The sequence below is a fragment of the Crocodylus siamensis genome, chromosome 9 (genome assembly GCF_052110815.1).
Source record: "Crocodylus siamensis isolate JL-2025a chromosome 9, ASM5211081v1, whole genome shotgun sequence".
NCBI lineage: Eukaryota > Metazoa > Chordata > Crocodylia > Crocodylidae > Crocodylus > Crocodylus siamensis.
This window is the reverse complement of record NC_143403.1, coordinates 69,173,262-69,314,264: the sequence shown is the minus strand read 5'-3', so window position 1 is coordinate 69,314,264 and position 141,003 is coordinate 69,173,262. Positions and strand designations below refer to the sequence as shown.

The 141,003-nt window shown below is 53.8% G+C and overlaps 1 protein-coding gene across 3 annotated transcripts; it reads left to right on the top strand.

The window, feature by feature from the left end:
• The first annotated feature begins 32,960 nt into the window (after window positions 1-32,960).
• Window positions 32,961-122,327, top strand: FAM222A (family with sequence similarity 222 member A). Of its 3 annotated transcripts, XM_090063493.1 has the most exons (4): window positions 32,964-33,095; window positions 35,696-36,939; window positions 78,414-78,611; window positions 119,096-122,327. In XM_090063493.1, exons 3-4 carry the CDS (start codon window positions 78,464-78,466, stop codon window positions 120,337-120,339), a joined length of 1,392 nt encoding a protein of 463 aa, XP_089919619.1. In that variant the 5' UTR covers window positions 32,964-33,095; window positions 35,696-36,939; window positions 78,414-78,463; the 3' UTR covers window positions 120,340-122,327. The 3 variants fall into 3 exon arrangements, with proteins under 3 accessions (XP_089919620.1, XP_089919618.1, XP_089919619.1); XM_090063494.1 differs by lacking the exon at window positions 35,696-36,939 and having other exon boundaries at window positions 32,961-33,095; window positions 78,414-78,545; XM_090063492.1 differs by lacking the exon at window positions 35,696-36,939 and having other exon boundaries at window positions 32,961-33,095.
• Window positions 122,328-141,003: the final 18,676 nt, after the last annotated feature.

The following is a 141,003-nucleotide window of genomic DNA, read 5'->3' as shown; positions in this document are numbered from 1 at the left end:
CATGCTCTCTTGACATTACCCTGGTTTTTTGCAAGCCGCATCCTGTGTTTTCCCATCACATCTCACCCTGGCTCTTTGAGCCTGAAGTGCGGGGAAATTGTTTGCTTGATTTCAGATGCCACGACAATTTGCCCAATTGAGCTTGCAGTCAGGCAGCGATCACCCTCGCCCAGCAACCGTTTACATGATGTCGGGAGAGACCTATGCACACCGAGCCAAAGCCACCGATTGCAGTGGAGGCTATGCGGTGCACAGTGGGCCTCTCACCTCCGACTGCTCCACTGATTGTCCCCCAGCCCTCCCCTGCGCCCCTCAATTACAGCGGGGGAAGCAGGGATCTTTTATTCAGGCATGTGGAGTTTCACACCAAGGTTTATTCATCTTCTGTGAAAACTGGGGCACATGCAGTGTCCACGCTTGCCTTGCCTAGCTCATCTCTGCTCCCCTTCTGCTCTGTTCCTCGCACTGCTTGCTTTTCCCAGAGGGTTTAGAGTTGGGGAAAAGAGCGGAAGGGTTAAGGGCATAATTCAGCATTCAGCAGATTCTCCTCCCAGCCCCAGTGAGGGCCATCCAGGGGACCAACCCAATGAGAGGGAGCTGACTGTGGCCTCAAACGTTCCCAGGCTGTTGGTGATCGTCCATGGCCTGGAGCTGTCAGCCCTTGGGGCATCATTTACCTAAGGCGCCACGGAGGCAACATGGGATCAACACGTGACCGAGGGGAGGAACAGCAAGGCTAGCCCGGGGGATGGAGGTAGCGGCCTCCGGGTGGGAAATCCCTTGAACACAAGCCAAGGGCCACTTGAGCGGGCCATTGGCAGAGCACTCTGTGTCCTAGGCCCAGGTGGACTTCAGCAAGGCAAGGACCTGGGGCCAGACCTATATGGGGGCTTGCGGCCTCTGAGGCACCGCTTGGGCATTTCAAAAGCATCTCTGTCTTCCTGAGCATCTGCAATGCATTTAGAAACCGCGGCCACTGCGGAGAGCCTTCTGCAGGGGGGATTTCAGTCAGAGCGGCTGAAGCAGCCCATACCGCAGGGCAAGGGCAATCCAGGACTGGAGTGGTACGAGCACCGACAACCCCAGAGGCCACGCTGAGTCACAAGGCCCGGCGCACCCGGCCCTTCCCGTGTCGCACGAGGCTGTGCTCTCAGGTCCCATCGAGGACTTGTTGAAGCTGATCTTTTCATGCATAATCTTGGCTGGAACCCTGGTGCCTCTCCTCTCTTCAATTCTTTATGGCACTGCATCTTTTAATAGCTTTACAGAGCCCATTTAATATGCTCAGAGACATAAAGTGCTGCCTAATCAACACATTTAGGAGAATTGCCCACATCCTGGTCTCCCTGCCATAAAACAGTGCCCACAGAAGCATCTGTAATTAATGCTTTTTTTTTTTCCTCCTAGTGAATCAATTTATAAAACACGAACTTCCTCTGTGCTGGAGCTTTTAGGCTGTTTTACTCCAGCATCCGAGGTGACTAGGCAGCACTCGTCAATTAAGCAGCTGTGTATAATGGATGCTTCAGAGTGAAAAAAAAAACACAGGCTGATTCCCAGAAATGATCAATGCATATTTTTTCTTGCAAAAACACACACACACACATACTCAGGGCTTTTTTTCCCCTCCTCCTCAGAGATTTAAAAGAGGCCACTAAAAAGAAAAGAAAAAGAACAGGAAAAAAAGCTTATTACTTCTGTAGCTTTTGAAAGGTAAAAGATAAAAGTAGGTGAAAATTAGGGACGGAGCTAATTACTACAATCGGTCTAATCACCAGCTGGAAGGAGGGAGGGCGAAGAACCTGCTTTCCTTTTCACCTGTAGCAAACAGCAAAGCCTTTTCACTAAATATTTTGCCCTTCTCCTCGCACTCCCTTTCCCAGAAGCGTCACTCCGGCGGGGAAGTAGGACAAGTGCCAAAGAAACAGACCCTGAGGAAGAAGTGGGGGGTTCCTGCAGTAGAAGGGGAGGTGTAGGAGGCTTTCTCCTGAGTCTCTGCATCTGTTTAATCCAAATGCTAAACTGATGGTGGCACTCGCTCTTGGGCTCTCTCCAAGCGTGTTTTCATTTTGGTACCTGCTTTTTTCTAGCGCTTGTGTTTCAGGGCTTTGTTTCTGTTGTAGATCCAGCCACGTATCGGAAATAAAGGATCCAGGAGCCATTGCTCCTTTGGATAATCCTTCTGCCCCACCCTGCTTCCCGTTTGCTTTGTCCGACGCTGTTCCTGGCTGTGCACCAGGCTGTCCCTGCCGTGAATCCCTGTGGGATATGTGTGGGGTTCGTGCCAGGTGATGGGGAGTGCTCATGGTGAACCTTTGGCCTGCAAGTCACTGGGCTGAGGGTATTAAACCAAGTGAGGCTTGTTTCCAGCACACTCCATCATGCACCCTGCCCTAGAAAGGACCCTATACTCCCAGTTCTCATGCAGACATCTGCACTCTATGCTCACCTCCCTCCCCACACCCAACCCTACAGGTGCAGAACGTGTCTGCACCGCCAACGCACAGGGCACCTGCCTCATGCTACATCCCAAAGCTGATATACCATGGTCAGCCTTGGCAGGGCAGTTGCAAAAGCCAATGCACACACCCAGAAGGCAGAGCCGCTCATTGGCACATGCCCAGCACCACACTAACAGCATCCAGGTTGGGGTGTAGCTGGTATTCCTGCAGGGGTGTATGCTGGAGGGCAGGCATTCTTTGGTGGTCAGAAATGTCCATCAGTCCTTTGGACGCATAGTGAGTTTGTTTTCTATACTGCTCACCACGCAGCAGTCATCATTCTTGTCCTGGCAGCTGCTTGTGACTCCTGCAATGAGGTGCGCGCACACATTGGGCACTCTCCTCAATCCGTACATCTCCCTAAAGAGAAATATAAGCCCTGTGGAAAAAGTCTGTGCCTCTTCCTTTTGTCTTGCAAAACTGAACTCCTTCCCTTGGGCCTGTACCACTCCACTCATTCCTCACATCCAAGCACCTTCCCTGTGCATTGGCAGATAAAGCTCTACCTGCCTCCCCGCACACACTGATTTCTCCACCCCACCAGAGGGAGGGAGACCTCGGAGGAGTGTGGCCAACCCCGCATCACAAGAAGCAATCCTGAGAGCCTCAGAGAACCAGCCAGATGTTTCCATCCCTCTGGATGCTTCCCCCACGCTTGCCTCCGTCAGTGAATTCCTCATCAGCGATTCCAGCCCCATCCAGTCCCCCTTGCACCTCCTTGTATGAAGCTCAATCCATCAGCCATGCAGCTGTATTAGTGTTTAAATATAAATGGCACTCTGCTGCCTATCAATATTAACTACACTTCTACCTCTCCTCTCCAGAACAACGATACGTGCTGCACAGTCGTTGGCTTAAGAGTCGAACTGGACTTTCGGGAAACAGGCTTTGCAGAAGCGCTGCGCTGCTTTGGACAACTAGAAACAGATATTTGGCTTGGGGGAAAATAAGCTTCCCTCCCTTGTGTCTCTTTCTTCTTCCCTTTCCTTGCGAAGAACATGCCTGGGAAGACAGGCTCTTTGTTTCCTCCAACTTCTTCTGCTCCCTGCTGCTCAATCTCCACCTGGAGCCGTTCTCCTCCATTTGTAATGTCACCGTCGCTTGCTGTGAAAATGATGCTGATGTCATAAGCAGAGGCAACGTTACACGCCGCAGATGGCTTTGGGGCTGTGTTTCAGGGAGAGGGGGTGAACAGCTTGACAACAACATCTACCAAGGTGGTGGAACGGTCTCTCCCGGGAGCAGCGGTGGCTTCCCCCTTAGCTGGAACTTTTAAAACGAGCCTCGACAGATGCATTCGGGAACGTCCCGAACAGGATCATCCTGCTTGGGCAGGGAGCTGATCTTTTTCCCACTGCTCCCTATGATCCCGAGGGGTCGGTAACACTACATCCGAATCCTGTATGAGACCCGTAACATCCTTCCGGCACTGTGCTCACAAATACCATCTATCAGTGAGTCTAGATACATATGACATTTGCACACGCACAAGGACTAGGGCCGGGATATCAGTGATATTGTGTCAGAGCTCAGCTTCGGGTACCACCGATCAAGGTGGGACGCCTGCTTTGATTCCCAGCCCTGCTGGTTTGCTTCTCCCCATGGAGGGAAGGGAGAAGTGTAAGAGGGGAGGGAGCATTACTTTTCCCCAAGCGGGGTCGCAATACAGCAGGGAGTTGGCTACCAATGCTTGCAACAGCCGTGCAACAGCCGCAGGATGCAGGAGCAGCATGTCTTTATTCCTGTTTGTCTGGCTGTCACCATAGTCTGTGTCCAGCAAGGCCATGAAAGTTCCCTGAAACGTAGTGGTCTAACGGGACCCTTTGCTCGGCTCGATGGCCCCTCTCTGTGGGGTTGCCTCTGTGGAAGAGGAGGAAGGCCTGGCTTTGCTCAGTTGGCTGCTGGATACCCGCAGCTGGCCTAGGATGGCCAAACACCCCACTGCTTGGAGTGATTTAAATGCTGAGGGAAGGCTGCAGAGTGGAGACCTCCAGACATGCCTAGAGTTGGTCTAACGAAGGCAACATCCCTCTTCCCCCCCTGTGCTGCCACGTGCCCCAGCCTGCTCCCCGGGGCCTGCCTCCTCCAAGACGTCTCCTCACCGAGGAACTGGGTCAGGGAGAGGAGGGTCATTTGCAAGACAGGCAGCCACCCGGGTTCAAGCTGTGCTGCCGGGGGCAATCCTGTGGGCCATCTGGATAAATATTTAGATACACACACACACAAAATTGCAGGGGACGGTTTCCCCTTGCGGAGAATATTCAGAGACGTGCCACGAGCCGCCGTGCCTGGAAACCTGCCGACTCATCAGTCTGCGCCCCCTGAGAATAGTCTAATGTCATTGAACTTGGAGGACATTAACCAGTCTTGACTGACTGATTCCTTAAAGTTCAGAGTTTGAATATTTAAAAATTAGAGGGGAAATTCTCTCATGGGTTCGTGGGCTGTAAGGAAGGGCTCAGGATGCTGCCTGAACCCCTGCTAGGGCTCTGTCCTGTGTTCCTGCCATGTCCCCTTCACAGCATGAATACTACAGCCACTTCAGATAGGCTGGGCCTAGCATTTTCATCACCTGCAAAGGTCAGACAGAAGCAGGACGAACGGCTCTGAATCCCTCAGTTTGAACCAACCACCCTCAGTGCTGGTTGTAGGTCAGATCCGAACCCAGAGTCCCGTATTCCATTTCCATTTGGGGGAATCCTGCTGGATATGGATGGGCAGATTTTGATGCAGCCAAAAGACATGGTGATTTTGCACCAGCTGCCTAAAATTGGGCCCAGATGCTCTTGAAAGGTTCACAAGGTTGTTGACAGACTAGAGCAGAGCCCCTAGGCAGCGTCCAGGTGTCTGAGGGATGCGCTTTGTGGGGCTGGTGCACTTTGACTGGACAGACAGGTTGGCCCGGGGATAAAACTGGATTCACCAAACCCACAAAACAAATCATCTCTACCATTGTGATTCCCCCCTTCCTTGTCCGCTCCCTCCCTGCACGCCCCTTGCTGCCCCCATGTTTCTACTGCGTTCTCTCCGTTCTGCCCACACGAGATCCACAAGGGTAATTTTGAGTCAAGAAGCAAAGCGTTTCCAACCCTTAGCGCTGACATTTTCCATCAGACGAGCGAGTTCTGTTTAAAATCCCCTGGGGACTTGTTGTAAAGCGGAGTATTTAAAACCTAAGTAAAAATACCCTTTTCTGTGTCCTTTTTCCTTAATTATTTCTTCTGTTTCCTGTTCCTCCGCCTCCGATGCTGCATCTCTGTCGGAACAAAGCAAGACAGATGTTCTGAACATGTGGCTACCGGTGTGAGTGGTTTCCCAAGCAACAGACAACCGGTAGCCAAAAGTTTCTCCCAACTTCGTGCATGGCTTTGAAGTTGGCTAGTGGAGGTGGCAGGAGGGCACAGTGTAACACCCAGCAGAAGAGGTGTGGACCAGCTTCATCTGCCAGGTTTTTAGGAGCTTGGTTGTTCCTCAATCCTGCACTTTAGCAGATTTCTGCTGAAAAGCTCATGAGTATCTTCTCAGGAAGATCCATTAAGGTGGACCCCACTGGGAGGCTCCATTCGGCAGTTCAACCCCACTGGAAGGGAAGGTTGACAGGACCATCTATAGGAAATCCAAGCCTCTTAGATCCCAAATCTACCCGACTTAATGTCATTGCCAGCCCTCTTGAACGGTTGCTGCTGGAGCGCTGATACCAGAGTGGAGTGACTTACCATGATAGACCAATGTACAGATTCGTGAACTTGCTCTGACTGCATCCCTTCCTGGCCCGTCACCCTTGAGCCATTGATGTTTACCTGGAAAATGATTTCTGAAAGCAAAGGTGACAGTCCTGTGGCCTGAGTTTCACAAGAGCCGAGTTGTACGTCTGCCCGGGCAGGTATTTGGTGAAGAGCTTGCCTGCCCACCTCTCTCAAGCAGCCCTGGCAGCCAAGCGGCATGGCTCGAGTTCAGGCTATCTACAGTCAGCTCACAGAGCAAAGCCTCTGACGAGCGCTTCACGGGATGAATTCTAATAACTGACACATTTGGAGCCATCGTCATCCGCTCATAGCTATTCCATGGGGAGGAAGAGGGGGGGCTGATTTGTCAGATACATTATTCATTGTAAATTATTCGTCTAGTTCTTCACACTTCCAGAGAGGCAGAGAACATGGGAGTCCATGGGAAAAGTCGCTGGGTGCCGCCTCTCTCCTGAGAACCTGTACCCTGAGAGTGCTGCTGCTTAGCACTCGTCTCTACGGGCCCCAGCACGCTGCAAGTCGGCACGGTTATGCCTACTGTACAGATGTGGGGGTGGATATGCGGGGCGTCCCTGTCTTGTTCCAGGTCATGGAGCAGATCAGTAGAAGAGGCTGGGATACAGCTCTGGGGTCCTAACTCCCAGCACCAGGCATGCTCCTTTGGGATTTTAGTTTGGTGGGTGCAGGATGGCATAGACGAATGCAAGAAAGAGAAGGGGGGCCCTTCCCTGCCTTTGTAAAGAGGAGGGCACAACTGCCCTGGGGGGAGATCAGAGCGCCTCTTCTACATGGGGCTGAGCCATCTGGGGTCTGTGAGTCCTCGGCAGAGCACGCCTACCACTTAGCCTCCCTTGTGCCCAGGCCCATCCTCTGCTCACGGACCCCCTGGCATTCCCCTGCCTTGCCCACCCTGCGGGGCACTGAGGACCTGAAGGCTCAAGCATCCAGCTGCCCAGGCTGGCACTGAACAGGACAGAGGAAAACTGTTCCCATGTTTCTAGCCAGGGAGTGAGCAGCAAGGCCTACCTGCAGTAACCACCCGCCAGTCCAATGCCATGCGGGGGGCTAGGGAGACCCAGTCCCTGCTTGGAGGATCAAAGGCAGGAGAGGAAATAGCAGGGACAAAGGGCAGAGGAGGTGGCAATCTGTGAGCTGGCTGTGGATTCGACACCCAGCCATTTGATAGAGGGGAGCCTCCTTTGGTCTCACAAGCCCACACCCTCCACCACTTTGTCAGATTCCCCCACCTCAGCCCCATAAAGCAATCCAGCCCCGGCTTCCTGAGTTAGCCACAAGGCCCCACCTGGCTGGGGAAAAGCTTGCGGATGTCGGTACCCCAGGGTGAGCCCCGGTCCTGAGGGGAGAAAGCAAATAAAAAAGTGAGAAAAAGCAAATGTCCTTGGAGCTTGAATGGGAAAGAAACAAACACACCCTCCCCTTGTGCCTCCTCCTGGAGTGGGAGAGACTTCAAAGTCCATCCTCCCCACCGGACATGTAAAGGCATCATGGTGTTTGCTGGTTTATGAGAGGGATCAAAGCCTCATCATCAGAAGAACACCCATAAAATCTCAGGGCCTTGTAAAGTTAAACAGTAAGTCACACAAAGCGGTATTTCCCCCACTCCCTGCTGAGATAAGGGAATCTCTCTGGACATCTGAGAGCAGCCAGATGTAAACCATTCCCTCCCCTACAGGGTCTTGCTATAAAGTGCCATTAATCATGCAGTTCATGTAATAGCTAGATCCATGTAAATATTAGCTATATGGATCTAGATACATATGCACGCACACACCCCTTGAATGCCACATGTGTGGTAGCAAGAGTTGTTCGCAGGGAGGCCGGGCTGGGAGTAAGGTGGTCCCAGATAGATGCCCTATAAATGCTTCTCTATGGAGGTGGCTGCAGCCCATGAATGTCCATAGGTCAATGCCGGCAGCAGGCTGCCAGTGAGTTAGTCCGTGGCCTCTGGGACCCTGCACACCACTGTGACTTTCGCCCCCCTTGCCACAGGACTTGAAGCAATAGTTCTTTAGCCCAGCTCTGACTTTGTCCCTTTACTATAACCCACCCTGGGTGCAGCCTAGAAAGCCATCCCCACCTTGCCCATTGTGCTAGGCCCCCAGGCCCCAGGGAGCTAGCTTCTGCATTGCAGCCTATGGCAGAGCATTCTCCCTGGGTTAATACAATGCAAGATGGAGCCAAGAAGGCATGCTGCACAGGACCCAGCTTGCTGGCTAGGCAATGGGGCAGAACGGCTTCTAAAAGAGACCCACACTTCTGATCTGGCTCAAGATGTGAAAACAGCTGGGCAGCGTTGAATGCCGGGACATGCTCGTGACGTCTCCCTTGATGGCATTCTGTGTCTTACCACGTCTTGCCCACACCAAGGGAACGTGCAGTTTAGTTCCCACCCAACTGCGTCCAGTGCATTTCGGTAACCCCTAGGTATGATTCCACCAGCATTCAAGAATCACCGTATTGACTCTGCACCCAGACAGACCCATGCAGATGCCCCTTTGTAAAATGGATGCTGCACAGCCCCACCAGCGTGAGAATCACTGCCTGCCTCCGATGGATCCAGGGCAGAAAGCAGTTGTTAGGCCGGCAACTCTCAACCAAGTGCCATGGCATACTGGGGTGCCTTGAGATCCTTTCCAGGGTGCTATGGGGTGCCACATAGGATATGCACATTGCTTGGTGCATGACCATGATTCATGAGACCAATACAGAGATTTCAAACAGGACTCCCTAGTGTAAAAGGCACTGTGCCCTGCTGTGGTCTCTCTCAGTTCTTTGCAACAGAAGAGTCACTCTAATTTTTTTCCATAGTCAAAAAAGGAGTCAAAACAAAGAGCTGGCGTTTTTTCGTGAGGGGCTTGAGTCTAATGCCTCAGCTCTGAAAAGGTTGAGAACCGCTGCATTAGGAGATAAATGCTGAGGATAATTTAATCCTAATGGTGTCTTGCAGGCAACGGCTAAGTGGGCCCATACCTCAGGGCACGGTGCTGGCTTCTACGTGTTAATGGATCGGCCTTGTAAAATTCAGGAAATCTTGTGTCCCAAGTGCATCCCCGCAGCCTCCGTGATGCATTCTTCACTCGGCTTTCCCAGAAACCCTGCATGTCAAAAAGCTGGGTGAAAGGAAGCTCCACTGTCCCTGCTGGACGTGGTGCTAATTCTGCCAATATCCGAACCTTGGCAGGCTCCTCTTCCTGGAAACCCTGCTATGCTCTTGTCTCTTGAAATCCTTCCATCAAGTGCAACATCACAGCTCTGGGGGCCGGGAAGTGAAACGAACTGTCAACAAGCAAGGACGCTGATTCGCTTCCTCTGAAGCTCCCCCAAAGCCAAGAAGCATACATCGTGCTAAATACACTGGGCAATAAAAGAGAAGGTGCTTTATCGAGGTTCCTGGCTATTCTGTACTAGCGCAAGAAATGTGTTTGTTCCAACCCCAAGAACAAACCCCCACCCTCCCCTTGCCCCGTTCAGTGCCTTGAGTGTCTTCTGCAGTGGAAATGACTCAGCTGTGCAGGGGACAAAGACAAGAAGACAGGCTGCCCTTGATATCTGGCAATCCCCTCGTGCAGAGCTGACCCCCTGGGCATAACTAAAGCCCACACAACTGGCAGCAACCCTGAGGCTGCTCTGATTTAGCAGCCCAGCACTTGGCAGGGCAGGAAAGGGAGCTGCCTACGTGGCCCAGTGCATCCCCTGTTTGAGGGGCACCAGTCTCCTGGAGCTGATTTCAGGCTGGTGGAGGCACTGCCCGTCTATCACCAGGCCACACACGGTTTAACATAGAGATCTTAAAACTAAAAGATATAGGGGATCCCGGGGCACTTTGCCCCCCAGGCCTTTTGATCTCCTTCTTCTCCACCTCTGTGGGCAGCAACCTGGGCTCCACAGAGCTGCATTTCATCAACTGGATGCTGTGCTCATTCCCTGCGGGTGAGCTCAGCCCTCGCCGCAGCCTTTCCCCTTTGGGACTTCCCACTGGTGCACTCACACTCCAGCGATTCCACGGGTCAGTCTCTCTATCTCTCCCTCCTTTATTGTTTGCTCTAAATGAATAAACAGCTGCCAAAGAGAAAATGGCTTAAAAAATAGAAAAATCCCAGTTTAAATCAATTATCTTCCTTGCAGACAAGAGGCCTGGAAAGGTGATATTGAGAATGATGGCTCGTTTCAGTGCTCGGTAATAGGCAGAGCAAATGAAATACAGATCCAGGCTCAACCTGGAAAGGCAGGGTGGGGAAGGAGTGGGGCATTTTTCAGGGGGATTGTCAGGTGAAACACTCCCTTGGATTTCTTCTTTTTTTTCCTGCCACTCTGCCAGCAGACGCTCGTGATGAGGCTTTTTATTTTCCTCCTGCAAGCCTATCGATTGCAATCAATATTCCAGGGTTCTCCGAGTTTCTCTGAGTCTTTCTGCTCAGTTCTGGATGTCAGTTATCAGTTGGCCCAAGGGGACTTTCAGTAACGCTGCCAAGAGAGGTGGATTGGGGGAAGGGGAGAGCTGGGAAAGTTTCTTGGAGAGCGAGAACAAGATTTCAGTGTCTCAGGAGCTCAGTGTGCAGTGTCTACCAGTAAGTCGTTGTCCCCCTGGTCCAGATGCCCTCTTTTAGAGCTCAGTGCGAATCTGGGACTAACCAGCAGCCTGGCACATGCACTTCATGCCAGCACTCGGGCTCACTCAAGGTTTAGGACAGCCATGACTGCCCAAGTGGGGTGGGAATGAGCTTCTGCTCCCCAAAGAAGACTCAGCTGCAGAGGCCTTTGGGAGACTTCTAGTGATGCCTCCTGTCTCCACCCCAGTGGAGGTTGGAAAGGCAGGATCAGGAGAGAGGACTTCGGGATATTGCCTCACAGGGCTGGGCCTTCTGTGAGGAGGAAGGTACTTGTCCATGGGCACCCATGCCCGAGAATGGAGACCATCTAGCAAAGGAGGACTCTGGGGTGGGGCAGTGGGCAGAGCACAGCAAAGGAAATGCTGTTGAGATACCCTCAAACGCAGGAGCAATCAACACACAGAGCAGGGAGCTTGGGACCTTGCTGGAGGATGCTGAAGAAAGGGCCACCCACCCTCATGTCCACCAGGACAGCCCTTAGTGACAACTAGGGAGAGGAGCAGAAGGCTGCTGAAGCCCAGGGTGATCCCAGGCCCATCTGGTACCACGCTATCGTCTTCCTGCTTCTGCCCCTAATTAAGGAATGCAGCAAGGCAGCACAGAGCCTCGCAGCCCAGCAAAGGCCCAGGGCTAGCTTCTGATCTCAGCTGCATCGGCAGGGAAGTTACTCTGGATCTGGTCCTCAGCCAGGCAGGGTTTGACCCACCTGCCTCAGCTACAGGGGAACGACCCACTCCCTGCAGGGACACGGCTTCAGCACAGGAACTGGACTGAGCAAAAGGGAGACGGAGCTGGTGGATGTGGGGCACCTGGAGCTGGATGTGTTCACGGAGCCAGACACCAACCCACAGCACCGCCAGGCATCCTAGTCCAAGCAGGGTGCAAGAGTCTGTGTGTGCTTGAAACAGCCACAGGCCTGGGGTGGGGACTCAATCAGCCTCCTTTAAGGGGGAAAACTGGCAGCTATGTTGGGTTTGGGGGAAACCACCTCCCCTTCCTTGGTACCTGCTGCTCCTGTTTCCTTGCAACAACTCAGCCTCTGACCCAAGACTTGAGCCTGCCTGGGGAGCAGAGCTGAGCGATGCCCCCCACCTGAGACTCACCAAGGTGATCCAGACCTGCCCCACAACCAGCAGCAAGCCTTTCTCCAGCACCTTTCTGCCTATGTCGGTTGGAAAGAGGGCAGGTAGCACAGGCAGAGAGGGCAGTAGGAAGAACAATGGAAAAGGGGATCAGATGCATTGAAATACCAGAGCTTCTTATTCTCATGATAGAGTTCATCTTCCGTGCTACCATGCATTTTCCATGCTCTCAGGCCAGTTATGCTTTCCACACACTGCTGGTCCCAGTGTGAAGCCCCACAGGTGAAGGCATTGGCTCAGGGGCGTGTGCCACTTCATTAGGGTCCTTTGCTTCTTCCCAACCCTGTATCCTAGTGTTTCAGGGAGGCAGCAGTCCACAGGCTTAGCTCGTTGGGAAGACAGCCTGTGTTCTGTGGGCATCAGGCGTAGGCTGAGACAGAGAGGATCTGAGACCCACCAGCACAGGGCCGGTGAATATTCACAAGAGCGGGGCTCCTGCTCCTCAACAGGCAGCCGGTAAGTCCCTGTGACCCCCAGGGTCAGTCCCCATCAATCAGTGGTAGGGCTCTGAAGGAATAAACATGGGGCAGGGCAGGTGGAAGGGTGTTGCTCTTCTGAGAACATCATTGTGGCTACATCCAGACCAGCAAGCAAGGCTGAACGAGGCTCCAAACCTGCCTCAGATCCTCAGACTCCTGTGGGAGCTGAAGTACTCAGGCTTGGAGCACGAGGATGAATGTCCTGTGGGAGACCCGCAGCTGAGAGCCGAGCAATGTGATGCTGGTGGGGTGGAAAGGGAAACCCCAGCACTGCCCCGAGTACCACAGGGGTCCCCAGCCAGCATCACTCAGCGCGAAATGCAGGAGCACAGCTGGGCCTGGCAGAAGCTCAGTCACCTCGAGGATTTCCCGAGCCTGCATTATTGCATTATTATTCTGTCCCCAGGTATTTATAACTTCAAATGGGTTTTACAGGGGGGTGGGCGGGGGGATACGCCGGTAATTGCAGGCCTTTCATCTCCACCGAGCTTTTAATGACCGAATTGAGACAGCGCATACTTAAAGCTGTCAAACACGGGCTGAACTCTCGCCTCGCTGCCAGCCACGGGGGCCTCCGCACACAGCGCGCCTCAGCCCTGCAAATGTCAACATCGCTCCCTGGGTGTATGGGAACAGACTGGCAGGTGAGATGATTTCCACGGCAGTATGTTAATGGAGTTCTATTGTCAGCGAGAGATCAAGACGGCGGGAGCCGCGCTCCAGAAAACACAGGGGTATTCATTCCTCTGTCTGCTCTGGGCCTCGTTCTGGTGGCTCTTCTCGCCCGCTCAAAGTGCCCCAGATTGGTCTGGGGCAGGGGAGAGCGTGCTTCTATCAGATGGGTGCAGCTGGGTGGGTTTGGATAGCGCCAGCTAAATAACACCCCAGGTTTATGGGGCAGCAATGGGGTTTATGGGGCAACAGGCTTATGGGGCAGCGATATCTTTCAACCCCAGGCATCTCATTGCTAGATCGTGAGGCAGAGCAGGGAGGCAAGGCACGAAGCCATTCGGCATGGCAGGGGGAGTCTGTCCAGGGCATCCATTATGTTGCACGTGGCTGCACAAGGCCACCGGCTTAGAGAAGCAGCCAGAGGCTAGACAGAGACTAGACAGTCACCTCTCTGGAGTCACCTAACCCCAGTTGTCTTCCTGCCTAGAGCAGGGGGGGAGGCTGGACCTGGTGATCAGCAAGGTCCCTTCCAGCCCCTAACAACTATGAATCTATGAATCGAATGCGCTCTAAGGAGAAAGAAGCCACAGGCACGTGGTCTGTGGGCCAAAAATGGGGGCCATGTACGTACCCGTCATGCATGTCTTCTCTCCTGTGAGACTAGGGGCAACATGCAACAGCCTGGCTCTTATACGTGGCCATGAACCAGCAGGTTAGAGAAGTTGCCATGGTCTTCAGCATCACCTGCTATGGGTGCCATCAGAGCAACCTTCTCCTCTCCCTCTCTTTGCTACATGTTGCTCTGTGGACTCCTGATGGGGCTGGAGCCCTGCCAGAGACAGCAGTTGCTGTGGGCCAGATTCTGCAGCCCTCACCCGGTCAGCGACCCCACTGAGATCAGGACGGCTGCGTGTGCTTAGCAGCAGCAAGGGGGTACAAAGCTGGGTGTGAGGGTTGGCAGTAGATGTAAGGGATGCAAGGAACCACCCTGGTGGGAAAGGGGAGAAGGGAAACACCCCTCTACCCGCTCACGGAAGCGGAGAACAGAGCACGAAGGAATTCACTGTCAGTGTGTGTGCCCCGTGTCAGCCAGGCAGGCTCCTCCTGCCAGACTGGCTGAAGCCACCTCAGCTGCTTCATGCACTGTCCAGGAGTCTGCTGCCAAGGGAGATCCCAGCATCCCATGGAGAACGGACTCCCTGCAAGGCTGGTCTCTGTTGCATGTCGTCAAGCTGTGCTCAGGCCGCTGCAGACCCGAATGTCTCAGCCAGGTCACGTATCGCTCCGCATCAAGGGATAACGGCAAGTAGCTCACAGCAGAGCCAGCAGGAGCCCCATGATGGGACCATGCACCAGTGTAGGGTCACTGAAAGAACATCTGAGATTCCCTCCAGCACCTCATCTATTACAGGCTCCATCTAAAATATTGCAAACGGCAGAGGTTTTTCATCCCTTTCACTTTGTTTCCCAATTTTCCGTAATAAATTCTCCTTGATCCTGACGCCTGTAATAAACATTATTCGAAAAATTCACAGAGACCGATCAGCCATGAATCAAATCAAATCCATCTTCATTGCTGCTGCCGCCTCCTTACCCCGCTGACCTTTACTGCATTAGGGAAGCCGGCGTCTCTGCCTCTGTCTGTCCTCTGCTATACATCTGAACTTCCATAAGTGGATTTATGGCCAAAGGCCGGTATATATCATGCAGGGACACAGCCGTTCATACACTGTATACATCTTCATTAATCTTCCCAGCGTGTTCCGGGTCAGCAGGAACAAATCCTTGGAAACGGACCCCAGCACTTCTGATAAGAGAACGGAGCTGTAGCTATTTGTTTCTGTTATAATGAGAACATTTGCTCCATGGATCTGGCTTCAGCCACAAAGGCTTTCCCATGTCAGTGTGAGTGTCTCCAGAAGTATTTACCTTTTTGCTGCCTGAGAAAAAGCCTGAATTCCCCCTGGATAGACATCCCCATCTTTCAGATGGTTTCTAGGGGAGAACGAAAGATTCAAAGCCAGGAAAACCAATTGACTGGGGCTAGTTTCTCATTTTCCATGAAAAAAATAGGGCTGTGAACATGTGCTGCCCTAGAACAGACTGAGCCATGCTTCTAGGAAAGGCAGTGCAGCGCTCTCAGCCAGGGCCTGCATCTCACGACTGCTGTACTCTGGCATCCCAGAGCACTGTGGTGAGACGCACCTCCCTTGGCCATCTAGTCGTAGGCTCCATTCAGCAACGTAGCACTTCAATTAAAAGCAGCCGTTGCAGCATGTGGCTGTGGAAGGAGAGTGGAGAATGGCTTGTGTGCATATGCAGGGCAAATTGACTGTGGCAGGGCTCCTGCGAGGCAGGGAGGGGGCCGTGTTGAAGGGCGCTGGTACAGCTGTCTGAGTACCTCCTGGTCAAACTGCAGTTGAGTAAGTTGTCGTGCCTGGAGTTGAAAGGCTTGGCATCCGTGCCAGGGAGGAGGAAATGATGACCTGCAGAGGCAGCCCATGCACCTCCAGGCTCCTCAACCTTTTCCCTGCTGCCCTAGCCTTGATGAAGTCTTCACTGTGCCCAGTTAATGAGCTCTGTCAGCTGCTTCCCGGCCCTGAAGTGGTGCTGGCAAGGAGCAAAGACAGGCTGGTGATGGAACCAACGCCGGCCTGGTCCCGGGAGCGGTCACTGAAGAGGACCACAAAAGAGGAGCACAAAAGGGTTTCTGGGTGTGCCTGCTGGTTTATTTCCAAATGCAACCTTGTGTTGGCTGCTGTCTGAGGTGGGACTCGAACGCCGCCTTCCCCGAGGTCATAGATCAACAGTAATGACTCTTGAAGTCTGGATGTGTTTGCCTCCGGCATTATGCCGAAAATTAATATGCACGGTGGTGGGATTCTCTTATCCGAGGCGGATGTCATTTCAGAAGCAGTTTGAGTGAGGGGAACATAAACCGAAGCTGAGCGTATCTGACACGGGAGAGGCACAGGAGACAATGCTCTTATCAGAGCAGAGACACCAACAACCGGGCCTTATACATTTTTAATACATCATTTTAAATTCTTGGCTGTCAGGAGAATTAAATGAGGTGCTTTCCCTGCTGAAAGATGAGCATCTGTGTACGAATCCCCTGGGATCCTGGCCTATGGAGAACGGAGCATTCCCCTATGGCTTCTTGGGGCCAGGACTCAAAGTGAGTTATAGACTGGTTTGGACTGGAGGGTCTGGTCCAGATGGGGCGAGAACCTTTGAGCTGGACCTGTAACACCAAGTGTGGGTGGCCAGGCCTGGCTGGAGACCTCACGGGACTTTTTAGAGCCGTTTTATCTTCTGTGGTGTGGACAGTTTGTGTCCTGATGGCTAGTTGGCCAACGGGCGGCTGTTTGGGAATTGTGCTGCTTGGCTGAAGCCACAGGGCCTGGTGTACTGTTCCTGCCCCAGCCTGGACAGCTGCCGTGATATAAAGAGGAGCCTCATATCTCCCTGCACCTTCAGACGCGCTGTTTATAGCAATGTCCTCACACAGCTGTTCCCAGCCAGTCCCACCAGTGCTACGACTCCCATATTCTCCAGTCAAGTTCTGATTCAGCAATACACATGTTCTGGTGAGAGGGGAAGCATTGTCTGTGGGTTATAATAAGACTCAGGAGACCTGGGTTTCCTGCCCTGCTCTGTCACGTGCTCCTTATATGACTCTGGGTAAGGCATGTCTCTGTGTGCCTTCTGTAGAAGTGTTGGCCTGTTGCACTGAAGTTTTGTGTGGATATACACATTAAGAGTCAAGAGGTGCTTGCATGCAATGGTAAGGGAGCCCAGGCACATACCCTAGATGGACAAAATAAGTCAGACTTAACCATTAGCTGAAGGGGCCTTGTAGACCGGGGGCCTAAGGAGGTGTCCCAAGCTCACTGAGAGGATTGGAAAGAATCCAGTTGACTTCAGTGGGTCTTAGATGGGGCACAAAGTGACTGAGAGGTGGCTGATTCCAGATGCATGGACCCTTTAGGGTCTATGACCCCAAATATTCACAGGTCACTCTATTTTGGCCTTTTGGGCTCGTCCAGAGCTTTTGCTGCATAATATGAAGAGCAGAGGCAGAGGAGGAGAGAGAGAGAAGAGAGAGAAGGGGGCTAACAGAACTCTTCAGGAAAACAATTACCATCCCAATTACTTTCTCTATATGCATGGCATGCTGGGCCTGGGCACCTCAGCACCTGGATCAGGGCTGGCTTTATGAGATTAAGATGATAGGAAAAATAAAAGCTCTTCAGTACTTTAGGCATTAGCAATGCACTTGCACCAAAAACATCATAAAGCCTGGAAATAGAAGTCGTATTTCCCTGGTTTATTTTCCAGAGGAGAATAGGTGGCATTTAGGATCCGTAACGACCTGTTGACTCGGGAAATAGATCATGTTGCTTTGATGCAGCTGCTTTGCTATTTTTTTTTTTTTTATAGAGAACAATTACCAATGTCAAATATGTTCTAGATGCTTTGAGGACAATCCCAGGGCATGGGCGCCACGTGCCATCTGCCTGAGACATAGTGAATGTCTCCTCTCCCATCGGTCCTTTTGAGCCTTTGTCCTTCTTTTGTTCCTTCCATTCAGGCTTTATAGATGGAAGTGAGTTCAGCTCCGCGGCACCTATACAGCTAGGTGTGTGTGCTTGGTCCTGCCTGGACTACAGAGGAGGGAAATGGAGTGCAAAGAGAAGCAGTGATTTGCCAAAGGTCAAGTAGAAGGGCTGTGGCATAGCAGTGAAGAGAGCCCACGTGCCCTGAACCAAAGCCTAACCATGACAGATGCATCTGTTCCCACTTCCTGGCTCCATATCTTTATTCATTTTATTGCTATAATTAGAAAGACCCAACAGGAAAGGAATAAACAGCCAACAGGAGAGGATGGCATCACAGGGGTCTGGCCTCACCTCTCCTCACAGCCCCAAACTTTCCACGATCACAGGTGGCATCACCCCAAGAGAAGAAGCAAGGCTAGGCCTATGGAAATATGGACAGCAAATGGAGAGGAAAAATGCGGAGTCAGGGAGACGGGGGGGAGAGAAGGAATGATGTACATAGCTAGGGCTCAAGGAAACACTCAATATTCTCTTCTGCCATAGGCTCCAGGTGACCTTGGGCCACTCACACAGTCTCTCCATGCTCTGCTTCCTGACTGTCACCTGGGGATAGTAACCCTGTCCACATGTATATCTTGCCTCTTTGGGCAGTAAGCTCTTTGAGGAAGGAGCTGTCTTTGACGATCTCTGTAGTATCAGGCCCAACAGGGCCCCAGTCGCAGCTGGGGTATCAGGAGCTGCTGTCCTCCAAAAAAGCAGTCACTGCTGCAGAGACAAATGGATGGGAACGGGCTACAGCCTAAATGCAGCACATTGACTGCAGTCTGCATGGGATTGATCATAGCATCATCCTCTCCCTTCACTGTCCTGAAGCCAGGGTGCAATTGTTCCCAGGGACAGTCTCCAGGGCCTTGCCTGGTTCAAATGTCAAGACCCTCCTGGCCACCAACCTTGACAGGCGAGTCTACAGACTGTGGCATAGCAAGGAAGCCTGTAGATATGCACCCACCATCCCTCAGTGCCCTATATGTTATTGCCCCTCAGAGCTAGCTAAAGCTTTCAGAATGAAGAGGGACAAAAAGAAACCTACTAAGAGTGTCTATGGTGCTCACCTGGCCAACTCCACGCTCCAACCTACACACCTCGGCTGCCCTTGAACCCCCCTGAGAGGCAGGGAAGTTCTATCACGCTAGTCGCCAGGCATGGTACTGAGGCACAGCAAGACTTGGTGAATTGGCCAAGGGCACACAGGAAGTCGGTGGCAGAGGAGGGAAAGAAATTGATGCCTGCTGACTGCCTGCCCTTTGGGCAGGGGGCTGGACCGAAGATCTTGCAAGGTCCCTTCCAGCCTTAATGTCTATGAAATCTATGAATTAGGGCCCTCGGAAGTGCTCTGAGGTAACAGTTTCATCCAGACATCTTCCAGTTCTTCTTTGGCAGCCCAGTGTTTCTGAGTTCAGCCACTAGTTTGAAATCCATCAGTAGCCCCACACCGGGCTGAAAGAATAAATGTTGGAGCTGCGCTGTCCTGTCTACGGTGTTATGTGGATTGTGCATCTCACACAGACCTTTTATTTTCAGCTCTCCAAAATCGGTGCCCTCTACCATCTCGGAAACGGCTACATCCTGGGAGCATGTAATTAATGCAAGGGGCCAGGCACAGCCTTTAAGGAGGCAGCACATCAGAAAAAGTGGACCTGGAACTTGCTGAAACAAGCAAATTACAACTATTCCCCTTTTCCAAATGTCAGCAGATTTGGAGGGGAAAAAAGCAAGTAAGTTAAAGGTAAAAATCCCCTGGGATTCGCTAACTCAGTCACATACCACTTCAGGGGCCTGGACTTCTGTATCAGCCCCTCCTGACGGAGCCTTCCCCATCAGGTACCTCTCTGCATGGAGAGGCCGCACTCTAATCTATGCTGACAGCATATAGTAGTGTTGCTCTATAAATACAATTAAGCAGTGTAATCAAGTCATTTTGAGGTGAAAGAAATTAATTTCAGATCAACTGGAGGGAAATAAAAAAATATCTGTGCAGTTGGGGTCAATGTAATATGGCATGAATGTGATGGGAGCGGGTTCAAAACCTGCCCGAGCCAAAGGTTAGATACTGATTGCCAGGAGACTGCAAATCCACAGTGTTAAGATGCAGAGAAAGGGCCATGTTGGAACTACCAGTTTTTGATTTTTTTTATCCCATTTCTTGCTCCCTTGTGGTCCTAGCTTTCCCAGAGAACCTGTGAGGTTGGGTTTAGCCAGCACAGATGCTAGCAGTCACGTGCCCCCATATCTGCAACATGTGAATGTTAATTTTGCCTCACATGAGAGTTTTCACCACTAACCCCAATTCTTATCAGAGTTGCCCTCATCCAGCCAGGGAACGGGGCTGATGCCAGGAAAGGGATATGGCCAGTTACAGCCACAGCCGTCAACCCAGAGTAAGGGAAACCTCAGAAATCCTTCACGGATCTCAGCCTGATGGCAGTGAATAAGGAGGACATGAGGGCAGCTTATCTACCCAGTTTGATCTTCATGCACCTGACTGTCGTGTCTTGGCAGCTCAAGTCTCCCTGCATGATTGTGAGCGACCAAAAGCAGTTGACACCTCTATTGATTTGGGGTTTCTGGAGCTTCTAGCAGAAGAGCCTTGATTTCAGTTGTGTGATTTGAAGTTAGTTTTGGCTTACTAGTGACCTGCAGAAATGCAACAGGAGAAACCACATCAAAAATCAAACAGTAAGCCACGGACTGTATGTTTGGTCTCCCCATCCAGGATCTATGGCCCTCCACTTAATTCCTTTAGGTCTTTTTGCTAGACTGAGCTCCTTCCAGAAAGGATGGGCTTTATAGGATGGAATGGGATCCCAGCACACTCTGCCCTTAAAGGGCACTCCTTCCCTTGCCTTTGGGGCATTTTATTGAGAACAGCATAATAATAAGTCACAAAGAGATGTGTGTGGCCACTCTTTTTAAACCAAAACAAGAAAGGAGCATCTAAAACCAGAAGGGCCAAGGGTGGGTAATGAGATGAGATCCCAATAGTCTTGCTGAAGAATCCCCCCACCCTGTATAGGGAAGAAGAAATGTCTGCATCTTGGTTGACATATCACTGTTCCCCAGCTGGCTGTTTGGTGACCAACATGAAATGAGCCTGACTTGTCTCAACCGATTTTTCCCCATCATAAGAATGCACCTCACAAAAAATGCCATCAGCATCAGACTCTGTTTTCAACCTCATTAACAGGCTTTCACAAATGCTGACCTGAGGCTGCAGCTCTGCTCTGCCCCGCAAACCCTTCTGAGCTTTGTACCTCGTATTCTGCTCCCTGCCGCTCACACGAGCAGCATGAGGTGTTGGAAAACACATCCTAGCACCCTCAATTCCTTCCATCCATTGTGTTTCCTTTCAGCAGGATATAATATTGCTTAGAGAAACCATCTAATGGGCCTGTACAGGATATGAAATGGAGCCAAGTGAGATAAGACCAAATCATCTGTCATTCATCTTTATATCTCTTGTGGCATCAGGGGCTCATGACGAACAGGGGCAGCAAATCTATGGCAGGCTTGTACGTTCGCTCTATACTCTCCTCTTCAGGATTCTTACTCCAGCTTTTGATCAAGGTTTAATTTTTTTTTTTACAAAAGAAAGGCTAAGAGATAAAAAGCAATGGAATTTAGCTGCAGAAGAGGCAGCGGGTGCTCAAAAAAGCAGAAAGGAAATGAGGACAAAACAATGCCACAATCAGAAGCGTAGAACAACAGGCTAGTCCTGTCCTTGGCAGAACTTCATTGCAGCTAATGGGAGGATTTGGGCTCCATAATACCTCTTCTTATGCAATTGGAACTGCCCCAGGGTGTGACTTAAACTGATGGGAGATGCTTGCGGCTGAAAGGAGCCTCACTCCATGCATGGAGCTCTGGAATTTGAGCATCAGGACCATCGTCCACACAATCTCCTCCAGAGCAGGGTGGATATGGCTGCTGTAACCACAGGTCCTACTTACAACCTAGAGAGGAGGGAACAAGGGTAAATGGTTCCCTGAGACACTTGGGTTCATGCTAGACAAAGCACTGTGGTCTGCTCAGTCAGAAGCTGTCCTAAAAGGACTGGCAAGAGGTTGAGGGAAAAGGAAACTAAATGACTGAGCGATGGTGCCTACTGTTATGTCTGGCAGGGGCATGTTATGCAGCTAATACTAAGCTTCAGCCTTCCCTGCACTGCAGCTGTAGCTGGACACGGCAGGGTAGACACATGCAGCAGGTGCAGGAGACTGGTATTTACAGTGCTGTCATCTGCACGCACACATCATTGATGGACGAGCAGCCTAAAGCTTGAACGAGCATCCAGATTCTTCCCAAGTCTCCAAAGATTCTTTTGTGGATCAAATGCCAGCTGCCGAGATCCCCCATGCTCGCTGGATTCCAGCAGGGAGGAGGCAGAGCAGGGCGACACTCTCTCTGGGCATTGCAGGAATTCCTCTGTGGCTCCAGGCACGAAGGAAATCAGGAACGTCCAGAAGGCCTCAACATTGATATATCAATAAAACTGTCATGAAAGCGCCTTTCCAAACCCCTACCGTGTTCCCACTCAGTGTGACTTCCGGGTTGAAGTCTGGGTGAGTTCTTTTGCCAGCCAGCTGGGTTCACCCATTATCTCACCTGAACATGACACGCGTTCACACATGTGCATACCCACATGTGCCTGCATGCCAACATGCCATCCTTCTCATCTGGTATGGGCACTTGCACTTGCAAGCATGCACGCGCGCGTGCACAAACACACACACACACACAAGACATTGACTCTCCGCAATATGCATGTGCATGCGGACATGCACACCATCTGTGAGCTGCTACAATGCGTAAATAATGGAATGGACTTGTGTGAAAAGCCTGACTCATGCACCTTATTTGGCTGGCATAATATTTACTAGAAAACATAACTGTGCAGCCTTTGCTGCTGATTAAATGGTTGAAATCTGGGCTCTTCAGCTGTGTTTAGCCTGAAACATCTTTGCATTGGCAGTTTGGAAAGACTGCCTTTGCAGCACTGGGCAAGCGAGGGGAGTAGAAGCGAGAAATTCAGAAAGTTCGGAAAGGGAGAATGCCCCACAAGAGGGGTTTTCCCCCTTCTGTTGCCTGAGGTTTTGCAGCCATCTCTACATATTGCATTGACTCCCCAGGGGAGCCCAGTGACCCAGCAAATCCTGGTAACCTGGCCTGGGATCATTTCAGCAGAGAGGCAACATGGACACCAGTTCCTAGCAAGAGCTGCTTTGTTCCTAGCAAGGCCGAGGAGGAGGTGCAATCTAGCAGCTAAGAGTGGAAACCTGGGATCTGTTTCCTGCTTTGCTGTTGACGGGCTGTGTGATGGTGGATAAGTCACCAAACCTCCCAGTCCCTCCAGTGTGCCCCTTCATTAATTCCCACCACCTCGCGATCACAGCCTGGCAAAATCAGGGCCAGTTGCGCCTTTACCAGTGACAAGTAACGTCCTGACCAGCTTGCTGCCAACGTGTGACTAACTGCACCATTTGCGTCACACCAGAACACGTTCCCCCCTTCCCCCCGCCAAACAAAAGCCTTGCTTATAAAGCCCTGCCCTGCTGTGAAGGCAAACATTGGGGTTATTTGTGCTAAGTCCCAGATGGACCCGTAGATAATGTGTCTGTCTAATGGATGCCTGCCTGGGAGATAATACGGACTGCCGGTCGCCCCAGGACCTGACTGAAACGGAGATTTGTTTCAGCTGAATAACTCTTCTGAATCTATAAATAAACAGGGAAAAAAATAACTACAGAGCACATGAGCTTCTGCCCTCCTAACTCGGGGATGACGGAAGGGAACTGACCCCACATTCTGTCCCTAAGCAGGCCGCGGGTCTAGATAGCTCCCCAAGCCCTCCTGCTCCTTGTCTCGGGACATCCCCACGGCCCAGGGAGATGGCTACGAACAGCGCATTTGGGAATATTGCTAACAAGAGCAGGGATGGCAGAGCCAGCGTGAATAAAATGGACCCTGAACCATCCTCTAGAACTTGAAGTGGACTGGAAACTTCACCTTGGGGAGTCAGCTGGAGGTTGGAAAAGCGTGAGATTTCCTGACCCACATTTTCCACCTTCTGGTTGTCATAAGACATGACATACAGGCTGTTTGGTGACGTGGTATGGTTGGTCATGGCAGAAGGGGTAGCCAGAAACCTGGGGAAAGACATAGGGGAAGATAGGGAAGGATGAGCTACATGGCTCAGTTGTCAGTGTGATATAGCCGGCCAAGGGTTTGAACATCCACAGATAGCTGCAGAGCTGTTAGTGCTAGCACACAAGAGTCACGTCTCAACCGAGGGCCACCACTGCTGCTGCTATGTAGGTTTGGGATGGCTCACTCCACTCCAAGCTTTCTTAAGGCCTTTACTGTGAACTTGGGGATACAGGTGTTCATGGACAGCACTGCTGGTGCCACACCTGCCTTCTCCAGGGGCCAGAGCCCCTTCACGCCTGTGGTAGGTCAGAGTGTCCCCATAGCTCCTCCCGAATGGGACATAGCATATTGCTGTCCTCCTTATGCACAGTCAATGTCTGGGAGCTTATGAGGGCTGTCTGGCCTGCACTGGTTGTATCCCAATCGATTTGCATAACAACAGGAAGGACTGCCCAGAAGTCTCAGTGGGACTTGTGCCAGCTTATGCTGGACATTGATTGACTCTTGAGGTGCCCTCTCCCTAGATAATTAGGTTGCATTGGTGCACTTGAGGTATGCTCTCTCTAGAGAATTAGGTCGCATTGAGACAGGGACCAGTGCGCCATCTGGCCAAGAGTGAGACCTCCTCGAATCCTGAGCTTCACCATGTTCACTTAAATATGACTGGTCCTTGTCTGTGCCCGACTGCAGAGGCACACTTCACACTGCGGTGCATAGACATATAAGTCATTAGGGTTCTGGTCTTAACCCGACGTAATCATCTAGTGAAGATACGTGAGATACTAGCAATCCCAGTAACTTGCACCCATGGAACTGAATGGGACTGTGGTGTTGTGGCTGGTTACTGCTGAGACCTCTAGATGAAGAGCAGCGTGGGATGAATACCTCTGTGGTTTTCTCAAGCCAGGGGCTTCCATGTTTCTAGAGAGTAATGGCTCAATCCCTGCTCCCTGCTACAGTGACACAGATTGGAGATGACTAGGTGGAGTTACACAGGGCCTGCTCTGGGGTGAGTGAGCACTGTATCTAGCCTATCCTCCGGTGAGAGCCTAGTCCCAGTAACTCGCCAGCAATTCACCCTTTCCATGGTGCCACATCAGAGGCCCCTTTCCTCCTCCTCCTCCTCCACACTGCACATGGGGTCATGGATGGCCTTCCCGCTCCCTCTCCTCACTCTCCATTTGCTCTCTCCACAAATGCTGGCATCTCTCCTCTAGCAAGCATTTTAATGCTGGAGTCCCTCACAGCCCCTCGACTAGAAAGCAAAAAGCTTGACATATACCATCAGCGTCAAAGTCACACGCCAAAAAAAAAAAAAACCCTGCACAACAAACCAACCCTTTGCCTTCTGTCAGCCGGCTGCTGCTGCTGGAGATTTGCTCCTTCATGTGTCTGGTAGCATCAACGTTCAGCGAGGAGACTGGTGCTTGTGGAGTCCTCTTGTCAGGCTGGTTGGCCTGATGTGAAGCCATTTGACTTTTGGGCGCCCAGCTGCCAGCTGCATGCAGTGTCCTTTGGAAAATGTCTTGTTTCACCTCGTGCCCTTTCCCCAGGCAGCTCTGAACACTGAGGAGAGCTGAGCTTTGGACACTCGCTTTCGTTCTGCAGCTAGCAGGTTACTCCAACCAATGCAGATGAAGGACTTTTAGTTGTACCTCACCTAAAGCTGCCAACATTATCAGGTGCCTGGAAGCCCTTCCTGGCACAAGCCTCTTTTGAAAATGGTTGGAACATCTTTCCATGGTGAGTGGATGGGTTTCAGACAGCGTTTCCATTCAAGGCACAACAGGCCAATGCAGAGCCAATCCGTCTTACTGGTGAGGACCAGTGAAGGACAAGAGCCCCGAGAAGGAGGGAGAGAATACAAAGCTTTCCATGTACTCGATCTCAGGGCTGGGCTTGGGTGCGAGTCACAGAGTCTCAGCTCCAGTTCCTAGGGCGTTGGAAGCCACCATGCTTGACCCTGATAAGTCCCATTGTGGGCAGAGAAGCAATAAACTAGTTGGGCCTAGAAAGTGGTCTGCCCCCATGCCATCTTATAGTTTCATAGTTTCATAGTAGCTAGAGTCGGAAGGGACCTAGGTAGATCATCTAGTCCGACCCCCTGCCTTAGCAGGAAAGAGCCCCGGGGTCAGATGACCCCGGCAAGGTGCTCATCTAACTTCCTTTTAAAAATCCCCAGGCTAGGAGCCTGCACCACTTCCCCTGGAAGCTGGTTCCAGGCCCTAGCCGCCCTGACTGTGAAGTAGCGCCTCCTAATATCTAATCTAAACTTACCCTCCGCCAGTTTGTGACCGTTATTCCTGGTCACTCCTGGCAGCGCACGGGGGAACAGGGACTCCCCCAATACCTGCTGATCCCCCCTGACCAGTTTGTAGCAGGCCACAAGGTCCCCCCTTAACCTTCTCTTGTGGAGGCTAAACAGGTTCAGGTCCCGTAGCCTCTCCTCATAAGGCCTGCCCTGCTGACCCCTGATCATACGAGTGGCCCTCCTCTGAACTCTTTCCATATCGTCCACGTCCCTCTTGAAGTGTGGCGCCCAGAACTGGACGCAGTACTCCAGCTGCGGCCTGACCAGTGCCGCATAGAGGGGGAGGATCACCTCCCTGGACCTGCTCGAGATGCATCTGTGGATGCATGACAGGGTACGATTGGCCTTCTTGACTGCCTCCCCACACTGCCGGCCCATGTTCATCGTGGAGTCAATGACGACTCCAAGATCCTTTTCCGTCTCCGTGCTGGCAAGAGGGGAGTTCCCCAACCTGTAAGTGTGGTGCCGGTTCTTCCTCCCCATGTGCAACACCTTGCACTTATCAGTGTTAAACCCCATCCTATTCTCATCCGCCCACCGTTGCAACCTGTCAAGGTCAGTTTGTAGCCTATTGCACCCTTCCAGTGCACCCACATCCCCCCACATCTTAGTGTCATCAGCAAACTTGAACAGGGTGCTTTCTACCCCCTCATCCAAGTCACTGATGAAGATGTTGAACAGTGCGGGCCCGAGGACCGAGCCCTGCGGGACCCCACTGCCCACGTCCTTCCAGGTCGAGAAGAACCCATCCACTACCACCCTCTGGGTGCGGCCCTCCAACCAGTTGGCGACCCATTTGACCGTGTGGGCATCGACACCACAGTCTCCCAGCTTTTTGATGAGGACAGGGTGAGAGACAGTGTCGAAAGCCTTCCGGAAGTCCAAAAAGACTACATCCACAGCAACCCCTGCGTCTAATGATTTGGTGACCTGATCGTAAAAGGCCACCAGGTTGGTCTGACAAGACCTGCCACTGATGAACCCATGTTGGTTGCCCCTGAGCATGCATTCCCCCGCAAGGCCCTCCTGGATGTGTGCCAGGATAATTTTTTCAAAGAGCTTACCCGGGATTGAGGTCAGACTAACTGGCCTGTAATTTCCCGGGTCCTCTTTTTTTCCCTTTTTGAAGATAGGGACCACATTGGCCCTCTTCCAGTCCTCCGGCACCTCGCCAGAGCACCACGAGTGCTCATAGAGCCGTGCCAGGGGTCCCGCAATGACCTCAGCCAGTTCCTGTAGAACCCTAGGGTGAAGATCGTCCGGACCAGCGGACTTGAACATGTCCAGCCTCTCCAGAAGTACCCTAACTAACTCCTCGCTAACCCTTGGCCCAGGCGTGTCTCTCTCGGGGCCCGAGATCTGAGTATCTCTGCTCAGATAGGTCACTGAAGGGGGGTCAGGGACTGCTGGAAGATCCTATTGGAAAGCTCACCCTGCTGCCCCCTCTGCCAGGTGCGACAAGAAGCCTTCAGTCACTGGGGTGGTTCTCTGGACTAGGACTGAAGCAAGAGGGTGACAGATTTGCATTGCTGAAGTAAAAATTCTAGCAAATGTGGAGTTCCCACAACTCACAGGGACCTCTCATCCTATGGCATAAAGTTTTTCCCATCTGGCCTGTTTTCCCTCGCTGTGGGAGATTACCGTGTGAACAGTCTTTCTCAGGGGAGTTCACTAAATCCAGTTCTGATGCTGCTCAAAGCAAAAAGTGAAGGCAGGCAGGAGTTTCAGTTTTAAAACACTTTTGCTGGGTGTTTCTGGCCCTCTGGGATGGGATGGGCTGGAGCTGCGGTTGGATCTCATGAACAAAACTTCTCTGCTTTCCAGGAAACCTCAAAAGAGATAAACTAGATTCCAGGACACGTCCCCTCGGGCAGCCTGTATCCACAGGAAACACTGCAGCAAAGCATGGATGGCTGGGCTCCTGGCTGATGTATTCTGCTATTCCAGTGCCCAGAGGCATCAAAGGAAATTAGGACCCCTTCTGTGCTGGCTCTGCGCAGGCGCAGAATTAGAGAGGATCCCTGCAAAGAGCTGTGTCCCATACAAGAACTTAGCACCTGCAGAGACATGGCACGTAAAGTGAAGGAAAAAGGACTGTTGCCTTCAGGGGAACCAAGACACCAAGTCTGAGGCCTAGAATGGTGGGCCAGCTCCAAGGCCAGCTGTTTCCCTGCTAAGTGGACCATCCTTCCAGCTGCAAAGCAGGGAAGCAGGCAGCTGCCAACAGCTTCCTGGAGCGAGCCATGGCTTTGACTGAGCTCCCTCAAAGCCTCCAAAGTGCACAGCTGTAGAAGCACAAAACCCTTAATAATAACTGGTCGTCCTAGAAAGTCTTCTGTTTTGTTCGTCCAAAGAAGCCCCCTTTTTCACTGGACCCAGGACAAACAGGACACCACAGCATGCCAAACCGGGCATTGCTCTTTCCCTCAAAGTGGCGAAGAGGATATTAATTAAAGGGAAGGAGTCAGCAGGCTGTGCTGTGAAGGCACGTTCTCTCCCAGCATGTCCTTCAGCCTTTGTTTTGTGTCTATATTGCCAATATGCGAGGATTTTGTACAGAGCAAAAAGCAGTGATCCTAAATATTGACGCTGGGACAAATCAATGCTATCTCCGTTTTCCATGCCTATGCATTCATTGATTTTTTTTTTGTTGTTGTTACCTCTCTGTTTATGTAATGTCTGAACTTTGCACAACTGAACCGTTTAATGTGCAGAAAAGAGCCCTGTTGCCATGAAAACGGACCTCCAAATGACAGCATGAATGCTGAGATATCCCTGTTTTATTGGACCATACTGAATGTATTTTAACCTTGATAAGTCAATAACTTTTCGTACAAAAGGAGCCAAAGCTGATAGGCTTTCAGAGGCTTGAATGCATTTAAACTGGAGAGTAATGGCCTGGTTTTAATCCCCTAGAAATATCTCTCATTCCAAGGGCCAGTCATTTCCAGAGCAGAGTGACATTTTGGTCAAAGAATTACGGCACATAGTTGTCACCATGAGAGATGAAAATGCTCAGTACTTTGGATTTCCTGCACCAGTCAAAAATAATTATGTTAAATTAAGGGAATGTTGTCATCTTAAAGATCATGGCCAGACACTACTTTCTGCTGAAATCCAGCGTAATTCTGATTTAGCTGTAAAATCAGGGTCAGAATCCAGCTGCATGTATTTAAAAATTGGGGGGCTGTATTCATAGCTTTTGCAATTGAGTTGCTTCTGCTTATACCAGGTGAGGGCTGAGGCACCTTGCTATGGCTGTAGAGAGAGGGGTCATTGGGTCCAACTCAGCCACCCTGGGGTCAATCATGCCACCTCGTCCACTGCAGGGTCCTGCTCTAGACTCACCTTGAATGCTGCCCGCAGTCAGCCCAGCTATAGTTGAATATCTTCCCTTCAGTCTGAGGAGTCAAAGATGACCAGAGATATCACCCCTTTGGCTATAAAACCTGGAGTGCCTTTAATCATGCTAGCCTGGTCACTTTGCATTGACCTCTTGACTACCCAAAATCCATACCTTATTTATTTGACTAAAGCTAAAATCTTTGGCTATCCCCACCAATGGCTTCCTGCCTTATTTTGGGTTTTTTTAAAATCTTTTTGCAATTCACTCTGTTTGGATGCTGAAGCTAAATTATTCAATTTCTCCTTGTGGTTCTCATTCATTTACAGCATAATGTTCTGTTGGGTTGTTTCCAGCACTGTTGGGCAATAATTCGGTCCAGAAAAAAGTGTTAATTGGTTCTTTAAATCATGAAACATTTCTCTTCTGTAAAAACATTTTTATTATAAACCTAAATTTCTATGTCAAAACTGCTGGAGGGTGTCTCGGTCAAGAATAATACAGAGTTTAAAATGTTCACCTTTTTGTAGCTAGGTAATTCAAGATAGATTTCTTCTCAGCAAAAATGCTATAGCCCTTTCCAGCTCCAATACATGACTCCAGGTAGTTAAAGCATTTTCTGAGAAGAATGAGGTTTTCTTTTTTGCACTAGATATAAAGAGCTTGTTCTTTCTTACTTTATTAATAACCTTGATTAAATTATCTTTGAACAATCTAAGTGCTGTTCGCAAATATATAATGGTTTTATTTTAATCTCTAGCCCAGATTGCAACATAAAAGGAAGATAAATAAGCAATAGAGGATTTATAAAGCTATAATGCTGTACAAAAGCCTACCCCCTGTGCTTAAAAAAAAAAAGAATAAAAGAAAAGGGGGGAAAATGAAACAAATGACTATCATGAATAGCCCAGCTCAAAGAGATAATTTATTCAATATAATGTATTTTCATGGGGAGGATAATAAAGATAATATGTGTAATAATTACAGACAGGAATCACTTTCCTGAAAGCATATCTTATCTATTGTTTTAACATAATTTTTCAAACTTCAGTGTTAACTGGATAGGAACAAGTGACGGGAGAATTGCCAGAGCCATGGAGATTTGACTCCTGACAAAAAGCACCCACAATCCCAGGTCTTCTTCCCACCTGTTGTTAATCCCTTGAAATATGCAGTACTGAAGTGGGCTTCTCTGGGGGGGAAAGAAAAGAGGTAGAATGACGGTGAGAACAAGCCTGGATAGTTGGAAGTCTCTGACAATGCAAGAAAACTATAGTCCCGGTGAAACTGAAAAATCACAGAAAATCAGAGAACACCACCTAATATATGTGGTCCACAACCCCCAGGTACTGGTTGAGTTTGGGTGGTGGCTTAGATTGGGGAACCTTGAATGGGTCTGACTATGTTTGCATGCATCCACGCAGATGAATAAGGAGCATGATGGCAGAAGGAATTCTCTGGTGACAAACACATGGCAATGCCCATTGGGAGCCATAATTTAAATTGTACGTCCATACTGCTAGGCTTGAAATGAACTTTAAATAACTGGTGAGGAAGAAGCCTTGAACCACTCAATATGCAAGGGTGGACAGCAAGGAAAGCATACGGCGAGTTATAAAAATAGGACAAACGCAGGAGGTATTATAATGCTGTAAACCAATGACACGCTGTCACTTGCAATATTGCATTCAGATCCAGCCACCCTGGCTCCAAAAGGATATATGAAAAGGGCCAGAGACCAGTGACAAAGCTTAATAGAGGCCCCAAGAGATTGCTGGGCGAGGAGAGAGTGAAAAGATGGGAGCGTTTAGTTCGGAGAGGAGAGAAGCAAAAGGTAACACGGCAGAGGGGGGTGTAATGATGAGGGATGGAGAGGAAGTCTGATTCTCCTTCTTGCCCTGGGATAGCACACGGGCAGGGGCAGATTTGGGGAAGACAGAGGGGTGCATTAGTGCACGTGCACCCCTTTTGATGCTCGTGCCGCTCGAAGTTTAAACCCAACTGTCTGGCAGTGGTGGCGGCATTTCTAGTCAGGCAGCGCTGAGGGAATCAGCATTGATTGTGGCTCGTTCTCATTTGCCTTCTGAACTCTTCATTGCACAGGTGTGAAAGACCCTCTCTTCTTCCTTTCAATGATCTCGATGTCGCGCTAATCAAGTGAGCCCTTGTTCTGCAATGCTGCTGCCCATTCGGTCTGGTTTCAGAGCCCCGCAGACCCCTTTTTAATGCCTGCAGGTGAAGCTCTAGTAGCTATTGGCTTTTCTGCCATTTTACTGAATAATCCAGCCCGTGGCATATTAGCAACGCTTCTCATTTCTTTTTCACCGGAGAGGGAGGTGTTGTTCGATCTGTGATGATGCACCTCACTCTCTGCACCCCTCTTTTTACAAATTTCTCGATCCACCCCTGCACACGGGGTCCGGATTAGGCGCACGGCAGGACGTTTTCAGGCGTTCTCGTGGGAGCCCTGTGGACGAGCAGCCCTGAGGCTAGGGCGGCCATTTTGACGCGCTGAGGCTAGGGCGCCCATCACAGAGGACGGTCTGGTTGTCCCCGACTTCTCTTGACACGAGACCCGATGCCTTTACGTCCTCTGTTTTTCTCTTGAAAAGAAGAGAACAATTTTCTCTTCTCTTGAAGAGAAACTTATAGAGGACAGAAAGGCGTCGGGTTTCGTATCAACAGCGGAGCAGAAAACCTGCCTGTCCTCTACGATGGCCGCCCTAACTGAGGGCCTAAATTATATCCAGTATGCTCAAACTAATGGATTTGCATGAAATTTTAAGATGAATTATTTCTGCACACATTTATGACCTCCAGATGAATAATACCTGTGGAGCTCTAAATATGTCTATTTTGGGAATGAAAACATCCAGTTTGGGGTTTTTTCCTTATTCAGAGGCCCCTCATGCTATAGCTCAAGCCTCCCTCGAGGGGGGCCTAAAGTCTCAACACACACTGCCCCTAAAAGAGTGCGGACTACAACTCCCAGCATGCCCCGCGGCGCGGGCGCCGGGCGGGCTAGGGGGGCGCCGGGAGCGATGCACGCCGGGAGTTGTAGGCGGGGCGGGGCGGGGGTTAACGGCCCGCCCTTTTGAATTTTGCCGCGAAAAGCGCGCGTGGCCGCCGGGCCCCGCCCCCCGCGGGACGCTCCGTGGCGTCACCGTGGTAACGCGCGGGGAGGGGGCGGGCCCGGGCCGCGTGCGGCGCCCGGCTGGGCCGGGCCGCTCAGTGTCGCGGCGGCCGCCGAGCGGAGCGGAGCGGGAGGAGGAGGGAGGCAGGGAGGCAGCAGCAGGCGCCGCCCGGTGCATGCAGCGCGGAGGTGCATGCAGCAGCCGCAGCCCGGGCCGGCCCCGCGCGCAGCACCGCCCCCGGGGCTGGGGCTGCGGCTGCGGCGTGAGGGAGGCACCGAGCCGCCGCCGCCATGGGCAGCTGAAGCCGGCGCCGCTGCCCATGGGCTGCGCTGGATGCATCGCCTGGAGCGGAGCCGGGCCCGGGCGCACGGTAAATGGGGCTGCGGGGGCAGGGTCGGGGGGGAGCCGTCGCCTCGTCCCTCCGCAGGGCCGTGGAGAAGGGTGGGGGGGCGCATCGTGAAGCCCCTTTGTGCGGGGGTCCCTTGTGTGCGGCTGCTCCGAAACGACAACGGTCCCTTCGGTGGGGTTTGCTCTTCTGGGCTCTGGCGAGCGGGCCGGGGCCAGGGGCTGACCTGTTGGCTTTGCCTGCGCCGGCTCGGAGGAAGGCTCCGCGCGACGCATCCGTCTGTCTCCTCTCGGTTGCATCCGGCGCGGCGACCACCGAAGAAGGGAGCCATGGACCGAGAAGAAGAGAGTTTGCTTGATGTCTCCCCTCTCTCTCGCTTTATTTTTCTCATTTAAGTTCATCCCTGCGTATGGGGATCGCATCGGGGGGCGGTTTTTCCCCTGTCCAAATCTAGGTGGAGAAATGGCAGCCGGAGCCCGGCTTTCGGTAGCGGAGAAGAGCGGGTGAAATACCCAACGCCAGCCCCTGCGTTCATGTGGATGTTGCCGGCAACAAAGGAGGAAGATTAAAAATATATCTGTATCCAGGGTGGTGGTTTCTCTTGAAAAGCCGCTCTCGCGCTGCTGGCATCCCCCGGGGCTCGGGCGCGCTTTCGAATGAGACCCCTGAATGCGATGAGGACGCCTTTACCGAAATGCAGCTGAACGGGGAGAAAATCTTTCTTGTAACTTCAGCACGGGGAAAGCTGCCAGCTGCTGGAGGCAGAGAGTAACAGAGTCGGCAAGAGTTAAATGCGTAAAACTGCTGGGCATTTCGCTAGTTCCCACTGTTTCGGCCGAGAGCGGACCGGGGATGAAAAGAATAGTTGGGCAGGGAAGGAAAAATGAGGCTTTCCTATTGCCGGTGACGGAGAACCTATAAAAGAGCCCCTTGATCTGCCTTTGAGGAGAGCTACCAAATCGCAACCATCGAGCTGCTAAAGAGGCAGGGTTTTGAAGCCAAGAATCCAGCCTGAAGGCTGCTCTTGGAGGATGTGGGCCGCTGGGCGTCCAGAGTAAAACGCAGTGGCTTGCCACTGCATGCTGAATTCCCCGTTAATGCCAGTGAGATTTAATCGTGTGCATGGTGCCGAATATGCGTGGTGTCAGTGGGGACTTGAGTGAATCTCTGGCAGCTCTCAGGCCTGATGGCCTTCGGTCTCTGCGGTGGATGCCTCCCCCCTCCCTTTGTACCTTCTGTCCTGTCTTTCCCCCACATGGAAGTGCCCTCTGTCTGATGCCGAGAGGGTAGAGCGCACATCCATGCCCACGGTGGCCGTCTAAAACGCGCTTCTGAGGGCTGGCTGTTGCCTCCCACAGCTGGATAGCAACTGCCCTGTGCAGTGTTGGCGTTGTGCTTGGGGGGTGGAAATGAAATGCATGTGGCTTTTCTGACATCTAGTGTGGGCTTTTTGAGTGAAAGGCTTGCTTGTCGCTGCGTGTGCAGGCTGTCTCGTTCTGACGGGAATTTGTGTTAGACCTCTCCTTCGCAAGACGAAGGGAGTGCTTTTCTCCGCACACACACGGCTAGGAGCAGCCTGGTGTGGAAGTGCAAACGTGACATGCAAGTGGCAAACCGTGGGGCAAGCAAGCAGCTCTGCAGGGCAGCAGCTCTGCCAGGGCAGAATGAATCATAATAGCGCTCTGACATTTTAGAAGGACGGATTAAAAGCGCCTTTTCTCTCAGGAAGCTGTAACCCACCAGGCGTTTCCATGTTAAAGGTGCAACTACCAGCCAGGCAAGATGGACCCAGCAGGTTCCTAGCAGATGTACCCGATGACTTACCGGAGAATTGAGAAATATGGCAAGGCTGTGTCTCCTGGAGGGCAGGAGGCTTTGTGTCATCCATACTCATTGAGAGGAAAGAATGGCTGGGGCATTTCCACCCCGATGGGTGGGTCTTGGGTGTTACTTTCTCATTCAGAAGCTGTAAACCTGTAAAATGGGATTTTAAAGTGCTGGGAGTGCTCAGACCTCTAGGAAATCCCGCACTGCCTTTCTCTTTCCGAGGAGGCTTCTTGTGTATGCTCCGTGTCTGTCTGAATCAAGCCAGGCTGCTTTGCTCCCATTAGTCGGAAAAGAGGAGAAGAGCTATTAAACACTTTCTTGTCTTTCCGTGACCCTGCTAGTGGAAGGGGGGAGGGGGAGGAAGAAAGCTAATCCTGGGCTTTGGGAACTTGGTATTTCTTCCTGTCTGGCAGTAGAGCTTTCTTGCTGGTTTAACAGGTCAATAAATACCAGCACAAGTTCCTTTCTCAGTTCAAGCTGTAAGAGATGTTCAATTGAAATAGGGACGATCATTAAAAATTTAAACGTTGGAGTCTCTGAATATTTATTCGAGGGCCAGAGTAAAGAAAGCCCTGGAAAGACATGATTGGTCAGTGACTCAAAATAGAAACTAATAGCCAGGTTTGAACAGCCAGGGTTTAACAGCTCACTTTCTGAGCGAGGCCCTGACCTCCTTTCTCTCTGATCTACCTGGCACAGAACAAAACCTCCCTATTAGGAAGCTGCGGCACCCAGTTTGTAGCCCCTCTGTGCACTCTGCTTTCTGTGATCTTAAATACGGCGTGCTTCCTTCGCAGTTTCAAGGAGACTCTCTCTCCTCGGCTCCCAGCTGTGTGTCAGCCGGCAAATCCCCCATCTGCCATCCTTGCCCCAGTGTTTGAGCCTGATCCTGAAGAACCTGCCTTTTGCCTTGGACTGTTCTGATGAGGTAGGAATTTCTAACGGCCAGAAAGGAAAGTCCAGTAAATATAACTCTTGTGCACGGCACTGAAGTAGGAGGCCTGGGATCCGGCGTTCCCTGCTGATCCACAGCGCCGGTAGACTACACTCCGCAACAGCAGCAGCTTCTTCCTGCCTAGCCAGCGAACTTCAACCTTGACCTGCAGGAGGTCCTTTTGAGGTCAGCAAGAGCGGAGCCTGCTCCCTGCAGATGTGTTCAGTTGTTCTGCTGCCGTGTAAAAGCCCCCTGGGCGCTGGCAGTGACCACCAGGGCTCCTGCCGCCACTCATCCATCAGCCCACAGGCAGAGAGGCAGCCTGAAGCGCACTTGTAACAGCCTGTAGTGTGATAGCAGGCACCAGAGATCCAGGACTCACTGACTTTTCTCAACAGCTCCCCAAGGATTTCCATTTCGGTGCTCTTTGCAGTGCTGATGTGGAGAAACTTTCTGTTACAACACGACTGACTTCAGTAGACTTCTCACCTGGATGCGACCACCTCCCCATTTGGAGCTGGGCAGGGTGCTTGCCTGCCACCCATCTGCATCCTGTTTCTGCCCCTTGCCCCCTGATGCTGGGCTGCCATGGTAGAGACCTGCCTCTCTGGATACACGGCTGCTAGGAGCTAGTACTGGATCCAGCTGTTCATTCTGTTTTTGCTCCCCTCCCTCCTAAAGACACCTGACCAAAATTTGGTGTGTGAAACACAGGTGAAACGGGGCAGGGGAGAGAGGGTGAAACACTGGAGAACCTCATCCCAGAGTTGTGGGTGTCTTACCTAGCTACCAGGGCTGGAAGGAGAACAAAGTTTCCTGCATAAAGTGGACTGGTCTCTTCTACGGTCCACTGAGAGACTCCACTGGAAGAACATCTAAGATAACGCACCCGCCCAGCCTCTTCCAGTGCCTGAGCTATGGCAAAGTTGACCTGCCAGCTGATGAGGGATTGTTTATTATGCCCATGCATAATAGGTCTCAGAATAGCATGGTTCATCGTTCTCTCATAGGGACAATGTAAGGCCTCTGTCTGGCAATGACTTGCTTTCAGGCAAGTGTTGCCCCTTGGATCTGAGTGAGAAACAGGTTGCCAGAAGCATCGCTTAGGTGAGTAGGGCTGTTGACTTGGTAGCAGTGCACCTGGAGCTTTAATCCTGGCAGGATACGCACACAGGGAAATGCCCATCTCTTGGGCTCACACCTGCAGAGTGTGTTTATAGCCATGCTGGGAGCCCCTTGGCTTGTGCAGAGCCGGGAGGCAGCATCCAAGCTCTCGTGTCTGCAAGCAGGCAGCCGTGACATAAACCCTGGGCTTTGCACCTGCAGTAGCACCTTTTCCTTGCAGGGTCCCCTGCTTCTGACCCAGAGCTTGGTGCACGGCAGGCATCTGTGGCCGCAGCCTGGAGTGCGCACGCACAAAAATAAGACGTTTCTCCTTTTCTCTTCTGCCTGCGCATTTCTCAAAAAGCTAATATTCATGAAAGGTAATTCAATCAAACAGCGATTCCTATCAGCTAATGCAGCAAGGCTGGCTCAGGGTGAGAATGGGAACTGGGAACACAAAAGCCCTGTTTTATTACCTCCTGCTTGCCTGAGAATTGCTTTTCTCCCTCGAGTGAGCCGGGTAAAGCTGGCTTTATTATGTTAACCTATTTGCGTGTCAAGAGCTATTGTGCTTCTCTTTATCTGTGCTTGTATTTGCTCGATGCAGGGAATAAAAGGACGAGGCGAAAATGGATGGCTGGTCAGTGCTTTGCACTCTGGGGGCACTGATTGGTTGCTAAGTGATTTGCATCCCTGGTAATCGCTTTTATCTCGGAAGGATGTCGTGTATAATTATAAGCCTACTGACATCTTTTGAAACCTGCCTAATGGGTGTTTTTAATTTAGGTGGGGAGTAGGGGCTGTTCAGGCTGGTGTGTGGGTCTGTGGTTCTCAAAAATTGTTTTTCACCTGGGACTGAAACGATTCCCCATGAACTTGAGGTTGGAAAAGCCCTGTCCCACAGAGAAGTGGGGCAAAGTGGAATCTCACTGCCCTGCAGGCAAGCGCCGACCTCGGCTGTGTTGAATCTGCACCAGCAATGAAGCTGCAGGGAGTTCTCTGCCCTGTGCAAGGTTGTACTGTATTCCCGTCCTCGAATGCCCTCTCTGGCAGGGCACTGCACTGGAGCTGCTGCCTCGGGGCTCTCTCCATAGAAGTAGGCCTCAGGGTGAGAGGGTCTCCTTGAATGTGTCAGGACCCTCTGCCACACATCTCATGGTGGGAGGCCAGCTGCAGAGCTATTCTGAGACCTTGCCGCTCCAGCCTCCTGCTCTCCTTGTGTCCCTGCTGTGCCTGTTTTCTCTACTTCTCTCCAGTGTTGCCACCAGTACAGCTACATGGAGGAGAGTGAGCACGGGCAAGGGGAGAGAGGGCCAGGTGAAGGATGCGAGGTGTGAGCTCTCCTGTTTTGTCATTCTTTTCTGGGCCAAGCAGGACCTAAATCAGTCGGTGCAGCAAACACATTGACCCCAGAAGAACTCGGAGACACGCAAACCAGTGGCTGCTCAGTTAGGCAGGGAGCACACTGTAACCCGAAGGAAACAGCCATCTCCCTGTGCGGTCCTCTGTGAGTTCAGTACATAATCCCGATTTATATCACAGGCTTGTGGTTCTGTGCAGAAAAGGGACCGCGTCCTGCCAGCCTGGGACCAGGAGGCAAATCAGAGCCACAGTGGCTTCAGATCCACATTGCATGGTCTCTGCTATTTGGGTCCAGCATGCCGTATTGACAACACTGCTTCTCAAATTGCCTCCTTCCCTGGGCTTGCAGGGTGGTATTGTTTTGGTCAAGCTCAGATGGTAGGAGGCGCTTTTGGGGAGTCAGATCTGAAGATGGGTATTCCACCCAGGGCTCCATCCATAAGGTAGTGGGTCAAGTGATGAGTTTGAGTCACCATATCTGGTTTTTCTCTGCCCTCGTGGGACTGTGCTGACAATGCCTAATTGCACTGCAGGGGAGTTTAAGAGGTAGATGGAGGTCTTGGATGCTGGTCAGGGGACGTCAAGCTTCTGGTGCCTTGGATGTTACTGGAGATGGCTTGAGATTGTGGCATATAAGCTCTCGCTAAATGTCTCTACAGGGATCGGTTGTGAAGTAATGAAATGCTGCTTAGCTTTTTGCCATTGAGTTTGAGTCAAAGCTCTTGGAGATGAATCGGGCAGTTCTCAGGCACTCCAAGCCGTGTCTAGAGCCAGGTGCGTGCACTTGCATCTGTTTACATGTGGCCTGCATTTAAAGGCATGCTTTACAACCGTAAGGGGTTGAGCTTAATTTTAAAGGTGCAGGTGAATCATCTCCAGGACTGTGCACAGAACGCAGGGCCCGACCATGGGTTGGCTGCGCATGTTCTGCAAGCCATGGCTATACCATGGCGTTAGGCAGTGCAGTCCTTGGCCCTTTGCTCCATGTGGATGGCTGCACGGCCCACAAAGCCTCGGTGGACCTACCCCCCGACCCATTTTGTAGAGGAAGCTGATTGATGTGAGGTCATCTCTAACAAGGCACGTGTGGTCCTTGGGCTCTAGGCTAAGTGCTAATGCTGGCTCTCTACAGGCAGAGTCTGGGCATGTCCTGTCTGCACCCAGCGAGGGCATGGAGTTGTCCACAGCCCATGTCCAAGCTGCAAGAAGGTGGCCTGCCCAGCTAAGCTTGCTCTGGGTCTCCTTTAGCCAGGCTGTCAGAGCACCAGGGCATCCTTGTCACTGTGACACGGAGGGGCTGGGGGAAAACAGGGCACCCTGTTCCTGGCAGAGCCTCTTTCTGTGCAGCAAGGCGCACACACTGCTCTTAGAAACCCCGCACATTCCCCTGAGCGGCAGCATATTTGCCCTTTGGACTGCAAGGGGGTGGGGGAATGGAGCCACAATTCCCGGAGCTGCACAAATGTGGCCTGCCGTGGGAAAGCTCCATGAACGTGGGAGTTCAGCCCCGGCCTGACAAAGCACTTCTGCAAACAATCCCCCCGCTGCCTGGAGCTTACCAGATGACCCCTCTGATCTGCAGGGACGCTGCAGCTTCATGATGAGCAGCAGACAAGGGCCGTGTTGTAATACCATGGGCTTTGCCAGCTCAGGGGGTGGTGAACTTTTACAAGGGCATTTGAGGAATGCAGTTGGCACTGAGACCCAGGAGCTGGCTGGAGGGAGGCTAGCTCCTATCTCAGTCTGCAGGGGGATGGACACACAGGCCGCGGTAGACAGCACGCATGCATTGGAGCAAGGTGAACGCAGGTAGAGTCTGGGGGAGAGACGCTGGTAAATCTCGGAGGCAAACAGAGCAGGGGGAGAGCAGTCGGGTACCTCTCTCTGCCTGTACTTTCTGGATTGCTCTAAATTGCTGTGCGAGACAAGTCTCCCAGAGCAGGAGGTATTAATGTGGCTCTCTTTGCATCCCAGTTCCCCCTCCCTTTCCAGGAAGGGGGGTGCATCTCTCCAGCTCTTTTCAGGGTCTTGGTCCTTTTTTTGCTAGAGAGTAGCACAAACGCATCTATTTATGGCTCACTGTAAACAAACTCCCAATGAAAGAAAGTTAATGACCTGAGACTGACAAGAGCCTGCTGGGAATTTTTATAGCCCCTGGGATCCCTGGCTCTAAAGAGAAAAATGTATCAGCATTTTTAACCCCAAATGACAAGCTGCTCCCCCCCATTCATTCCCCCCCAAATTCCTTCCCCCTCCAAAACCCCGGACTGCCAAGAAAACAGTTCCAGAGAAATAATTTGTGGGCACATTCAATGGTGCTGAGACAGACTGCTCAGCTAAGGAGCAGCAGGGGAAGCAACCAAAAAAAGGGCCTTTTAATTGATAATAGGTAGGTCTGAATCAAACCCTGAATCAAACTGTGGCCCAGGTTTTGTATTGCATGCGGGCATGTCTGTGGAAAGCGGGGAGAGGTTGCAGGGGGCGACGTCCTGGAATCAAAGAATCTTCCAAGCTTTTACCATCTGCCTGTCGTAGGTCATTTTTTTTATGTCATGCTTCAGGCTAGAATTAAGCCTGGTTTATCATCAGTGGTAACCAAACACTAATAAAGCCTTAATACCCTGCAGTGGAGAGATTTAGCTGTCAGAGATAAATATTCATATTGCTGTCTAATACAGCTTTAGTCCCGCAACAAGGGACCAGTGGGAAGGAAAAAATCATGTAGTGCAGGGTGGTTTTTAACATTAATAATGCCGCAAGCCAGCATATGTCACGGCTTCTACAGGACAAGTGTGCCTGGGCGCTTGGGCATCGTTGTTCTAGTGCTACATTGCCAATTGTGCGGCATAAATATCACCATTAGTGCTCTTGAGTGGCGAGATCATTAGTACGATGCAGAGTGGTCTGGGTGTGTCTGCTCTTCTGGATAGTGCCCTGGTCAGGGCCACTTGCTGAGCTAGGTTTTTGCTCTGATCCCTCTCCAGCCCTGGTTGGATTTGCTAGGGAGAGCTGGCAGTTACAGCTGACAAGTGGATGGAGGCTTTAAGCCAGGGGTGGGCAAAATGCAGCCCGCAGGCTGGATGCGGCCCACCAGGCCATTCTATCCAGCCTGCGGGGCCCCTAAAAAAAATTTAGAAAATTAATATTTGACTGCCCCCGGCTGTCTGTCATGCAGCCCTCGCTGGCTTCCCAAAACTCAGTAAGTGGCCCTCCACCCAAAATAATTGCCTGTCCCTGCTTTAAGCAGTGCGAGTTAGTTATTACATGGGGAATAAGCAGTGCTTAAAGAGATGCTGTTGGCTAGCATGGGGACCAGTGTTTGAGTGGTGTAGAATAGGCATGGTTTGTCTTAAAACCCAGCTAGATTTTTCAGACCTCAAGCGTTTCCCTGCGGGAGCCTTTCTGGTCTGTAGGGCTGCCAGGTGCTATGCTGCAAAACCCAAGTTAAAGAGAACTTCTAATCCCATCTCTTCCCCTTGGCAGTGCCTGTGTTTTCAGTCCCCTTCTCTTGTTTTTTTTTCCCCCTCCTCTACATGTTTCTATACCTACCTGACCCCACGGTGCCCAGTGTTGCTGTTTGAAAACCCACAGGAAATGGGGGAACTGGCTGTCTGGGGCCAGCGGAGCATTTGGGAAGTGGTGATGAAGGCATAAAGTGAACTTACACAGCTCTTGAGCCCTCTCCTGCCCTCTGCACTACTTGTAGCAATAGGAGGAGAAAGATGCAAGGATTTTTAATGGCCCTAAGTCAAGAACACGGAGGCAAGAAATCATTTAAAAGTCCGATTGATTCCTCTTTGATACTGCGTTTGAATCAGTTACGTGTATTCTCAACTGGCCTCACGCTCTATCTCTGCGATGATTTACTGCCGCTTGCGGTCCCGCAGCCTTTCTTGGCTGCAGGAGTGGAATGGAGCTTGTACTGAGTGTGTGTAATAGAAATACGCTGGTAATATCTACATGGTAGCTTTATGGTCTTGGAGAGCTCTCTCTCCTTGCATAATTCCTGTTAATGTCAGCGTGAGTTAAACGCACCGGAATAGACTCATAACGTCAGTATAATCAGAAATGGCTTTCCATTTCTGTGGGAACCGGTCTCCAGGGAGAACATGGGAAACAGGGCAAGTGTCGTGGGAAGAACACCCAAATTTCCTGTACCCTTCCTGTACCCTTATAATCTAGACAGAGCTGGCTTCAGCCATATAGAGGTTGAGCTATCTGTTAATGCACTCTAATGGGGGAGCGGGACTGTGCCTAATATAAAAATAACAAGAAATAAGCTGATAAAGATTGTTTTTAATGACGAACCTTATGCATTGTAATGGTGTCCTGCATTCAGTAGTGTTTTCTTCCCGGCCCTTTTCAGGGCATCTTTACATTCAGAGTAGCTTTTGGAAGGGGCAAGACCTCTGCGCTGAGTTACTGTGGGACTTTCCCTACTGATCCCAAACCCTGGGTGGCCCTTCATGTGGTGATGTGTGAATTCAGGGCTGGGGCCCACTCTGGGTGTTCAAGGGAGCTCAGAGCGGAGCACCTGAAGAAAGAAGGTTCTTCTAGGTCTGGTCCTAGAGAAAAAGTAGCTTTGCTGCAGAGCACAGAGTCGGGGAGAGCTGGTGCAGAGCTGTCAGGCTTTCCCAGGTGCAAACAGAGCAGGCTTAGTGCCGCTGACCCTACAAGGCCTGGAACCCCTGCCAAATGCAGTCCATCATGGCAGATATCAGTCCCCAGGCAAAGCAGATAAATTGGGGTTGGGGCATCCCCCACCCTGGCTTGAATAGCAATGGCAGCAGGTGGGACATAGTGCCTCTTGGTCAGCAGTGGCTTTGTTGGACCTGGTGTTCATGGAGCTGGGGGCCCTGGGAGCTGCCCTTAGGACAGCACAAAGACTGGGGGCTGTAGATGTGGGGAGGTGGCAAAGAGCAGGCTCTCAGCATTGGAATTGGGATGCAGCACTCACATCAGCTCACCTTCTTGGGGACGGGAGCTCTCACCCAATACGGGAGCCGTACTGGAACTTGGGGGTGGGGATGCGGTGCTGTTTCCCTTTCCCAGCCTGCCTGGCCAAGGGTCAGAGGGTTGGTAATACACCACGTGACCCCAACCCTAACATAATGGGCAGGTGCCTGGCACTGAGCTACTATGCCCTTCCTACCAAATAGCCCTCAAGTGCCAGTAGAGCATGCTTCCTTCTCACTTCACATGGGCTCAAGGCTCATGGCTCTTCAGCTGGGCCCCTCTGCCCCAGGATCACACCAGGATCAGGAGCACCCAACCTCCTGGCTCGAGTCCTTCCCAGCAGCACATCCCCATCCATCTCTGCATAAGCCAGGGAACACAGATGGAAGCAGTAGTTTTTCAGCAGCCCTAATGCTCGGAGCTATGAAAGATTAAGGTTAGTGACCATTTTTTAACTCAGTAAAGGGAAAGACAAGCTGGAGTCTGCAGTCCAGAGATATAATTAGTTCGCAGCAGTGGTGCTTTCTTGATTTAGCTTCAGAGAGCAGAACAAGACAAGGATGTTATACCCAATTAGCAATAACATACAGTCTGAGCCTCAATAGGTGAGATAACAAGCCATTTTTATGGCTTTTCTTTACAGACTTTTTTTTGGAAAGGGAGGGGGGCATCAAGTCTTTATTTCTTTTCATCAGGGAACAATTATTAGTGATCTAAGAATTTCTAAAGCCAAATGATACATTTGTTAACAAAAAAAACCAATAAAATAGCCTAATGGCTAAAATACAGTCCTCAGCCACTTGAAGCTAGCACCAGCAGTGGCTTCAGCTTAGACCTTCCTGGTCCCACAAGAGGTGTCGCTCAGGGCTGATCTCCGATCCACTTCTCCGCAGGATGCCTGAGCTGTATTAAAACAGCCTGACCTGCTGTTGAAGGGTTGTGCACAGCCAGCCATTGCTGGTGGCTCCCTGCATCAGAGGCCCGCGGGGAAAGCCCTCATTTCCTGTTGCACTTCTGAGATGAAGGGGTGTTGCTCGAGTGCCTCATGCTTGAGGATGTCAGTGGTCTGCTCATGAAAGGAGGGGGCATTGGGAAAGGAGGCCCTACAGTCAGACACGGCAGGCACTCTGAGCTAGCAAGGGGCATCCTGGTAGCTGGTGGGCATGGGAGGCAATGGGAAATGTGCCAAAGGATGCACCGTGGGAACCATCTCTCAGAGTCTTAATAGCTTCCACATTTTTTTGCCTAACTGGCTACCGGCTCCTCAGGTCATCCTTTTCAGCAGCACTGGGCTTTCCTATGAACTTCAATGAGCCACTTGGCAGCGTGGAGCTTGGTGCTGTGTCAAGGCCTTGGGTTGGCCTCTGGTACTCAAATTGTTCTCGCCTGTGGAAATGGCCTTTCCTGACACTAGCGATGGGCGGTTCTCATCGGCTGCAGGTCAAAAGCAGAACATGTGCTTGCTTTAAGTTTTGGTGCATAAATTCCCAGACTTATCTTCTAGCCCTTCCTCTGCCTCCACTGCCTGGTTGGTAACTGCCCACCACCGCTTCTGAACACTGTGGGAATCCACATGCATCTGCTTTTTCCCTTGGCAGCGCCTCTGCTGCTGCCTGTTGCCACTTGGTGCTGGTCTTCATAACTTTGGAGCCTCCGGAGCTGGGGTCCTGCCACTGAGCTGCTTTGGTGCTTTTCTAATCCACTTGAAAGCCTGGCTCTCAAACTGTATCCAGGCTTGAGTGTGCTCAACTCCGTAGCTCCATGCCTGCCTGTTTCCTCCCATCCCAGGTGCCTCTAGGTTTTTACAACTGGAGATTCCTCCTTTTCCTACTTGAAATGTCCCCCAAGGTACTGAGCTGCTTCCTCTCCTACATCCCCCTCCTTCAGCCGTCCCCTTCCATATGCACCTGAAACAGCGACATGGGGCAGCTCTGCAGAAATCAGGAAAGCTTGTGGCCCTTATACGTTTAGCTGTCTGTGATATGTTCCTTGGTGTTTGATTTCAGCTTTGTCGCTTCCCAAGCTTCAGGTCCCTCCCTCCGCGCAAGCAGTTTTCTACAGCACCTTTGACGTGTGTCGGTAAGTGTGCGGGCACTCGCTGCCTGGGGCTAGAGAGCAGCATTGAAACTGAGCTTCTGTGCAGCTGAGTGTGTGGAGGGATGTCCCATGAGATCTAATAGCGCTGGAGCTAAGCCAGCAGGCCTGGTGCTCCTTGGAGCCAAAGAGCTGAGGTGCCTGCCCATGGGGGGGCAGAGCTGGGAGCAACTGCATGCAGTTGCAGATTTAGGGCATTGTGGGCACTGTTCTGCAGGATAGCAATGCCTGGGCAGCCCGGCCACAGCAGCATGGGCTAATTCCCCACACTGCTTGATGGGTGCATTAGCCCATGTGGAACTCACTGCTTGGGTATCTCTGTGCTGCTAGCAGTGACAGACTTACCCTCTGTGTCCCTTTGGGTCTGAATGGCAATGAGCAGTTGTTTTCCTTTTGAAAACCCCGTGCCATGGAGTTTTTGGCGTGGCGTGAGGTTTCCTCCCGTGCCGGCACTTCCAACACTTCTGAGGCACTTCCCATGCAGCCAGAGTCTGGGCTCTTTCCAGCGCCAGAGCAGCGCAGCCTCTGCTCAGCTGCCTGACAAATCGCATCTTGCCACGTGGGAGTTTAATTGCAAACCGTTTTTATGGATTGTGCTCGCATCTGTGCCACTATGTGCACAGAAGACTCAATTCCCTCTCTTCCAGTCTCCCACCACCAAACAAATTTGCTTGGAAAGGAGCTCAAGCCAAGGCTTCCAAGCAGGGGTGTGCGGGAGCTCCCTTCTGCTTGCCTTCTCTCTGGCTTGGCAAGTGGAGTCACGGCTGTGGCGGAAAGACAGCAATCTCCATGGCAGAACATGGCTCCACACGGCTCCAGGCCTGCTTCCCACTGTGCGTGTTTCCCCATCTCTGCGCTATTAACGTTACATTAAGCCCCGTTCGTGTTAGTCATGTGGGCAATAAGTTTTACGAGCTGATGGCCTATAAAACAAGAGTCGTGCCTGTGCGCAGTGAGTATTTCTTATCTCCTAATATAAGGATTTATGGCCTGCGAACTGGCAAACCTCCCAGTGGCGCTGGCTGGAAGGTCCTGCGGCACTGCTCCCCTCTGCTTCACGCTGCTGCTGGGAATCCTGCCTGGAGGAAGACATGGCGCCTCCCAAGCTGGGCCTCCCCTGGCCAGCTGCTCTGTGCACCTTGGGGCTGTGAGAAGATGGTGGGGGGCAAGGCATAACTGCTTCTTGGATCTCAGTTGCCTGTCTTGGCATTGAGGAGTCCACAGTGATGCTCCTCTTTCAAGGCACAGCTCCCTGTTGCTCTGCTTTCTGGGACGATGAGTCCAGTGAGGCTGGTTAGTTGGTTTCTCCAAGAGCAGCGTTGCACTGCTGGGGAGATGGCAGAATAGTGTCGGGTGCACAGAGCTCCCTTGATGCTTTTCACTCTCGCCTCCTGCTGAGGCAGCTTGGGCCCACCCAGCAGACTATGCCCAGGGCCTGACTGAAGTGTGGCATGTGCCTTCCCAGCCATGGCTCTGCCAGCACCCAAAGCAGAGCCCTCCAGAGCTCTTCTGTCTCCTCATGGCATGGATTCCCGTGGCAGAACCACTGGGCCCTTGTTATGGAGCCACTGCTTTTCTCCCTGAATGCTTCCTCATGAAAAGAGCCATTTTGGAAGCCAGGCAGAGGCTCCAGTCATGGCAGGGTGGCATTGCAGCCCCCTCATGCTGGAGGAGAAGTTGGAGCATAGGTCCTCAAAGGCAGGCAGAGCGTGGCTTGGTACTGGGGAGGCCTCATTTGTGTGTGCCTGGTGGCCGAATGAGTCTGGGAGTGCTCAGGTGACACCCTCCTCTCACCCTGTTACTAGGACTCCTCCTGCCTCAGTTTCTCCTCAGCTATTTTGAGGGCACTCCTGCCTTTGTCTGGGCCATTGCAGATGCTGCATCAGCCCCCCCGGAGGTGGGAGCCCTGGGGCATTAGAGTCTGCGTGGCTTGCTGATTGTGTGCACCTGGCGCGTGGCTGTTCCTAATCTGCTAATCTACCCAGCCTTTCCCTTTCAAGGGAAAGGCGCCCAGGTTTTCTGTAGCTTCCCAGAGACAGTATCACTGGGTGACCTACAGCCGTGTCCCCTGCACAGTATCAGCTAGATAACCAGATGTCTGCCATCTGATAGCACTGTGTTCCCACTTTATAGTACTGATCGATGGCAATTGATTTTCCTCCTGTGTAAACCTGAACCGGTCAGGACTGTTCAGATTGTTTTAGTGCTCACAGCTCTCTGCTCTCCTAGTTACAGCCTGAGCATCTTTTCCCCACAAACACATCATTTCTGGGGGCTTGGCACTCTGTAATTTTATTTGTTTCACGGCAGCCGCTGCTTTGATAGAGGCCCCCAGCTCTGATTTGCTCAACAGGGCACCAGTTGCTAGTGAAAAACTGCTGAAATCTTGGCTTGGGTTTAGTTAGCTGGGCTTAATACCAGACTCCCCTCTTCATGTGGGTACTGTGCTGGTTTTGCTCCCTTGGTTTCTCAACCTGAGAGGTTGGTTTGGCTGTTTCCTTCCTTCTGTGCCCTTCAAGGCACAGAGAGCTGGCTCTAAGCAGGTGTTTCCCCCTCCAGCCGAAATCCAGGCCTGCCAGTTTCTATACTGGTCTCGGTTTTGTCCCGTGCAGCTGGTGGCTTCTGAAATGTTGTTCCTTGGAAGGTGCAAGGGCTTCCCACTTTCTAGGTTGCTCATATCAAACTCCACCATGTCAGTTGGTGCTAATGGGCATCCTGTTGGCAATGACTGATAGAGCCTAGGACAGGGCAGTCTTGCCCTGAGAGGTGGTGACTGCTGCAGCAGCTGTGTGTGACATGGAAAAGGGCAGTTGTCTAGTGTGAACTCCACAGCTGATGCAGGATGGCTGCCTGCAGTGCATTCTCCATCCTCAGGCTTGTGTGCCAGGGAGGGGAAAGCTGCTCTGCCCAGCCAGTGCCCACCTCCGTGGTGTGTGGCCTTGATGCTAAGCTCCCTGTACCCTCATGTGGACTCAGCCAGAGGATGGCCTTCATCCTACTTGCCCCGAGTGTGGAGGAGAGGCAGTGAAGATGGAGTATAGCATAGCTTTAAGTGCTTGTGCTAAGCTCTTGTGATCCAGTCTCAAATGGGGAGAGTGGGGAGGCTGTTCAGGGACACAGATAGATCCTATTGCCATTATTAGGCATCTCAGTGCCATCCTATTCCACCCACTGTTAATGCTAGATGTGGGTGGTGCTTCTTCTCCTCCCAGCTTTTAATGGCAGGCTGCGGGTTGGGGTGCAGGTGTGTGGCAAAAGCAGACGTGTCCAGGGTTTCCAGAGCAGGGTCCCACCTAGACACTGAGATGCCTAAGAAATGGGCTTGGCTTCAGGCCTGGATGCTTCTTCATGCCACCTTCCCTTCCTTGCACCTCTGCCAGCCCTGGAGGAGGAAACCCTGTGTCCTGTGCCAGTTGGGGACCTCCTGAGAGTGATCTTCTGGGCTCCAGCCCGGTCATCTGCAAGGACCTAACTCCTATCCCTGAGACTTCACCCATTGTGGGTCACAGCAGCATTGGTGGCGAAGAGGCCCTTACCTGCGAGCGTTGGCCAGGAACCTGGCCTGTGGTCTAGGAACACGCCACAATGATCATCAGCGTGCGTTGTAATCATTAAGACTATTAGAAGGAAATGTTGGCTCGAAGCTAATGTCAGACTCTCTGTTCTGCTTTGCAAACGCTCACAATTAATGCCAATCAGATTCGGGAATAAGCCAACTCGAAATCATGTCTGTTTCATCTCATTTGTCAGCTGTTGCCATTCTGTGTTGTACATTTTCATACAATCGCTATAAACATAAAAGGGAAACTCCGCATTCTTCCGAGGGCTCTTGTATTGTTCTGTGTTCGTTTTAATTACTTTGCATTCAGCGGCTCATCTGGCCCTCGCCAAATAGGCAAGAGAAAGTAGGTCTTTGTAAAACAAATATATAAATCTCGATAGATGCTTTATTTTCCTATTCAGTGGTTATGTTAGATTATCTACAGCAAAGGGAGAAAAGCCTGTTTAATTTTTCCTTTTGCCTGAGCTTGTTTCCCACCCCCACCCCCCACTTTGCTCTGAACTTAGGCTGTTTTTTGTGTGAAGGGGGGAGAGGGGGCAGTCCTCCTCCTCTAAGGAAAGCCAAAAAAAAGAAGGGAAAGTATGGGGTGGGGGAAGCTAGAATGATTTGACCGGATGGTGGCATAATCCCTGTTACAAAAGTACACATCAATTATAAGAATTCCTACAGTAATCTTGGAAATCTATCTTTTCTGCTGCTCTAGCTCATTAAAGAACACCATTCATTTCCATCTCTCCGGGTGTGGAGGGTTTAAATCTCTGGAGCTTTGTGTTACAAAATAGACTTAGGGTGATGGGCCCTTTTTAAATATTAAAAGAAAGAGTTGATTTCTTTTTTTTTTTCCTGCAGACTTGCAGCACAGACTAAGCGTAACCTAATTAGTTGAGCATGGTGGGTATGGGAGCCTCTGCAGCTATAGGAGATCACCTCTTTGAATAGCTTCCCCATCTGTCGACTGGTAAATGTATCGCTTTCCTCAATACGCGTCTTTGATTACATGCCGGGGCCCTGCCGCCTCCCCTCGCGCGGTGAAAAGAGCCATCTCCCAGAGAGAATGAGGTTTCCTAAGGCCACACTGGCAAGACCAAGAGGCTGCGTTAGTGGAGTGAGCTGATGTGAGATAGGGCTTTTGTGTTTGTGCATCTCTAGCAGGGCAGGGGAGGAGCACAAGGGAGGGGGCCTGCACAGGGGAAAGGGACATGCGGGGGAGCCGTGCTGACCCTAAACACACAGTGCAGGGTGAAAAATGGGCTTCTCCATTCAACAGCCAGCTCTTTTGTAGACAGCTGTGTGGTAAGGCAAGGGCAAGGGGTGGGAGCCAACTTGGGGTAACAGAGAGAGAGAGAGTGGAGCCGGGACACGAAGGGGAGGCGAGGGTCGGTCAGCTTCCAGGCAGCACTTCCTGCAGGGCCAGTTGGCTACCGACACAAGCACTGCAGGCGGCACAGCAAGACCTGTGCCCGAGTGAGTTGCCCAGCCAGGGTCTGGGGCTCGGCAAGGCGTGCCGCACAGAACCCAGGTGTGCTAACAGGTGAAGGCAGAGCCTATGGCAGTGGTGGAGGAGGTGGGTGTCCAAAGCTTTTTGTACTCCAGGGCTGCCATCAAACCCCCAAACTTCTCAGGGGTCCTTGGGGCACCCTTGGCATCAGCCTGGCGCTCAGTGAGAATCTGAAAGGCAGGAGGAGCCAAATATAGCCCAGCAGTTCGCTATGGACCACCAGTGGCCCATGGTTGGGGAATAACTGATGTGTGTGTGTGTATGTGCACGCATGTGTAAAAGGTGTGCGTATGTGTGTGCATGTGTGTGGCTGCAGAGGCTCTGTGCAAACATGCTAATTTGTTTTTTCTTCCCTTGCCTCTCCGGCTAATTGGTTCCATTTGAAGTCTTTGTGAAAGCGGCTGATTATAGTAATTTCAGCGGTGTGATCTATCCTGGATTCCTGTGTTAGATTCTTTCATACTTCAGACACTTGGGGCCTGTAATTATGTGAGCCAGAGCAGCTCAGCACTGCTTCACCACGGCACTGGTGAGGACTGGGTGAGCTGTCCTCGGGCCTCTGCAGCTCCCAGGTAGTGTGGAACAGGGGAGACTGTCCAGGAGCATCTGGACAGCAAGTGTGCCTTGCGCTGCCTTCTCTCCCAAAACCCATGCGGCAGCCACCGGCCAAGGGAACAGTCTTGCTTTCCTGTTGTCCTCAGGGACAGGACCCCTGCTCCCTAATGTAGTTAGGTTGGATGGGTGGCTGCTGGAGATGTGAGGCAGTAAGTCCTGGAAGTCTCTTCAGATGATGTGCTCTGTGCAGAGGGGGCATGCAGCTCCTCTGAGCAGTTTAGCACACACAGCGAGCAAGTCAGGAGGTGGGATTGGTGCTTTGTATGCAACCAGGTTGGCATCTTGCTGTAGCAAGGGTTTTCAGCCAGTCCTGCCCAGCATCCGAGCCCTTCCTGATAGCTCTGACACACTTCTGTTCAGAGCCTCCACGGACCATGATGCTCTCTGCAAGCTTCCTGGGAAAGCCAAGCTCCCTTGGGGAAGGGGCACCAGGATTAGGGGAGGCCTGCCTTACAGAGATGGGGTTGGGATTTCAGCTGGTCTGACTCTCTCCCCACTGACTCCAGGCCCCGAGGGTCCTGCCAGAGCCTGGAGAGCTCTTCCTATTGATCGCTGCTCCGTGTGCAGCCTGCCAGCGCCGGGGCGGCGCTCAGGATTGAAGCGCTGCATAATTGTGTCAGACAAGCATGATTTCTTTTCAAAGTGATGGCGGCGAGGCATTGTGAAAGGCCACCCCAGAGGCAGCCTCCCTCTCATGCGCCGCAATTGGACGCGGCTTGGCCGGTGTCAGAATTAGAGGGAAGACGCATGTATTTAAGCATCACCTGCCCCACACACTGGTGACGGAGCTGCTCGGATCCTGGTGTGAGCACTGCCTTGGCCCAGCTCTGCCCGGCCCATCGAAGAGCCCTGCCCCTGGGTTGGCTCTGACATCTTGGCTCTGCCAATTTGGATTCTTGCATTTTTGTTCCCAGTCACATGTCATGACCTTCTCTTCTCAGAGGTGTAGGCAGGGGCTGCTGCCCATATTGGTACCCTGGTCAGCCCACTGGAGCTGCTTCATCATGTATTTCCCACTCTCTTGGAGACATTTCCCTCCCCCCTGCTTTGGGGGTGACTTGTCAGTTCCAGGGACAGCAACATTTCCCTGGTGTCTGTGTGTGAGGCAGCGAGTGACGAGCCCCCCTGGGACCAGTGGGAGTCATTTGACCCCACGCTTATCCCCTTCACTGCTTGTTAAAGCCAGGAGGTGCTGCAGATCCAACCCCAAACCTGTCCACAAAAGTCCCTTCACTCCGAACAGCCACTGAAGAAGATGCCAGTTGGGAAGGGAAAGTCCTGTTTGGAGTGGTTATGTGGCAGCTCCTCTCAACTCCTGGAAACTTCTTCCAGGCAAGCTGCACATGCAGGGAGGCCTGGAGCCTAGACCCAAGGCAGGATTCCATCCTGGCAGGTGAGCCAAGCGCTCTGGGCTTGGACGGGCAGGGGAGAAGCCAAACCCTGAAGTGTAGGGACCTGTGCCAAATGGTCCCTCTGCCTCAGTGTCACTGTCTCTCTCACCTTAGGACTTGTCATGGATGGTAATTCTAAATGGAGGGTAAGAGTGAGCCAGACCCAGGGTACCTTTCAAGCTAGGGATGTGGTCTGTGATATCATTGAGCTCTAACTAGTGGTCTCATCGTCTAAACCTAAAAACCCCCCCAAATGTCCAGCCTCCCTGGAGCATTTTCACTTCCTGCTTTACACCCAGTCTATACTCTCCACACTTGGGTGTTTGGGCTGAGACCTGGCCACATTCAAAGCATGTCTTTTTGACTCACCTTTAACAGTACCTGTGCTTCGGTCCCATTGTGCTAGTGGGGAAAAGTGTTGTCTGCTCCACAGGCCCCTTTTAGCAGTCTTTGGCCCCTTACAGGCAAGTGAAGACTGAATGTGGTGACACTTCTCCTCCGCCCCAGCACCATGTATCGCTGGGCTGTTGCCTTTCTCCCTAGAGGTGGCTGCATTTCAGTAGGAGGGACCCTTCGGTAGGGTTCATCCTATATAAGTGCCAGGGAGGTGGCGATTACAAGAGGCACCTTTTTAAACACCAGCTGCCCATATCTAGCAAATACTCCAAATCAATGAGTTGCTAACAGGGGCTTTATCTGTAATCCTGTTTCTCGTGTTCCGTCAGACGCTGGTCTGTACCTGTTGTGAAATCACAGGGTCTCCAGGTTTTACCAGCCTGCTCTGTTTCATCACAACAGCTGCATGGCGCTCTTGCTTAAGTACTGGAAGAGAAGTGCTTGCCCCGGCTCCTAGGTGGGATGCCCCATGTATCTGGTACTAGATCAGCACACAGTTTTTTACCAGCCTTCTTGCTGGATGTGCAAAGGAGCTGCAGGGTGGGTGGGAATGGGTGTGACATGACAGGGATCCGATGCAAATGTCAGAGCAAACCTCTTCTACCTGCCTACAGGTTCAGGGTATGTCTCATCAGTGTAATTTTCAGGCAGCATCTTTGTGGCTGCCATGGGAGCAGAGCCAGTGCCCCTCCTCCCTCCCCCTTCCCCATATGAGTGACGTGGGACAAGAGGAAATATGGGCACATTATTTTTTCCAGCCATTCTCTTGGAAGTTGGTGGTGCATTTTGCCTGTAATGAAGTAATAATTGTAGCTCATCAGTATAGCAGGGCCTAGAGGCATTGTTATTGGATTCAGCACAGTGCGTTGATTTCTCAAGTCTCAAAAGTAATGTCAACTCTATTTTTCATATTACACTTTTCTCTTAACGAATGCATGGTTGTTCTACCTTGCGGCTGATGACTTCTGACCCAGTGCCTTCCAAAGGGACCTTGCACCAAAGCACAGGCTGATTGTGCTCTTGCATGCATACCCAGTGGTCAGATTGGGATAGCCTATAGGGATGTTTGCCTTCCTCTGTAGTGGGGGACATGGCCCTTTTCCTGGGATCACTTGAGCAGATTATTAATAACCTTTTACAGAAGCAGGATGTTCCCCCTGCTTTCCCTGTGGCAGGTTAGGGTGTTAGGTCTTCTGTTGTTTCAGGGCTGACAGTTTTATTAAGAGGTTATATTGTGGATTTGTGTAGGATGGCTTGGATAGGGATAATCCTGCCTCAGGCAGAGGTTGAACTAGATGACCTGTGAAGTCCACTTAGGACTTTTCTACACAGAAGGTTATTGGAGGGCAGGTGACAGGAGGGAAGTGCCAAAAAACTCCAGTTACTTCCACAGCAAAAATAAAGTCGGTAGAGGTCCAGCCTAAGCCTGTGGTGACCCAAGCATGGGTGACAGGGTGCCTGTCTTAGCGGAAACCATCAGTCACTGTGCTTGTGCACCTGCATAGCGGTGGGCCTCAGCCATCCATTACAAAGAGGACAATATTTAGAGAGTAGCAGGCTTAAAAGGTCTTGAGGTTCCTTTAATCCAGGGCTGTCCAACTTCTGAGCAGGCGGGGGTCCCAATACCTCCGACCCCTGCTGTTGCTACCATGCAGCATGACCCCAGTTCTTCCCTTCTGGCTGCTGTTGGGTGGGCAGTGGGCTAACCGGGCCCCCTACTGCCCGGCTCCAGAGACCCCGGCCACTGCAGCATCAGAAGCAATGTGAGGGGTGGCAGCTGGGAATAGGGGAGCCCAGGGTCCCACGTCAACTTGTTGGATCTCACATCTACACTGGACGCAGCCCAGGGGCCACAAGTTGGACAGCCTTGCTCTAATCCAAAACCCATTTCAGTCACTTGTGTCTGCTGCCAAAAAGGCAGGAAGAGATTAGCTTAATTTGTGCCAATGAGGGTTTAGGGAAAACTTCCTAACCTGCAAGGACAAGTAAACAGGCTGCCTGATGGGGAAGGTGGAGTCACTCCCTCCAGGAGGTTAAGATGGAGCAGGGGCTTGGAGTAGATGAGCTCCTGCAGCCCTGTGACTCCGAGCCCCTGGGTTGAAGGTGTTGTTGGTAACTCAGCTTGGGAATTTCTTCCGACTTTCTCTTGAGCCTATGTCTTGGCACCATCTCTCCTCTCTGGTTTCTCTGCCCACGGCAGAAGACGTTACTAAGAGGTTGGAGACGCTTGAGTTTCTAGAATCATTATTAACCTGTTGGAGAGAGCTGTTCCTGCTTACAGCGAAAATAGACCTTTAATCTCTGCCCAAAATAGCTCATTTGATGAGAGGCCTCCTTTTCAAGCTGACACAAATTTCACCAGGCTGTCCCAGCCCCTAACCCAGTGCCTGCAAATGCTCAGTAGCACTCAGATTGGGTTTTGGGGTTGCTGTTTTTTAATTCTATTGTTATGTACACATCTGATACCTTATTTCTTCCATCCGATCATTTGTAACAGTCACCAGGCAATTTACTCCTGTTCTCTGATTCAATTTACTCTTTGTGCTGTCACAGCCATTTTCCCATTCAGGGCTGAATTTATTTATTTATTTATTTATTTTTTAAAGGCATCCCATCTTCTGCAGACTCATTATTTAGAAGCCAAAGATTTTTCTTGTTTTTGCTCAAAATAGACATTTCTCAAAGCAGTCCTGGGAGGGGAAGAAAGAGTGCTGTCAGGGTGCTGCCAGACGAGGCCCAAGTCAGTCGGGAAGTGATTGTTATTTGATTGCTTGCTTCCTTCTTTTAAAAAGGAGATTTTTTGGTGTTTTAACAAAAAAAATCTGGATCAAATTCTGAGGGCTTTCTGTCCAGATTCCCACAGGTTTCACTGAACCTCAGTGAAGGCCTTAGCACTGCTTGTGATCCATTTCCCTAGAGCTTTCCCGAGGTTTAAAGGGAGCGGGGAAAAACAGGTCCATTATCTCATCTGTCAACTTTTTGTTGCTGATGCTGATCATTTTATTCTGCATCCCTGTGGGGCTGGACATGGAAATTAGAACAGTTAGCTTCACTTTCTAGCCCCCCCCCACTCCTGTTCCCTTTAATTGCAGCAGAGGCAGAAGCAGGGAATGACTAGCCACCCCAAGTCTTGATGGATTCCTACCACCTGGGCTTCATCTGTTTGGGGACATGCAACCGGTGATTAGCTGAGAGTTGGTGGAACTTTCAAACCAGCGATGGAAGCAGAAGACATGGGCTGAGCAATATCTGAGACTGCTCAGTCTATTAATCTATGGTGATTTTCCTGCCAGACCCCCTGCAGGGCAAGGTCTAGACCAGGGTTATGTTAAATGGCTGTAGCATTAAAAAGTCTGGAGCAGAAGACTTTTAGACACCGGTCTCGGGGGTGCTGCTGCTTGGAGGAGCCCGTTGCTATGTGTAGATGGTGAGCTATAGTACTAATGCTCTTCTGGCTCTTCTTGATTTAGGGAAGCTATGGGTTGGTGACATGGACCCCAGCAAGCACTTGCAGCATGGAGGCCAGGCAGAGGGTCAGCGTTTCATGTGGCTCCCTATGGATGGAGGAGGCCTGGACTACAGCAGCACTGTGGGCTTCTAGTGCACAGGTAGCTGTGTGACCGAGCCAAGGGGCTGCAGCTGGAAGGTCTGGGCATTGGTTAGGATGCATATGAAAAGCATCATAGACCCTCCCTGTGTTGGCCACTCGCTGGTGCTCTTGGGGGGTCTCTTCTCTGAGCGTTGACCTGACTTTGTAGCCTTTCCAGAGTCTCGTACTCCCAGAAGACCCTTCATGACACTGGTATGTGATACCAGGGCTGTTTCTCTTACTCAGCTTCCATGGCTGTGTTCCCTTGCATGCACAACAGAAGGGTACAGTGCAATCCCCTGCCTGTGTGAGCACAGGTCTGAGGCCCAAGACCCTGCTAAGAAACCAGCCAGGCATGGCAAGGACAATGGCGTGAAGTGGCAGAGCCCACAGTGGTTGCTATTGCCTGTGACTTCTGCCTTGGAGAGACGCTAACTTCGGAGGAGTTTTCAAAGTCAGTCTAGCTGAGGAGCGAGGGAGGCAATGGCAAGGCCCAGCTTCGGCTTTATTGCTGTTTTAATTAAAGAACAGTTCCAGAAGGACAGCGGATAAGCCGCCAAGCCCCACTCGCTCCTTTACTGCTGTTTTAATGGAGGAATCCTTTCAGCAGGGACCCGCTTCGGGTTTTTTTTAGGCAAGTATTTTGCATAAAATAACATCCCCGAACTCCCTGGGTTTTATAGTTCCGAAACTCGGCTTTAACGGCAACCTTGGGCTGTTTGTCTTTTTATAGGCACTGTGTGAATTGGGGACAGTTAAAACATAAAGGAGAGAGGGGGTGGGAAATGGCAGCAAAATGTTACATCAATAAATAAAGGTGAGCACGGAGAAGCTGTAAAAGGGAACGGCTTTGATGTGGAACTAGGGGGCTGCTTGGGAAATGTGACCTTCCCCCTATGAAGGGGAAGGAGCCAGGTACCCCATGGAGAGCTGGGCCCTGAGGAGAGACACCAGCCACTCACTGGGTTCCTTCCCCTCTATCCTTCCAGTGAAGTGATGTAGAGGCTTCGTGCCCATGTCCTTGTGTGCAGTAAGGAGCAGGGAAGAGCCATGGGCCATGCCCCACCAGGACGGGATGTACAGTACATCTCGATCTGTGCGAGCAGCCTGGGAGCAGAGGTCATCAGGGAGCTGTGGGATGGAGGGAGCAGGGTCCTGCTTATTCTCCTGCATCCACCTCCATCTCCTAATGAGTTGTCCGGTGTTCAGAGTGGTGACTCGGGCTGTATTTGCCCAGCCCTTAGCCCTGCCAGTGACAGGCCCACGCCACATGGGGCATGGGCCTGACGTGTGTGTGGGAGAGAGAGAAGTTGCAAAGAGGTGAAAAGGAGCTAGAAGTGCTTGGTGGGTTACAGGCCACTGATGATAAACTTCAGGGGAGGATAAGGAGCAATGGCCGGAAACTGTTACAGGATGGTTTCAGGTTGGATGCAAGTAAAAATTTATTTATGGTAAGGGTGACCAGAATCTAGACTAGATTTCCCAAGGAGGTGGTGCAGTCCCCAGCCTTGGAAGTTTTCAAGAGGAGACTGAACATCTGTTAGGATCATTCGATCGTCTGAACATCTGTTGAACCTTGCTGGGATCATTTGATCTGAGCAGTATTCCTGCCCAGAGCAGGGGGGGTGGACTGGATGATCTTTCGAGGTCCCTTCCAGCCCTTCGCTTCTGTGATTTCTATGAAGTCTGGTGCTGCCTGTGCAGAAGTGGCAGGAGCTTCACAGGGGCTCTGGCCTGGGCCAGCTGTGTGGTGTCAGCCTTGGTTAGTGCCAGGGCAGTGCTGGGTTCAAGACTTTCCTCAGGGACTCCTGATGGATGTTTTCCTGTTTGCTGGAGGCCAGGAGGAGGATGTGTAGATGCACGGTGTTCTTCCAGGAGCAGGAGAACAACTCGGGTGTTACCCTTTAATCTGGAAGGAAGCAGGAAAGGGGGGCTATAACTGTCCTTGCCATACACTTGCTGCCCTTCCCAGGGACCTTCCTCTGAGTCTTAGCCAGGCCTCTGATTCCCCGTTCTACCTGCTGAGCCCTTTAATGAGCAGGAAAGAATGTTAAAACCTGAGTGGGAGTGTGGGCTGCTTCCCTTCCTGTCGCTGTCACTGCTGCCCTTTGGGGGGGATGAGGAACAGGATCAAGAAAGAACTTGCCAGCTGGCTCCCCAAAAATATTAAGAATAGGGAGGGAATTAAAATACAAACAGTTAAGTCTAGAGGAGGAAAATAATCCCTTTTGGCGTCCTTATCCATGACAAACCCCATCCTCCAATTTTAATCAGAGGAACTGGTGTTGCTTTAAGATCCATGGGCTTTAAAGATCACAAGAAGGGTTAGAGAAAATTACCCTCGACTCTTACATGCTAATGTAATCTCTAACCAGATCTTCAGGACTGCAGCTAAAATTGCTTTTTAGATTAACATTTAATTATTAACAGGGCCCCCTGAAAGGCCTGGGGCTTGTGTGTGCGCGCAGGGGGCGGGGGAGCGGGAGCGGGTGTTTCAGAATGCATTAGACAGGCCTGATGGAGACATTTGCGAGCCGAGAGGGGAAGGTCGTTGCGTGTCCGACAGTAACACGCGCTGCTTTATTGCCGCCCTCGGCAAGGTGTCGTCAAACTTTCTTTTTTATTTTATCTTCTCTCTCCCATAATTTACCGAGGGGTGACCTTTCCCGTGTTAACTCATTCCAGGACCAAACTGTCAGCTTTGCTAATTGACTTTGGTGGCCTTTTTCCACACCCACACCTCCCTAGCAGCCCGCGCTTCCTTTCAAGGTTGAGCATAAATTGCCTGGTGACTTCCTGTACAGAGTGTGGCGCGGTACAGGATGCCCTGTAAGTTGCCCAGAGCATCCCTCTGCCCCTACCCACACATCCTGCCTGTGCCCAATGGGGCAGCATCTGCCGGAGACTTGACAGGTCTTGAGTGCATGCCTGGGAAGTGGATCCTGGGATCTCATCCTGCCCTGATGCTTGCAGGGTCAGTGCCTTTGATTCTCTGTCTCCATTTTATCCCTACCCCCATCTGTCAAGCAGAGGTGGTGGCATCTCCCTTTGTGTCAAGGGCATGCCCACAAAGATGAGGAACAAGGGGCTCAGGCACTGATTAAGCTGTGTAGCCCTCTCCTGCTTGGAGCAGCTGCTGGGTGCGAGCTGTCCCCGTCCCAGCCTTTGGTTTCCTTCACCTGATCTGAACAGGCCTCTCTCTTAACTGTCCTCACATTTCACTAGCCCCTGGGACAGGAGCTGGCAAGGTGAGGCATGGATCTGTTGTCTGTCATCCCCTGTTCTGACCCCACATTATGCAGAGCAAACAAATGCAGGCCTCTGGGAAAGTTGCCCAGGTGTCCTTCTGCTGTCCTATGTAACAGGTCTCGCAATCACCAGCTGGCATCTGCCCACCTGCATGCAAAGACCCTTGAAGGAGATCCAGCCACCAGCTGGTTCCAAAGCCTTGGCCTAAGGGGAGGGGAGGCCGGGTAAGGCCCTTTAATGCCCAGCTGGCTGTGAGGCGATGCCGTCCCCCTCTTTGCTGGGGGTGTTGGAGGAAGAGACAAGGGCAATGGGCAACAAGTTTGGGTGTCAAGGGGAAAGCTGTGGTGCCCGCTGTTCTGCCCACTGTGAGGTTTCTGTTGCTTGCTGGGAGCTGGGCTCGTTACTGCCCTGACAAATGGGGTTTGGATGGCTCAGCCTTTTGCAATGGGAGCAGCCACCGTGCCAGCAGCTGCCTCCTCTATCGCTCTGCCAGCCAGCCATACCAGCTGCCAGCTCTGCTCACCACGGGAGGGCCTGGCTCTGCCCTGCACTCAGCGCAGCCTCACCTTTGCGCCAACCCCAACCTGAGAGCAGGGGAAAGTCCGTGCATCACCCAGACTGCCACTTCCATGCCTGCTCAGGGTCCTTTGATCTCGCTAGCATTGGCCTAGGCAGCCTCCCTAGTCTCCCCAATGGCCTCTTCTTGGGCCCAGCGGGAATATGCAACTACCCAGCCAATACCCACTACCCAGGGGCTGGACTCAGCATTGACTTGTCTGCTGGGCTCCTGTGAAGGCTACTTCCCTCCCAATAGGCAGGCCTTTGGCTGTCAGCCTGGCATGGGCTGGGCCGGGCTGGCACGGCTGGGAGGAAGGCCTGGTTGGAATGTGACTGAACAGCTGTGACGCGCAGTCCTCTGGTTCAAACACCTGAAGGCAGCATTAATCACTAAAGACAATTAAGTGGCTTTAGCTAAGGGTTGTGGGGGTGGCATCTTCTATCAGCGTCCACCCATGAGCAATGAGGGATTGCCCGCTCCATGCCCCCTGAAGCTGCTCCCCTATGAACTGTGATGAAAATAGAGTGGCTGGCATAACCAGCAATGAGCAAGCAGACTTTGAGGGGCAAGTAATCACCCCCATGATTTCCACTGATCCAAGCAGTCTTTTAGCATAGGTCCTTTCCTCCCTGCTCCTTCCCCTTCATGTGAAGCCAGGGCATCACAGCTCTGATTTCTTTTTGTACCCCAGGCATCCTGAAAGCGCCCGGCAGAGAGCAGAACCTGGTGATCTACAGCCACTTGCTGCTGAGTCTCTGCTCTGTAGGGCTGACCGTCACTCTGTGCATGGCAAGGGGAAGGGGCATGTGGAAGGTGGTGCTGAGGTATACCCTGGGTTGTTCAAAGTAAAACTAGCTGTATCAGAGGAGAAACTAATTGTAAAGGAGGTATTATGCATGGGGGATGGTACTGAAACTGGGAGAACACACAAAGAAAAAACAATTTAAGACTTTACCCAGCAGAGGAAGGCAACCAGGGTTGGGAATGGTCCTTGCTGCTCTACTAATATAAATTGCTATTGATCTAGGGAAGGAATTAGGTCTGGCTTAAATAAACCAGAGCAGGACTCCCCCTGATACGGGACTGTTTCAGAGGATGCTATCAAGGTATAAATAAAGCGTGGGAGGGTGTGCTCGTGCATTTGGGTTTGGCTTTCTTAATTCCTCCCTCTCGGCAGAGCAGACTTCTAAAGCGGCAGAGCTTTGACTGTATCTTGCCTTTCCCTCTCCCCCACCCCTTGTTTCCCTTTCCTCCCTGGCGCACCTCTCAGCTGGGCTGTGGGGCAGACCCGCTCGGCCTCCTGTTTGAACTCCTGTGCACGGCCTTCCCATGCGTTTGCTGCCAGCTGTGCCTCACTTGAGATTGAATGAGCACCCCGTTCAAGAGAGCGACACCCTTTTGGCTTGCGATTTAGGGAACAGGAAGAACTCCTGCAAGTGAGGCTGGGGGTGGGCCTGGCAGAGCCGCCGCTGGGTCCTGCCTGTTCTCAGCTCGGTGGTGACAGGTAGACAAGCCCCAGGGGCAGGTGTGGGTACAGCTGGGTGCAGGCAACGGCTCCTGTTCCAGCTGACATCTGTCCGAGCGCTCCTGCTCCCCAACACAGCTCCCCCGGGAAGGGGCTCTCTTGTGCTTCATCCTCCACCCTCACGGCTTTATTAGTGCCTCTGAGAGGAGGACACAAGTGGCGGATTGCAGCCGGCCCAGCCGCCCGACTCCCTCATTCTTTTAATAACAAGAGGCCTGCTTCTCCAGTGCCTTTTATTCATTGTTCTCCCAAGGCGAGCGGCACAAACTCAATTCAGCCTCAGACTTTGAAAGTTCCCTTCCCCCCTCCCCCATCACATTTTCTTTTATCTAAATCCTTGCTTATGAAAGCCTCTATCGACAGCTGCGCTGGCCTTATCTCGCTGAAGGGACCTTCACAGAGGCTCTTGGAGGAGATAAGACCATCTTATCAGCCTCTGATGTCAGAGAAGGTGCCAAAGCATTCTGTCATTGGGGCTTTAGACATATAGTATTTTTTTTATTAAAGTCACAAAGACCTTGGGCTTATAAATAGTCTGATTTTTTCAGAGATAGGGCTGCAAAATTAGCAGGCTCCAGGAAAGAGAGAGAGAGAGAAAAAAAAAGTGCGTCTGTGGGACAGAGTTAATAAAGGAAGAGAGCAGGGCTGTCGAAGTCGGAGGGCAGCAAGCCAGACCTTGAGAGCGTAAATATAGGATGCAGGCCGGCTTTCAGGTGGGGAGGGATTTGGGCAGCAGGAGGAAGACCTGAGCTCTCTTGGGATGCTCCAAAGAAGGGCACTTAAAGATGGCAGCCACCTCCCTCCCTTTGCCTGCTCTTGTAGCAGTTCCAAAGCTGAGTGCGGTAGATCTGCTTCCAGCTCAGCCGGGTCTGCGTGTTCCCTCCTTGAGCGATGTGGAGGAAAACTGAGATGTCCTTGGTGCCTGGAGCTTCTGCTACGCTTGCATCTCTAGGAGAGCCTTGCTGCCCAGAGACAGCCCTCGGTGAAATGCGGAGGGGAGGGTGCTGCTGTATGGCTAGGGAAGGTGCAGCCCATCCAGCCTAGCTCTGCAGTCCAGAGTGGGGGAGTTTGGCCTGCCCATAGGGGCCGAGCTAATGTGCTCTGGGAGCTACTGCCCCCTTCCTCGCCCTCTGCTTCCTCATGCCCTGTCTTTCAGGTGCTCCAAGGGGCAGAGAGGAGGTCAGGCCAGTCTTGTGTGCCAGCTGGGGGCTGTCAAGCCTCATGATGCAGTCTTGGCTGATGGATGCAGGTGTCAGGAAGGCCCATGTGCCTGCCCATCCACAGCTCTGCCCTGTTCAGCCCCATGTAGATTGTCCAGGTAAATTTGAGGGAGGCAGTTGCCTGCCCTCCTTCATGCCAACAATGGCTGGTAGAAGCTAGGCTAAGCCCCCTGTGTCTACCCTGCATCCACTTATAGTCACAGGTCTTAAAATAGGCTCCTCCAGGCATGTCTGGCTCCCATCCCACCTACATTGCCTGTACCTAGTGCCTGCCTCCTGCACAATCCGGGGGGCTCTGGAAAGGTGACACTGGCCCAGATACTCGGCGTGCTTAATTCTTATCCCGCAGATAAAATGTGCAGCGGCTAATACCGGACAGGCAGGGCTTGAGGAACTTAGCAGACACCTGCTCCACACAGCATGCAACCTGTCTGGCCCGGTGTGAGACTAATGCCAAAGACAGGGGAAGACCCACCAGCAAGGCCCAGGTGCAGCTGTTCAGCGCTTTGGCTCTGAGCTCTCTGGAGCCACAGCGGGGCTCCGAGGCCATGGCTTTTGCTGTGTTCCCTACCGAGCGTGATGGTGGGACTGACTGGCGTATTGCAGGGTGGCTGTTGCCTCCCTGCTGCAGCTTGGTGCCCTGGAAGCTGGGGGAGCTGGCATAGCACAGAGCTGGCATGGGAGGCCCCCTGCAGAAAACACGCTTTTCAGGAAAGAGTGGACAGCTGCGTGGATGAGTTTGCACCTTCCCCTCACCAGAGCGGCCTCCCCGCTACTAGGGCCCGGGGGTGCATTTCAGCCCATCTATTCTGCATCTTCCACTTACTAATGGCCATGAAGGCCGGGCTTCAGGGAGGGCCTTAGGCTAGGGCAGGTCAAGGTCCAGATGCATTAAACTTATTGGCAACCTGCTTGTAGCCCAGCTCCTCAGGTAGCAGCGTGTGGAGCCTGCAAGCACAGGGCAGGTTAGCAAAACTGCTGAGCCTCATCTTTCTTGCCATGAAAGAGCCAGAGCAGCTTGAACTAAATCGGATCCTGCTGATTGGAATTAGTTCAAATGCAGATGGAGCTAACTAAGCTAATGTTAAGCATTTGAACAGCCCAGTGTCCAATTCCCATCAGCTGATTCAAGGGCTTTTCTGAAAAGCATTAACAGCATGCCATTGAGTGGACAGATGACTATTGTGCTGGGGGCCCATCTCCGCCCTCTCGCATACAGGGCGCATTATGTGGGCCTGGCTAACGACAAAATTATTATGCAGGGGTCTGCAAATCTGCAGGATTAGTGTCCTGATGGGTCAGGATATGGCAGCCTTTCAGCTCCCTGGGCGCAGGAAATGCGGCAAGCGGGGATGGTGGCAGGGAGGCCCGGCCCCTCGCGCCTGTTGACTGCAGAGAGGCAGAAGTGCAGCAGTCATAGCTTCCGCGGTGACCATCTTGCCCATTTCTCTCAGGTTGGGCACCCCCCGCTCCCAACTTTCTAGCATGGCCCTTGGTGCTAGGGTGCACCAAGCATGGAGGTCTTAGCTGGCTTTCATGGGCAGTCTGCTCAGTTCTTGGGGCACTTGGGAAGAGGCAGGAGGAGCCTGTCAATGTGTCCCGTGGATGGTGTTCACTGGGGGCTTGGGCGGATCTTTGTCGGTCCATCCACACACCTTGAGTTGTACAGGCCGGTGCTGACCCAGCACCCTTTTCATAGATTTCATAGACATTCGGGTTGGAAGGGACCTCAGAAGACCATCGAGTCTGGCCCCCCCCCCGAAGGGCAGGAAGTCGGCTGGGGTCATAGGATCCCAGCAAGATAAGCATCCAATTTACTCTTGTAGGTGCTTGAACCACCTCCAGTGGCAGGCTGTTCCAGACCTTGGGGGCTTGGACAGTAAAGAAATGCTTCTTTATGTCCAGCCTGAAACAATCTTGCAGTAGTTTACGACCGTTCAACCTCATTATCATCTTTTACTTCCTGCTCAAGACCTGGAGTTGCATGGAGACTGGCCCCTGTCCTCTCCCCGTAGGGGTTGGTCCAGCCAACAGCAGGGCTGGCACCTGCCATGTGTATACATAGACCAACCCAGAGCCAGGGGAAGGGGAGGACCTGGGTCACTTCTGAGCTTACTGCTCATTTGAACTGGTGATCAAGGGATCACCAGTTGGTGGCTGGGCTGTAGTTGTGGGTGCTGTTTGGTCTGGCAGTCTGAGGAAACATCAGACTGCCAGACCAAACAGCACCCACAACTACAGCCCAGCCCAGACCAACGAGCGAAGCGAATAAACAGGTAAGAGATAGGGGCCAGGGTAATGCTGGGACTAGGGGGTCAATACACACATCCACAGGAGGCCTCAAATGCCTCTACACACACGCTCATAGTATGGGTAACAAGCAGGAGGAACTCACCCTCCTGCTGGCTGACACCAGCCTGGACATAGTGGGGAGTACGGAAACGTGGTGGGACGCAACGCATGTTTGGGCAGTGAATGTCAAGGGCTATCAGCTGTACAGGAGGGACAGGACAGGAAGGAGAGGTGGGGGCATGGCACTCTATATTAAGGAGGAATACACATCCTCATCAATTAGCAAGGAGCCAGGGGAGGGGCACTCTGAAGTGCTTTGGGTTAGAGTACAAGGCAGTCGAGGGGAAAGGGACTGAACGGTGGTGGTCTACTACAGACCTCCCAACCAGGGAGAAGAGCTTGACCAGGAATTCTTGGGTCAGCTCACAGAGGCAGTGAAGGTTAAGGATGTGGTAGTCATGGGGGACCTGAACTTCCCAGACATCTGCTGGGAAGAGCAGTCAGCCAGGTCTGACCGCTCACGTAGGTTCTTGGCCAGAGTGCAGGACCTCCATCTAACCCAGGAGGTGCACAGCCCCACCAGGAGAGACGCCTTGTTGGACCTAGTGCTGGCCACAGGTGATGACCTGGTGAGGGGGCTGCGGGTGCTCGACCACCTGGGCGACAGCGATCGTCGTCTGCTGGGATTCACCATCCAGCGCAAGGTGGCAAAGGCATGCAGTAAGGCAGCGGCCCTAGATTTTAGGAGGGCAGACTTCAACGAGCTAAGGAGGATAGTTGGAGAAGCGCTGAGGTCCTGGAGGGGAGGGGAGGGGAGCCAGGTGTCCAAGGAGAGTGGTCGCTCCTTAAGGAGACAATCCTCCGAGCCCAAAGGAAGGTAATCCCAACGAGGATCAAAGGGAGCAGGAGAGCACACAAGCCTCCGTGACTCACCAAAAGCATCCGGGAATGTCTCCTTGCTAAAAAGGAGGCTTACACCCAATGGAAAGAAGGGGTCATCACCAGGGAGGACTATTCTGTAGTTGCTCGGGGATGTAGGGGGGTAGTTAGGAAGGCCAAGGCAGAGATGGAACTGGGACTAGCTTCCCAGATTAAGGACAATAAGAAGTCCTTTTTTAAATATGTAGGGGGTAAAAAGAAGGTCCCGGGTAATGTGGGGCCCTTGCAGGACGCATTGGGAAACTTGGTCGTCACAACAAGTTTAACGATTTCTTTGCCTCCGTCTTCCTAAGTAGGGACCAGAACAGCCACCTCCCTGCTGGGCCCCCCTCGGGCCCCAGGGGAGGCACACCTGGGCCACGGGTTAGCGAGGATTAGTTAGGGAGCTTCTGTAGGGGTTGGACGTATTCAAGTCAGCCAGTCCAGGTGATCTCCACCCTAGAGTTCTAAAGGAATTGGCCGAGGTCATTGCAAGTCCCCCGGCATGGCTTTACGAGCACTCGTGGTGCTCTGGTGAGGTACCTGAGGACTGGAAGAGGGCCAACATGGTTCCCATCTTCAAAAAAGGGAGGAAGGAGGACCTGGGAAACTATAGGCCAGTTAGTCTTATCTCGATCCTAAGCAAGCTGTTCAAGAAAATTATGCTGGCATGCATCCAGGAGGGGCCAGCAGGGGACTGCATGCTTAGGGGCAACCAACACGGGTTCATCAGTGGCAGGTCCTGTCAGACCAACCTGGTGGCCTTTTACAATCAGATCACCAGATCATTAGACGCAGGGGTAGCTGTGGACATAGTCTTCCTGGACTTCCGGAAGGCTTTTGACACTGTCTCTCACCCCGTTCTCATTAAGAAACTGTGGGGCTGTGGTGTAGACACCCACACAGTCAAATGGGTCGCCAACTGGCTGGTGGGCCGCACCCAGAGGGTGGTAGTGGATGGGTCCTTCTCAACCTGGAGGGACATGGGCAGTGGGGTCCCCCAGGGCTGGGTCCTCGGGCCCGCACTGTTCAACATCTTCATCAGTGATTTGGACGAGGGGGTAAAAAGCACCCTGTTCAAATTTGCTGATGATACTAAGATGTGGGGGGACGTGGGCACACTGGAAGGGTGCAACAGCTACAATCAGACCTAGACAGGTTACAAGGGTGGGCGGATAAGAATAGGATGGGATTCAACACCGACAAGTGCAAGGTGCTGCACCTGGGGAGGAATAACTGGCACCATACCTACAGGTTGGGGAATTCCCCTCTTGTCAGCACGGAGGCAGAAAAAGATCTTGGGAGTCGTCATTGACTCCAAGATGAACATGGGCCGGCAGCATGGGGAGACAGTTAGGAAGGCCAACCGCACCTTGTCATGCATCCACAGGTGCATCTTGAGCAGGTCCAAAGAGGAGATCCTCCCCTTCTATGCGGCACTGGTCAGGCCGCAGCTGGAGTACTGCATCCAGTTCTGGGCGCCGCACTTCAGGAGGGATGTGGACACCATGGAGAGGGTCCAGAGGAGGCCACTCGCATGGTCAGGGGGCAGCAGGGCAGGCCCTACGAGGAGAGGCGATGGGACCTGAACCTATTCAGCCTCCATGAGAGAAGGCTGAGGGGGATCTAGTGGCCTGTTACAAACTAGTCAGGGGCGACCAGCAGGCACTGGGGGAGTCACTGTTCCCCCGAGCACTGCCAGGAGTGACCAGGAATAACGGTCACAAGTGGCAGAGGGTAGGGTTAGGTTAGATATCAGGAGGTGCTACTTCACGGTCAGGGCGGCTAGGGTCTGGAACCAACTTCCAAGAGAAGTGGTGCAGGCCCCTACCCTGGGGGTGTTTAAGAGGAGGTTAGATGCACATCTTGCTGGGGTCGTTTGACTCCAGTATTCTTTCCTGCCATGGCAGGGAGTCGGACTAGATGATCTGCTCCGGTCCCTTCCGACCCTAGAAACTATGAAACTATGGATGTGTATGCTTCTGCTCACTAACATCAGGCCCTATTGAATTGCATAGAAAGTGTTTGGGGAGCAGGCATGATCACCTGTACATGCTAGCTCTCTTGAGCATGCAGGTCCAGCAGGTACCCTGGTGCTTTAGGTCTCCTTGATATGGAGACAGACAGCAGGGACAGGGTGCCACGCTCCATCGGAAACCCCGCTGCCTTCCTGTCCTGTGCTGCCTTCCTTTGTGGGCCACACTTTAGAGGACACCCCATTTTCAAAAGAACTGCTATGGCATGTGCCTCTGTTGCCTTAGCAGGACATCTGTGGGGCATGCATACAAGATGAGTGTAAGATAGACCCTGAGCTCTGGTGACCCCCTGTCCTGGTAGCAGAGATGTCCTCCAGCTCCAGAGAGTTTTCACCTCCTGCATCCACAGAGAGTTCTCCAAGGTGGAGTCTGGGGGACCTTGCCTGTCTTGGTCCAAAATATATATATCTTGGCCTAATAGCTTGCGATTCTGCTCTACCCGTGGGCTGAAACTATTGCCCCTGGAATTATTCCTTTCTGGCAGTTCCCTTGCCATGTTGCTGACCTGCTGGGATCCAGCACCCATTGCTGATGTGTGTGTCGGAGGCACAGTTCTCCCTCTCCTCAACTCTCTCTGCATTGATGACTGGCAGCAGGGGGAGGCGAGGTCTTCTGCATGCTGGTGGTCTGTGTGGTCTGAGTCAAGTCCAGTGGAGCAGGCTGGGTGATTGGCATGTGCTTCATTCTGGCCGCTGGGCTCTAAGACCTGGAGCCTTCTGATCCTCGGGAATGCAGATAAACTGCGTGTAGCATGAAGCCCTTGCAAGGGGGGCAAGACGTGCTTCTCACAGTGAGGAGGCTCCACTGATCGTCCCAATGGCACAAGTGTGTGTCCTGGGATCAGACCTCTGAAGGATGGAGATCCAGGTGCACTCGATCACCTGCAATGCATGTCCCAGCACAGAAGCAGCACACACAGCCCAAGAGGCAGTGTGTGCTTCTGCTTTTCCCCTCCTAAACCAATCCTGCAGCTAGGCACTGAAACAACTTGCTTAAAACATGCCCCCACTGGGAAGTAGAGATATCTCATCACCTCTGTTGCCAGAGAGGCTTAGAGACCCTTCTACACGCCCCCCCTCTGCCCCCAGCACACTTGCATTTGCAGAAGAAACCCCAGGCCTGCTGTGTGCATGGGGCTGAGCAGGGAGGTGGCAGGGGCCAGGTCCCCACGCCGTGTTAGTATGCACAGGCAATTGTAGCAGAAAATCTAATTTGATGATTAGCGTGTCTGCCAGGGCTGGTTTATGTCAAGAGAAGCAGGCTTCTTGCCTTAAAAGAAGAGGGAGAGAGAGAGATAAATCCCTTTCATTTGAGCAGATGCAGTTAACTTGCCCCCTTAAGGCTGACTGCAGCAGTGCTCATCAATATGGAATTAGAGGCCATGTCTCTGATTGATGGCTCCTTGCAAACCCTGGGAGGCTGAATGCCCCAACCAGCAAGCCCGCCAGGAGGGGCTTCTGCCCACTGGGTGGTGGGAGCCTTCACAGGCACTGGACCTTATGCTGTAGATGCAAGTGTGGTCAGCCAGGGAGCGCAATCAGCGCTCAAAGGAAGGGCCAGAAGACCCCTATCTGATTCCTGGCTTTGCCATAGACTCCTTGTGTGGCCTTGGGCAAGTTGCTGCATCCTTCAGTGTCTGTTCCTACCTGTGCCTTGGGGTGAGCAACCTACCCTTCACTCGTGGTAGCAGCATGAGGACCATGCCTATTGCTGAGAAACCCTGCAGCTTGAGTGCAGGGGCCGCATCCATGCCCACAGAGGGTGTAAAAGCTTCATGGAGAGACCTGAGGGATACAGAGGGGCAAGGAGAGGAAATGTCAGCAGGGCAATGTTAAACTGATGATCCAAAGATTGTTCGTAAGAGTGAGCTCTGCTGGCCTGGCCTGGCCTGGCCTTTCAGGGAGGTGATGTTGTCCCACTGACTTGTAACAGTCAGTGTTGGAATAAATCCGGGGCTTGACTGGATGCGATGTTCTAGGCATGTTCCACCTCCAGTGTCCAGGTCACCGTAGTGGGCGTTGCGTTCAGGCTGGGGGAGAATATGGGCAGTGCTGTATGTAGGTTTGTGCTGCCACTGGACTGGCAAAGGTTGGCCTGGCTCTGAAAAGCCTTGGCTGTTTCTAGTTATCCAGGAGCAAACCAGATTGCTGGTTCTTTCCTTTCCGAGACCGATTGTCTCCTTATTAAAACAGCATTGGGACTTCATCCAGGAGGTAACAGCTCTTACCTAGCAGGTGTAGGGAGATGTCTGGGCTTGCCTGGTGGGAGGGAGCTGTGGCTGTGGGCGACTATCCATGCGAAGGTGTGGGGGGAGGGAGCACTCTTGGGCTGGGAAGGGTTAAAGGGTAACAAGATGCACAGACTTGAGGATGGAGGGGCTGGTGGAATCATTAGCGTGCCAGGGCTGAGCCTGCAGAGCCGGGAACCTCACCAGCTATTAAGCATGCCCATTAACACAGGGCACAGCTTAGCTTTGCTGTCTAAAAAATTGTATCTGCTCGGAGCCGAGCAACGCTGGGAGACTGAGGCAAAACTGTGATTGGAATTAATTGCCGCCTTCATTTAGTTTGGCATGTGGCACTTGCATCTTCCCTGGCAGCACTGCGCCAAAGCCTGCCTGGTTCCAGCTGCAGCCTTTCTCTTGCTACCATCATTGCTCCAGCTTTTCCCAGGGTGGGCCAGGGTGGAGGCTTTGGCTGGCTATGGAGGGCTGGCAACTTCCAGCTGCTGGTGCAATTAGGGGCAGAGGGGCTTGTGGATTGGAGAGAGCTTTATTCTTTGTGATGGAGGGGGAAGCTCACAGGTTCCCAGGGTCAGCCTGCTGTTGCGTCATCCCTTGGTAAGGGCCTTAATCCAGTTGCAGTGATGCCTTTGATGAAGACCAAGGGCTGTGTCTGCCAGCATTTGCTCTCAGCCTTTGTATAAGCAATAATCAGGCAACATCAATCAAGCACATGCTTCCGGACTGGTCACCTAGGCTGAAAGCAGGGAGAATGCTGCTGACTGGCAGCTAGTGACTGGGTGGAGCATGATGCCCTGACAGGATCACTCCTGGAGTTTGGATTGATCTTCCCTTCCTGGTGTGAACTGTGCAGTGCTGCCTTGCAGCAGGTGCTCAGTTCTACCCCAGAGGTGGCTGCATTTCACTGTGGGGGAGCGTGTTGTCTCTCTGGACAATGCTCTGGGATGGAGCAGCCTGTGTACATGTATGGCAGTATTTTTCTCTTCATTAAGGACAGCTGTTTGTGCTCAGAGGAGGGCAGCCGGCTGATGCAGGTGGAGTGTGACCACCTCCTTTCAGGGGCTGGTTCTCCTAAAGGGACGAGGTCTAACCTAGAGACTCTTCTGTCCTGGGTCTTCTCCCAACCCTGGCTCCATAGCCCTGGAGCGTGCCTGGGCAGTGCATTCGGCGCCACAACCAGTGTGTCCTACGGGCTCCCTTCTTCCCCCCAGGGGAGATCTAAGGGCTCTGTCATGTGCTGCGGTTCTCACCCTGAAGCCTTGGGCCCCCTTGTTGCTGGCCAAGTGCCCTGAAGCTCAGGGTCGAGCCTTTGAACTTGACACTGCGACTTGGGGTCATGCTTCCTGCCAACACTGGGGTTACAGGTAAAGACTCAGACAGTTGACACGGCACAGTGAGAGGGGCTTTCCCGTGCGCAAAGCCGGTTTCACTCTTGCTCTTATGTCGCACCAGTGTTTCCTGGCCCAGGGAAGGGGTGGAGGCAGGTGCGGGAGTTGGGGCAGGGGGAAGCTGCCTCACCTCAGCAGCCGGTGGGGGAGGGAGGAGGAAGGCATCTCTGTCGACTTTGAGGTATGGGGATTAGGGGCCTTTGTGAAGGGAAAATGTTGACAGGCTTGTGCTACTAAGCAGCCAGATGATGGCTACCTGTGTGGCATCAGCTGGGGAGGCTTAGTGGAGCCCGCAGCTAGGTCAAGGTTTGCGGTTGGGTTTAGCTGCCACACACAGCTCTGGGTGAGCATGTGAGGGCAGCGAGAGGGGGACACGCAGCTCCGAGCCACATCTCCCCAGGGCAGGGTGGGAATTGGCACAAAGTGGGGTTAGTATTGGTGCTTTCCCTATGGCCTTCCTCTCTGGCCCTCTTCCCCTTCTTGACAGTGCAGTGCCTACAAGAAGCCCCAGGCCCTTCCCCCCTTTCCCACATGCTTGTGGCTCAGTGTCATACATGGCTCTTCCCCAGGGAGTTGCACCCTGGTGGGATCACACTGGGACCCTTCACCTCGGATGCTGCCTCCCCATGCAGCTTGCTAACACTGTCCCACTTGTTAATCCTTTGTCTTAGCTTTCCAGCACCTGTAGCCATCTCTTCTTAGCCTGTTGCCTTCACAAGCTGTACCTCCGGTGCTTCGAGTCTCCCCCCCTTGCTGAGACATGCACAGAGGAAGGGCTGAGGATGTGGGTCATGCTGCCCCAGGTCGGTTGTGCTGACGCTGCTAGAGCAAAGCAAAGCTCATGCAGGGGGAGTCCCCGTGTGCCGGCAGTGATAGATGCCGGTGTGTCTACGCATGTGTGTTGTGGTTTGCTGGGATGCTCTTGGTACAGCGTAGCAGCTAGCTGTCGCGTTGGCGGGGACCAATCCTCCCTCTGCGGCTCTTGCTAAACTTTACGGGGTGATGGGAGGGGGGGTGTGTGCATACAAGAGCTGGAACCTTGCTCCCCAGTCCCAGCGGAGAGATGCGAGCTACCTAACAGTCAAGTGCATTCAGCCTTTAAATAAGCAGCACTTCATTCTCTTTTCAAACTGTATAATTTCTGCCTGATTGTAATGGCATATTTTAAAATTACCAGAAATCAAAGCCAGAAAATGGATACCGCTGCTTTTATCGCGAGCTGCATTAACAAAGGATACGTAATGTATGAAATAAAAACACCCCCCCTCTCTCTTTCTCTCTCTCCTTCCTCTCTCGCTCTATCTTTTTTTTTTTCCCTTAAGACAGTAATAGGAGAAAATTGGTTTTGAAACTGAATAAAAGTCCTTTTCAGAGAAAATCATTTCTTTCAGGGTACCTTTGCTGAAAGTAAAATAGTGAATAATGAAAGGTGGTTTACATGATTGTCTTTCATTTGGAGGGAGGCGAGGACAGATGGAATCTTGGAGCAATACAAGCCTGGAATAATTGCGTGGTAACAAGGCGCTTGTTGTGAAATTAGTATCTTAAGAAAGTAGTGAAAAAGCCTTCTACTCATGAATACTTCATTATTAGGAGAAAACAGCACAATTTGGATTCTCCAGACACCTGTTCAGTATTAAATAACCAACCCCCACCTCCCCTCCCGGGCCCTGGAAAGTGTATCATGTTTATGGAACTTTTCAGGCTGAGCAGCCTGGGGGAAGGATACAGGCGAAGATGGCTCCAGGCTGTTGGCGGTGGAGGCACGTGGATGCTGTCCCGGCAGCTTGCGCTGAGCAGCCCCAGATCATCCGCCATCAGAGCGCCCCCAGAGCGCACGGAGGAACAGGAACGTTGTTGTTGCCTCTGCTCCTTTCTGGTAGTGGTTGGATGTGCCAGAGGGTGCTTCTGCCGTGAGAACATGCCTTTCCTCCACCGTCCCCAGTAAGCTCCAGGGTCTGTTTCCTCTCATCTCTGTTGGATTCAGCAGTAATTCCCCACTGCCATGGTTGTCTGGGCATCACTCCAAGCCAGGAGGCTGGGGTGCCCAGGCCTGCCTTTCAGAGGGTATGATGGGGGAGCCAGGCCATCACATGCACCCAGTCTGGAAGCCCAGGAGCCAGTGCCAGGTTCCTCTTCCCACCCACCTGTAGGACTTTCCGTTCTGCATCTCTGCAGTTCCAGAGGAAAGGCAGGTTTTTCCTTGGGCCCGGATGCATTAGCAGCTAAGCAGGCCCTGCTTCAGTACACAACTCCTTCCTTTCTCTCCCTGCCTCTCATTGCTGGGGAGACGGGGCCAGCTCTAGAGGGCAAATATGGCTGGCATGTGTCTCTGAGAACCAGCTCTCTGCTCTCTGCCGGCCCCCTTGGCATCTGCCCTCTGCTTGGATGTCATAGAAGTGACACCAAGGTTGCTTAAGCAATTCTTGCCTTCCTGGCACCCGGGCAGAAGCAAGAGCATGGAAAACCCTCCCATGAGAGGAGCGGCAGGGAGCGAGCAATCCGCACACGTCCAGAGTCATTTGTCAGCACAGGGACTCGAGCAAGTGATTTCCAAGAACGTCTGTCCATTGCACTCAGGCAAACCAAGCTATCTCTGTAATCTCTCCGACACCCCCGTCCGCCTTGGGCTCGGCCTGACCAGCTGTAATGGGGGGAGTGTCCTTCAGGGAGGGAGATGGGGATTTCCTGGAATAAGGACAGAGGTGCCTGAAGAAAAGGAGCCCTAAGTCCCTTCCTAGCCAAGAAGGTGCTGTGCCTCGGCCAGTGGTTTTGCCCTTTGCACCAAGCTGGCCAGAGGGCTCCCTCTATCAGAGACTGAGCAGGCCTCGCAGCTGGCATGGGAACCGTGACCCAGGGACCTTCTACTGGCATAGCCATAGGGGCTTGGGGCTGTTTCCTGCCTTGGCACAATCCATTGCCAGTCAGAGCGCCATGCTGCGGAGTCTGTGCTTGTCTGGGGAGGGTCTTGAGTGGATGGCAGAGGGATAAAGCAGGCTGCAGTTTTATTTTCAGCCATCTCTGGTTGCATTAGGAGCAGCGTCTTGCAGGTTCAAGGCTCATTTCCAACCCCTCAAGTCACCCAATCCTGCCTGGAAGAAGCCGGTTTGGTAGGCAGGGGGCTCTGCTGTGAGCACATCTGTCCTGCAGGCCACATGTCTGTGAAGTGAGGTGGATGCAGGGACCTGTTGTAATACCAGTGGATTGGCTTGAGGTGGTCTTGTCACAGATACGTTGTGATGTGCATTGTCCTGTCAGTACGTGCCTGTGCGTGCATGTTCACAGGGAGGCATAGCAAGGTGTGAACTATGCGTGTTGTGCAGTGTAGGCATGCAACGGTGATGTATTCTGTGAGTCTGCTTTGTTTGCTGCTCGGCCGAATCCCAGAACAGAAGATGAAATAATGGCAACCAGTGCTAGGAGAATGAGAGCAACCCCCCGACCTGCCCTAATTTGCTCCTGCCTGTTCTGTCAGGGAGAAGAGATTTGCCACTTGCTAGACTTGTTTTATCCCCTTGCTCTCAGGCAGCTGAGTGGATTGGGTTGTGCCTGGAATACTTTACCAAGCTTTGCTCTGGCCTGCTTCTGACTTCCTCCCAGACAGCCAAATGCAGTGGTGGATGCAGGCAGCTGAGCTAAGTCCTGATGTGGATAAGTGTCACAAAGCTTTAGTAATACCCCTGCCTCCAAAGGAACGGTCCCCTTGCTCTCTGTCCAGCCAAACACTGTGACAGGGGGCGAAGGAGGACAACTCCACTCTGCCCCCTTGGATGACACAAGGTAAATGTGTTTCACAGCCAGTAAGAGTCACAGCATTGGTATCACACACTGCGTATCCCTATGTGTGCCCATGCAGGCATATAACTATGGGCCTATATGTGTGCCACTTATTCAGAAGTGACTTTTCAATTTGGAGCATCTTCAGATACCAGTCCTGACTTCCCACAGGAGCTGGGGTGCCCACAGCCTCACATACCAGCCCAGTGTCTGCAGCCAGTGCCCCAGGTCTCAAATCATGAAGGGCCAGGTAATGACACTGAGCTGCCCCAGTTGGCACCAATGACTTCTGCCCTCCAGAAGTCAAGTTATACTGTGTCTGGGAGCAGAGCGAGTCGGATTCTGCTTGTGTTCAGTGCTCTCCTGGCCCCCAGTCGCCCTTAGAACGCTCACCAGCGCCCTGCCAGCGCAGTGGTCTGGTTTGTTCAGTGCTGGGAAATGCTGGCCTAGAGAGCCGCGGAGAAGAGCAAACTGCAGGGTGCTAGGTGCTGTATCTGCCCCGCAGATTGCTGGTCAGCTTTGCAGGGCACTGCCAGCACAGTGGCTGGCATGCCTTGAGGGCTGTAGGAATGGCACTGCTAAACAGTGACCTGGGAGAGTGAGCCGGTGCCGTTCCAGTCTCTGCAGTGCCGTGCAGGGAGACCCAGCTCTGTTCCTTGCTCTGCATGCATGCGCGTGCATGTGATCTGCAAAATAATCCCATGCACAAAATAATCCCATACCTGTAAAGGTGTCTGGTTTCCCATCCCCATACCTCTACCTGCCTTTGACCTGCAGGTACCCTTGCTGTCCTTCAGGAAATCCTCCCTGGGTATGGGGCATGCCAGACTAGGCAGGAATCACCCACTCTCTGCATGGACAGCAAAGGTAGGGAGCACTGGGAGTGTGCTGCATTCACGGTGAGGTCTAGCGGGCAATGCACTTTCAACCAAAGGGCATCCTGGGTCAGCACTTCTGACTCTGAGGGCAGAGGCTATAGTCGACTTCCTTCTGCTGGTCAAGCTTCTCTTCCCCTTGTTTGCGAGGGATGTATCATTTCGAGAGCTGCTCGAGGCAGTGAGGCTACATCAGGAGGAACGAGCTATAACTCACATTTCACATTGGGGCTCCCAAAGGGTATACAGTTAGCAGCCAATGTGCATGTGAATAACTGAGCCAACTTTGGCCTGATCCTTTTGGCTTTTGTCAGGTACGTTTCAAGACCAGTTTGAGATTTGGTGGCAGGCCTCAGGCTGCAGGTGGCTTTTTTGCTCCATCCTTTGCCAACCTTCTCTTGAAACAGGGTTTGGTCTCTGCTGGGGTCTTACTGGTTGGTTCACGGGGGAGGGAGCATGGTGCTGATGATGTGTAGTGGAGTCGGTTTCCATCATACTGACAAGCAGTCGAGCTTTTCGTCTCCTGCCGTCTGACATTGGCATCTGTATGCTGCGACAGGGGGGCAGGCTGTTTTCCCAGAGGCGGAATATGAGCTGAAACCACCTTTTTGAATAGCCATAGCTGAGATTCACTCCTGCAAGGTATTGGCTGGGCTGGGGGCAGGCAAGTACAGCCACTACTGCTGTGAATGTAACCCCCCCTCCCCACCTCGTTGATCAGATCTCAGATTTGCAAGATCTTTGAGGCAAGAGCTGCCTTTCTCTGTTGGTGGGCAGTGTATGGTGTGGGTGCTACCATGGTATAAGTCATGGGTGGCCAACTTGTGGCCCAGGCAGCCTCTGTGTGCGATATGTAGTGGACTGGGGAGGGGACAGGTCAGGAAGCATGTTGGCAGATCAGGGGGGAAGCAGAAGGCAGAGAAGTAGATCAGGTGAGGAGTACAGCACAGGGCATAAGCGGAGCAGCAGATTGGGTGGAAGAAGGGGATCAGAGCACCCCTCAGGGAGGGCATGGGGCTAATCTGTCACATGCCTGACTAAAAGGTTGGGAAATACTGACAACATCGCTGTCTGACGTGGTATGATCTCAGCCAGCTTCTGCTTGGAGGTCACTGTGTTGAGTGAATGAGATGGGAAGCTGGGGGCTGAGTGGTTGCATGAGGGGTGAGGGCATGAGCTCAAGCACAGAGAGCCGGTGTCAAGCTCAGGGTTTGTCCTGTAGGCATTTCTCACACCAGGCACTTGTTCTGCACTTGTCCTAAGCCCGCATGTTGTCAGAAGGAGCTCTGACCAGGTCCCAAGGCTAGGGCTATGCCTTTGCTTTAAAACCTAGGCAGGTGTTTGCCTCCTGACAGCTAATGTGAGAGGAACAGCCTGGACATAAAGCCTAGTGGAGACAAAGCATGGATAATTCTTACCTAGGCACAGCGAAGGCAGGTCCGTTTTAAACCCCGCACCCAAGGGGATTAGCTCCACAGCTGTCATGGTCGGCGCTCCAGAACCTAATCTCCAACAGGGCTTGACACCCAGAGAATTACCTTGTGTTACCTCGCTCGGTGCAAAAGCCCGTACCTATTGGGCAGTGAAGCTCAGCACTGCTGTAACAAGGAGGTCTCCTAGGGAATGTCACTGTGACCAAACCACTGCAGCTTTCCCAGGCGGGACAGTCAGGAGACAAGCCCTCAACTGTCTTGCACTGCCCAGTGGAGTGCTGCTGCTCTCGAGCTAGCTGCAAAAGAGGGGCATTCTCCACGGAAAGCAGCTGGAAGGCCCAAGCAGTTGTGGCTTTCAAATGTTTGGGTGAAAATTTGTTCTGGGTGTATGTCTGTGGCACAGGCACTTTCTGAGCAAAAGAGCAGGGTCTTGCGATGTGTGGCTGCCCTTGCTGCTACCACTTGCTCACTGATGCTTTCCCTCCCTGTGTGTTCTGCAGCGTGAGGCTCGGCTGTGGTGACCCCAGCAGCGCACTCAAACACTTGGACCATGTTGGCCTGTCTGCAGCGAACCCAGAACCCCCCGGTGCAGCACCTGGCATGCCCCAGCAAGACCCTGGAGCCACGGAAGTGTAAGTGCCCCAGGCCCCACAGGGTGGCACGCAGCCAGTGGGCACGGTATTCTAACCCCCACCACGGTGAGGAGACAGGACGCCTGGACTCTTCTCCCCACTTTCTTCCAGGGCGTGGAAGTTGTTGCTAGCCTTTTAACCTCTCTTCTTTCTGTGAGGAGGGTGAGAACTCTGCTCAGGAGCTTTTTCTGGGAGCGGCCTTGTCCACATGGCATATTGTATGATGCGTCTCCCAGCCAGGCTTGTTCCTCTGCCTCTGTAGATCTCTCATCACAGGAGATGGATAGCTGTCTGGTCCAGCTCCCCCCTCTCCCTACCTCCCTGATCAGGAGCCTTTTCTGGCTTGCTTCTTTTTTTTGGTGCTTCTTGTCTTATTGAAAAAGACATTTATTTAACCGATAATTAAAAAGAGCAGGAGAAGCAGGAGGAGGGAGTGGAGAGAGGAGGAGACAAGATAAGCAAATTAAATTGGGTTCTTTGGTTGATAAGTCAAACTTCTGAAAATTTGGCACGGATGTCTACAAAGTGCTAGGGCAGACAATGCTCCAGTCACCTGCTCTGAAGCCTCCTAAAATATCTCTAACTCATCCTCCCTCCCCCACCGATAATTACTTTTCCGGTTCTGCTGTAGCTCCACTGTTCCTGATGAGCTGGCCTTTCAGATAAGCTGTAAACTAGTTACATTAAAATGGGTTCCAAAAGGTCATTCCAGTAAAGCACCTGTCTCTACCAGCCTTTGTCTCTCAATCCAAACCATGATTAAATGTATATTTAATGAGCCTGCTTTAGGCAGGCGGGTTTGACCTCTCAGGCTGGGAAAGGCACATTAAGATTCTCAAGTGATGAATGTGTGTTTTAAAGAGGGGAGTGGATATTTTTTCCTCTGGTCTCAGTTGGATTTTTAAACATTCTGAACTGAAGACAAATCAACGGCCAAGGCACTGCTCGTTGGCACATGACAGCCCTGCAGCATTTGGTTAATGGTCTGTATTTTCCAGGAGATGTGTGGTTCTCCCCCCGCAACCTGTGCCACCTGGTGCCTTCAAAAGAAACTGGCTTTCAGCAGTAGATTCTGGATGGTGCCGAGTGTGGGTGACTGCCACACCATGCCGTGCTGTTCTTCTCCAGCTTGTACCTTTCTAAGGAGGTCAAGGTGGTCTCTGAATAGATAGAAGTCTTCTCCAGAAGATAGAGGGAGACCCAGATGGTGGTGCCCAGACCCCGGGTGAGATGTGACCTTGTGATACCACCCATCTTCCATGATGATTTGATGAGAAGCTAGCGCTTGAGCCAACCTGTTTTGGGGGCTGCTGCCCCACAGCTTTTGGGTGAAGACAGGAATGGGTTCAGGAGGCTGCAGGGGCTTGAGAGTGAGGGGTCACAGTGGTCTCAGGGCTTTTGGAGCTGTGACATGTCCAGTTGGGGGTCAGCACACCACATATATGGAGCGTGTTTGTGTGCATTCTGTGCTTAGTCACCGCATCTAGTGTCGCTCAAGGCTCCTCCTTATTAGCGCCGGCAAAGAAACAGAGGGTCACTGTTGTAAAATTCTTCCTAATCAGTCATGCCTGAATCGTAAGCTGCATGTCTGCCAGGCCAGTTGGGGCATGGGAGCCTGGTGCAGGAGGATGCGCTGTACAGGGCTTCGGAGGGGGCAGCCGTGGAAGTCTGTATGAAGACGGGCAGCTGCCAGCCAGGTTTGATTGGCAGCAGGACTGGCTCCAAGCAGCCATGCATGTGAGGGGGCAGAGTTTATCAGGGGAGCTCTCTGCCCCTGCCTAGTGTTACAAGACACATAGCCCAGCAAAGTCCCAAGGCGGAAACTGGGGAATGCTCCAGGGCACTGCATGCCAGGGAGCCCTTTTGCCCTGGAGCGTCGGGTGCCACCCAGTGTGTGTGGGGGCAGCCAGATTGTCTGAAAGTCTTCAGCTCAGATATCTGTGTGGTCTATCCTGAGGGGGCCAGTGGGATAACTTGGCCACCTTCGAAACTATTAGGTGCCAACAGGAAGGCCCAGGGTGTGGGCAGGCAGCCACAAGGGTGTTATTGTCCTGCTCAACTGCAGCTCCCAGGCACGGCTGGGTCCTGCTTCTCAGCTGGCTCATGCCTAATGCCTGCAGGTACCGAACAAGTGTGAAATGCCAAGACAGACCCCAGGCTGCCGTACTTGCGCTGTGCTGCCGCAAAAGGCTGGTGCGGGCTGGGGCAGGCAGGCCCTCATCACTCTGGTTGGTTTGCAGATTAGTAGGCTGGGTGAAGATAACAGAGAGAGCCTCACCAGAGAGTCGTCCTCTAGGAAAAGAGCTCCCGCTTACATGTGGGTGTCCTGCTCTGCTCCCTCCACTTGCTTCAGGCCCTGGTCAATGGTAGTCAGCCTCCAAGGGAACGGGTTGAGAGTCCAGGCTCTGTGCGTACCCTAGTACCTCTGCTAAGATGGACAAGCAAGGCCCAGCAGCCCTAGGACCCTACAGGATTCATCTGGTAGGGAATGGCTGCAATGGAGAACTGCTGCAGATGAATGAATTTAGCAGGCTGGATAAGAGCAGGGCCATCCTTGCTCTCCTGGGCAGCTGTGGTTCGGCTTTAATTATTGATGGCACATCCTAATGGGCTAATGAGCAGCTGGGAGAAGATGAATCAGGAGCAAAGGGACCCTGGCTCCTGATCCAGATACTGCCAAATGCTCAGGAGTGATGGCCAGTGCTAGTGAAGTGCAGATGGGTGGGAGTGCTCTGAGGGGCAGCAAGTGAAGTCTCTGCTCTGTTTCCCGCTGCAAGTCCCTGGTCTGCTGGGGTTTGCCTCATGGCTCACAGCACTCTGTTAGCAAGAGGCCTGGCATAGATCTTCTGGGTCCCCCCCCGTCCCCCCCCGCAGCCTGAGCAGCATGCCCTGAGCACTCAAATGGTTTAGGGAGAGCTGTTTTGTACTCTCTGAATGATTGCATGCTCCTTCCCAAACTGATGCCCCACAATGCACTTGGCGCCTGCCTCTGCCAGCCAGCCAGGTCCCCTTAATCAAAGTTCAGCTGACCGTCTGTTTCCGCTCATTACAGGGGAAATGCAGCAGGTCTCTCCCTTTCTCTTTGCCTCCTGCTACTTCAGATTAAATTGCAGGTGACATTCAGGGCCACGCATCTGTTTTTGAATATCATTTTCCCTCTGTTATTTATTACACCTGCGATAATCGGGGAGGGGAGACACTGATAAGCTCTTCTAAGGAGGAGGGAAGGTGAACCAGGACTTCTGCAGCCTTTTCACCACTCAGGGCGGGGGCTGGGGCCAGCGCCTCCTGCCTCTTTCTAAACGCCTGCTTAGGTAATCGAAAAAGATAGCATTCTCTTAAAACTAGACACAATTTAGAAGTGCCTCTGATTACTTAATTTGCTCCTGAGTATCTCAGTAATTATCTTTATGGGTCTGATTTCTGTCCTCTGGCATTGTTTCTGTCGATATTAAATGAGTCTGGCTCTCTGCACGGCGGCCGTCTGGCCGGGCACCACTGTGAAATCCTATTATCCTGCCTGTTCCCCTGATTAATTTTTGTATTAATTTCACGTAAAAGGTGAGCTGACTCCTTTCCCTGCCTGGGCTGGGAGCGGCAGGCTTTGCTGGAGGCTTTAGACCCTGTGCCCTGCCCTCCTAGCTCTGCCCCTGGCCTGGCCACTGGCCTCCCTCTCTCCTGCTAATTAATTACTTGTGCTGCTTTCCCGGCGCCTTCAGAAAGTGATGTTTGCACGTGTGCTCCAGGGTGGCTGAGCTGGAGAGGAGCATGGGAGCAAGATGCCCTTATAGCCAAGCTGTGATGGGGTCACTCTGAACAGCTGTGCTTCAGGGTGCCAGGTTTGGATGGTACCCACAATAACACTCAAGGGTAGCCAGCAAGAGGGGTTTGGGCTGTCTGGTGGTTATGGCATGGTTCCTGGTGCGAGCCCAGCATCCAGGTGAGGTGAAGCTCCCTCCTTGCCTTTCTCTGCAGGAAGCGCTTGCCTGCCACAGCTGCTTTAATCTGGGTTCCCCCCACTCCCTTACTGCTGGGGATGCTAACCCAAGATCCACCCAGGCAAAGCTGCCTCAGCTCTGGTGGACACAACGGCTGGGGTCTGGTGCTTGTGGCTGTTGGCCATGGTTGGGGGTGGAAGAGGGAGCCACGTTCCAGCAAGGCCTCTACCCGTTCCCTCTGCTGGTGTCCCAAGAGCTCCCTTAGCCACGGGGCTGGAGCAGGGCAGCTTCCCCACACTGACTGGCAACAGCTGAGCCATTACAGCCCAGTAGGGTTGTTCTGGTGATGGCATTGCCCACTGGTCAGGAAAGGGGCTCAGGTCAGCCACATTGCCAGCTGCAGCCTGGCCATGGGGGCTTGGGGTGACTGAAGCAAAAGGCTTTGTCCCACTGCCACGGGGGTTTCTCAGAGGGTAGTCCCATCATTGCAAGGGGCTGGAGTTCCAGGTACCTGGTGGATGGTTGGAGCAGAGCAGCAGTCGCCCTGTGTGGTGCTCCCTGAGACGAGAACAGGCAAGGAGCCCCTGCTCTGAAGCTGTACCCCCTCCCGGGGCAGCACAGGACTGTGAGTGGCCATGGCTGGCCACCTGCAGCTCAGCTGGCACCTCTTATTTGTGACTCTGTGGCCTTTTGTAACCAGTCTTCCTCATCTGCTCCTTTACCCTTCACCACATCCAGAGATGTCGAGTTGTGGTGTCACCTTGTCTTGTTCCCCCAAGAACCACACGCTGCTTTTCCAGACTCCCCCTCACAGCTGCATCTTCCTCTTTTCCAAAGGGAGAACAATTATTCCACTGACCTCCTGCGTGCTGCTACTTCATGCATGCCCCAGCAGACCATAAAGTGGCTTGACAGAGAGGCCCTGCCTGTCTGCCCACTCAAAAACCCTGGCCCCTGAGCCATGTGCATCGGTAGCATGTCTGTGCTCCCTAGGTACTACGAGGTCCCTGCATTACAGTTCATTCTTCCCTTATGTCCTGCTCCCTGCTTCTCACGTGCCGCCTCAGCACGGATTTGGAAACGTGGCCTAGCCCATACCTGACTGGCTGTTTACAGCAGACCCACCTCCCCTCTCTGTGCTTCGGGACATAGCGGGTTGTCTTCTGAATGGGGTCTCCACTGAGCAGGAGACCAGGTGGCTGCAAGGGGCCTGGTGCAGCAGAGTCCGGCAGGGTGGAGAAGAGGTGGCTCTTCTTGCAGCTCCCCCATTACTTGGATTACACAGTAAGGCTTCCAAGCCAGGCCCAGCACATTCTGGGGCTTCCTGTGGCCTCGTGGGACTCCCATTCACATTGCAGCTGCAGGCATCGTCCTTCAGCTAGACCTTAAACCCATAATAGCTCTCTGAGCTAGCATGTGAGGCTGCCACCCACCTCTCCCCACCGGGCCACTTTTTGCCAGCGCTAAGTGTGTTGCATGTCACGTTTGTCACGCAGCTGGACCAAAGTGCCGGCAGCCTGGCTTTTAGCCTCCCTTCCCAGCACACATCAGGAGGCGCAGGGCCGGCACTTTCCGAGGGAAGAAGAGCCTTCCTGGCACCCTGTGGGGAGCAGAGAGGTGTGGGGAAGAGGACGATTCCAGCACCCTGGTGGCAGCACTGCCACGAAGCAACTGCACCATCCTTCCTCTGCTCCCAGGCCTGCTGGCTCCCGTCCCTGGCCATCTCTCACCAAGGAGCAGGAAGCACTGCAAAAGGAGGCATCCTCAGAAAATATCACATCCAATTAACTTCAGCAGGCCGCAGTCCCCTTTGATTTTACTCTCTGTGTATTACAGGAATTCTGAGCTTTATTTAAATTATAAATCAAATAATACCACTCTCAGCTTGGCCAAATCCTTCTCTCTCTCTCTCTCTCTCTCCCTACCCCGCCTTACTCTCTGCAGTAATGTAGCAATGGCTTATATTTAATTAAATGTCACTTTATATGTGCCTTCCTTTAGATTCTGTTGCATCTGCCGCTTGAGCAGGGTTGTTAGTGCCCAGGCGGTGGGGCGTGCAGGAAGCACACATCTGTAATTGGTCGGGATCGATACCTTGCTCGCAGTTATGGAGAGCTTCCTGTGTGACGCTTTCTCTCGCCTTCCATGAGGGAAAAACTATAATAATTAAAAATAGATTCTCACCACAGGGAGGAGCAGGGCTTGATAGGGGCCTGTGAAATGGTACTGGAGCCTAGATGTTCTTTGTAGCCAGTTGAATGCCAGCCTGGGTCAATACGGAGGGTGCATTGTTGCCATCGCATCAGGGTTTCGTGACTGGCATGGAAAGAGTTTGCAGCCTGGGTCCATTGCTTCACCAAAGGATTGTCAAAACTGGCCAACAAGTGGAGAGGTTCCCACAGCCTTCTTGAGGAGAGGCAGAGGCCAGTTCCAAACTGGAGTTAGACCAGGACATTGGACCTAGCCCCTCTGCTTTGTCACGTGGTATCTTGTTTTTCGGGGGTCAGCAGGGATAAGAGTGTCAGTCATATGTGTTACCTGACAGGTGATGGTGGTACCCCTGTAGCAACACCGCTAGGACCTCACTGGGGACCCTCTGCTGATCCCCCACTCTAATTCCCGCAGCTCAGTGTGTTAGGACAGGGTAGCGATGAGTACAAACAGGGAGTTACACTTTATGAAAAAGAAATCCTCCTTTACAGAGCCCTCCTGCCTCCTACCCGGAGGTGGCTCTTGATTTGTTGCATTGATTTACTTGTGCCTTTTTATGGTTCCTGAGGATTTGCGGCCTGCAGGAATCGCTCGGACACTCATTTCCATTAGAGGAGTGGTGGCTGTAAAAGTAATTAGTTAAGCAATATGTTTGACAAGGCAGAATTTAAGGCTGTCTCTCTCCAAGCACCCATGCAGGAGAGAGATCAGCCTGAGGAAGGGACAGCTCAAGGCATCAAACTACAAGGGATCTCCTGGCCCATCAAATCCAATCCTCTGTTTTTTCAGGCAAGTATCTTCCCAAAAGGGTCTTCAAAAGTGTCCACTCGGACCCCTCCTGCAGCTCACAGCTGCAAAGAGCCAATAGAAAATGCCCTACAAGGCCTCACAAAAGCTGCAGCCACCCCACTGTTATCAGCAAGGGGTCTGAGGACCATGCGGCTGTATTATGAGAGGCATTTGGGTGTGTGAAGATGCAGGAAATGATAACATTTTCAAATCCCTTTTGAAAAGTCAGCACCTGCTAACCAGCAGAACGGAGAGAGACTGAAACCTGGCCAGTGCAATTACACAGCCAAGCAAAACTCTCGGAAGTGCCACATCTTTACCAATTACTGCCCCAGGTCCTGAGATTTTTGTTCCACTTGGCAACAGGCAAGCGCCTTTCAGTCCACGGACTTGGTGCTGTGTCCAGAGGGCCTGCTCTGGGTGACTCCACTGTCAGAAGAAAATTCGAGCCCTGAGCTTTGGAGAGCAGCAGGGGAGCTCGGCCTCATTAGCATGAAGAGCTGAGGTCTTTCCATCAAAGCCGCAGGTGCTGGAGCAGCTTGATCCCTCATGGGATCAGGTCCTCAAGGAGGAACTGATTCCTTTTCTTCCCCACAAGTGCCAAGTGAGCGTGCCCTCGTGATCCGCAGCATGCACAGGCTGGACGAGCTGTGCGTGTACACAGCTCTTAATCCAAGGATGCACCTCTCTGCCATGCACCTGCTCTCCTGGAGATGCGAACTGAGTGCCTCTCTGCCCTGGCACCCCTCTCTTGCAGCCAGTTCCAGCATTTTGGCAGGCTGCTCTTATGGTTCCCTGTGTGTCCTGCAGGTCTTTTTTCTATTGCCTGCCATAGGCACGTTACATGCTGCTTGCGGCTACTCCAATGGGAGATCTGGCTAAGGTTTCACTCCTGGGCTGTAGGTCTTCTTGATTACAGCATGTTTCCACGCACAACTTATCCTCTGACTGTGTATTTCCAAGTCTTGCCGGTCTGTAGTTTACAACTAATCCATCTGTGGGTGGATCGCAGGGCCCATTTGGGCTGTGCTTGTGTATAATTAATCTCTCTTGATTTATACACTCACGGCAAAGAGGGCAAGCTGCTCTCCCTTGCTCCAGGCGCTCCCCAGCACTTGTTGGTATTCCTGCTTAGAAAAAAAGAAAAGAGCATCCAGTTAATCCTCCTCGACTGGTCATTAACATGGAGAGAAGAACGCAGCTGCCTAAGGTCTAGGTCAGATCCTGCCCCTTCCCGCCCAGACCCTTGCAGCTTGGGTAAGTTCCTGGGCTCTGCAGACTGAGTCCCACTGCTCTGAGAGGGTCGCCCCTGCTGTGACAAGGGAGCAAGGCCTAAAGCGCAGCACCAGGGCTGCCTGCCGAGAGGCAGAGCTGACTGGGCTGTAAGGTGATTCAGATGGCTCCCAGCTCTGGAAGGATGCAGCAGGCCACCCAGGACCTTGGGGTCTTCACAAGGCTTGGGCTCTAGGCTGCTGAGGTCTTCCAAGGTAGAAAAGTGTTGCGTTTGTGCAAACCGTGCCCCGAATGCTTGGGCCCATATCCCCTGCTGCTGTGAAAAACCCATGTGTGAGGATTGCGTTACCCCCATGCAACTTATGTCGTGTTGTTCGCCAGCCATGGTGGTGCCAGGCAGGGGAGCATCGGGACCTCCCTGCTCAAGATATGTACCGTATGTAGCCCCACTGAGCTACTTGACCAGGCTCAAGAGAGCAGATGAAGCAGCTGCTTCTCGAGGTGGTTGGTGTGGTGTGATGATCAGGATGGATATCCTGCCATGGGACTTGCCAGCCAGGAACATCACCCCTGACATGCCTGAGCTGGCATGGTGAAAAGAGCCTGTTGGCAAAGCTGAGCAAGTATTAACCAGCTAATAAAGTGTTAACCAGCACTTTATTAGCCGGAAAATTCTATTAACCAGCATCCAAGCAACACGGCAAAAGTGAAGCTGGAAGTACCACTTCTGGAGGACTTCCTGTTTCACTGCCGTGAGCTGTTTTTCTTCACCACTGTTTTGGCCCACGGCAAGAGCAAAGCAACCTGCACGGGAAAATGCAGCCTGCGTGGGGGCTCCCTGCCTGTTCCCTGGCACACTGACACCAGGGAGTGCACCAGGGAGTGCACATTTGATTAACTGGAATTTTTGATTAAAAAGCCTCACACAGGACTTTTACTGTAGTGTGGTGTATCACGGTGATGACCAGGTCCCATGGCTGAAGGGGGCCTATAGCAGCCCTGTTCCCAAGATAAGTCTTGTCCTATGAGCAACCTCTGTCCCAGTCCTCAGTTAGCCCTGGTCTCTCGCTCTCCCCGACACAAGTACGTGAGTCTGATTAGCTAGTCGATGCCTTTGCACTGGCCCCTGCAATGATCTCCCTGCAGCTGCTCGGGGAAGGTCGGCTGCCACAGTGCACAACGTGGGCTGCCCATATCTCTCGCTCCATCTGTCCATTTTGGCCACACTTCACCTTTAGCCATGGTGCACTAAGGGCTAATTCCCCTTCCAAGGGGACAAGGACATTTGCACAGAGATTCCCAGCCAGAAACAGCAGAGAAGAGCACCAGCCATGAGCTTGTCAGAGTTCTGGCCTGCTGGGTGCAGCCACTGCTCACCGCTCTCCCTGGGGCTCCACCGGGCCCCAGCCCGAGGTGGGTGAATCTGTCGGTGTCTGGGCACTGCTCTGCATTCACAGCAGCAGCTAGGACAGGCAGGCATTTGGTTCCCAACGACCGTTCCATCCCTTCCCTGAAGCCACTTTGTTTCACAGCTGATTTTTTTTGTTGTTTGCTCTCAGCCCCCAGCTGTTGATGTCTTCCTGCCCGCTCTTCTTTCCTCTGATGATGACTGGCGCTGGGGTTGGGTGCTGAGGCGCGGGGGGCGAGAGCCAGCATGCTGAGCACTGTAGGCGGAGAGATAGCACCGATGTCGATAAGATGTTGAAGGAATCTTAGGGCACGCCTGTTCCCTGACACGGCTTCCTTTGTGCTGTTACGAGAGGATTTGGGTTACTTATCAGGTCAAGGTTTTCAGCTGGCCTCCTGAAGCCTTGAGCTCAGAGTTTGAAATCACTTCTAAAGTCTCCGTGTTGCTTCTGCCCATGGGATAAAGCAGAGATCTCCCAGCACTCGGCCATGGGCACAACGGTGCCAGCCAGCCTGGACAGAGGCACATCTATGTTCAGAGCTGACGTGGGGAACTTAGAGTGGGGGTTTTTTAGCAAGCATTGGCTTACAAAAGGAGCTGGGAGAAGGAATTAAAGAACCTATTTCTGCCAGGATTTGTTCCACTAGTGCTTTTCTCTATCAGCTTATTTGTGGGGGCTGCGAGAGTGGAAGGCTCATCTGGTAATTCCCAGTTGCACTATTACAGCAGGGAAGTCTGCGATGTGCGTTTCGCTGGTCAGAAAGGTCGTTTTTGTCGACAGCAGCTGGGACTGTGCAAATTAGGTACACGTTGCAGGGTGGGGGGAGAGCATATTTTCCTATTTCTGTTAGTTCTCTCTTCCCCCACCCCCCATGCTGCATAAAATACAGCCTTGACAAGGTCCACATGGAGAAGTGCAGCAAGAATAACCAGCTTGCACTGAAGTTACAGGGCCTTTTCTGGGGGGTCATTACTGTGCCTATTGAAATCCTCCCCCCGCAATTTGCTGGTAAATATTTCTGATTAATACACTGCTGTCTAAAAATAAAGATCGATCGTGGAAAGTATGGATTAACTGGATGGGCCCTTTGGCTGGGTAGGACATGAGTTGTATTCAGATCCAGGGATCCCATGCAGGTATGACACTGTCTGCATAGAGAAGGGAATGTAAGTTGCTAATTAATAAAGAATCGACCAATTTGGAGAGCTCCCTATGTACTTATTTCCAGGAAAATGATGTAGGACCCCGTGCGCATTACCAAGGGCAGAATTTGGGTAGGTAGGGAGCAAGAAACATGTCTTGTAGTGAGAGCCATTGCTCTTGTTCACAGCTTTCACGGCATTTATCCTGGCTGTGTTTTGCTTTTTTTCTCTTATCAATTTAAAAGACTGCTGACATTCTTTCCTGGCATCCCGGGAGAATCGCTGTTCATATCGCAGCTTGGTCACCCCGCCTCCCTGTCAAGTGGAGACCGGACATCACCTGCAATTGCAACTTGTATTTTGGTGCAGTGAAACCCCCGGGGGCTCTTAATTCAGCTCCACCAAGCAGGTGGTTAGGTGGCAGAGCTGAGAGCCAGGGCTTGGGTAGGGGGATACTCTTTGTGGACCTGGCCAGTTTATTTACATCCCCACTGTCCTACCTCAGTTTCCCCATCTGTAAAACAAGGCTGAGATAAGAAACCCCCGCCCATTCCTGGCACTAGACTTGTGTGAGTTAATTAGCAGGATGTAGCGTGCATGTTAAGTGCTCTGGCTGGCAGGTTCGTGGCCAGCAGACTCCAATGTGTGCGCTTCCGGAGGTGGGGGGAGAGGTACCAAATAAGCAAGTCGGTCCAAGGAGCCACCAAGAAGCCTTCAGAGTACGATGCTCCGTGTCCTTGCTTTGAGCCGAGCGCATCAAAGGCTCGTGGAATAAACCCACCTGTTCCCAGCACATCAAGGGCTGTGCTGAGCTCTGGTTTCTCCCCCTCCCCTCCCTGCTCTTTTTTTCCTTTTTCTTAGCAGGTGCTTTTTCGAAAGATGAGATAACAAGTGCTGTGTGTTTACCAAAGCCTGCCAAGGAACAAAGGGGGCTGACGCTCTCACATCAAACACCGCCTGGCACAGTAAACACCGTTTTAGCATGATTGGATTTCACGCCCCGGCCTGCGAGCTAGCACCCGCTCCCCTTTCTCAGTGCGCAGCCCCCTTTCTGCAGCTGGGCGCCTGAACGCCCTTAATCCCATCAGACTCGCCGTGGGGATGAGGGAAAGGCTTTGCTGTGCCCCCATCCTGAAGGATGCTGTGCCGTGGCTGTCTGGAGGAGGGTGTGAGAAATGGGTTTTCCAAGGGGTGCTTCCTCATGCGCTGCTCTGAGTGTGTTATTAAAATGCGTCGTGGGCTCTGCAGAAGGAGCCTGCCCGGCTATTAACCCTCCAGAATGATTACAGATTCCCCTGAAGAATCAGGCCAGCCAAAAGGTGCCTCTGCAGGATGTGCTTTTCCCCGTGCGCCGGCCAAGATTAAGCCCTAACTCGTTATTCAGCTGGGGTCAGCTATGGGTTGGATGAGTCCCAGCAGAGGAGTTTGCGCTCAGCCTGCCCTTGGGTTAAGGTGCACATGGGCTCTGTGCACCAGAGTGCATCAGCCTCTGATGTGCCAGCTTCCCCATCACACTTACCATTGAACCCTTGGCTTTACGAGAGGGACCTGGAGAGAGGATACTGGTCAAAGGATGGAGGGATTGATTTAGTTCCTGTGTGACACTGCTGCCTCACTTGTTGGGCTGAGTTATCACAGCATTGCCATTTCTAGACATTCAGAAGGTAGAGCCCAAAGAACAAGACTCTGAAAAACAAGGTCAGAGCTCTTTTCATTTCCTTCGGGGCTTTGAACCTTTAGGCATCGTCTTTTCAGCTTCCAGGATCAGCGTTATGCAGCTGAAAACAATTACAAGCCAAATCAACTGGAAGAGAGAAATTTGCCAGAAAACTGTGAATGAACATTAGGATTGTTTAAGAACCTTTTACTAGCTGCCGGGAAAGCCATGATGCAGAGAAATTTTAATTTGAAGGTAGGAATGGTAGAAAATTGATCGGGGAACCAAAGGGGATGCACAGAGAACTCTGTCCAGTGGTGTGAGGGGCAGTAAGGATTAGATTTTTAGGTGTACCAGAAACCAAAGGACTCATACCAATGATATTGTCCATTTTTAGATGGAAGTGGTATAACTATCAATAATACAGAAGATGGAGGTGTTCAACAAGTGCTTCTATATCTGAGAGAGACAAATAATTCATATCATGTACTGATCAAATACTTCCTGTTCCAGCAGTAAGGAAGGAGATTGTTAAACAATTGCTTCTAACCTTAACTAGCACATCTGGATAATTTGCCTCCAAGGGCTTTAAAAGAGCTGGACGAGAAGCAGTCTAGGGGCTTTCTGAAAGAAATAGAGGAAGCTCGTGTTATGTCACTATTTTAAAAAGCTGTGAGCCTGGTGCCTATGCACATTTAATCCCAGGCAAAAAAAAATGAAACAGTCAATAAGCAACTTAATAACTAGGTAAAAGAAGATAATATAATGAACGCCGCACAATGTGAGTGTCTAGAAAATAGAACTAGTCAAATTAACCTGCTTTTTCCCTAAGATGACAAGTTTAGTTAATAAAAGTACTAGCAGTAGTTTAATACATTTATGTGAGTTGTTTAATTTTGTACCATACAACATTTAAATGAAGAAGCTAAAATAATAAAAGCCAACATGTGTTAAATGCATTAAAACCAGGCCAGCTGGCTGGTCTCAAAGTGTAACTGTAAACGGGATCCTAACCAAGCAGGAATGTCTCTAGTGAGATGCTACAGGGATCAGACCTGGGCCTCATACAGTTAAATGATTTTGTCGTTGACCTGGAAGAAGACATAAAGTCCTGATTAATAATATTTGCAGGCGACACAGAGACTGGGGAAATGGCCGCTAATCAGGAGGAGAAGTTGCTAATACAGAGCAAGCTGGGTCTGAGTGATTGATTGCTCCCAGTTTCCCAGTACGTTGTTTAGCATAGCCAAAAGTAAGACCCTGAATAAGGATGAAGCCATGCCAACATTGTGGGACATTTCCTTGGAAACAACGACTCTGGAAAGGACCTGGGGGTTGTGGTAGATAGTTGTTTGAATGGTGCTGTCGGTGCAACAGCATGGGCAAAAGAGCCAACAGGTTCCTTGGCTATATCAACAGGAGATCATTGAGTAGGAGCGTGGGGGTTGGGTTGCCTCTACGATTGACACAGGTGCTGTGTCCACGTGGTATCCATGCTCCAAGAGGGATGTTGTTAGACTGAAGGGGATTCAAAGAAGAGCTACAAGAAAGGTCAAAGGGTTGGGAAACAGATCTGCTAGTAGGAGACCCCATGAGCTACATCTGCTTAGCTTTCCAAGTTCAAGGGGGAACCTGATCACAGTTTTCAAGTACCCTCATAGAGGACAGAACTGCGATAACTTACGGCTCTTCTGTGCAGCCAGCCAAGGTGTAACAAGATCCAGTGGCTAGCAGTTGAAGCTGAATCCAGTCAGGCTAGAAATTAGGTGCACAATTTTAGCTGCAAGGAGAATTATGTCTTGAAAACAAAGTATTGCAACTGTGGATCTTTCACCACTGAAGAGTTTTTAAGTCAAGGTGGGAAGGCTTTTTCTGAACTACAGGCTCTAGATAGATGTCCAGGTTGGACTGGAAGCAGGAGTTTGTTTGGGGAAGTCCTTTGAGCTGTGTTACCCAAAAGGTGAAAACAGACCATCAAGTTCCCTTTGTATAAACCTCCCTCAGTGAAGCTTTTCACCACAACTGGCAGGGTTTGCTTATTTAAAAAAATGGGAGCTGGGTTCCCTAGTCACAGGACTTCAGGTGATAGAGCTTGAGGAACACTAGATTGGCAGGACCTGCACAACAGGAGTTGTACCTCAAGTGGTGGGCATGAACCTGTTTCCGCTGAGAGCAATATGTGATCCTGGTCCAGGATGCTGCCTTGGTGTACATGTGAGAGGAGGAGGAGGAGGAAGGCATAGCGTGTTTCTCCAGCTTCCTTCATTACTCAGCATCTTCTCCTCTACCTTTGGTTGCACAATTCACTGGCTGTGTTGCCGCCAGCCCTTTCCATGGAGAGCCGAGGCCTCTCACCATGAGCCATAGGGAGTGTGGCTGTCAGCAGGTTGGGCACCGCCAGTTCAGCTGAACCTAGGAGCTTAGTGTGTGCCTTCTCGGCCCCAAGGCTGCTGCAGTGTTTGCTCTCACCCCTGCCCGTGGAAACCCTTGTATCAGTGATAAAACCATTTAATTGCATACGGGATAAAAACACATTTAATGGCTTCTCATTACACAATTCTACTTATTCCAAGGGCATTTTCATTAAAGAAGCTGCAGCAAAGCTGCTGCTTTTGTACACACCCATAAAATATCATTTTAATTTCATGAGGGGTTACACATGAGTGAAATAAGATTAATTCTTTCATTTTCAGCCCCTGGAAGGGATCGGTTAATGCTGCTTCTATATATTTATATACATGCTGTAAAGAGGAGCTCAATTAACTGCCTTGCCCAAAATGTGCTGTTGACGTGCACTTTCTCTGCCAGGAAATGCTGCAGACACACTTTTTGATGGGTCACGTGTGCTGGTGTGAGATGAATGGATAACAGAGGCCTGCACAGCATGTCAGGCTGGGCTTTTAGGTTGAGGCGTGTCAGGGCCCCAAGGCACCTGAGTCCCATTTGCTCAACCCTTCCAGCTTGGTGGGGAGTTGTCTTTGGGATCCAGCTTTCCCCCTCAGGCTCCGGTTTGATTCATTACTCATCTAGAGCCCAATCTTCTGACTTTGAACCCTAGACTCAAGCAAACTGCTTATATAGGAAAGGAATGCAGATGTTTAGTGTTAAGCCTGAAGTTAGGGCCTCCCGCAGCTTTTTGGGGGTGGATAGCAATGGAAGTAGCCGTCCCTTCCCACCCCCATGTCAGTTCACATAGCTTGTGGGTCTCAACGGCAGGCAATACTTAACATGCCTGTTAACGCTGGGCCTGCGGGACTATAGCTTCAGTCTAACACCGGGGAGGGGATGGATTACAGCATTTTCTCCTGTCCTTGTTCCCCCTTTGTAGCCTGCCAACCCAGCCCCAGATTCCCGGTACTTTTGCCAGTGCTCCCTCACCATGGACGGAAACTGCAGGGGCACCTGTTCTCTGCCAGCAGCCCCTCTATGTCCACACTGTAAGCTCCCTTCATAGCACCACTGGGGCTGCTTCATGCAACTCCCAGTGTAGAGCAGGTTGCGGGGTGCCCCTGCCAGGCTGGGTATCTCAGGCATGGGCTCCTGACCCGGCCAGCCTGGGCTGTGCCTGCAGGGAGCACCCAGGAGCAGGCCCATAAACTCTCTGGCTTTGCATGGTGGTTTAATGAGGTGCTTGCCTTCCCTTGTCTCCCCTCTGCTGTCAAATGGCTTGTTATCCCTGCCTCTCTAGTTGCCAGCTCCCTGGCACCCTTCCTCGTGCACTTCCCTGAGTAGCAAGAAACAGGGCCTATCCAGGCCCTGAGACAGCTTTGCATAGTCCCAGGAAGTGACGGGGGACACGGAGGGTGGGGAACATTCAGGTGAAACCCTGGCCCTGCCGCTGTACATTGACCCAGCTCCTCTTGGCTGGGTGCTAAGATTTCACTGTACATGGGGAACATGTAGCCCAGAGAAGCAGCTACATTCTCCCTGCCTCCCTCTTCCTTCCTTGTTTTTCCTCTTGTCTTTACTTTTTGGCCTGTTCTCTTCTCTGCTTCTCTGGGCCCTGCCCCAGGGCACTTTGCACATGCCCTAGCTCTGACTTTGTAGACTGCTGGCAGGCCAGGCCGATGGGAAAGGGATGGATGGGGACCCGGGGAGTCTGAGCTAGTGGTGCCCATGGCAGATGGTTGTGTACACAAAGATATGCGTGCATGTCTGCATGCTGCGTAATAATGATGGCTGAGAGCGAATGCCCAGGGCATGTGCCCAGGCCGGGGAAAGCCTGCTGTCAGTGCCAGGGTAACGTGGGGGTCCCAGAGGTGCACAGTGCAGCCATCCCTGCTTGCTAGCTGCGCAGGAGCCGGCTGCAAGGAGACGTGTCCGTGTTTGGCAGGAGTGTGTGGCTTCGCGCTCTGACCATGCCCTGCAGGGCTCTATGCTTTCAGTTGGCTGGACCAGGTCAAACCAGGCAAGAGTGATGGTTTTAAAAAGGCATTTCGGCATTGGAGCCTTTTTAGTCATCAAAATCCTCAGCTGCTGCCTTTTACCCCTAACCTGGCCCCGGCCTGCCCGGGTGAGGGAAGCAGGGCAGGAGCATTCAGCTTCTGGCTTGTCTCGTCTCTCTGATGCTCCCTGGTGCCAGGGCAGAAGGGGATCATGCATCTCAGTGTTAGTTCAGGCTTGTCTCATTCCTGCTCCCCCCCCCCCCCCCCCCCCCCCCCCCCGGTTTCAATGATTTCTCATTACCTGGCACTTGGCCCAGATGTGGGCACTGGGGCTCCCTGAAGGAGCCTCTTGGATTCCCACGGTAAGAATTACCCTTTTGCCCCATTGGCATCTGCATGTGCCCCCCTCCCCACCCCCCGATTCCCTGCCCCACAGCCTGGTCCTAGCTCCTGCAGCTTTGCTCTGCAGAATTCTCTGTCTCAATTACTTTGATTTCTGGGCACTTGCTACTGACAGCCATGGCAGGGCCTGGTGAGGGCAGGAGCCCAGACCAGAGCTGGGTTTTCAGGCACATTTAGCCAGGTTCATCTTTTCCAAAAAAGAAAAGGACTGCCTCCTAATGGAAGCTGTCAGAGAAGGTGCCTGCTGGTTCCCTGCAAGGGGGCAGCCTGGCATTCGGCTCCTGTACAGCCTGCCTTGCTCCGTTCCTCCCCCACCGCCCCCCGCACGTGCAGCAACTCCCCAGGTAACTCCGTGGCGGCCATTCTGACCAGCAGGGAGTCATCAGCATGAAAAGCAAATTCCTCAGGATGAATCCAGTATTAATTTGAGATCATTCAAGAGCGCGTGTCTCTTAAACAGCAGAACAGAGGGGCTGGAAGTGCCCGAGGCAAGCTGCAGGGCCCTTCGCTTCAGCTCATCCACCCTCCGCCTGGGAGCTTCTCCTGGCTTTGTGACAGTGGCCCCAGCCTCCGGCTTGCTCCAGTGGACCGCAGGGGGTGGAGACGCTGAGAAAGGTTGCTGCTGTCTTTTCTTCTTCAGGATTCGAGAGCTGGGGGAAGGCGTGGGATGGCGGCTCTCTGCTGAGGGCCCAGCACAGGCAACAGCAGCGCCAGCTTCCTCTGCATGCTGGGGTGATCGACCCAAGTGCACCACATCCCAGCGCTGCGGGACCCTCTTGAGCGGGGAGAGGGGAAGCAGCACTTCAGGCCTGCCTGGTAGTAGGGGAGAAGGTGTCATGCTGAGGCCTCCAGCTTATTCCATCACAGCCATCAGTTGCACTCGTGTTTTGGGCCTTGATGATCCAAAGGGTGTTCCACCCCAGAGCCCACCCTTTGCCCTGGCTACTTGGGGCATGGACCATTCACTGGCTGGTCCCAGGGGCTTCTGGGCCTGAGAGGTGTTTCAACCAAATGTTCACTCCCTTTTAAAGAAAAAAGGGGGCGAGGGCCACTGAGCTGGCTGGAAAGGTTTGGGGGAGCACTGCAGAGAGGTGCAGGTCAGGGCTAGGTTTAGGGTTAGTGTTCATGGATCACAAGCAATGGCATAAATTAAGAGCCACTCCATGGAAGTGGACAAGGTCATGCTTTGAGGAAGACAACGCTGTGCAGCTCTGGTCCAGCCCTCGTCCACTGTCTGGATCTGGCACTTGGGCAGGACGAATGGTGCCAGGCACCCACGCTGGCAACTCACTCCTCAGCCTGGAACCCATGTCTGTGTCGGTGCACTGGCCCCTCCGGGCACACCATGGAGTTAATTTTTCTGACTCTCCAAGCAAGCGCCGGCCCCCTCACGGCACTGGGCACTTTGTTCTCCACTGGGGCAGCCTAACGAGTTTTGACAACATTTGCTGGTGCACCAGTCACAACTCATCACGCCGTCTCTCCCGTTTGTGCTGAGCCCAGGCATTCGCAGCAGTGTGCGGGGAAGAGCAACCCTCCCTGCTCCCCAGTCTTGGACCCGGCCCTGCTGTGGCTTTCAGCTCCTTTCTCTTTGAAGTCAAACTGCTGGGGGGGGGGCGGTTTCAGGGAGAGAAAGGACCAGAGCCTGGCAAATGTGAGAGGGTGTAAGCTTCTCCTAGCACAGATCTACACCTCTACCTGCCAGCATGGTTTGGACAGCACTTGCACTTCCAAGAACCCCACAGAGGAAGATGGAGAGACTGGAGAAAATAGCTGACAGCCCAGGTCATCTGGGCCCAAAGTCCAGGTGTCTTGGATCACAGGAAGGTGATGCACAAGTGATCCCCTCACAGCAAACAGAAAAACTATGGTGCCTGTGACTGTAAAAAAAAAATATAGTGACAGCCTTGAGTGCTGGGATATTCCTGCCATTGCATAACACCCAGGTGGACCATACCCTTAGTGTGTGTGTTTGTACAGTGTAGCATCATTCGCTAGCAGTGTAATTGCATGCATGAGTTCAGATTGCATAAAACAGGCTGCAGAAGGAACTGCACTCTTGCTACTGAGGTCTTGAGGTGTGACTGGATACCACACACTCCTGTCTTTATATACAGAGCTGCAGGCGTGCACGTGAGACCTCGACATTGAGAATCCCAGCACGGTGCACAGAAGTAGCATCTATTTCTTTATAATTCAGATTGGTATTTTGAGAGCACTTGAAGGCTGAAGCCGAGGTTTGAGCCTTAGTGTGCTAGGGGCTGCACAGAGACATACATGACAGTCTCTGCCCTAGAAGGCTTGTAGTCTCATTGTGTACGTCATGACACAGTGATGCTGTACTAGTCGCTGCTTGCCAGCACGTCTTAGCCACGAATTTCTATTGAAGCAAAACGAGTATTGTATCAAATTGTGTGCACGCGCGTGCATATATGTCAGTGCGTGCATGTGCGTCTTCACACCAAGTTAAAGCTTTCCTACCTGACAAATTTTCAACTTGCCTAATTTTTTCTGGAGGCAGTGCTTGGGCAGAGCACATGCCATTCAGAAAGGGCAGTTCAGATGCTTGTGTAACTCCCTACTCATGTTGATTTTCTGTCCTCTCCCTGAGATATGAGAACCCCAAATGAATTCTTCAATCCCTGTGTCTGGTCTGTGTGAATTCAGTTCATTCAGCTGGGATCAGTGAAAGGCTGACTGCTGTCAGCTGATACAGCATGAACTTTGAGTAGTACGTATGGAATATTCCCCATAATTAAAAACCATCCTTTAATACATTTAAAGTGAATATGCTGGGAGGGAAGTGTGATCCTGCTGGCTGTGTTTAGGCTTGGGCCCAGTAGCCCACTACTTGCGTCCTAGCAGAGTAATGACTTTAATGTGCAATATTCAAAATGGAAATAAAACAGCAGCACGTAGTGATTGTTACAGGGAAGCTGCATTGTCTGGTGTTGGCGAGCGCCAGAGCCTGGCAGTCTGGACTCCTGGGATCTGTTCCCACCACTGCCAGGGACTCGGCGTGTACTCCAGGAGTGAGCTCCTGGCTCTTTGAAAGTGATGGAAGATTTGCCACAGACTTCAAAGGCCAGGATTTCATCCTAAGTCTCTTAACCTCCGTTGCACACACCAGCTGCCCCTAATTAGCGGCAAGCGCAACCTGCATTTGGGCAAAATGTTTAGTCTCCTGGGAGCCATCTCTCCAAATTTCTGTGCTAAGCCACTGCGTCACAAGGAAGTTTAAAGGTCTCTTGGCTCTTTTTTCTTCTCCAAATATCCCTTGTCACTAATTTCATGTGCAAATGGGTCTGCCCCAAACCTCAATTTCCTCCTCTCTCTACTGCCGAACTAGAACATGGAGCGTCATGAGACATTAACAAATGCCTCCCGAACCCTTTGAGACCCCCTGAGGATCCTGTTAATTATTGCTGCTACTATTAGGCTGATGAGGGTGATGATTAATCACAGACTCCTAAAAAGTAAGCCCAGAACCATCGGTTTAACCAAACATTATTTGAGTTAAGAAGCCAAATGCCCCCACCATCTTTATTCAGCCCCCGTCTGCCTAGCCATGACGGTCCAGTCTTCAGTAAAACTCTGTGGACCACGAAACGGGATCTCAGCAGGGCTGGGACCCCCCTTACATCTGCAGTGTGGGTCTTTCCCGCTGGAGCTAACGGGGCAGCCGGTAGCCGCAGTGGGCTGCTGTCTCGTAGGCCAAAGCCAAAAGCAGGAACGTGCTGGGGGTTCCCAGCTGTGGGCTCCCCATGTCGTGCTGCTGTGGGTTTTCATCCGCATCTCAGGGCCCTGCTCTACAGTATGAAGGCAGCGGCATCTCAGCAGACTGCTTTTTTAATGTGACCGCATGCAGTACCTTCCCCATTCATCCTCTGCAACACTCCTTTGCTGAAATTTTCCAGCCCAAGATATACAAGCAGGCAGGGAAAACTTCAGCTCAAACGGCCCAAAGTTGGGCCAAGCTCCGTGCCACTGAAAACCAGGTTTAATAAAGGGATGCGTCAGGCAGCCTGGCCTCACAGTGTCGCTGTCGAGACCCCCTGCGGTCACCATGCTGTAATTTTATGACTTTTTTTTTTGTGAAGGGTGTAGGCAGCTCCCTGTCGCGCAGTGAGACTCTCCTGCCCTGGAGGACGCGCCGTCCCGGCCATCTGGAACGTCACGGGAAGCCGGGAGTACGGATGGCATCGGCTGAGCAGCATGGGGCTGAGCAGGGGAGATGGCTGCGCCGCGTCTCCTCAAGGATAAACAGCTCTTTGCTTGCAAGGCCACGGAGGGAACGGGCTCCCCTGCCTCCCTCCCCACCCCGCAATGTTTATTTTTCATTTACTCTCCGTAAGCGGCGCTGTGCGCAGCGCCTCCGCTGCGCGCTCCCTGCTAATACCTCGGCGAGGAGACAAATAGGAAGTGACACGTGTGTGTGTAGAATGGTATTTGTGGTGACGCTTTGACTGCAGATAATAAAGTGCTCGCCCTGAGGTGATCCAATTCAGCAAACGCCTCTCACTGCTTCACGGGAGAGAATCGAGGGAGGTGGGGAAAAGGCCCGGCTGAAATGACATGTCAGCCTAAAAAGAGACCGTGTTCATGGAGGAATGCGTTGGGGTGGGAAAGCCGCGGCTCTGCTCTTTGTGCTTCGTCATGAATTTTGTTGTCTTTGCACATGAAGGATGCTTTGTTTGCAGCGCACGAGGTTTTCCACCTCGGTCTGTTCAGAGGGGATTTTCCAGCAGCGATTTGAACCGGGAGCCGGTGCGCGTGTGCGTGTGCGTGTGCGTGTGGGGTGGTCCCTGCGATGACCTGCTCTGAGAGGAAGGATGCTTTTGTTGGGCGCAGTTTTGTTGAGGAGGAGGATGTGAATGGGTGCCTCCGCTATGGGGGCCGTGGCAGACACCTCTTATCTTTTACCTCCGCGATCCGAAAGTTGGGAGCCGCCACTCGGTTGCAGTAGCTGGTGGTACGCCTAGCAAGTGGGGTGAGGAGGGCCTTTTTCTCACCGGGGAGGATGCTTCTATGAATGCAGGTGATTTCTAACCAGCTCCACGGGCCTCCCAGCTTTGCAAAGTTGACTTTTGTTCCTTCTGCGCTATTTTGCTGAGTTTCCCCCTTCGAGGGCTCAGGGAAGGGGTCCACGTTACGGGATGCCACCTACGCATTACAGTGGCAGTGGCTGCAATTTCACAAATAGTGTCTCACTGTGCTAGTACTTTGTATTAGATTTGCTTGTTACCTCCATATCATCCCACATAGGTACAACCCCCCCCAAACCCGGTAATACTTGATTTACAAATTGATATTAACAGAGGAAAGCTCGGGAATGGGTATAAAATGCAGACACAGGCAGAAAGGTAGCAAGCAGGCTGCCTGCTAAGCTATCCAGGCACGAGCGGCGGTAATGATTAAACCATTGTATACATTGCAGCCTGTTTTATCAAGTGACTTTCCCCGCACTTGTGGCCTACGCTCCACCCAGCCCGGTGACACCGTCACCATAGTAACTAATGTACTTCAAAGGGGTGGAAAAGACTAAAACTGGCAGACAAATGAACCTGTGCGCCATCAAACAAGCAGTGCGTGTGTGGCGGGGCTGGCCGGGTGAGGAGCTGCAGGCAGCTGGCTGCTGGGACGTGAGGGTTTCTAGCCTTTGCTGTGGTGTCCAGTAGCAGAGTGATGGGAGCACATTGCTTTCCCTCTCTGTGTCTCAGTTTCCTCAGCTGTAAAATGGATCCAGTGGTGCTTGCTGCCTCTGTGTAATCCATGAGGCTGGAAGGAGGTCCATAAATGTGTGGTGTTTACTAGCATCAGATTGCTGCACCCCTCTCCAGAGCGAATACTCCTCTCTGATGGCTGTGACCATCTGAAGCTTGGGACTTCAGAGTCACCTTGGACAAGGGTGCATCTGTTGCAGGGGGAAATGCAGCTAGTGAACCTCTCTGAGGGTTTGCACCAGCTGCCTGAACTCCCAATTCTGCTAAGCAGGGGCCACAGCTGAGATTGGCAAAGCCCCCGGCCCAGCCTAGAGACACCGGTCTGCGCAGTTTTCTTGGGAATCAGCTGCTTGTATCTTGTGGACGGCTTCAACCCTCTCCCTCCAAGTCTGCGGCCTGTAAAGTTTTCAGAGCTCCGTGGCTGCCCCGGAGGATAAATGGCATGCACTCTACCCCAGCTCACCCCCACGTGCTCCTGACTGTCTGAGGCCCAGTGACATTTTTGCTGACTTCCGTCGAAGCTGTGGCTGCTCAGCATTTCTGGAAATCAGGTCACTGAGGTCTCATCTAGGCTAGAAAAAGCCACACGGCTGTGTCTGGGGTAGGACCCAGGGTCAGCATTGGCAGGATCTGATTTGTCATCTGAAAAGCTTCCCCGTTGCCACAGCTGGCCAGGAGAGGCCTCCCAGGTACCTGCTTTGCTGTGTGGTCTGCCTGAGTCTGCCAGCAGAGCTCGGCACCTTTGCTCAGGCAGCAGCACGGTGCTGTTAGCCAGGTTGTGATCAGAAGCCACATATCACCTGTGCCTCTTGAGGCTGGTACTCTGTGTCCATGGGCACAGATCCTGAGCGCCTCATCCTAGCTGCAGCTACTTGACCCGCTGGGTAGCAGTGAAGCAGGTGGGTCAGGTTGGTTTCTCTCCACTATGGCTGATCGCTTCCCCAGACAGTGGAGCAGGGGGACAGGGGGCCCAGACAAGGAGATTGGGGTAACAGCCCAGCATGAGCTGAAGGTTTGATGACTTCCCCAGGGAGGAGACCCAGCATCCGCCCTTCTCTGGCAGGTGGACTGTCCCTGGGCACTTGCTCCCTGGACCGCATGGGGCTGCCCCTTCTCCTCACTTAGCAACTGGCTTCCACCTTGCAAGTTCGGATTCAAGTGCTCCCACACCCCAATGCCGACCTTCACACAGATGGGTCTGCATTCGGAAACACTTAGGGTTGGTCCTCTGGTCCCCCCCACCCCATGATGCCCCTAGCAACGCAATGGGACATGCACAGAGACAGGGACATTGCCTTGGGTTCGTGCTGCAGATGGGAGAGATAGTTGCCAGGCAATGGGAGCCTGCTCGGGATATCAGATGGCAGCTCCCACGGAAGCGGGTTGGTGGGCAGTAGGGTTACTATTACTTTTTAATCACCACCATCGGCATCCTGATCACAGCCATATCGATCCTCTGCTGCTTCTGAGCACCGCTGCTTGCAGTGCCTGTCTCCAGCCGCGGCCCTGGAAATGGTCTCTCCCTCCCACAAATTAAAACCTCCTTTAATTACTGCCTGCTTGCCCCTGCACCTTGCCGAGGCCCCATACCATCCCACTGAGGGATTTAGCAAAGCACTAGGCCAGGCTCTAGGACCAGGACTGCTTCATTGTCATGGGAGAAGGCAGAGGAGAGACTGCATCACAGTGCTTCCCAGACTTACCCCTTCCTGTGATGCCAGCCTGGGATTTGTGCACCCTTCCCAGCCAGAGCAGCAGAGACGCCAGGAGAAAACAGCCCACAGTGGACGGGCATGTGGAGATAAGCTAATCCTTCTGGGCTCATCACCTCCGCCAATGCAAGGCTTGGAAAAGCCCTCGTGGATTTTAAAGGTTACCTGATCACTGAGAGACCGCCCCAGTGGGGTGCCCAGTGCTGGGCTCCAGCCCATCTCTGCTGGTGCCAGCCACTTTCCCAGCTTCTGAACAAGCAGCAGGGTTCGTTTCAGTTTGTGTTTCTCCTATATAGCCAGAGGCACCCTGCCGGCCTCAGACCATAGGTCAGTTCAGTAGACAGTTGACCCTGGAGCCTAGTGATGACACCATTATTAACTAATTTCCTATAGATCGTTTCAAACAAACAGGCCGGGGTTCTGGACAGGGGGGTGAAGCTTGGCATGGTAGGCAGGAGCCAAGTACAATCCCACCAGCTATCCCTGTTCAGCAGTGTCCCTGAACTGTTTCTGATCGGCCTGTGTACTCTGGCAGTTTTCCAGCCTGCTTTCCAGACCTGGCTGGGGTGGATTTAACACCTGGACTTTAAGATCTCTGAGTACATTTCTAGGGGGTGGAATGGAGCGAGTTTGGGGTGAGTGTGACTGCAAGGGGTGGGAGTTGGATGAAACCAGCTTGCAGAAGATGCTGTGACTGTGGGAACCCAGACACACACCACAACCCCGTAGAAATCAGTGCCAGTTCTGGGGACCTGCAAAACAAGCTGGAGTGAAGCCCTGAAGCCCAGCTGGCCCAGCTTTGGTCAGGACAGCACCTGGGCTGGGTGCTCCAGCTTATCAACAGGCTGTTTCAAGAAGACAAAGCAGAAGCCAGGAGGGCATGGGACGAGCTTTGGCCAGCCTGGAGTGCCATTGTGCCATTGGTTTTTCCAAAGATGTGTCCCACTCTCCCCCGTGGAGTCCAAGCCGCTGGCAGATGCAAAGCACACACACTCACTTCTCCCTGTGAAGCAAGGACATCTGCATCTTTCCAGTGCTCTGTGCTTGCTTTGTTGGCCCCTCCATAGCCTTACCATTCACCTGGGGCATCGTTGGCTCAAAGTCTGTTCCAACACCGCACCTCCCGGGGCCAACACTCTGTTCGGGGCACGTGCGTTGCTGGTCCCTGCGGCTGGTTCATGGTTGGTAAAAACCCTTGGGATGGAAAAATGACCAATGGTAAAAAGCAGTGGGGCTTTCTCCAGGTGGTGGAGGATTTTGGAATGGAGATGGGGGTGACTGCTGGGAGATCTCTTCCTTCACGGGAAAAGGCTTTTATTGAAGAGCAGCTGCATACCTTGCCACCCACAGCATCATAAAGATTTACCACCAAGTAAACTAAAACACACCTGACTTGTAGCTTGTCCCAGGGATGTCTGCCCAGAACCTGCCTGCTGTGTGCTGAAAGTCCCAGGTATCTCCAGGTTCAAGCTCCCCTATGGGATGTATGCAGAATATACAGTCGCCTGCTGCCCGGATGCTAGAAAGCTGAATGAATTGGCTGTGCTCTGGGGTTCCCTTGGGGCTCCAGGCCCATTTAGTCTTGAGGATGGTGATGTGGGCCCCAAAAGGGACATTTCCCAGGAGCTCAGGGAAGTCACCTCTCTGAGCTGTGGAGTGCAGACAGAAGAACGAGGCCTTTGCTTTCTGACTGCAGCGCACGCGCACATACAGGAAGGATTTCCCACGCCCACGTCTCCTTCGTACGGATCCTGACTTGCTTTCTGGTGATGTTCGCACCAAGCAATGCTGTTAATCGCATGCTTTAGTGGAGCCCGCGTGCCCTCCCAGATGCCTCAGTGCCTTCTGGCCCCTTGATGTCCAGGGTTTCATTGGGTTCTGCCACATCCCAGGCCCATCCCAGATAAGGTTTTGGCCCCAGGAGCCAGGCTGAAAAGGGACCTCTGAGCACAAGGCTTTCTCCAGGGAGAGCCAGAGAACCAAAAGAAACTCCTCCAAAGGAAAGAAAACCAGGTTTGGGAGGCAGGACAGAGACAAAGTCCCTGCTGTGTTGATGCCTCAGAGGCCCTTTCTGACTGAGCTGACGTGTAGATGAACTGCTCCACAGCAAAGTCCCAGCCACAGTACGAATGCCCTTCGCTGTGAGCATTAGCTCCTGGGTCATGGCACGGCGTGGCAGAGCCCCCTTGTTGACGGCTTCCTCCCTTTGTCTTAAAGCAGTTAATCACAGAGCAGCGCGGGAGCCCACAAGTCCCTGCCAGTGCCACCCCCGCCCGGCTCGGGGGTGAGCGGGCAGAGCCCCGCGGTGCTGGCTGGGCTATCTGTGCCATCTTGCGCAGGCAGGAACGGAAACAGCCCTCTGAGGCTTGGGGCTTGTCACCGGCTTTCTATATATCATTGCCAGCAAGTGCTGGGCCTCTCCGGCTGGCAAGGCCCAGACCTTTTGCAGCCCGAAAATTAAAGTAATAAATTGACCGCATATTCACGCTCCTCGATATGCCTGGGGTCCGCGAGATGCCCCCTCTCGGTGCCAGGACCAGGCACCACCAAGACTGGGCCTGGAGTGGGTCCCGAGCCTGCCACAGAGCCGGCTGGGCCCGCGCTGCCTTCTCCCTTCATTACTAATGCGGTTTTGATCCTGTAACTGTTTTAAATAAGCAGAGACTGATTGTCAGAGTCCAGATGCTGCTGTTCCTTTCCTGTCACTAAGCTCCTTGGGTGTTGAATTGTTTGACTGACTGACAGCTGAGCAGCCTAGACAGGTCTATTATTTCTATTGAGGCCCGGGCCCTGTGGGCCTGCGATTTAGGTCTCCATTATTAACCCTGCCTTGTTCTCCACTTTGTAACTGCTTTACCGCATTTAAAAGTGTACAGTTAAAATCAGGGTTAATTAGGGGCCTAGCAGCTGGGCTTTTCCAGGGTCTATTGTGCCTCTGAACACAACCGGAACTGTTTCTGCAGTGTGGCCGGGTTTAATTGGTAACTGTTGTGAGTTTGTGCGGGCTGACTCCTGCATAATACAAGCTCAGGTATTGTCAGCCTTCCAATTAGTGGCATTTTCTTCTTCCCCCTTCAATGAGGATGTTATTGTTTATCTCATTTTGGCCGGGGGCTTTTTATTTATTGATTTACCTGGCTTTCTGTTTCCCCCCAGCCATATTTTCCACGTACTGTGTGTTATTACAGACCTTGCCGACAAAAGTACCTCTCCTCCGCGAGCACGTGTTTTGTTCGGCTTCTCGCAACCTGGGAGCAGCACTGGGCACTTTCGTTATTCACCGGTTCACTCGTGCACAGGTTCGCATGATGGAGGAGACTTTCCTCCACACTTGCCCCGTTTTTTCTCTCCAATTTTAACTAAGTAAAAGTCCCCAGCTCTGGAGTCACCGGGATGATGACGCTTTGTTACTGCCGTTTGCTTTACAACAGTGCCGACAGGCCAAGATCTGTTGGTGCAAGGCGCTGTACAAATGCACAGGGAGGAAACCATCCCCAGGCCAAAGAGTCTTAAATAGGCCTAATTCAGCGAGAGGGTGGGCATTGGGTTGTTATCTGTGACTTTTGATCATTACTGGATTGAATATAGGTTTGGGAGGCTTTTGTGTCACGTGAGCCATCTGGGGTTGTGTGTAAGGCTTTGCTGATCGGGGTCCTGTGTTTGTGGAGCAGTGTACAGACACGTTCCCCATCCCCAGATGGACAGGTCGTATTCCTGCTGCCCTTTCCCTTCAGCATCTTTGCACTGCACAGGTGCTTGCACAGCCTTAGCTCTAACCCTGCTGCGAGACTGCCCTGGCTTTCTGTGTGAAGCGCTCTCCCTGCATTTCCAGAGTCGGCAGCTGCTGGGCAGAATAAACTGCACCTGAGTTTGTCTCGCCGGTGGCTACCAAATGTTTCCTTGTCATCAGAGCCAGACATTTTGAAATGGCTGCATGGCTCTGAGCGGAGTAGTGTCAACATGCCCCCAATCCATAAACCAAGATTTATTCTCAACTGCAATATTCTCAGGTCTGGATTTAAATCTGTGTCTTGAACTGAGTTTGGTGGCCAATTTGCTAAAGTAAAAAGTTGTTTAGCTGGAGGCATAATCTTATAAGCCTGTGCTTCCATTATAATGGCTTCTCATTTCTGCCGAGCTTTCCAATAATGCTTTGAGCAGAAGCTTGGAGTAATATAAAAAGCCATCGGATTATTACTGCGGGCGATGCATTTTCCATTTACAGTAATAAAATACCGAAGAAACAAAACAATTTAAAATTCCAATAAAATTCAAAACAAATCTTTGGCTGCTGAGCAGATTCAATTATTTAGCTGTTATTGAGTGCAGCCTGGAAAAATAGAACAGGTCAGGGGAAGGGGGATGGGGATCCCAAGCCAATTGTTCATCACTGTTATCCAGTAAAAGGCAAGCAAGGGGAGAGAGCGCACCTAAAGCCAGCCCGAGTGACATCCCCATAGAGGGATCCCAACTTGGCCCCGGGTCGGGGTCCAGCAAAGAGCATCCATCCTGAATTGACCGCTTCGCCATGTCCTGTGGGAGGTGCACAGGCCTCAGTGCAGGAGGGGAGCACAAGGAAAGTCCTGATGCCTTGCTGGTGGCCCCAGGGTGCTGGTCACCCCAACCAGGGAGACAGGGGTGCAGACCTGGCTCCTTCCAGGTGCCATGCTGGTGCCCCCGGGGTGCTGGTCACCCCAAGCCAGGAGACAGGGGTGCAGACTCAGCCCTGTCCTGCAGCAGCCCCCTCTGCCAACACTTCTCTGTGCTGACTCAGTCCTCTTGATGCCTCCTCAGATGTGGACCCACGGCCTTACCCTGGCGCTGCCCACCCTCCTTGTTCTGGCAGCAGTCATGGTGCCTGGTGCCTGGCTGGTTCCTCCAGCCTCGCCTGGCTGCCCTGTCCCACCCCACTCCTCATGAGCAGACGTTCCTGGCTGCCCTGAGCTGAGTGCTGGTTGCGTTTGATGCACCTGCACCACTGGGGGACCAGGGCAAAGCTGTCTGATGCGTTTTCGCTGCATCACGTGAGGCAGGATTTGAACCCAGAGCTGCTGGTCCCAGAAGGTGGGGCCCAGCCCAGAGGGCTCCTTCTCACATAGCAGTCAGGCGTGCCTTGTGCTGACCATCCCTCCAAGCTATGGCAGCAATCAAACAGCCTGACTTCAAGGGCTGAGAGAGAGTTTGTGCGTCTCCCACTCCAGCCAGGTCCCTGTCCCTGCCTGGTGTAGAAGGGCTGCTACCAGGCTGTTGAAAATCGTCTGGGATGTGTGGGGCTGGGGTCCCATTTCTCCCCCAGTGCCCTCCAGTGGGTTACCGAGAAACTGCATGAGTGCCAGAGCAGTGCCTCAGTGGAGAAGAGGGGGTTCAAGGTCACGTGCAACTACTGATAGCATGCTCGCTATGGGGCAGTGCCAGAGCAGGGAGGAGAGGGTTCAAGGTCATGTGCAAGTGCTGGTAACATGTGATGGCGAGGGGGTCATGCCCAAGGCAGCAGGTTATCCCAGGAGAAAGCTGTGCGCAGAGAGGGTGGGGCTGGATTGCGGAGCTCACAGCAGTCCCAGCATCACCTCTGCCCACATGCCAACGCTGGCATTGGTAACACAGGACCCCCAACAAGCGTTGTGCCAGCCTTGCTCAAAGCTCATTGGGGTAAACGCCCTGTGAATTCAGCGATCGTGGAAGTACGGAGCCCGGCCTGGCTGTAGCGGTCCCCACTGGTGTCGGTGAGGGCTGCTCCAGACGGATGTGGGTGTAGCTGGGTCCAGCCCTTCCACGTGGTGTTCCCCGGCAGATTAACCTTTGCCGCGGGGCGCTCTCCCGGGCCAGCCCGTAGCACGGTCTCAGCAGTAACCTGCTCTGCGAGCGTGGAGACGAGGGGTAGCGGCTCTGACAGCTGGAGTCGAAGAGGAGGGGAGGGACCGCCGGCGACCGGCTGAGTGTCAGGCGAGCTGTCTGTGCATGACGGGTGACGGCGGTGATTCGGGAGAGTTTGCATCTCACAGTAATTACAGCCCGTTAGAAAGCAGTAATTACTCAGGAAAGGGGGAGCTGCGTACCAGTGGAGCGCGAGAGCATGCCAGGAACCTCTTGGAAATTGGTAGCTCTGTAATTTTCCCGGTGGGGGTTCAGTGCGTCACCCTGATATGTGACAACACACGGAATTTGTGACTTGTCATATCTAACCCAGCTGGTGTGTGTGGAAGGCGACGGGCTGGGGCTCTTTCCTCCCGCCTTGAGCAAGCTCCCAAGAAAGCCGTTATGGGTCCTCCTGGATGCCTTCCTGATTGACCCGCCGTGGCTCCCTTCTCGTGCCTTGTACCTTCGTGAAAGTTGATTGCAGCACCTGTCACGGCTGGGGGCAGGGCCTGGCTGCAGAGAGGAATCAGTGCCATGCTGGTACTGGGAGCGTGCTGTCATCCCTCTCATGCACGCACCTCTGTGGACTGTTGGAAATAAGCACCTTAAGGATGTTTGTGCCCTTTCCCAGCTCTTCTTGGGACCCTCCATCCAGCTGGTGACACTGTGGCCATTCCCAGCTCCAGCCTGTCCAGGAACCCCTAGAAGTGCTGGGGAGAGCTCAGCCCTACGTCTCCTCAAGTCAGATGTATGGGGACTGACCACACTCATGTGGTCCTTTCTGTGGGCTCCCCCATATCCTCCCAAGCCCAGGTCCATTGCTGGTCCTAACACAAAGCCATGGAGTGACACCAGGCAGGAGAGCTAAGTGCCATCCCCAGCATGGGCCAGCCAGCACCCAGATACTACATGACAGCTGCCACATCTTATTTTGCTCCCATCAATTGTGGTGCCCTCGCTGTACATTTTTTCCGGGAGAGACTGTAGGCTGGCCTGCAGAGGGAGATGCATGCCACAGCAACGTGGCTAACAGTCAACCACCATCACTACACCGTGTCACTGCTCCTGTGGCCATGCTTGTTTTGGAGTAAGGTCTTGGTATCGCCAGAGCACTGTCACACTGTTGCTGTGGTTGTATTAATAAATGTCCCCAAGCACCTTGCATTAGGGCAGACTTCTGAAGGGAACTCGTGCCAGCTGCCCTGTTCCTCTCAGAGACCATGAAGGTAGCTCACGGAGATCTCCAAGCCCTGTCTGGGCTCTGGCCTCCTTCTGAGAGCTGTCTGGGGTTTGAGACTGCGGGCAGTCTTCTGCTTTTTGTTCCTCCTGCTTTGAACGGGCAGATCCTGTCCACCCCAGAATCCATTCCACCAAACATGAGAGCATAGCTGTGCTTGTGATGTCAACCTCGTGAACTGGGCCTAGACATTGAGGAGCAAGCACTATGGGGCACCTGGCTCTGTGTCTGCTCAGTTCCCTCCGGCACCGCAGTGGAAGCCACCCTTGTCCCTCTTCCCTGCCTCAGACGATGGGAGGTGTTTTTTTCTGGGAGCAGAACGTTTTTTTTCTCCCTTGCTCCACAGAATGGGTTCATTAGGGATTCTGCAAGTGTCACCAGCTAATTAGTGTCATGTTAATTGAGTATTCACGATGCTGCCACCTCCAAGGACAGCGGTGCCGGCATGAAGGGGAATGCAGATGTGTGTCTTTCATTCTGCCCGGCTGCTAGGAGGATTAAAGCAACTGCAGAACGCGCTGTGCAGCTTGGCAAGGGGTTTTGGCCACCTGAAGGAGTACCCGATTCCAGCCAGACCACTGCAAAGATATGTTCGGCCTGGATGCCAGCCCCTGCTGGCACCATCTGCATGCTTGGTAGGAGGAAGGCGTTATTTGCCCATCCCTAGCATGAGCCAAGATCCAGAGAGGTGTATTAGCAGAAATGGGGACCTTCATCGCCACGCTTCCTCCATGGCATCCCTCTACCCCGATGGGAGCACGACAGAGTGATTTCTTGGCTTGTCCTTTGAAAACAATCCCTGTGCCCGTAAGTGGAGCCAACAATGAGGCCTCATGAGGAAGTGCCCCTGGGCACGGGGGACACATCCAGCAGAGCACCTCCTCCAAGCTGCAGTCAGCCTGCACGCCTTGCCTTCATGCTGGATATCATGTTCGCCATCGCAGCTTCTCCTTAGCGCTGCAGGGCTTCTGTGGGGTGGCTTGTGCCCAGCGCCTCCGTGTCATGGATGCCCTGAGGCCAGGCCCTGTACTCAGCCTGGGACATGGGAGGCCGAAAGGATGTCAGGACCCATGAGGAGTGTCCCACAACTGGAGCTCTGAGCCAAGCCCAGCTCATCCAGCCTTCCAGGTCTCTTCTGTCCCTGGTAGAAATCAGGGCACAGCCCCTCGGGTCCAGCCAGGCACAGTCCGTGCCTGGGGGAATGAATGCCCGGAGACAGGATGGATGTCAGATGTGTCTATGCTAGAGAGTGAAGCTGCCGGCCTGGGTCAGAGGGAGAGGGCAGTTGTTGGGGGTGTGTAGGAGAAGGTGTGGAGCAGGTGTGTGTTCAGTTCTCGCTATAACCTGCCAGAGACCATGGAGAGGCCCCGAAGCCGTGTGCCCCAGGGCACTGTCAGAGCCAGCCGGCCCTTGAGAGCCAGGCAGGGGAAGTCTCTCCTGGCAAGTTCCAGGAGCTGCAGCCAAGGCTGGGCCCGGGGATCAGCTCCCTCAGCTTCCTGCTTTGTGTAACGGGGATTTCATTCAGGATAATCCCTCGCGCGCAGGGACCTGAGTCAGCAGCTGGGAGAGCGCAGTGTCTGACCTGTCCGGGCCCTGCTGGTGAGGGGGGAAAGATTCCCACCTTGCCTTGCTGTCCCTGTGCCTCAGGCTGCCTTGGTACTGCTTCTGCCCCACTTTCCCTGGGCAGCCTCCGTGCCTCGATGGGGCTGTCCTGTACCTCACTCCAGCAGCCTTGGCTTCCCCAGCCCAGCAGAGCAGGGGCAGGCTGCCATTTGCTCTAGCAAAGCTGTCGTTCCCTAGGGTGAGGACAGCCAGCCTGTTCAGCAGCCCACCGCCTGCCCCAGCCGGGGGCACACAGGCTCTGCCCCGGGCAGACGCAAGCCCCCTTTGTTGCAAGCAGCATGGCCTTTCTCCTCCCCTGTTTCAGTGTCACACAAGGTGGCGTGCGGGGGTTTTCACCAGAGGGAGGATGTCTTGCTGTCCTGGCTAACCTCCCATGGACAGAGACATCTTTTTGCCTAACCCTGTTCTCTGAACATCTTTTTTTCCTGCAACTTAAAAAAAAAAATTCAGCCTGAAGAAGTCACTGGCACGAGATGTCAGCCCAAAGTGTGAACATGTGATAGGGTTTTATAAGCAAGTCAAAGAGCGGTTGTTTAATTGGGACTTGTTGTGTGACCATGATAATCATGGAATAGATAGTGTAGGTACATGCAGGTCTGTGGTCTCCTTTCTTGCTCTTGCCCTCGAGACCCAAGCTCATTTCAAACTTGGGGCGTTTGTAAGAAGACGGCCTCTTCCACTATCGACTGGTTTCTCTCTATCATCCCCTCCCTTTGTTTGCAGAGGCAGCTCCATTAGCTTTACTCCATGGTTTCTCGCCCAGAGGGTCCAGGCCCTTGCATCCGTATGTGAAGTGTAGATGGCTGGACAAAGCCTTTGCATGCATGTGGCGTGATCCTCGGACCTGTGCCAAGCACAGACGTGAGGGTGCCTCCATGGACGCCTTACAGCTGCCCCTGCCCAGGGTCGGCTGTAAGGCGGCTGCAGCTCCTGAGCGTGCCTCTCCCTCAAGCCTCCCAGCAGCAACATTAAATCCTGCTCAAAGGGCTTGATTTTAATTGGCTTAATATACTCGTTAATAACAACGTCTATTTAAGACACCTGTAAAAAGCCCATAACATTAACTTAATGGGAGAAATGGCTGGCGAACTCTCTTCAATTCTGCCTTTTAAATTAGTGAATGAAGGGTTTAATGGGAAGGACAGATAAAAGGCAAGGATATTGGCTGCCCCAACATGTGCGTGTGTATACTACCTCCCCTTAAAGCCCCCTTTTGCCCTGACCGTCTTGCACCCGTTCGCAGCAGGGAAGGAGAATACCTGAAACTAAAACTCAGACAGGAGACTCCTCCCAGAGCCAGCTCCAAGATGGCAGGTCATCTTGGTGCCACGTGTAGACTGACTGAGTGTCTGGTGGCAGAGATAATCAAGGACTTGTGGCCTCCAACTGCCTGCGCACCCCTCCGCTCCTGGTACAAGCATGGAGGGAAATCCCTGGGCAGTACCTACAAGGTAGGACCATTGCACACTGTACCGTCAGCTTCAGAAGCAGGAAGACTCCTTTTATGTTAAGGCCCGGTAGCTGCTAAGTCAGGGGCGCCCCAGCGAAGGACAGCAGGGCTCAGCGGTCCATGCTTGCAGGGCATGCTCTCCTGGCTGACAGCCTGTATGACCACTGGACATTGCCATGGCTGCCCAAGGGGAGAGGAGACCATGATTCAGCCCTGTCAATCAGTGTAACGTAGTGCCTGGGGCTGGCCCTGCACCCATCTGTGGTAACTAGAGTGATTGCAATGTGGAACAGATCAAGGCTGGAGGCCGGAGACTCTGCGGGGCTGCCCCTCCATATCACCAGTCCAGATGGCTGCACCTTGGTGACCACCTGGATCCCACTGCCATGACGTTAGGTCCCTACGGTGGGAAACTTTCCAGCAGGAAGAGCCTGGGCTTGCCGGGGTGGGCAGTTGTGCTGACATGGAAAGTTTGCCAGGGGCAAGAGGGATGCTGGCGGGTGCTGGGAGCTGGCTGGAGGCTGGCATCCAACACTTGCTCTTATCCCAGGGAGCTCTGGAAGCAACTCCACCAGCAAAACCACACCTGAGCCAACACACCTGGGGGAGCTCGGACTCCCCCAACACCACTGGCCTCCATGTCCCAATGAATGTAACCCTGGGGGGTGGCTCAGTCCCACAAGACACTAATTGTGCGTCATTTCCACCTGGCAAGGGAGCTGGTTAGCCATAGAAGTTCAGCTTGCTTCGAACAGCACTCTAATTAGCTAAAAATGAAAGGGGATATTTCATACAGCGGCAAATGGCTCACAATTAACTTTGGGTTGTGCACAATGAGTTTATTCAGTAATTACTGTTCTCATGCCGGCTTGGAGCGGGCAGCGGGGATGTTGGTGCAGCATGTGCATGTGCGAGACTCGTAATTCTTCGTGGCTCACTGGAACAATTCCTCTCCGTTCTTTCGCCTTCTCGGGTCTCTTGCTATGTCTTCTCACACCCATTCACATCTTGTCAGGCCATCACGTGCCACCTCTTGCACAAAGCTGGAAGGCTCAATACACAGCTTGATCGCCTAGCTATCTGGGATGCTCTTCCACGTCCCTAGGACATGCAAGGCACTGGCTGGCGGTCAGGAGAGAAGGGATTTGGAGGCACCCTGGTAGCCAGGACATCCTTTCTGGATGGCCTCGATGCCTCCTGTACCTGTAGGGAGGATCCAGCTGTAACGGCTTTGACGTATGACTGTAGCAGCTGCTCCTCTTACCACAACAGCTCCCTGCTTGGCTGCCCAGCAGCAATTGCCCGGCTGAGCTGGGCTTACGATCCTGAGAGCCGTAGGTCACTGCCAACATCCTGCTCCCTGCACTGCGGTGGGAGGGGACACTCCTCTTTCCTCCATGCCTTCATTGCACAGGCAGGCTTGCCACAGAGGGGGCCTGTTTTCTGTCCCTCTGTGTTGTCCTCCAGGTGCTGCAAGAGGTACGGGCATCCCACATCCCCTTTCCACACCTGCTATGGGAGCCCCACGGTTACAAAAGCAGCCCATCCTTTTTGGGACCAGCACCATGGGGTTACTTGGCAGTGGTGTGAAAAGATGGGCCCATCTTCATAAAGAACGCGTGAAATGCTTATACTATGTCTTTTTCCATCCCATTACTTTGACTGGAATTGAGAGCATGCAATTGCATTTGAAGCCCCATGCGCACCTCCCTCAGCCTCGGTGGGACGGCGGAGCGCCAGGGCGCGCTCTCTGCTCGCTATTGGTGCAGTGAAGGGGAGAGATTACGGTGCCGCGCAGAGACCAGGTTTTGTTTCCAGTGCGCCATCATTACGGGCTGGCGTGCTCGCCGGAAAAGGGCCCCCCGCGGCTCTGCAAAGAAAGATTTCTCAGCATGCCGGGGAAAGAGGTTTCTGTGAAACCGTGGTGCTGGAAATGCCTCCATTACCGCAGATGGCTTTGCCGCTGCCTCACAACGGGCTCAGGCCTATTTTACATGTAGGGTTTTTTCAGGAAGATTGTAATAGAATCGCTGGCTCTGCACTTACAGGGGGAGCTGCAACCTGGAGCAGGAGTGCAGCCTGCTGCCCGGGGAAGGGGGACGCGTGCTGCTCACCACAGATGGTGTACCTGGGGTCACTGAAACGCCAGGGCCCAATCCTGTCCAGTGCTGAGCTCCCTGCCCCCCCAAGCCCAGGATCAATCAGGAAGCACCGGGTGCTTGGTGAAGCCAGGGCAGTGCCAGCTGGACCCATCCACAATTCCAGCCTGGGTTCTTCTTCAGACTTTATGTGTCTGCCAGCGCCTGCTGGCTGGCATTCCCCTGGGAGCAGCCTCCCTTGGTTCCCTTGGCAGGGTTGTGTTTGTGACTCTCTCTGGAGCAGTGTCCGGCCTGTCTCCCACTAGAGTGGAGCAGAAGCCAATCCCTCTCTGGTCCAGCCCCTCTGGACCCTGGGGGCCACAGGGCTGGAAGCAAGGGCAGCAGTCAATAATGGGCAGTGTGTGCGCTTCCTATTCTGCCGGCAACTTGCAGAAAGCCCTGGGTGCCATGTGCTGCTGTGCGATGGCAGGCTTGCCCAGGCATTTGTGTCTGCTTCAGAGCACCAAAACTTGCAACCAGCAGGGTTCCTCGTGGTGATCTGGCGTGGGGGTAATGCAGGACGTGCAGCCCTTGCAGACCCCTGGCTGGGCTAATCCAGGTGCGCGGGGGCAGCCCCTTTGGGCTTGCAGTGCCTGGAGCGACACCTCCTGTGTGACCCGGCCACCTCTCACCAGTTGCAGCCACGTGAGCTGAGCTGTGCAGCAGGCAAATCTCATGAATTTGAGGAAGCAGGGAAGGGAGAGACTTGTTGTCTTAGGGCCTCTCAAAGGCAAGGTGCAGCCCAACTGCCAGCAGCTCTTGTGCCTCCATTCGCTCCGTCCGAGGCCCTTTGCTGTACCATATCCAGAGGGATGATGGAGAGGAAGAGGCTGCCGTAACTCATAGTCTGTGTGTGTGTGTGTCAGAGTGAATGTGCGCACACACGCGCACGTAGAGATTTTAAACACCTAATTTATTCCATCTATTAGATAGATTTTGTAGATTTAATCATTTTCACAGTTGGTGGCTCATTGGATACTCAAGATAAACTCCAAATGAAAGGATAATGTGTACGACAAATGAGTTTTCACACCAGAATGGCAGAAACTGGCTTGGGAAAGAGTTTGAGAGGAACAAAAATATATACATATATAATTTTTTTTCGGCGGTGGCTTTTGCTGACTCTAGTAGGTTACCACAGTTAATTTCACCAGTTTTGTTCATCTGTAAAATTGCATAAAAGTGACATTTTTGTGCTCATTATAGGAACTGCTGATTTATAGCTGGTAAATGGAATGCTTTTCCATTTTTGGTGAGGCACTCGTAGCGGCTCAAAGCACCCATGAAATTGCTTGTATAATGTAGTTTAAATCCAATCTCAGAGAAAGATTCCCCCGTTGGGTAAAGTGACATTTCCATTCTCCACACTGAGTTTATTTTAGGCCACTTAGAAGTGACTTTAGAAGAGAAAGGGGGCAGGTTTGTACTGTGACCTCATTTCTGCCGAGATCAGGTACAAAGAGCACTCGATGGAAATGACTTGCAAGAGGGCTCCGGCTCCCTGAAGCCTGCTGCTGTGCATAGGGTTTGCACAAGTTTCTTTCTGTTTTTTCCCCCCTTCTCCCTTCAAATTGGCCCAGAAAAACTTTCAAATGAGCAGCCTAAAATTGTCCACGAAGAACAGATGATTGACTGTGAAATGATCAGGCAGCAAGATGAGCAGAGGCGAGAGCAGCGGGCGACAGGCAGCGCATTTCAGAATAACTGAATAGCACCTAAGTAGCCGGGCACAGCCGGGTCACCGGGGATCGGAGTGGGAGGGATGAGTATAAGTGTCTGCAGTTAACATGCAGGGATGGGAATAGCTGCATCTCTGGTGCTGCAGTGCCAGGCATGTCCTTCCCATCTCAGGCATCGCTAGTGTCAGGGCTGGCCGGCTGGTGGCTAAAATAGAGACGCTCCCTCAACACAAATTATTTACTGCCCCAACTTTCCCACACCACTTCTGTGCCACACCTGTCCCCGGTCCCATCTTCTGGGGGAACTGAACTCCAGCCCTCCACAGCTGAGGCTAAAGGCAACAGGAGCCACGATCACTGGCTCCAGGGCCTGGTGTGGTCGGACAAGGGCCTTCTGAGCTGTGGTGAAGGGATGGGAAAGTGCAGCCAAGCCTCAGGCTGTGAGGAGCCTGGACCACTTGTTTCCTCCCTCTCTGGCCTGGACAGAGATGGCTTCGTGCCCCTCTCCCAAACACCCAGTGCCCAGCAGCCGCCAATGTGCTCCATAGGAACACACATTTCTGCACCCAGGGTGCACATCTGTGCACATCTGGGTGCACACCCTGGTGCACACATCTCTATGTGAGCACCCTGGGGAAAGGCAGGTCAGCCTTCCGGGCTGTGGGGAATGTCCATGTCTCTCCAGAGCCGCCAGCTCCCAAGGCGCTTCTAGAAAACCAAGTCTGGCAGGACCGGCTGTGCCCGAGAGCCTGTGTCAGGGTTGGAACGCAAACGGCTTAATGACCAAAATCATCTATCTCCCCCCCGGTTTATAAGCATAGCTGGGAGATCACTGATCTAAGGGGGGTAGAAATGGCTCTGCTAAGTTTGCTGGTTTAAACGTCCCTTTTTCCATGTGGACCGGTCTCTCCCATGGCATGGAGGAGAAGGGGAGGGCTGCCAGGCTGGGCCTGGGCCTCCCAGGCACCACAGCCCTCTGCCTTTGCATCCAGCTCCCTGTAGCAGGGCGTGCAGACAGGCCCTCCAACCTGCTCACGCTTGCAGGGTGCCCCGTGTCATAGTGGGCACTAGTGCAAGCAGCTGAGGGTACCTTTCAGGAGAGCAGGGCTGGGAGGGAAGGTTTATAGAGGTGCAGCTGGGTGTCATGCTGGGGATGGGGGGGGCAGAGAGCGGGTCTCACTCGTAAAGCAAGCATAGAGCACATATGTGGCTGTCTGCAGCAGGTTGTTGGGGGCGTATATTGTCCAGGCAGCTTGTATGTATGGTATCACACGTGTGTGCAGAGGCTCATATGCTGGTGCTGCATCGAGCAGCCAGGCCAGTTGGATGCTTTGCAGAGTATCCTTCACCCCTCCCTGACTGTCTGTAAGGAAGGGGTTCCCGCTCTGGCAGCAGAGCCAGCCAACTCCAGGGCACAGAGGGTGACGGCTCCAGCTCAGTGCAGTGCAAGCAACTCTGTATTTCACTTGACACATTTCATCCTAGAAGTGAATAAGTGGTGCACAGGCAAGCAGTGGCTCTGCAGGGATGGGGCTGGGAGCTGGGAGCCCTGCACCTGCCCTATTCAACTTGGGACCCCCACGTGCCAGAGCAGCAACACACCAGGCAGGCTGCTGGTCCCCAGAGCTGGCACAGGGGATGGGGTGAGGGGATGACAGCAAGGGCCTGCTCGGTGCTACCTCCAACCCAGGGAGGCTCTGGCAGCCCAGCTTACCCTGGGTGCAGGCCACACTGCCACATGGAGGCTGCAGATGAGTCTGACCTTCCAGCCACGAGTCGCCCCTGACCCAGGCTGGCAGAAGGACCCAGGAGTCCTGGTTTCTAGTTCTCTTCTCCCACCCTGGGGTACAACCCAAGCTGCCCCCCGCCACTTGTGCTGGAGACCCCCTGTGTCGCAGCATCCGCTTGTTTGCAGGGTGTGTACGACGTGGGAGCATAACACTGTGCTCTTGCTTGTGTCTCCTAGGTGAAACGGCAGTCTCCATGCATTCCCCACGCTACCCCAGCCCGGCTGAACTGGACGCCTATGCACAGAAGGTGGCTAACAACCCCTTAACCATCAAGATCTTTCCCACCAACATCAGGGTTCCGCAGCACAAGCACCTTAACCGGACAGTCAATGGGTACGACACCACGGGGCAGCGCTACAGCCCGTACCCCGTGCACGCCGGTGGCTACCAGGGCCTCCTGGCCATCGTGAAGGCCTCCAGCAAAAGCGTGGTGAAGAACGCGGAGGGCAAGCGGACTAAGATGTCCCCCGCGCAGGTGGGTGTCGCCCCCTACCCAGTGTCAAGCACTTTAGCTGCAGGCCCCGCCTGCACCGGGCAGTTGAATTACCACGGGGCCCAGAAGCAGATCGAGGCTCCGGTACCCCCGAACGTGACCGTGGCGACGTCCGTGATCCCGCTCGCGGGCCGGAGCCTGACGCTGCCGCAGTCCAACCTGCCCTCGATCCAGAGCATCATCTACCAGATCAATCAGCAGTGCCAGGCCCAGGGCTCCCAGCAGGCCTGCCAAGGCGTGGTGGTGACCAACCCCAGCCCGGCCAAGCACGGGGCCACCGCCAGCTTCGCCACTATGGCAACAGCTGGTGCTGCCGTGGCCTATGCCGGCGCCCTCCTGCCAGATTGCCGCAAGGGGGCCGACCTGGCCATCGGGTCGAACCCAGCCCTAGCCATGGGCCCCAAGGCAGCCGTCTACCCAGATGGCATGGATTACCTGCTGTGGCAGCAGAAGCAGCAGCAGCTCCGCATGTACAGTGGGGGCAGCGGCGGGGGGGGTGCCGTCAGCAAGTCTCCGGAGACATGTGCGGGGGTGTCACGGCCCTACAGCCTGACAGGGGCAGCGGAGAAGGTGAGCTCGTCCCCGTTGAACTGCGTGGGGATGCACGGCAACTTCTCGGTGGGGCAGTACTTTGCGCCCCCCTGGAACAGCATCCTGGTCACCCCCAACAGCGACTGTTACAACCCCCCCGAGCTCGCCAACGGGCACCGCGAGCTCGCCGTGCACCCCTCAGATGGGCTGCCCAGCAAGACCCTCTGCAATACCTCCATCCTCAGCAGCAGCCTCCAGTCGCTGGAGTATCTCATCAACGACATCCACCCGCCCTGCATCAAGGAGCAGATGCTGGGCAAGGGCTATGAGACGGTGTCTGTCCCCAGACTCTTGGACCATCAGCACGCCCACATCCGCCTGCCCGTTTACAGATAAGAGACTGCCACTGCTTTCCAAACACAGGGCGCTGGCGAGAACGGGACTGACAGCCACTCTCCTCTCCAGCACCGCCAGGGGATGTGATGGAGCGAAGGCGAGGGAGGAGGGGGTGGGCTTGGCTTGACGCGAGGGAAGGCCCAGGTGGGTCCCCCCCCACCAGAGACGCTGGAATGCACTGGGGCCGTCGAACTGGACATGCCCGAGACCCGCCGCAAGGCCGAGGAGGACGGACCGCTTGCTTACATAGCTCAGAAATCGTTTTCTTTCCACGAATGTGAACAGGGAATTGCTACACGTTGCTGCTATCCAGGGAGAGAAGGCTTCACTCTGTGTGTGTGTGTGTGTGTGTGTGTGTGTGTGAAAGTGTGAGAGAGTGCGTGGGTGTGCGTATGTGTGCATGTGTGTGTGTGCGCACGCCAGCCGGAGTGGCACGGCAGGAGAGAGCCTCAAATCCGGTCCCACACTGAGGTCCGATGAGAGTTTTAAATAGAAAGAGAGAGAGAGATGGTCCCAGCCCCTCCCCTGCCCCCGGTAACTCCATGCAGCTTGGTCACAACCAGAAAGAGCTAATTTTGCCTAATTCCTAGTCGAAGTCCGTAACTTGCACTGCTTTGAGTAAAGCTACCGATCTGGGGACAGTCTGGAGGCTATTTAAGTAAAGAGGAAAAAAAACACTTGAAAACTTGAACAGATTATTTTTGAGTTGAAGATACTGTACATTTTCTGTGTTGGCTGCTACAGGAAGAGTCTCCTCCTCCCCTTCCCCCACCCCGCCCTGCCCCAGCCCGTGCCGCTTGGGCCTAGTCCGTTACTTTAACGAGCCCCGGAGTTTTTGATGCTTTTCTAACCGGACCCATTCCCTCGCCCGGTTGTCGGCACCGCAGCCGGAGAGCGGCGCCACGCTACGGAGCCGGGGAGCAGGCTCTACATTTAAGGATATTTTACCCTCCTCATTCTTCTTGCAGGTTTTCCAAATATGCCCATACGCCCAGCCCAGCCCAGAACCGCCCCGGGTAGAGAGACAGCCTGAGAGGACAAAAGCGAGAGGAGTAGAGGGCAGGCAAATCACCCACAACAGATCCCACACTTGGACCCTGCCTCCCTTTTGTAAAATGCCCAGGCCCCCGTCCCCACCCCACTGAAGGAAAGAAGCTGGGGCCCCCTCCCTTCCTCACCGGCAAGCCCACGTGTCCCCGGCTGCTTGTCCCTTTCTCTCGAATCCGGCTGTGCACAAACGTAAACCCAGCTGAGCACACGAGAAGCAATTTCGGTTTGATCACCCTGAGATGAATGCAGAGCCATTGCGGGGCGTGGGGCACTCAGAGGGGGTGTCCCCTGTGTCCACTGCCTCTCCTGCCCCCTCCCAGCCAGACCCAGTAACAGAAACGTTTCTCAATGCTGAGATTTCCAAGATCTTTCTTTCTTTCTTTTTCTTTTCTTTACTGTCAACGATACCTTTGTTCTGTTTTAGAAACAACTTGCAGGTGAAGCGTTGTAGACTCCCATTTAACGATGCATCTAGCCATTGTACCGGGTTGTAATTTGCATACTTTATGTTGTTTTTTTTTTAAAAAAGCAGTTCCAAAACGTTCATTATGGTCTGTTACGCGGTACATGTAATTATGTGTTTAATAGGATTTATTCATTTATAAAAGGAAAAAAAAACTGGCAGTTCTGCATTACCAGGAAACACCAAGTTTTTTCGATGTTTCAAAGGAAAAAAAAAAAGCTACCCCCAAGAAAACCCAACATGATTGTGCTCAGAAAAGAGGTACTGTATCCTTAAAAGGCCTGTTCAAGCACTAAGTGCATTTACAAATCTCTGAGAATGTTTTTTTTATACTAAAATTGACCATTATATTCTACTGTGAAAAGTGCTGTCTGCACTAGATTGTTTTAAAAATGAGAGAAAACAACAAAAAAAAAAAGAGAGAAAACCCGCAAGCTGTGTGTCCGGATGTTGTTTTTCCCAAAGTAAAACCAGGCTATCATTGGATGTGTGTGTGGCTTTTGTTGGGTTGCTGTGGCCTCTTCTGGATCATCCCATCCCATCCGCGGGGGCAGGGAAGGGCCGGGGGTGCCAGAGTCATCTCTGTGGTACCAAATTTAATTGCATTCAGAGTTCGGGGGGTCCCCTGATCCGTGGGGTGGGGCAGTCTGGTGCGTGGGAAGTCGGCAGTCTTGGTTACATCGCTACCTAGAAATGCAAGAGCAGGTGGGGACGTCTCACAGGTGCAACAGTGCACACCACTGAGCAAGTACGGCCTGTCCTAGGGTCTTGGCATGGCTGTGTCCTAAACCCCGGAGATCGCTGGTGGCTTCCGACCAGGCCCGGTCAGCCAGGGGAGCCCTGCTGTCCCAAGGGGAGGCAGAGGGAGGGGGTGTTCGCTGCCGTTGCTGGCACCTGGGGTCCTTGTACCCATCCATCTGTGCCACTGGGCAGTTCGCCCCCCCCCGGTGCCAGCGTGCAGGGTTCCCAGGCGATCGGATTAGCGCGTCCTTCGTTCCATGCCCTGGTGGCACCATGCTGGTGTTACCGACGGCATCTGCATGATCTAAAAACCCAGGGAGAAGGAGAGACTCCTCTGTCACCAGGTGCTTGGGGCCAAATTGTCCTCTTGGGTCAGCACCGCCGGTCTCTTCCTCTGTGTCCCTGGACTGCGGAAGGCGCCAGCCCTCACCTCCTCTCCCGGCGCTGAGCAGAGCAGAGCGTGCGCTCTCCCTCTCGCGTGCACTCTCGCTCTCATTTTCTTTATTGGAATGTGCAGGCCAAGATGTATCTTGCTCATAAGCGCCGTCCCCCCGCAGGAGTCCAAATTAGATGCGGTGCCACCTGGATAACGATCAATCATTTATACTTGCCCTAGGAATTCCCCTGTAACTTAGAAATAAAAGCTGTCAGCCGGGATGGCGGAGCCAGGAACTGCGGCTTTCAGAAGAAAAAGGAGAAGAGAGGAACAAAGACACGAGGCGAGGACGTGCCAGCAGAGCGACAGCGGTAAGGTACGGCTGGCTGTCAGCGCGGGCACCCTCCAGACGGATGGGGTGGCCCAGGCTTGGATGGAAGAGCAGGGATGGCTGGAGCTGGTTCCAGGCTTGTTTGCAAACCCTAGCCGCTGTGTGACTGGCACCGGGAAAGGGAGGATGTCCCTCCACCTTGCTACCTTAATGCCCACGAGGTCCTCGAGGAGGGGTGGGTGGCCGTGGCGAGCCACCTCCATCTTGGGTCTAAGGAAAGCCTACAAATGCCCAGCCAATATGCCACTCCGGCATTTGTTCCCCTCTACTATCGCCTCGCTCGGTCCCTCGGCTCTATCAAAGGGTCTCAAAAAGCATCGTCCCATGGGGGTGGTTTCTGCCCCACCATCTGATGGGAGCTGCCCACCCTGTGCCTGTGCTGCGCGGGTCCTTCCAGCGGGATCAGGGCTGTTAGACGGCACCCGCCCCCCCGAGGCAAGATTGCAGCCCCTGCACAGGCCTGGCGCAGGGTGAGCTGAGGGAAGGGCGGCGTGTGGGACGATGGCTGCCGGTGCCAGTCTGAAATAGAAATCTCCCTGGGGATTACATGTGGGTCCCTGGACAGCATCCAAGCACGGAGGCGCTGAGATGTCCTCGCTCGCGATGGATCTGCCTGCGGCGCGGCCAGTTCCCTCCTCTCCGGTCGACGTGCCAGGGGCCTGCTTTGTGCCGGAGCCTGGCCAGGCCCCTCACCCCTGCCCCTGGGGGAGCCCTGGGGTCAGGGTGCACCTGCCTCGCACCTTGCTCAGAGACCGATGCCACCAGCCAAGTCCCGGGGGCTTCCCACGAGCTTGAGGCCCAGCGCCCGGGGCTGTTGGTAAATGCTCCGGGGATGGGAGGAGGCATTTTGTTGTCTACGAGGAGAAGGCAGGCTCCCCTCTGTCTATTGATGAATCCTCTCGCTCGGCTGCCTCCCCGCTCTGCTCCCAATGCTGCTAATCCAGAATATATTCCACCCACGGTGACCCTATCAACTCAAGCCATGGCAGCAGATTTCTGGCCCAAACAATGAGCGGCTTGCATTAGGATAATAGTATTAAATCCCAAATAGATTTCAACTCCGAGTTCCTATCACTCAGCCTCTTGTCTCCCTCAGCTGCGGCGACGCTGCGACATATGGTGTTCCATTATCTGAGCCTCCGGCCTAGCAGAAAAAGGCTTTAATGCTTAAACAAACAGCGAGGCGGCCTTCGGAGCCCGTGTGTGTTCATCTGAGGATAAAATTCGAGTGCAAATCGGGAAGGAATGTGTTTTTGCTTTCTCACCCCGTGGCGCGCGGCCCCGCGGAAAGAAAAAGGCCGCTTTGTTCCTCCTCCCTCCTGATGATAGGGAAGAAATAGCCTAATAAAAATGCTGATGGTGCTGAACGCCTGGATGTTTATGCATCGCGCCCGGCTTCCGTTCAAGGGCAGCGTTTCGGCGGCGAGGCCGAGGAAGGATTTGTTTGCCGTTTGGCGCAATCCAGGCGATCCTGGAAAAATATGGGCCGGTTCCCCGCTTCGCTTTGCGTGGCCGCTGGTTTTTTGTTACACGAACGAGGTCTGGCCTCGCCGAGAGAAGGGCCGAGGCCCGCAGGCTGCGCAGGGTTGGCTCACGAAGTGGGGAGAAGGGTGCGTGCATCTCGTTAGCATCGGGAGCCAGAGGTGCTCTGAGCTCAGGGCCCGGCTTTGCTCGGAGCAGGGCGCGTTTGTCCCGTTCTGCAGCCTGCGCCTCGGTTTGCTTCTCCCTGCCGCGCGCAGCCCAGGTGCTGAACGTGCACCTCGGTGCGGGAGGCAGGAGCGCCGGGGGGGACGAGCCGCAGGACGTGGCGGCGGATTCCCTCTGCTGGTGGAAAGCTGTTTCGGAAAGGTAGTCCTCGGAGACGCGGAGAAGGGGGTCCAGGAAAGCACCCAAGCATAGCCAGCCGGGGCCGGGCAGGGATTTCAGTCCCACCTCGGCCCTCCCTATGGCTCCTTGTCGCTGCAGGCGGGGGTCTCCGACAACGGGGAGCCGAGGCCTGAGGCGACGTTCAGCTCCTGCTCTGGGCTTGGCCGAGGTCGAGGAGGGCCCTTGGGAGGCCTCTTGTTCAGTCGCACCCCAGGAAAAGGCTTGTTTGGGGATTTATTCTTTCCGAAGGCAACTGACAGCTCGGCGGAGCCGGCCTGGCCACTCCGCTCCTCCGAGTCCGCGTGAGCTGCTCCCTGCAGCCGCGTGCCCTTGCCACGCGCCATTCGCGGGAGCGGCTGGCCATGGCGGGCGGCCAGCTCCTGCTCGCCCCGCCGGTGGCTGGGAGGGGGGCAGAAGGGCTTCTCCCTCCCATTTTTCACTGCTGGGTTTCGACTGCCGTGGTGCCCTCTGCCGCGACGCGCAGGCTTGCAAAGCTCCCTTCACCCACCTAAGGCTCAGGTAGCTTCTGCTGAGCCCTTGGCCTTGGCCTCAGGCCCGGCCCCTTGGCTTGGCACCTGGGAGCTGCCCCCAGTTGGCTTGCAGACCCATCCAGGGTCTGCCTGACCAGCGGCCATGCAAATGGGGCCAAAGTGAGACCCTAGCAGGTGGCAAGGGGAGAGAGCTGGCAGCTCCTTGGCATAGGAGGAGCAAAGACAACATCCCCTTCCTCGGGGTGAGAGCCCCTCGGAGTCCACGGACAAGGGGTCCCACGGCCTCTCCAGCCAGGTCGGACCCTCCTTCCAGCTGGCGGATGCATTCAGTGCTGGGACAAGGCATCTCCTTCTCGAGACTTTGCTACATTGCGCGCGTTTAAAAGAGCCCAGGCTTGAAGCCCCGCACGCCTTTCCTTCCAGGCCTGCCCCTGGGTGGCGTTGAAGGAGGCTGCATTCATTGCAGGGGCTGGGCGGTTTGGTTTGAATTGTCCTGGCTTTCGTCCGGGGGCCGACTCCTCCGGGCCATGCCTGCGTTGCGCCTTGCCTGCCATCTCCCCGCGTCTCCAAAGCGAGCGAGCGGCCTGCGGCTGTCGCCAGGCCCGGAGCAGCATGAACCCTGTTGGCTCGTCGCTCTCCGGACCGACATCTCTTTCTTCTCGTGTTGCTTGACACGGAGCACGTCAAGGCGATGCATTTTGCACCCCCGGTCTGCCTCTCTGCTCCTCGGCTCCCCGAGGTGAGAGGCAGGGCCAGGGTGTGTTGCCCGTGTCTCTCGCCTGCTTCCTCCAGCTGCACCGACACCCCACATCGCCAGGGAGCGTCTCCAGAGACCGAACGCAGAATTTCTTGGGTTAAAGCCCTTGAAAGGACACACCCGGCGAGACCAGCATCGTGTGTATAAAGCTGCCTGTATTGCTAACCCTTTCCACAATCGATTCATTCATCCCTCTCCGAGCTTGGACGGGGGGAACAAGCCCGGCCCGTTTAATTATTATCGATTCATTATTTTCGTGACAGCAAGTGCCTGAACGCAGCAGGGCTCTTTTGTGCTAGGCGCTGTACGACTTCCAGCTTCGCCGGCCGCAGGGATGAGTTTGCCTCTCCAACAGCACAGGAAGACCCCGGCGCGATGGAAGACCCGCTCCTTTCACCGGGGTCTGCTGTAGCCCCCATTGCTCCCGGCCGCGCCGGCGCATTTGTCTTACGGGGTCCCTTGCAAACAACCTGCTTCTCCCAATATTTATGGCGTGCCAGGAAGGAGACTCTCCGTCACGGGTGGTGTAAGTGGCATGACAGCCGATCAAGGGAACAAAGAGAAACTGGGACAAAAGGAAAATTTCGCAGAGGTGAATGCTAGTTCGGGAGAGGGAGGGGGCAGAGAAGGGAACGAAATCGTCTGCCGGGCACGCTCATATTAAGTTGTCTGGGGGGGAAATATTTGCTTAGATCTTCGTGACTAAAAAGATGCCACACTCAGAGAAACGTGACAGTGCCGCGCGGCACTGCCTGACAGCAGGGCACCGGCTCCCGTCAGGCTCTTGGTTGGCACCGGACGTCTCGCCGCGGGCAGGAGTGTCCAGGCCACTGCGGACACTGAGAAACGCGTGGGCTGGAAGACCGCGGCTGCCCAGCCACCAGTGCTGCCCTGCGGTGGCCTCTCTCGGGGGAGCCTGGGCACGTAACATCATCTTCCAGGTGGCAAAACTGAGGCACCGAGGGGAGGAAGTGACCAAGGCCACGCGATGAGGCAGTGCGAGGATCACGACTCCCCTGCTTCCTGCTGGAGCGCCCATTTAAAACCAGCAGCAGCCAGTCTCCGCAGCTGCTGTGAGGACCCCTGGGTGCTGCTCTGGGCACCTTGATGAGCTCGTTAGCTGCGCTGGGGTGGAGCAAGCTCCCTGTGAGCCAGCTCCCCTAACGAGCTACAGAGCTATAATTAAGCACAGCCAGGCAGCTGGGTGTCCTGGAAGCAGGTCTCCCCCAGAAGCCAGCCAGCCCTGGCCACGGCTCTTGCTCCTGCCCCCCAAGAGCCCCCATCTCTGGTCCTCGGCCCCAGCACGGGCCTGGACCGTCCACGGCCTGGTTTCCATGCGAGGCATCACGGGGTGAGTACCGCCTGCAAACCTTGTTGTCACCGAGCCGTAACAGAGATGGTTTAAATGTCCCAGAAGGTTAAAAATACTCTTATCAAACCCGAATGAGTGATGTGGCCGTATCAGCTGGCCAGCGAGCTTCAGGCCAGAGCTGCCCTTCACCTCATCTACCCAGCATGGGCAGAAAACAATTTTCTAGGAGTCCTCTGAAATATTATAGCCGGGTGACACCTGATTTACTGTTAATCTCATAAGAACAGTGTCTGACCCTGGCTGCCTCTCTCCTTTTCTTGGGTCTCGTTTCTGAAGGACATGCCAGGGAGAGGTGGACCTGGGAGTAATGAGTACAATTGAAAGAGGCAAATTGGCGATCCATGTATGATAAAGCTGTCCGCTGACCCCATAAATCCAGCCGGGGCTTTATTTCATCCCTCAGAGAAAGAACCGAGTGGCTTAAGAGACCAGAGGCACCCTAACTTATAGCAACGTGGGTGAAGGAAAGGCCTCGCGGCACGCGAGATGCCCGGATAAAGCAAAGGCAGCTGTGGGCGCTGGCCGCCGCGGGGGGGTTGTCCATCATGCGCGGCAGAGGAGGGGGGCTCAAAAACCTCCCTCCCACGTTCACAAAAAGCCAGGAGTTCGTTCCTGTCTCCCAAACACTGCAAGAAGGTCCCGGCTGCTGAATTGGTGATGACGCTTGATGCCAGGGCGACGTCCGGGGGTGGGACGTGGGTGGGGAGCTGGAGGGCACCAGAGACCGCTCTCCTTGCTCGGATGCTTCTCCAGCCCCCGTTTATCAGCTCCACCGCTCCTCTCCGACACCTGCTACGTTCCCGGGGAGGAACAGCCCACTCCCTGGGCTCGTCTGCTCCGGGATGGGGCTAGGAGAGGATCAGCAGAGGAAGCCGCGACCCCGCCGGGGCGGAGGGGAGGAGGAGGCTGGAAGTCTGCACGAATGCAGGAAAGAGCAGTCGCTGGACGGAGGTGGGGTTGGCGTTCTGGGTGACTCTCCATGTCTGGTTCGAAGTGTCGTGATGCAATGGCCGGTGCCTAGCAAGGCGGGGAGAAGGGCAGGCGGGCTGGCGGGCGGTACTGCCACGAGGGGAGCAAACGTGTGCTCCAAGCAGGACCAGCCCCAAGTACATCATCCCAGCCAGGGCTTTGTTTAGCCAGGCCTTAAACACCTCCAAGGATGGAGAGCCCACCACCGCTCCGGGTAGCCCGTCCCAGTGCTTCACCACCCTCCTGGCGAGAAAATGTTTCCTAACATCCAACCTCAACTTCTCTTGCTGCAGCGTGAGCCCATTGCTCCTTGTGCTGTTGTCTGCCCCCACAGCCCCAGCCTGCAAGAGGCTCTCAGGAACCTGTTTCTTTTTCTTCCTTGAATGCAAACAAAACTGCAGGGGTAAATCCAGAGGCGCGGTCCCCGTCCCTGCCCCTCCCGCGCCACGGAGGCCAAAATGGCTCTCAGAAAAAGGGAAAGCGCTTGGGCTAGCCCCCACCCACCGGCGCAGGCGGCTGGGAGGAGGCCGCCAGGCCTGCCGTGCCAGGCCGCTTCCCAGGAGGATGCCTCGGGGTCAAGAGCTCCCAGACAGCAGCCTGCGACCCGGGAGGCCCGTGGGGGCTTCTCGGGCTGGCTGAGGCCAGGGAAGGTCGCGCTCGGGAGCAGGGGGCACGGTGCAGCGATGCCGTCAGCCCCTGCCCTGGCAGGCGATGGGCAGCTGCAGGCAACCGGCTGCGGCTTCCCCCGCAACTCGCCCTCCCCGAGCGGAGCCTGCCCCAAACACACGCGGAGGCACGCTGGGCTTTCGTGCCCATGCCCGCTCCCCGAGCAGCCCACAGCTCCAGATCCTGGTGCTTCGCGTTAGCTGCTGTTGAGGTGGCCAGGGCAGGCAGCCGCAGGCCAGGGCGTCACTTCCCGGCACGGTGGATGAACGCCCGGGGCTACTGGGGGCGCAGGGTGGCAGCCGTGCACCACCCGGGCATGCCCGTGCGCAGGGAGCATGCATTGCCTGGCAGCGGTTCCCCAGGAGTTTGCATCTTTCAAAGCTCTCGAGGAACGAGGCCGGCGGGGTTACAGAGCGCTCGTGGCCGCCGGACACCCCGGGTCTGGATTGAGACCCTCGAGCACCCCGGCTCTTCCCCCCGCTGTTAACAGACGGTGCCTCCATGCGCCGAGCTGCGAGCCTGCGGGGCCTGAACCGAGCCGCGGGTCTTATTCCAACCTGCCGTCTATCTACCCGGGGAGCAGTCGCCCAGGCCTCCCGGGGCTCGTCCGTGCGGCGGGGCGGGCAGGAGAGACTCCCCCGTTCCCAGCTCAGAGGCTGGCAGGACCCAGTCCGGCACGGACGGTGCCACCCGGAGAAGCGTCTTTTCGGGGGTTATCTCGTTAACGCCGAGTTTGCCATGAGAGGTACTGGGGACGGAGAGAGAGGAAAGGCGGGAGATCAGTGAGAGGGAGGAGGGAGGGCGGAAGAGAGAGAAGAGCCCGTAAATTATTTGAGAGGAGCCGCCGGATCAAAAGGCTGCCGGATAATTAGCAGGGTGCTGTGGTCCTTGTGAAGGCGCAGTATTAATCAAGGACGTTAAATTAATAACCAGCCCATCCCCGCAGCCTGCATCACCACCTGCCGCGTGGCACTCGATGGCTTCAGGCGGGCAGAGGGCGGGCAGGGGGTGCCACACGTCGCCAGGGACCCCCCATCGCACGGCCCGGACATTTCTGTGGCCTGCGCTCAGGACGGTCCCAGGTCCTCGCCCCGACTCTGCGCCTTGCTGGCTGCTGGGCTGTGGTTGTCTTGTACTCTGCAAAATGGGGGGATGGCACTGACCCGCCCGTGCGGGACGGGGAGCGCCGCGCCGCGACCTGGCGCCAGGCCCAGCACATTCGGTGACCGGAGAGCTCTGGAGCCCGGCGCCGGGCGACTGCAGGCACCCGGCGGAGCCGCACGCGGGCTCTGTGCAAACGGGCGCCGACCTCCATCCATCCTGAGCCCCTCAGCTCCACCCAGCATGGCTCAAGCTCTTGTGACCACCGATCCAGGTCCACCGAGCCGGGGCTCCTGTCTCCGACGGGCCAGACCCAGCTGCCTTGGGCAAGGCAACAGAGTCAGCAAGAAGCAGGTGCAAACAGCCCGTGGGCTCACAGCCGAGGGGCACGAGCGGGGGCGTAACAGGGCCAGGAAGAAACCACCCCACTGTGCCAGCTGGCCTGTTGGGGGCCAGCACATCTAGGGGCCACTGGGCAGGAGGCAGGTGGCACGAGCCCGCGGTGCGGAGCGGCGTGGCCCGTGGCCTCTCCCCCCGCATGCCCGCCGCACAAATCGGAGTGAGCTGCCCACAGCCCCGGGCTCAGCAGCACGTTCTGGCTTCCTCGCGTGACAGAAAACCTCGTTCGTGGCATTAGAGGGGATGCAGGCAGGAGCCCCAGCGCCAGGCGGGCGTTGCCGGCTCTTCTGAGCTCGGGCATGGCTGCTGTCCTACTTCACGGCGGCAGGGCTGGGGGCATGCTGTGAGCTGTCAGCTCCAGCTAAGGCTGGGGATTATCGCCCGCGCTCGAGTCCAGCAAAGCAGCTTACCTTTCCGGGTGCCCGGCTCCAGGCGTGGAGAGGGATGGCTGCTCCCCCCGCTGCCGTCGCCTGCCTGCTCTCCCCTGGCACTTGGCAATGCTTTAAATGCCAGGGCACCAGTGCCTAGCTCCAGCCTGCCTCTGACAGTGCCCCTGAAGGACACAACTGCCCCGGCCTGGCCTGGCAGCCACCCCTCTGGGCCCTTTCCAGGATGCTTCCCTCCCTCGGAGGGTGGCAGGAGCTGCGGGCTCTGGCTGGGTGGCCTGGAGCTGCTCTTTTGGGTCGCGGCGGCGTGCCAAGCTCGGCGTCGTGAGCCTCTCACAAAGCCCCCTGGATTGGGAAACGCAACGCTGGCAGGCGAGGGACCCAGCGCCCTGTTTCTCTGCCTCTCCCTGCTGCAGCAGGCGAGCTCCTAAGCCAACACACGGCTCGCACGGCTACGGGGTCCTGCGCCGTGTGGGTCTGCCCTGGGATCGGGGCCGCGGGAGATACGGCCCCCAGGCAGGAGGAGCGTGAACAGGAGCAGTAACACGGGCACATGCAGCCCAGTCCTGTGGGCTCCCCACAAAGCCCCGGTTGGGCCAGGGCTGCAAACACTGGAACTGGCTCCTTCCCCTGCCCTGGCAGGAGGCAGCGGCTCCCCCGGGAGTTGACTTCGCTCCCATGGAGAAAGGAGCCTGGCAGGGAGCTTCCCCCTGCTGCATCCAAGTGCTGGCCTGCACGCGTCCCAGGGGTCCGCGTGCCCCCCTCCCGCCAGCAGCACGGCTTGTCTCCTCCCCAGAAGACGTGGCCGCGGCGAGGCATGAGGACTTGCTCTCCCCAGCCCTGAGCAGGGCACGTGGCACATGGCTGCCCTCTGCTCGGCGACGGGTCCGGCACGGGCAGCGTCGCCGCTTGAAGACGCGGCTTCCACTGGCATCGGCGCTGCCCTTCGGTGCAGGGGTCTGGCAGCGCCGTCACAGCTGCGTCCCCAGCCGTGCCCCAGGCCCTTTGGGAGCCAGAGAGCAGCTGAGGACATAAAGCAGATGCAGCTGGTGACACGCCTTGAGCCGGATGGGGCTGGGGCCAGCAGAGCCGGGGTTAAAGCAATGGCTGGGTCACCCGAGGGGAACCCGGCGGGAACTCTGCTCTGTCCCCAGGGTCCCCCTCCATCATTGGAGATGCCTCTCATATTTGCCACGTTGCTATAAATCAGGGGCCGGCGGCTGTAAGGAACAGCTCGATTCATCTTGCACGTCTAGAAGTCATTACATTTCATTACGAGGTGCACGGGGTTTTTATTATTTAGCAGTTTAATTCTCCCCTCAGATGCAGCCGTCTTGGAGAAGGGTTTTGCCGTCCAGGGGAAGATTTCGAATGTATAATGCAAAATAAATGTGTTCCTCTTTAGCAGGGGCCTACCTTTATCAAGTATTCATTTGACACAAGCCGAGCCGAGCCGCGGCAGGGGAAGTCAGTCGATACCCAGAAGGAAGGCAGACAGCTCGGCCCGGGCGCGGGGCCGGGTCCCGAAGAGAGGAATCGCGCCACCCGACGCCGGGGCGCTCCCAGAGCAGGGCCAGCATCTCTGCGTTCACACCTCTCACCGCCGCAGCGCGGTGGCGTGGGCGCCTGGCTCCCGGCAGGCCTCCCTTGGCTGTCTTTGGCCCGGTCCTTCCCCAGCAGCTTTCCTCCAAAGTGCTTCTGAAATGGCGCTTCGCCCACCTCTGGCAGGCAGCTCACATCCCGGATGCCGGGGAGGGGTACGATGGGAAGGACGCAGGCACGGGCAGGAGGCAGGCGTTCAGGCTGCGTTTGCATTGGCAGGGTCCTGGGATCCACCCCTGTTCTCAGCACCCGCAAGAGGCCAGAAGCAGGCCTGGCTTCTCGTCCCAGCAGCGCAACCTCCCAGAGCGCCGGCAAGGCCCTCCAAACAATTAAAAAGCCCACCCCCCTGGACCCCCAGGGCCTCTATCCACCCCCTAGGCTTCCACGGGAGGACTCTCACCCGACGCTGAACCGTTCCCCCCTGCTTAACATGTGAGCTCCCTGCTGGAGACGGCGCATTATAACTCTCCCCAGTAACGAGACGGCGCGGCGAAGGCGTGATGTCATCCCATAGGTAATGTCGCGCTCGTCTAGCGGCACCCCGACGGGCTGCGCTACAGGACGCGGCCTCTGCACGACGCGCGGTTAATAACACGTCAGTGGGAAAATAATGGCGTTTCTGGCCTGCACATATCTTTCTATTAAAATAATCATCGTCGTCGTCATAATTTTAGGGAAGGAGCGTACAGGGCTGATATTAAACGTGGAGGCTGCCTTTGGTCTGGGAGCGCGAGAGGAGAGGCGACAGGCAATATAAATTGCGTTGCTGCCGAAAAAAAAGGGCTTTCAAAAAAACAAACAAACCCCATCTCTCATTTTGATTGATATTAGCTTCACAAATTAAGCTTTAAATTTATCTAAAAATAAATTTGCTGCTGCACTCTGCATTCCCGATGACAAGCGCTTTTCTCTCCTTTGTTGCATCCTGGCGGCTTTGTCATCCTTGCAAGTGCTTCGGAGCAAGAGCGGCTGGTGCAGGCGTCGGGAGGGGGCGGGTGGGCCGAGCCAAGCCTCACCTGAGACGTTCTGGCCCTAAAGGTGGGGAGCCTGCCGGGACCTGCCTCAGAAACCTTCTCTCTCGTTCCCAAGGCTGCAGCTGAATGGGGGAGGATGGAGGGGAGATAAAAACACCCACGGCAGAGTATTATGATAGTCCCATGGCCTGAGACTTCCTGTGCTCTTACGGAGGCTTCTCGGTGCCCCTGTTTTAGAGGTAGTACAGTTCAGGTGCGGGGAGGTGAGGGGTCTTGACCAAGGTCACCTAGCAAGTCGGTGGCAGAGCCAGGAGTGCAACCCAGACCCACAGCTCTGAGCGCTAGAGACAGTTCCCTCCTAACGGCAGCAGGGAGAGGCTGGTTGCTGACAGGGCCCCCCGATCCTCGTGGTCCTGGACCAGCTGCGACATCCTCCACCTCTGCCTTGTGTCAGGTGGGAGCCGCCTGGGCTCCGAGACGGACCAGGAAGGCTTGACCCACTCCTCTTGGCTCCGCCATGCACCTATCGACTTGTTTTCCGTTCTCAGCTCTGTCTCCGTCACGGTGGACCTCGGAGGTCAATATGCTTTGGAGCTGCCCTTAAGAGACATCGATATGTATTTATTACCCAGGCGGTGTTAACTGCGACGCCCTGTTTACAGCTAACGCGCGGTCCAGGAGTCATTTGCAAACTATTGACTGCCAGCTGAAACACGGCCCGGGGCCGGGCGAGGTGGCCTCGTGCGGAGCTGCCGTGCTGCTGCCTTGCAGAGGCGAGACGGTCGCTCCTCTCTCTCGGCAGCCGGCTCGCGGGGAGCTCGAGGGAGCGCTCCCTGTGCAGCGCGGCTGCGGGCGGGCACAGCCTCTCGTCTCTGGGTCTGGCGGTGGTAAGTACTTTGAGTGATCATCTGCATTGCATGTACATCCTAGCTTCCCCTTAACTCTGCCCCTTGTCCGGCTCAGGGAAGACAGCTGCTGTCTCACTGGCAGCTCTAAACCCAGGCTTGTTGGGCAAATGGCATCTGGAGCAAGAATCCAGTTTATTGGCAGGTCCATTTGAGACCCCCTCTCGCCTTCCCAGGTCCAAGCCTGGCCCTCTGTATCGCTGTAAAGAGCAGCCAGGTGTATTAAATACATCCAGCACCACCATTCGGTACCTGGGGGCCTCAACGAGAACCCGGCAAGCCCTGCCGTCTGCGAAAGCAGAGCGGCATCTCTCTGCTTGGGCTTTTCCAGCATCTTGAGCTGGCCCATAGCCAGGTCTTTCCTGCTAATCCATGGAGCTGGCAGTCCCTGGGGTGCCTGTCTCTGCAATGCCTGTAGAGCATCTGTGCTGCAGCGGGTGCAGGGGGAGAGGTAGCATCTACTCCCAATGTCCCCCGAACCATTTTTAAAAGTGACTCGAGCCCGCTCTCTCTGCTTTGGGGCGTTAACATCTGCACGCGAGGGGAAAAAATGGTTTATTTCCCATTTAGCTGGAAAATCCCATTTTTTGAGCTGTAGCTGGAGGCACCCAACATAGCAACAGCCCCAGCCTGAGTGCCCGTGCAGGGAGGATGTGCAGCATCAGTGCATCAGCTGGCAGGGGAAATTCTCAGTGCGGGGCTGTCTGTAAATGCAGGGAAGAGACAAAAAGAGGCCTTTCCATGTCAGCACCAGGCCCTGGGGTTGTTCACCCCGGGGCAAGCAGGGGAGGTCCTGGCCGGTGAGCAGATGGAGAGTGTTGGGCATCTCGAGGGTTTTCTGCCCCTGGATTCTCGTCAGACCCGGATTTCAAACCAGCTGAAAACAAAGTTGATCATCCTCAAATATCATCTTGCATGAAATATGTAGCCAGCTTGTCTCCTCATTTGATTATGCAGCCTGAGCTGAGAAGCTGAAACCTCAGCCTTTCCTAAGTAGTGATAATGAAACTTATTCATTCCTTCACCCTGGGGAAATACTTAAACCACAATATGAAAGATATATGTAAATCACATTTAAACGGAGACAGTGCCGTTAAAGCTAAAGGCGAGTAATCAAGTTTGAAGATGAAGTGTCCCTTTTTCTGCAACATAATTTGCTTAGTGGGTTGGGTGCATGGCTCTCTTCGCTGCCGCGCTAGCGATCTGCCAGGGTCAGACATCTTTGGGGCTACGAGACACTCGGCTGCAAAAGGGCCTGGCTGGAAAGCTGAGACTTTGCAGGCAGCTCTCCTGGGGAGAGGGAACACGAGCAGAGAGGTGTCACGGCTAAGAAATATGTAAGGTGGAACAAGGGGATTGATGTAAAGGCACTGCATCGTCATTGATTCTCTAGGCTTCTTGCCATAAAAGGAGTCGGGAGAGGAGTCTCACAGGAATAGGTCTTGTTCTTTCTGCCTTTATTTAACTTGCAAAATGGGTCTGAGCCAGTGAGGGCAGACCCTTGGTGGGGCAGGGGCCAGGAGGGCAGCGGGTGATGTCCAGCTCAGCTAAGTGACTGAATGATATCGGCTTCCAGCGTATCAGAGCGTGCCCCGGGGCTGCGAGACACAGGAATTGCAGGGCAAGGAGGGAGCGGGGTTTCTGCAGCAGTATCTGGCGTCTCTCAGGGCTAACCCTCCCTTTCCTGCATACCCAGGTCTCTCTTTGCAGCCCGCTGCTATAGCGCAAGAGAGAGGGCCACTTCTTTCCATGCCGCTCTGGCTTGCAGGTGACCGTCTCAGCACCGGGGTCAGCCAGGGCAGCAGGTCATCAGAGCCGGCTGCTGGACGAGGTGAGCCCAGGGCTTTCTGGTCCTGCCTGCCACAGGTCTGGGAGCTGCTGGGGGCAGGCCCAGCATCTGCGTGCGCGCGTCTGAGCTCTGCCCGGATGCTGCTACGCTCCTGCACACTCTTGAAGGCGCCGTGCCACTGGAGAAGCCGGCGTCCTGTTTCCACACGGGACGTCGGGCCCCTCCTGGGGTCCTGGACACCCAGGCCTCAGTCTGCAGGAGTGGAAACGGGCAAGAGCTGCAGCGCGTAGCGCAGGCTCAGCACCCGAGCGTGCCGCCCGCCCCTTGTTTCCAATCACTATAAATTAAGTTTATCGTGGCATAATTACGGCAGGTCGTCGCTGCCTTAAACGCTGCCACTGCTCTCCCGCTCCTCGCCTCGCGCCTCGCCATGCGGCAGCCCCCTCCCCACCCCTGCACCTGCTGACAATCAGCGCATCGCGCCCGCATCCTGCTCCGGCAGGTCGGGAGGAGCGCGGCTGGATCTGGGGGCTAGTTTGCTGGCTCCCCGGTGCTCGAGGTGCGGCAGCTCGGGACAGAGGCGAATCCATCGCAGGGGCTGGGAGGCCCAGGTGAGTGGCTCATCCTGCAGAAGGGGAACGGGCCACCTCGGCTGCACTGGGAGGAAGGGGATGCGGGTCGGTGAGATGCAGCAGGTTGGGATGTACCTGGTGGGCCGGGAGGTGGAGAAGGAAGCTTGGTTCCTTCTGGTTCCTGATGTCCTGAAGCATGTTAGACACTCAGTAGCCGCCTGGCAGAGGGAATGCCTACAGCCATCTCTCCACCTGCTGCTGAAATGCAGCCACCTCTGGAGGGGGACACAGCCAGCGCTACACCAGGCAGGCCAGAGCAGAAAGCAGGTGAGTGGGAGAGAGAGAGAGGCGCGTGCCCGAGAGACATGCCCTGGTCTCTGCCGCTCTCGCCCCGCCGCGCGCCGGGGCTGTCTGCTTTCCGAAGCTTTGTGGCTGTGGCCGGCAGGGCTGGGCCTTGGAGGCCCTTTGGGACCAATCCTCGTTCTGGGCGAGCCTGCAGCTGCACAGGGCTGGGCTCGGTGACTCCGGACAGCCCCGCGAGGGTGCGCAGAGCGGCCTGGGGCTCGGTTCCTGATCTGAGGCTGCAAGGAGAGGGCCCCGTCTCCCTGTCCCGCATGCGCAGGCTCCACCAGCTGCGTTTCAAAGCTGTAACAAGGCTCCTGGCTTAAAGCATCCATTCGCCTGCAGCCCCTCTGCACGGGGCAGGGTTGGAAACCCATGCTCCAGGCGCTTGGGCTCGAGGGGACCCTGCGCTTGCTGGAGGCCTTTGACACACGTGCCCAGGTGTTATTCTGAGCACCCGCGGCGGAGGGCAGCTGGGCAAGCCGGCCCCTGGCCAAGCTCCAGGGCAGCGGTGGAGCAGCTCTGAAGGTGCACAGAATAAACCACGGAGAGGGAAGTTGTCCGTTCCCCCTGCGGAGCCGGGAGCCCCTTCCAGCACCGGCGCCCAGCCCTCCCTCCACGTGCCCCCCACGCTGCGCCCCCCAGCCCTGCCACAGCCCTTCCCAGGATTGCTCCCCGGCCCCGGTCCCGGAGCAGCCTGCCTGCGAGCCCCCCACAGCCGGGGCCCGCGACCTTCTCGCGTGCCTGCTCCCCGGCTCTCACTGCTGACAAACTCTCCCTTTAATCTCGTGGCGCCTTTCTCAGGTTAGGGCCTGCGCCTTGTCGGCCGCACCTTTGATCTGCGCTTCGGCAGCCTCTCCTCCTCCGTGCGGTTTCCTCTCGAGTCTCCTGCGTCGGCTCTCATCTCTACCATCCCCCTCACTGCCTTCTTCCGTCTCCTTTGAGTCAGACCGCAAAAACCTCTGAGCGCCCGGCTCTTCTCTAGGCCTCGGGCCCAGTGATGGAAAGGCTTTTCGGAGGACCCGCTGAAATCCCTGGGTGGCTGGGGATCATTGCTGACACTGAGGGAGAGGGGCAAAAGCCCACGACAGCGGCAATTTTGCCTGCTAAACCGACCTGCCGGATTAGTCCAGTTTCACCTGCAAGAAGTAATGGGGTTTGGGAGCAGGAGTGGTGTTTTCTGAAGCAAAGACAAGGCGTCTTTGGGCACTGGGTGGGGGGGAAATTGAGAATTTAGCTTTTGCAACTGCCTTTGATTAACGGGGCGGGGGGAGAAAAATCTGCATTCTCCTTAAAACAATAATAACCGCTAATAATAACGGGAGCGGCAATAATGAACCGTTCGTAGACATAAGAGGTAATTGTTCAATTAAGATCTTAGTGAAGTCAGAAAAACAAAAGACAGCTCATCAAAAGAGACAGCCCCAGAAACTCCGAGACTAATTACTTCCCACTTGTACTTTAAACTCTGGGAGGGGGGAACTACTCTTCCTGTCAAATCTGACACAGAATGGCTGCTTTGTCATTACATGCCCCCCAAATGCTGCTCGGGGACGGCTGAGGGGCAGACACTGCCGGGAGCCGGGGGCAGAGCCCGGGCTGCCAGGGATCAAGAGCTCTGCTCGAGCCGAGCGGACCGGCGGGCTGGCATGGGTCAGGCAGGCCGGTTTCCACAGTCGCCTGCTGCGCTCGCTTGCTGCCCCAGTCCCCGCGCCCTCGCAGGCCACCCGGTGCCAGCCTGATCCAGGTCCAGGTTTGGAGGCCCCGGGCACTGCATTAATCGGTTCAACTCATCCAAGCTGCCTCCGTCACGGGGGGGTGCCAGCTTGCCCGGGGGTCATCCCACGGAAGTGCCCGCTGGTGAAATCCGGCGCTCCCGACTCGGTACCGGGGGCGAGACCCAGGTCCGAGCGGCCCGAGGCGTGTGCTCAGGAGGCGGCCGGACGAAGAATAACGAGCGCATGGATGGGAGGATGGATGCAAGGATGGGAAGCAACCCGCTGGCAGCGAGAAGGTGAAAGACGTTTCCGAGAGAGGCAGGAGGGAGCTGACAGCTCTGCTGTCTGTCCTTGGCTGCGCCCCGCATCCCTCCTCCTTGGATGAGCCCGCTGCAGTAACGATGATTGACTTCAGCCCCAGCACCTTCCCTCAGCCACCCGGATCCAGCGGGTTTCTGCCCAGCTCTCGCATGTCCCTGCCTTCTCCATGCGCTCACATGCAATGCAGAGGTCAGGCTGCCTGCCCGGGGGCCATCCTCCGCCCAGGCTATTGCCGGCTCTTCGGGGCACCGCGGGCGAGAGGCCAGCCTTGCTGCTGGGTGTCCCTTAAGCAGCACCAGCAGCCACATGTTTGGCTAAGTGGGGTCCAGGGGAGCCAGCTCTGGGCCTGGCAAGCTGCATACTATCCTGGTCCTGACTGGGGGAGCTCAGCACCTGCAATGGGTCGGGACCCCCAGCCCCAGCACGGTGATGGGCTGGTCGGTGGCTCAACCCAGAGCACGGGCCATTGGCAGTATGGACAGACCGCTGAGGCGCCCCAGTCTGAACGGAGAGCTCCCGTCCCTGCCGCTTGCATCCCTCCGCGGCAAACTCTGGCTGGTTTCCGGAGCCCTTCCCTGAGCCACGGCTTCGCTCCACCCCGGAGAAGCAGCTTTCCAGCCCTGAGGAAGAACAAAGGCTTTGGCAGGGGGTGTCGGCAGAGCCAACCACCCCCTTCACCTCTGTTTGTCCCCAGTGCCAGGACCAGAGGCGCTGGCAGGACTCGCTGCTCCGGCCAGCATGAAGGTGAAGCGGGACACCAGGGTACATCATGGTCTGCGAGCACCTAACTCCCACGGGTAGCAATAGCGACCCGAATGCCTGCGATCCTCCAAGTGCACACCTGCAGCCTCCCTTGCAGCAAAGGAGAACAGGGATTAGAGGCAGCATTCGAGGAATATTAAAGGGAGCTGGGAAGGGAGGACAAGCCTTGTGAGAGGGTGACTTCTGGAGACCTTCAGGAGAGCAGGGAGCCTGTTGGGTTTTCCCTTGGCAGGCGCTAATGCCTCTGGTTCAGACAAGGATCCCTGCACAGCTTGTTTCTTGTCAGTGTTGGTAAAGGGGGCTCCCGGGTGGGCACAGAGGGGCATGTATCACTCCAAGCTCAAATGCAACGAGGAGGAGCGTCGCCCGCTCCTCCTGACCTCACTGTAACTCTGCTCTCTTCTGTAAACCAGAGAGGGCAACCAAAAAGATGCCAGCCACCCTGGCCAGGGAAAGGAGGTCTTGGCCCAGAGATGGGGCTGAAACCCAGACTGCCCTACAGCTTGCAACTTCAAGTCGTGGGAGAAGGATCTTGTAAAGCAAAAGCCAGCGAGCATCAGAGCCAGGCTACCTGGACAGAGGGGAGCCACGGGTATGAGGCGGAGAGGACCTCGTGGGTGGGCTAGAAGAGCCCTAGGAGAAGCCAGGCCC

Excerpts from the sequence above, each read along its gene's own strand:
- FAM222A (XM_090063492.1), top strand. The coding sequence starts at position 78,464 with ATGTTGGCCTGTCTGCAGCGAACCCAGAACCCCCCGGTGCAGCACCTG. Across the intron at positions 78,612-119,095 it reads GTATTCTAACCCCCACCACG|GTGAAACGGCAGTCTCCATG; the intron begins GTGAGGAGACAG and ends TGTGTCTCCTAG.